This window comes from Anastrepha obliqua, chromosome 2 (genome assembly GCF_027943255.1).
Source record: "Anastrepha obliqua isolate idAnaObli1 chromosome 2, idAnaObli1_1.0, whole genome shotgun sequence".
NCBI lineage: Eukaryota > Metazoa > Arthropoda > Insecta > Diptera > Tephritidae > Anastrepha > Anastrepha obliqua.
This window is the reverse complement of record NC_072893.1, coordinates 20,825,665-20,969,843: the sequence shown is the minus strand read 5'-3', so window position 1 is coordinate 20,969,843 and position 144,179 is coordinate 20,825,665. Positions and strand designations below refer to the sequence as shown.

Genomic DNA, 144,179 nt, shown 5'->3' with positions numbered 1-144,179 from the left:
AACAGCTTACCGAGTGGAGAAGACATTATGAAACTCGCGAAAGCGTTGAAGAAACAGACGCCGTCCCCAGCAATAGACGACGGAATCCCAACAGGGATATCTCGACTGAACCCCCATCTAGCACGGAAATTAAAATCGCATTCCACAAGCCTAAAAACAACAAAGCTGCTGGCTCGGATGGTATACCACCTGACTTATTAAAATTCGGTGCTGATGAAATAACCCCACTACTCCGTCCCCTCTTACTTAAAATCTGGTCAACAAACACCATCCCGATCGACTGGAAAGAGGGCATAATAATATCAATTCCCAAGAAGGGCGATTGAAGTCGCTGTGCAAATTGGCGTGGCATAGCTCTTATAAATGCCGTAATAAAGACCTTGGCATTTGTCATTCTTGAGAGAATCGCCCCAGTTCTCAACAACATGTCTGCGCGTTATTCACCGCATATTTTGACCAAGAGTTATCACCAACGAAAATCTTTTAAATATTTCAATGTGCAATCCCATCGCAGCTGATATCAAAGAAAGGAAATGGCGTTGGTTTGGGCACACCTTACGCAAAGAAGACAATGACATCGCAAAGATGGCCCTAGAATGGAATCCACAAGGCTCCAGAAGAAGAGGACGACCACGAACAACTTGGATGCGATCAACACACGCGGAATACCAATCAAGATGTTCCTGGCAGGAAATTCGAAAAATTGCACAAGATCGCTCACGTTGGTCTAAGTTTGTTTCCGCCCTATGCTTTGGTTAAGAGCGGTATGTCTTCATATTATTATTATTAGAAGGCCATTACGCACTGCGACCAGAGTTGATCTATTGTGAAAGGCGTATTTTGTAACCCTAGAGTTTTAGGCTTTTTAAAAATTTTAGCACAATTTTGGGTTTGTTGTTCCAAAGATTGCATGGAGATACTACGATACCACCAAGGTGATGAAGTCTTTGTCTGCCCAACGCAGGACATTCACAAAGCACATGTTCTGAGCTTTCTATGTCCATTTCGCAAAAGCGGCAGACATTGGTCTCGGATAGACCAATATTATTTAGATGGTACCTCAGGCTGCAGTGACCTGTAAGGTATCCGGTTAAAAGACGCAGATCTACTCTGTTTAGTGAGAGAAGTTTGTCAGATATTCCTTTGTTGGGACTTAGGAATAGTTTGGCTTGACGCTGACCGGCACAGTTTAGCCAGTGTGCAGCAAGTTTTCTTTCTTCCCATTTCCTAAGGAATTCATTAATGTGACCTTTTGTTAGTCCACAGAAAGGCTCAGGACCAGTAAGTTGCATATTTGCTCCTTGTTTTGCAAGGTTATCAGCCATTTCATTTCCCTCATGTCCCGGAATCCAGCCTAGTGTTACTATGTTGAGGTTTCCTAACGTGTTGAGAAGGTTTAGGCAATCATTTACCAATTTGGAGGTGATAGTTGTTGATAGAAGGGCTTTTAGAGCCGCTTGGCTATCTGAAAGTATGTAGATGTGAGTACCTCTCATTTTCCTTCTAAGGCATTCTCTCACACATATTTCAATGGCATGTATTTCTGCCTGGAATATAGTTGGGTAGGATCCCATCGGAATCGATTTTTTGAATTTGGGCCCATTGATTCCTGCCCCTGTTCTACCATTTTCCAATTTGGACCTATCAGTAAACCATAGCTGGGAGCCAGGTTTGAAAGTGATAGAGTTAGTTCTCATATAACTATATAAATAACTTCATGTACAAACTATTTATTGTTAATTTGACAAGAGATATCAAGGAATAAAAAAAAGAGCCTCCAAAATAAGTCAGACTCCTCGGCACTGTATGTCTGCTCTTTTGTCAAACTTAAATCCATGTCAAGGGTTTTCCAATAACAGGTGTTATTTTGAATAGCCCGCTATTTCGGGAGATGCCACTTTTAAAGCTGTCATTTCTTGATATTTAACAAGTAGAAACTACGCCATTAATAAGAATGAAACGATACAGGCTTAAACAACGCATTGAAATTATTAAAATTCACTATAAAAATGCTGAAAACTTGGCAGAGACGGTTCGTAAAACTCGAACATTTTTGGGTCATCGTGAAGCACCTTGTGGGACCGCAATACAGAAATTGGTGGAAAAAATTCGAGCTGTTGAGACAAGTTGGGACAAGTTAGTGATGTGAAGCATAAAAGCCGTGCAAGACGCTCAAGAACAGCCAAAAATATTGCTGTTGTAGGCGAAAGTGTTGAAGAAAACCCAGGTTTGTCTATTTGGCCATTCCTCGTCGTTCTTCGGAATTAGGCACTCCATAAACGACATTACACCGTATTTTGCACAAAGATTTGGGTCTTAAGGCCTATAAAGTCCATTTAACACAAGAACTCAAGCCGGCCGATCATCAACAACGTCGTGTCTTTGCTGATTGGGCCGTTGAAATGCATGAAAATGATCTGGAATTCCATCGAAAAATCATCTTGAGTGATGAGGCCCATTTCCACTTCCACTTCGGTAGCTTCGTCAACAAGCAAAATTGCCTAATCTGGGGCTCAGAATCCAACAAATCCAAGAGTTATTGTTGAAAAGCCTCTCAAAAGCCTCTATCCTCAACTGTTTGGTGCGGTTTATGCTCCGGTGGAGTCATTGGACCTTACTTTTTTGAAAATGAAGCTGGAGTAACAGTTAGGGTGAATGGATTGCACTAGCGAGAGATAATTCACGATTTTTTATGGCCGAAATTGGATGGTGTTGATCTAGACAACGTTTATTTTGAACAAGATGGCGGCGCTACGTGCCATTCTAGCAACGAAACCATTGATCTTTTGCGGAAATAACAGCTCTTATTGGAAAACCCTTATTTCCATGCCTCTTTTTAAAGTTTGCAACTCAACACTGGCTAGCCTTGGAAGCCACCAGGCTTTTTCTTTAGCATTTAACTGGTAATTGGCAAAGTTTTACCCTTTAATCTGAAAAAAAATTGAACCACAAACAATGGAACCTTTTCCATTTTTGAAAACTCATATGATAACTCATATAATGTTAAGAGTTTTCCTTTTACCTGGAGCGGATTCAGATCGTATAGCAAACTTCTTTATGGACTTTTCTTTTTTTTTAATACGAGTTTTTGTTGCTCTATGCGAGTGAAAGTTTTTTAGCCAAGCAGCGTAAATGTTTTCTTTGCTATTACGAGACGCCACCATCCACAAGTTAACGCAAAATTTGTCAGCAAATGAATTCTACGGTATCAACTTCAACTGATCCAATTCAAAAAATGTCATTATCAGAATAAGATCGACGGTACTTCCCCGAACTTTATTCTCAAAAATACTGCGTACAAAGAGAAAAAGTGAAAGACAAAACAAAAAATGTTGCAAGTATTGAGGTAAAAATTTTCTCATGTCGCAAGCATCTACTGAGTACGCAATGAAAACAAAAAAAACAAATGTGTCGTAAGTAACGAGGTGTACAGGTATCGAGTTTCTACTGTATATCCCATTAAGTGTAAATAAGCATAGGAGTCCACCGAAATTTAAAAGTTGGAAATAAGCTCAGATTCAGAGGCTGTACCCGAGACATAAGACATTTGTTTTTTTTTCTGTACCCGAAACATAACACATTTGTTTTTGTTGTTTTTTCTTCTGTATTGATCAAGCGGCTTCGCCTCTTTCTAGCCTATAAAACGAATAGGGTCGTACACAGAATCAAAATAATAAAAAAATGGTAGGTGGGTAGGCAACTAATTTCAGAAAGTCACTCAACAAAATTGCATTAAAAGACATCAGAAAATTAGATGAAATTTTTTTATGCCCGTCAGTCGGCACGATTGCTCATAAACTTCCACACACATAGGTAGGCATGAGTGTAGATATATGTATGTACATATGTAAACATGTATGCATGCATCAGGATATTAACGTACGTATGTATGTATGTATGTATGTGCGTGTGCGTTTGACTGTAATTGAAAAGGTAGCGACTGCGCTGCCAATAACGCCACACAGCCTGCGCTGCTGCTGCTACTGCCGCTGCTGCCTTTAAAGTTTCCAATTTGACTCGCTGCTGTTGATGTTACCTAAGAAACACGACGTTTTGACTTTAAAGCGGACATTTTCTTGTACGCTCAGCTTCAACAAAACGCCGAAGTGCGCATGAAAGGGAGGCGAAAATAATTGAAAAAAGAAAATAAATCTTCAACCAACAAACAAACCCACCGGAAAGCAACCACGGGAACACATACACACACGCACCCACACATACGTGTGTGTATATACAGCATACAATATACAGACATACCAACTTGAGCAAATCGGCATGCGTAAAAGAGATAGGTATACATTACCGCTGGGCTAGCTCACTTGCGCTTGAAATGCATAAGCAAAGGCGCCAAGTTTATGCTGTACGGCATTGACTCCGCCCAAATTGTGGATTCGATAAACACACATTTGCTTGAACTGGTAGCGATGTGAGAGCGAGCTAGCTGATTGCGCATACAATATAGCTGCTACTTTGCTGAGTTGCACTGGAAGTAGTTTGAAATGAAAAGTTTTGTTTGGCAGCATTTTTCCCCTCGCTTGGAATTGGAACGTAACTTCGAATTGGATGGGCGCGCTGGTTGTGTGCGCTAAAGGAGCGGAAGTAGCAGCAACGATGGGCTTGGACATAACTGAAAATTTTCAACGGTTGCTGCTTGCAATATTTACAAACCTACTTAGAGCTACATTTTGTATGTGCACACATACATACATACATAAGTACGTATGTTAGTAGGTGGTGGTAACCTGTTAGATGCCATCATGTTTTGGTTTTGATTCATTTGCTTCGGATTGCCGAAAAATGTTCATGTTTACTTACTTATAAAAGTGTCTAGTACTTGCTAACATGGAATTTTAATTACGAAATCTTTATTGATTTTTGATGGATGATTTTGCAGTCGAACGGCAGCAGCTTGTCACGATGATCTACATATTAAATATATTGCAAGGATATAAATGCGCACATACATACAGGCAAGTGAATAAGGATGCATGTTCGTATGTGTGTGGACCTTCAAATGTTGCAGTTGCATATGAAAGTCACAAATACATGTACACATATTTGTACTCTATACATACATTCATATGTGAAAATTAACATCATAAAAGAAAGCAAACGTTGTAATGTTACATATCGGGTGTTTTTTACCTGCATGAGAACTATCGATATCGTTAACTGTGGTTTGACAGCTGCGAATGGCAAAGTGTGTGGACATTTCTGTTCAGTTGTGTTTCTGCAAGTCATAATGAATCGTTTAATGCCAGAACAACGCTGCGAAATTGTGGAAATTTGCTTGGGAGAGAATAAATTTTGCAAGACTGCTTTTCTAATCTGCTTAACAACGAAAGGAGCGCCGGAAGTAGTGTTTATTTCTTTATTAAGCCAATGCATAATATATCCTTATAGGCTAAGTGGACATATTTGAAGGTTAATAGGCAATAAGAAAGGCAGTACAATTAAACTATTTATAATATTATAAATATTGAAAAATTCCAATAGGCGCTCTTTTGAAGATGAAAAACCCGTCTCAAGAAATTTATTCATTTTATTAAACTGAATTAAGGCTTTAATAAAAGGACCATTTGGAGCATAAAGAGATTTTGAAAGACCAACATAGAAGAATTCCGAACTACGCAGAGCTTTGGCCGGAATGTTAATGAAAATCCCTTTCAAGCAGCACCGGACAGTCAACAGCACCACCGATTGAGGGGATGCAGTCGTGTAGAAATTTCGCAAAATCGATTTTTTTACAATAATTCGAAAGTATAGAATCTTAAGAATATACTGTGAAATTCTCATGCGGAAATTCCCAATCTTATAGCTTCTACAGCCCATTGACTAGGTAGAGAGCGGTCCGCGCGCTGTTGTACCTCAAACTTTACACTCATTTATGGGGGTAGGGGTAGACAGAGGCCCGAAAAAGATGATGATTTTCAATATTTTTTTGGCTAGTCAATTGCTTTATTTTACAAAAATAAAAACATAGCATTAACATTCGACTTGACTTAAGCAAAATTAAAAACAAAAAAATATTTTCTCCAGAAGTCCCTTGCGTTGATCATCACAAGTCCTTGGAGATTCAACTAAAATCAATCGGACAAGAGAAATTAGTTTTATTAATAGATAATCTTGAGTCTGATCGAAGCTTTTCTCTTTCACAATTAACGATATGGCGGCCTCAGAAAATATTTTTCAGGTTTTCGGGAAAAAAAACCTACATTTAATTAAAAAAAAAAATCGAAATTTTTAAGAAAAATCCTTCGATCAGACACTTGTTTTTTATGTTTCTCAAAAGAAGTATACATTTTATTGAAATCTACCAAGCGGTTTTTAAGTTACAGTGATCACCAGTTCAAAAAACATTGTTTTGAGAAAAACGTATTTAAAGTTTTTGTTGTTGTTTGTTTTTGGCTGAGCGCTCTTTGTTGGTTGTTGAATAACTCGAAAAATATTTGTCGAATTCACTTCAAATTTTCACACAATATTTTTAAGTTATATTATTATATTTTAAGAAAATCCAAAAAGAAATCCAATTTTTTGAAAATTCTCACTACCCCCAACCCCTTATCTCGAATCGACTTTTTTCGACCTGGTGTTGTCAAAAAAAAAAAAAAAAAAAACAAAACACTATCCAACTGAATCGTCTGAAATTTTAAGATGTTGTTCACAACAACAATGGCTATCGCCCATACTAGAATCATACAAGGTGAAGTTCAAAATAAACAAGACCAAGCTAAAATAGAAACGACAGCAGCTTTGTTCTGCTCACTTCGAGTTTATTTATTCAAAATAATCCCCTCTGGCCTCGATACACTGTTTTGCGCGATCTAAAATCTTTTCGAAACAGTGTTTCAGGTCATTGACCGGAGTGTCCTTCAGGATGTCGGTACACACCTTTTGGATGGCCTCTACGGACGCAAAACGTTTTCTTTTCATGTCCAAATGCAAATTTTCGAATATGTAGAAGTCACAGGGAGCTATATCAGGCGAATACGGAGAGTGATTGGTGGTTGAAATGCGACTTCTAGCCAAAAAATCAGTCACAAGAGTGGATGGATGAGATGGTGCATTTTCATGCAATAAGCGCCAGCTTCCTCCTTCGCGGTATTCAGGGCGAATTCGACAAATGCGAGGCAACAAACGCTTCAAAACGCCAAGATAGAAAATTGCATTGACGCTTTGTCCCATTGCCATGAACTCCTTGTGGACAATTCCCTTGAAATCGTAAAAACAAATGAACAAAGCCTTAATTTTTGACTTCTCAAAACGCGATTTTTTGAGTGGTGGCTCGTTTGAGGCCTTTCATTTGACACTTTGACGCTTAGTTTTAGGTTCTTGTTGGAAACACCACGTTTTATCACTAGTTCGAATGTTGTAAAGGTAGTGCTCGTCTTTTCTCGCTTCTTTAATGAGTTCTTTCGAATGTTGAATTCTGAGCAATTTTTGGCCCTCAGTCAACTTGCGCGGAATGAAATGTGCACAGACCTTTCGTAAGCCCAAATGAAAAAAACTCAGTTAAAATGCGATAAATCGATGTTTTGGAGATATTAAACTCCGATTCCATGAATTTCAGCGATGATTTCGATTCATTTTTGATAAATTTACGAACAAATTCGAAGGAGTTTTTGGTGATTACTGATTCTGAAACGTGTAAACCACTCATGAACTCTGCCACAAGATAGACACTCATCGCCATAAACTGTTTTCATCAATTCAAATGTTTCGGTAAAGGTTTTACCGATTTTAAAATGAAATTTGATATTAGTTCTTTGTTCGAAACTCATTTTTGTACCGATGCCACAAACATAGTGACACTTTAGACGCAATAACTTCGCTTCCACTGAACCGAATGTCACCAAGCTTTCACTGGAAGTCAGCTAGGGATGTAACTTCCACTAACTCATTAAAAAGATGGCGCCATCAAAACATTTTTATAACGCCATTCTCGTTCATTTTGGTCTTCACCTTGTATATCTCGTCCTGACTCTTCGGTGGACATAGACATTGCGTCACCAAAGGAGGTGGAAGTTGAAACTGCAATACGAAAACTAAATAATGGCAAAGCAAGCAACAGCCGAACCAATTAAATATGGCCTTCCAGCGGTGGTAAAAATACTAATTCAACTTTTAATAAGAATCTGGTGAAATGAAATTATTCCGCAAGACTGGTAATCTAGTCTAATTCTTCCAATCCATAAGAAATGATTACAACGATTTCAGAGGCATCACCCTTTTAAGGCAGCAGAAGCCACTAAAATTTTTGATAAAGCAATCGATTGAGCCGAGACAATACCAACTCGCTCGTTTACATTATTGTTCTGAAAAATATTACGAATACTGCAGTGCAAAAATCACTGGAAGTTAAGAAAAAACACAGCAACACAAAAAAACTGTGACTGGTAAAAATATTTCGTTGCTAATTATGTGGACGCCACTGTATACTACAAATTATTATTACTGTTAAAAGCGTTTTGTTTAAAAATTTTGCATCTTAGCGCAATGTAATCTCGTATTGTTTGCATGGCGACCACAAAGCAATCGAATATTGAATTAAGCAGTAAGAAATTGTTGCGTGCCGTTGCACTCAATTGAAAATTGCTTAAACGAGTAGTTTAATAGAATAGGTGCAGAAACAATACTAATCTGCATTTAGTTCTTTTTTCTGCCAAATCACAGTCTAACAGGGTTTAATAATTTACTGCATTTTACCATATTTTGCTTGAATGTTTTTAAATCGCAAATGAATTCAAAAGACTTCAAAGTGGTGCTGTAAGCTGTGTGATAAAAACAAGAAAAAAAAAGAAAAAATTATAAACGCTTTTATAAAAACTACATTCGCTAAGATTCGTCCTCAATTTTGGGTACCAATTGGGAAAAGTGGATCTCACAATGTGTGTGCTTCCCCAATACAGCGGAACACCATCAGACTAAAATTTGTTGGTTTGAATGATGAGTAAAATCATCGATCTACAAGGAAAAACAGCTAAAGTCGATTTAGAGCAAAGTTGAGTTATTACTGCCATTGTATTCCTTGCATTCCATTTGTGGAACAACATCAACACGCACACCACAAGTAGGAGGAGGAGCTCGGCCAAACACCTAACAGAGGTGTACGCGCCAATTATTTATTTTATATTTTTCTTCCTGGAATTCAAAATTGCTCCATTGTAGGCCAAAAATTGAAAATTATATTTTATACTTATAAAACTAAAGAGCTAAAGCTGATATTCTGTTTTCTCAATTTGCTTCAACATTTTTTCAAAAAAGTTTGTTAAATATATATATAGGTTTTTAACTTCAAATTAAAACTTTTTAATTTCCAATTAAATTTTTTTAAAAGCAAATTAAAGTTTTTTTATTTAAAATTATTTTTTTTTTAATTCATTATTATTATTCAAATTAATTCAAATTATTATTTAATTTTAAACATTTTTAGTTTCAAATAAAAGTTGATTAATGTAATATTGAATATTTGCAATAAAAAATGAATACTAACAAGAATAAGAATCAAAAAAAGTTAAATAAAGCAATTTGGACAAAGCATTTAATGCACTTGGTTGTTCTGCTACAGCCAGCGGTAGTTTCCTAGACATGTCAACGTAATAATTACTGCAATCAGTAGAAGTAACAGTGGTCATTATTGATTCTTCAATAATCCGTACAAAATTTCGATTATTTTGTGGATCGGCCAGCAAATTTGGTGCAGACAATTTTTTTTTTTTGAAAATACCTTTTCTATAGGATTTAATATGGGAATATGGTGATAGAAAAATTAACGTATGTCTCACCCATCTTTTCGCGTACTTCCCGAGTTTGATGGACAAAATCCAACGGACGAGTTACCTGTCAGGATACTCTCCACCAAGCATTTTACGCATCACTGCAACCCTTACAGGCCATTGGAAAGTAGGGGATCGTGCAGCCAAACTCAACCTCCCCTTCAATCCCATCTGCAGAAGCTGTCAAGCGGAAGGGATGAAGAAAAACTTGTCCACTACTTATGTGAAGGTCCAGGGCTAGCTCCTCCGTTCCTTCGGTAAGCCTTTCCTACAGCAAATTAAGGAGATCTCAGACATCGAGATAAAGGACTTGCTGTTATACTTGGATCTCACGAAATGGATCTGACTTAGAACAAAAAAAAAAAAAAACGAAAAAAGGGAAAAAGACATCATCACACGAGGACAGTGGTAGTAAAGTAGTTGTTTTAGAAATTACTTGAGAATGTTTAATACCATTTAAATTCATGGTTAAAATTAATGAAACATTTCTTCCTTTTGTTGTTGGAACTATTACATTGGCTGGAGTATTTATCCTCGATCGAGCTTTATTTCTGCGAAGATGATAGTTGAAACCGGAATCATCAATAAAAATTATTTACTCATGTGTTTGTGGAGCATTTTATGAAAAATGTAGTGCATAATTTTTGCGTTGTTCAATTGATGATTTGGAGTTTAAACGGTCCAGGTTGATTGTGGCGGTTTTGAATGTTATTTTTAGAGCTTTTAATGCATTAAATACCGTTGTTGTGGTCATGTGGACGTTTTTATTTTAAATTTTTTTTATATTTTTTAAGGTAATTGATGGATTTTCTTCAATTAATTTCTCCACACGGTTTAAAATCTCATCACTTGGTTTAACATTTTTTTTTTTAGCCAAAAAGCCAAAAAATGGGGTTGGTCCAATAAATGGCTCTTCCGCCCCTTTTTTGGCATACAAGTCTGCCTTCTCGTTTCCCTCTTGTACCTCTTATCCTGGGACCCAAATCAGGGAAACCTGATAGAGATTCGCCAGTTTGTTGAGTGCATTGCTACCCTCTATAAAGACTTTTGAATTGATCGTAAAGTCATTGAAGGACTTCATAGCCTTAGCTAGACTCTCCAAAAGTATTTTAATTTTTACTTTTCCGCACCCCCTATTGGATATGATTTCCACTGTTTCCATTATGGCGAAAAACTCCTCATGGAAAATTGTGGTATCTGTACTCAGTGTTAGGATTTGTTTGCTCTAGGCCCACTATTCCTGCTCCTGCCCCCTGGAGCATTTTGGATCCATCTGTGTATCATTTTTGTGAACCATGTTGGGTTAGTCTTCCACTCTTCCCTAGACGGGAAGATAACCTGGTATCTCTTTATAAAATTGAGTACGAGTTCCGTGTGGTCATTCGTCTCGGTCATGCATGCTGCATGTTGTAACCCTTTTTAGGATATTGAGGTGTCCAGTAAGATCTCCGGGTTTAAATTTTTCTTTCATATGAAAAGAGAGTGCTTGCATAGTAGCTTCCTCTTGTATTGCTAAGTGCAGCGGTCGCAGATTTAAATGCACTTCCATCCCAGCAGTTGGAGTAGTTCTCATGGTCCCTGTTATGCTTAGTCACGTTAGCTTTTGTCGTCTGCACAGTTTTGATATAGCTGTACTTTGATTGGTTTTTGTCCACCATACCCATGCCCCATTTGGCGTAGATCCAGAAGCTCATTTTAAGGCTTAGACCACACAATTTACCCAAAAGTGCTTTTGTTGTTCAAAAGTTTTTCGTTGCCTTTTTTATTACTGAGTTGAGGTGGGCCTCCCAAGAGATTTTTTTTCATTGAAGATAATTCCTAGATACTTAACCTCTTCTTTTAGAGGTATTTCTATTTCATTTATATCCAGAGTGGTTATATTTAAACCCCTTTTCCGGGTAAAGGAGCCAATAGCGGCTTGGGAAGGTCTTATAGAAATTTTCTCCTCCCTTCACTATTCCCAGGTTGTATTGAAGGCGTCTTGCATCAAGCTTTTTCCTTTTACTTTAAATATAGAAATAACCTCGGACAGGAAAGACTAATCGATGGAAAAAGTTGTTTCTAATGGCAGCAGCTCCTCGGCAGTCAATGATGAACCTACGAGTGTATTTCTGCCAAGAAAAAAGCTCCTCATAAAAAACCATCTGCCATTCGGAGGCGACTTAAAGCTGTAGGTGCCTGCATTTGTGGAAAAAAATCAAGACGCCCACCACAAACATGCGGAGGCGCTCGGCCAAATACACAAAAATGGTGTAAGCGCTAAATATGACGCTCGCTTGCCATTAGATTTACTATTAGGCAGACACTGGTCTGTTTTTCAGCCGCTTCACCGAGATCTAGCTTCTCATTTAAGTGCGCCTTCACAATGACTGGTTGGTTGCTACCAAAATGTTTGATCGAACTCGGAAGTGCGCGACAGCTATGAAAAAGCCGCTCAGAATATCCACTTGCTCTTCGCAAGCGTCATATGAAGGATGATCAGTTTGGAGGTACTTTTTTCAATAGCGTTTTTTTTTACAGATCACGCGTGACTACTGTCAATCTAAATACATAATTTTTCATAATGGAAAGACTTACGCCTCAACAACGTTTATAAAGCGTAAACTTTTATTAGGAAAATCGACGCTGTGTGAAAAGTGTTTCTCGCGTGCTCAGGTTAATTTATAGCCCTACCGAACGCACTCTTCGGCAAACCATCGCTCAAAAATTGCGAATAATTTTCCATTATTGGATCATATTTGACCGATTGTGGGTGTAAATGAGAGTTTTGCCGAAGACCCGGAATAATCGATTCGACGCCGATCCTCCCTTATGGCATTACTTGAGCGATTTTACGGCAAGATCTTAGTTTGAAAGGCTATAAAATGCAGCTAGTCTAAGATCCGACACCGCCGATTTTCCAAAGTGTCATAATTTCAGTTGTGGGACTTTTCAAAAACTCACCGAAGATCTGCATTTTGGGACCCGAATCTTGTTCAGCGATGAGGCTCATTTTTCCTTAATGGCTACGTCAATAAGCAAAATTGGCATATTTGGGCTGATGAGCAACCCGAAGTCATTCAAGAACAGCCATTACATCCATTGAAAACAACCGTTTGGTGCGACCTATAGGCTGGAGGAATCACGAGACCATATTTCTTTAACAAGGAGGCTGACGCAAGTGTAACAGTGGATGGCGAACGCTATCGCGCCATGATAAACGGTTTTTTATTCCGGAAATTGAAGCCCGTGATCTCTACATTTACATTTCGGTTCCAACAACACGGCGCTACTTGTCAAACAGCCCGTGAAACAATGGATTTACTGCGTCGTCGTTTCGGTGATCAATTTATATCTCGTCTCGGTCCAGTGGATTGGCCACAAAGATCGTGTGATATCACACCTTTGGACTTTTATTTGTGGGTATGTAAAGTCTAAATGCTTTTTGGATAAACCACCTTCGATTGAGGCATTGGAAGCCAACAATCAGCCAACTAAAGTTATTCACAAGATGCCAACCGAAGTCCTCCAGTGAATCACTCAAAATAAGTGTTTACGGATAACCGAATTAGGGCGCAGTTGCGGCCAATATTTGAAAGTGATTATCTTTAAAAAATAAATGTCATGAATGGTTGTACTCAACAATAATAAAGAATGCTCAATCAATTTGAATTTTCGTTGTTTTATTTCAATTTAAAATCCGATACCTTTAAATTGGTTATCCTTAAGCTGTAAGGCTCCTTAGATTTAGCAAAAACTATGGACACTTACCATACGGACTATATGACTCCGAAATACAATTGGGTGAAGAGATTTCGAACAACAATAGAAGAAGAGGGGTGGAAAAGAGAAAAATATGCTTAATATATTTACTGACGGCTCGAAAATGATGGACGGAGTAGGTGCAGGGATTTATTGCGCAAACCTGGACATCATAAGCTCGCTGAACATTGCAGTATTTTTCAAGCAGAAGACTTTGCGGCAGGAAAGGCTGCAGAAATGGCGCTAACAAGGACATCGAGCAACTCCAACGTAAATATATAAGTTGACAGTCAAACGGCAATAAAGGTAATAAACTCATATAAAATTTCATCTAAAAACGTTTTTAGGACCAAGGAAGCCAAAGAGAGACTAGCTGCAGACAGACGGTTACACATCTATTGGGTACCCGGACATAAGGGCATTGCAGGAAACGAAATGGTAGATGAGATTGCCAAGAGCACACCTTACATGCCATTTGAACAAGAAAAAGACATACAAAAACCCTTAAAGACGATCTACAATGACATCACTGCGGACATGAAAACACGGATAGACAAGAGGTGGAAGAATCTAGCCACTTGGAAAACCGCGAAAATCATGTGTACGCAGAATGCAGATAAGTACGCCAGATTCGTACTAGCTCTGTCTAGAAAAGAAAACAGAACTATCGTAGGTATGCTGATAGGCCACAATTTGTTAGTGGCACACGCATACAAGATGGGAATTGCAAACAATGATAGCTGCAGATTTGCAATGAACTAGAAGAGAGGGAAACTCTTGAACACCTTCTATGTTCTTGTACTGCGTTAGCTAGAACCCGAATGAAATGCTTAGGAGCTCTACAATATGGGAGGTTAGAATGTCTCTCGGGGATAGAGCTTTAGAGCTTAAGAGCTTACTTAGATTCACGCAGACGCAGGCTTATTACAGGAAGCCTACTGCAAGGAAACGTAAGACCCAAGCTCCAGCTGGTACCACTAAGAACCAATGGGCTTATGTGATGACTTTCAGCTAGCCAGGTCAACCTAACCTAACCTATGGACACCGACCACAAGCTGGAGAAGAAGCTAAACTACACAATTAGTATTTTTCCGTCGTCTTAGCAGCCACGTATTTACACTTGTTTTTTAACACTTAAAGACAAACTTCCACCAAGGAATCAAATTAGCCTTGTTTTGTGTTTGCTGCGTCCTGATTTTGCGACTTAATAGCATCCAATTTTCATTGCTCCTTAATCTCGTTTCACAAGTGGCTTTTCAAGTCAAGAATCTGTCAAATGTCAGATTGACATAAACCATCAAATGGTACTTAGGAAATCCGATATTTTTCCGTAGCAAATGAGGGTGTGAGAGGGGTGTGCACACAAATTCATTAGCGCACATTTTTCATGCTCATTACGAGTGAGGCAAACAAAAAAAAAACGAAACCACTTCGATGCAGCCAATTAATAGAATTGAAGGCTTTTCATGTGACAAGAACAAAAACAACAATAATAATAACAACAACAACAGCTGCAGAAGCAGCAACCGAAAAATCTCACAACATCATTCCCCAAACAAATTAATTCAACTAATTCACACAAAATGTTTTGAAAAAGGACAAGAACGCGCACAGTGAGAAACAGATAAGTGGAATAGCAGATTGGAAATGGAATGGAATGCGTGACGGTAGCTGGGAGATGGACGATAAGCGATAAGCGCATCTACCCCGCATCACGGCAAAGGGTACCCAATGCTGCCGTTTCCATCGACGAATGACACATAAGAAAAATATGAAACCACAAAGCAATGAAATCCTCAAATTCCTTGAATACTGACGGGGCGATTATTAGTTTTAAATATACTTGTACGAGTAGGTTGTAGGAATATAGGAATACTTCGCAGGCGTTTGCCGCTTGCCGCTTGATGGTAGACGATTGGCGTGATTAGCTAGCGATCGGCCGTTTGCCATCGCATCCATCGCATCCATTGCGGCCTTTGTATGCCGCGATCTGCGGCTGGTGCGAGTGCGGGTGCGGTCGTATGTCGGCGACTGCGAGTGCGAGTGGCGCAGAGACACGTGCCAAAACGACGCGGCGTCAAATTGGCAGCTAGTCGCTGTGGCTGGTGAGTTCTCACAGGCCTCTTAAGCGTAGTTCGTTTATAAATAGCAAATTAATGGGATGCGCTGAGGGCCGAAAGGAAAAAAAAATTACTACAACAAGAAAGTGGAAGATAAAAAACAAGGATGATGGCTGAGGGTACACTCTTATATTGGCTGACAGTTGTTTGGGAAAGCAGCAACTACTACAACAGCAACACCACCAACATGCGGCAATCACGAGCAGGACGGCGGCACAAATGGAGCAACACCATTTTGAGGCTTCTTAATCAGTAGCCAAGCAGACGGCCACATTTCAGCACTTTCCGCTACTTGCATACCCACACACACACACACACACACACACACACATGCGCACATACATATTTATTCAGCTACTCGCACTCACTGCCACATAGCCAAATATACGCACTATTCACTTACTTGCGGCCGGAGTGCTGCATCATCGTCGCTGGTGCCTTTGCGTGCATTTGCAAAGTGGCATAAAATATAAATGTACTCATAGCAAATTAAGTAAAAGGAAAAGTAGCAGCAGCAGCACAAACTCATAAAAGACGAGCGCAAATGTGCAAAAAAGCAACTGACAGCAAATGGAAGCCTCATAAATACGAAATTAGTACGTAATTCTATAAGCAACACGCGCCAATTGTAGCTACGCCTCTGCGCCGCTGCTGTTTGCCCCCAGTGAATTGCTTGCTTACTTACGAGTATTTGCTTACTTGCTTTGCTCTATGCATTGTTGCTGTTGTTGTTGTGGCTGTGTGCTTGCTGCTGCTGCTATTTTTATTTCGGTTGATTATTGCCGTTGATTATCCTTTCAGACGAATTGAAAGGTACAGATGCATTCGCGTGGGTAGTTCGGCCACCTCAGCTCTGTGTGTTTAGTGTTAACGGATTGATGTGCGTGATAAAAAAAAAATGTAAAATAATGGTTTCTAAATAGTAAACGTATGCATATTGAGGTATGAATAAATATTGCAGCAATAAATAGGCATCAGCAACGAATAATCCGTGAGATGTTTTTTTTTTCTATTAATGGACATTCAACTAAGAGATGTACAGTACCTCGTTATGTGGACTTTTGAGAGCTGTTGAGAGCAAACTCTGACTTTGCGGGCGCCGAAATGAATACATTTCCAAAATGAATATTTGTTTAGACGCTGGAGTATTTAACACTTTCTGTGAAGATTTCTTACTATTAGATGTGCAACTAAGTTCTCGGTGTTTTTTTGATGAAAATACAACTTTTTTCTGAAAAAAATGGTTACACGTGAATCATTCAAAGTTTTGCCCATCGCTGGCTACTACTTTTTCCCATCTTTCTGGTAGATCTCGTACACCGTCGTGGTAAAACTGTTCATCTTTTGAGGCTATCCACGGATCAAGCCATTTTTTGATGTCTTCCTATGAATGGAACTGCTGGTCAGCTAGACCATGTGCCATCGATAGGAACAGGTGATAATCGGTCGGCGCAATATCTTAAGAATATGGCGTGTGTGGTAGGATTTCCCATTTCAGTGTTTCCAGGTACGTGTTAACTTTAGCAACGTGAGGCCGAACGTTGTCATTCTGTTGAATCACTTTTTCAAGCCTCTCCGCGTATTGCGGCCGTTACTCGCGCAATGCTCGGCTCAATCGCATCAATTGAAGTCGATGCCGATTCCCAGTGATAGTTTCGCTTGGTTTTAACAGTTCACAACAAATAACACCAAAATACAATAACACCAAATACATAGCACAGCCTTCACAGCATGAATATTCCGCCGAGGCGACGATGTAGAAGCATGACCGAGTGACCGGACAGTCCCCGTGACTTTCTTTTCTTTGGATAGCTGTAGTGAATCCATTTTTCATTACCCGTCACGATGCGATGAGGAAAACCTTTCCTTTTTTGCCACTGGAGTAGCTGTTCACAGGCGAAAAAACGTCGTTCAACATCTCTTGGTTTTAACTCATAAGGAACCCAAGTCCCCTGTTTCTGTTTCTGAATCATTCCCAAAACATGCAATCGCTCGGAAATGGATTGGCCGGTAACTCCTTATACTGAAGCAAGCTCTTCTTGCGTTTGACACGGATCCTTATTGAGCAATGCCTCTAGCCTCCAAATCAGCGTCTTCGAAGGTTTTTGGCCTTCCTTCAAGCGGACGGTCGTCAACATTAAAATCACCAACTTTGAAGCGACGGAACCAATCTCGGCACGATGTGTCACTTAAAGCAGCATCTCTATAAACTTTTTGTAGCTCTCGGCGCGCTTCAGCAGCCGTTTTTTTTCGAATGCAAGAGGAAAATCAACACTTCCCGCAAATGACGATTATTCGGTACAAATTCACACATTTTCACAAAACCAAAAGTATCTGATACCAAAACAAAATAACTAATGTGTCGAAACAGTTTGTTTACCATATGTCTAAGCATGGTTTATGTCGTTTAGGTTATGTTAGAATCGACTCGCACACACCGTTGGCGGCATCTATTGACAAACAGCGAGAACTTAGTTGCGCATATATATATAATTAATAGTTTTGCTTGGTATTGTTGGTAGAGGTGCTGTCTGAGTGACACAGCCCAGATCCAATTAGCACAAAAGGTGCCATTTTGGTACACCACTAATAGAACCACTGTCGTTATTTAGGCAAACCATATTGATTTGGCTATAAATCTGCCTATCTATTTTTTTTCTGCATTCTATGTCGTAGAACATCCAGACTTGGGTACGTACTCATACATATAGTGGAAGACTGTCTCCCTCCTTGATTTTCCTGCGAAGGCAAAGAATCGGGATCCCCCTGACTACCTGCGGTCTGCTCCTGGAAAGATGGGCTTCGCGCTAACTCAGCGAGCGTTGGGCAAGAACACAAACTTATAAGGTCGCGAAATCCTTCTGGCCACATGTGGATCGGGAGCGCTCGAGCGAGCTTCTGAGGTTGATTAAATACCAGCTCTCGAATCTGGTGGGTTTTCTCACAGGCTACTATGCGGGAGGAATGCATGCTGTGAGACTTGGAATTATCTCGAGTCCTTTTTGGAGGATGAGGTGGAATCATCTCAGCACCTTCTCCTTAGCTGCCCTACTCTAGCGGGGTTAAGATCCAGGCATCTTAGCTCTTACTTCTTTGCTATGCCTGCTGATACTCGTATTGTAGGGTTTGACATTAAAAATCTGATGAATTTCATCAGCAGCACAAAGCGGTTGACACAAACGCAGCACATTCATCGTTCATAATCCGCACACTCTAAATCCACCCTCCTAACCATCTCACCACCTCTTCTCTCCGCCCTCTCCTTTCATCCCATCAGTTCACCGCTTTCAAATGGTATCACAAAGAACGAATCCGATTATCTTCGTCCAAGTGTGCTCATTCCTTGGTCAACCATTCCAACCCAACCTAATTCCATAAACCAAAAATTTGGACTGGAGTTCGCCCTCTAATTCCCAATGTGGTGAAATCACTTCGCCTCTCAGACAAACTATAAAATACTAGACAGCTTAATCGCATTCTAACGAAAATAAAAGAAAGTGGATTTACAAGAGCGTTTGATATGTATTTATTTATTTATGTTTAATTTATACAACATATCATCTTCATTTTCCATTGGAGCATAGAGCCTCAATAAAGCAATTTTGCCTGGTCCTATTTTTGGCTAGCAATTTTGCACGATTTCCCCATTCATCAACTTCTTTTTGTAGCGATCTTCTCCATGAAGTCTTAGGTCGGTCCCTGTTGCGGCACCCTTGGGAGTTCCAATTAAAACCTTGTCGAAAGGCCTCCGTGATATCTTTTCGCAGTGTGTGGTCTATCCACCTCCACTTTGTATGATATGTACATATATATCTATCTCAATAATGATAAATTACCTGAGCAAAATTATGACAGTAACTTCGGGAGCCGTCATAGAGAATTCTGCCAGCTCATTTCACATGTATTCTCTGACCTCTGTTAGCTATCACCTAGATATTTTTTTTTAATTTTCATAGAATCTCAGACGTTGTTACTTAGTTCTCATAAAATATGAGAGGTTATTACTCAGCATGTCATAACGATGGCGCCAGCGATATTTTCCATCGCCCTTGTTTACAATGCTTTGGTTGTTTTGACAGATCACGCGTGACTACTGTCAATCTAAATACATAATTTTTCTCAGTATTCATTGACATTTCATCATGGAAAGACTTACGCCTCAACAACGTTCACAAATCGTAAAATTGTAGTACGAAAATTGGCGCTTTGTGAAAAGTGTTCATTGCGCGCTCAGACCAACTTATGGTGTACACACCGAACGCACTATTCGGCAAACCTTCGGCCAAGTTGAGACTAATTTTACATTATTGGATGAGACTCGACCGATTAGACCACGCATAACCCGTATAGAAGAGAATATTGCGGTTGTAAAAGAGAGTTTTGCCGAAGACCCGATCCGGCGCCGATCCTCTTTTATGGCACCACTTGGGCATTTTTATGCAAATATCTTGGTTTGGAAGCATATAAAATCCAGCTAGTCCAAGATTTAAAGCCGGCCGATCTTCCAAAGTCTCATAATTTCAGTTGTGGGGCTCTTCAAAAACTCGGCAAAGATCCGCATGTTGGGAGCCGAATTTTGTTCAGCGTTGAGGCCCATTTTTTGCTTTAGGGCTACGTCAATAAGCAAAATTGGTATATTTGGGCTGAAGAGCAACCCAAAGGCACTCAAGAACAGCCATTACATTCATTGAAAACAACCGTTTGGTGGGGCTTACGGGCTGGAGGAATCATTGGCTCATATTTCTTCAAAGACGAGACTGGCGCTAATGGAAGAGTGAATGGCGAACGCCACCGTGCCATGATAAACTACTTTTTGACGGCGGAAATTGAAGTCAGTGATCTCCACAGCTTTTGGTGCTAATGAGACGGCGTTACTTGCCATTCAGCTCGTGAAACAATGGGCTTACTGCGTAGTCGTATCGGTGAGCCATTTATATCTCGTCTCGGACCAGTGGATTGGCCACCAAGATCGTGTGATATTACACCTTTGGACTTTTATTTGTGGGGGTATGTAAAGTCTAAATGCCTTGTGGATAAACCACCTTCGATTGAGGCATTGGAAACCAACATTCAACCAACTAAAGTTATTCACGAGATACTGACCGAAGTTCTCCAAAATTTTTGTTCACGGATGGCCGAATTAAGGCGCAATTGTGGCCAACATTTGAAAGGGATTATCTTTGAAAAATAAATCTCATGAATGGTTCTACACAAAAATAATAAAGATCGCCCAATCAATTTGAATTTTCGTTGTTTTATTTCCATTTAACATCCGATACTTCTAAATTGATCATCCTATAAGTCTTCCGTAGGAAGATAGAAAGGGGTAAAAAATAGAGGCAAACGATTTTGCACGTGGAAGCTTCCATCCCACTTCTTCCACTATCCATTACCTTTTATGGTTTTTATCTCGCATTTTAAATTAATATTTGCCTAAATCCACCTTAAAGATCGACCATGGAGAGTGTATATCAGTGTATCAATTTCTTAATCATCGACGTCGTTAATGTTGAATTTGCTGTCCGTCAGATTAACAAAACTTACCTGTGCGTTAAAGTGGACCAACTAAACTTTAATGTCATTGCAGGGACCATTTTTGAAATGCATTTTCCAAACGTTCATGTTGAAGTGGTTTTGGGCATATCGGGAAGTTAGCATTTACGAGGGCGGTTCATTAAGTACCCGTGTTTGATGGCAGAGGGCGTTTCTAGGGAAGGTTAGTGTTAGCATCGTGTGCTGCCATCTATCAAACGACGGCAAAGCAAATTTCAGATTGATTGATAGGTTAGTTTGGATTTGGTAGCTAGGATGGAAAAATACCAGCTTTGTTCGGTAATTCGCTTTTTGTTTTTAGATGGGAAAAAATGCGAGGAGATAAAAGCAAAGTTGGATGCTGTCTATGGGGACGCTTCGCCATCTATGACCACAGTTAAATATTGGTTCAACCAGGTTAAGCGTGGACGAACATCCGTTTTTGATGAAGAGCGACCAGGAAGCCCGGCAGCCGTGGTTACCGAGAAAATCATTCAAAAAGTCCACGACATGATTCTCGCTGATGGACAAACGAAAGAGCGCGATGTAACAGAGGCCATAGATGTGTCGATCGGAATGGCAATTAATATTTTACATGATAAGTTGGCGATGAAAAAATTGTCGGCCCAATGGGTGCCGCGATTGCTGACGGCGGACAACAAGCGGATGCGGCTGCTAACTTCAAAGCAGTGATTCAATATGAAAGGATTTTTGCATCAAGTCGTCACCGCTGATGAAACCTGGATTCATCATTACACACCAGAAACTAAACAGCAATCAAAACAATGGATTTCTCACGGTAAATCTGCTCCAAAGAGGGCGAAGACGGTCTCATTGGCGGAAAGATCATAGCGACGATGTTTTGGCATGCGAATGGCGTTATCCTCATGGATTTTTTAGAAAAAGGAAGAACGATCACTGGACAACACTACAGTGAGTTATTGGACCGCTTTAACAAAAAATTTAAGGCGACATGGCCGCATTTGGCGAAAAGAAAGTGCTGTTTCATGACGATAACGCATCAGCAAATTCATCCGGAGTTGTCGCCGCAAAACTGCATCAATTGCGTTATGAATTGCTGCCGCACAACACCCCATTTACCCGATCTGGCTCCCTGCAAATTTTTCGCGGGATCAAACGAAGAAGTCATCCGCGAGACAGGCGTATTTTGGAGAGTTCGATAAATCCAATATTTTGGAAGGATTAAAAAAATGTCCAGAGCGTTGGGAGAAGTGTATTTTTCTAAAAGGGGACTTTGTTGAAAAAACATTTTTTTTTTTAACTGGTACTTATTGGAATCCCCTCGTAAAAGGTTTAGTATAGTATAGGGATGAAGTAATGAAGCGACATGATTATTTTCCTGATTGAATGAACAGATCTCTTTTGCCCTGCAAATTCTTGACCAAATTTGCTCCATCTGCGTGACAGCTGTAGTAGACAACGCAAATACCGCCGCGTCTTGACCACATAGAAAGAAAATCGAAAACTGTGGGTATTGGCATAGAAAAGGCAGCACTTTTATAAAACTTTTTTCCAGTGTTAAATATAGTCCGGGGGCACACAAATGAAGGTATCGGCTTAGCTCCAATGGAACATAATTGATTTCTTTGAACTTCTCTATTCACGACACCTTTTTCAGAAATGCTGAGCCAAGAGTCCACGCGCATTTCATTACTTCTTGGTGGATTGCTTACGCTTGTCGGAATGATTGAAGGCGCGCCCAGACTTAGTACCAGATTCAGGTGTCATACTCCTTTCTAGATTTATTATTTATCACTACTGTGTCACAGTTTCATAATAATCAATTTCACCATATTTTTTCGTCATTTCACCACCTTCATCCCACTGTGCAGCCGCGAGTCTACGCCATAGTTTTGGTGATTTTTTACTGCTTTTATAATTTCTCAAACTCTGCGAATCGCCAAAACAAAATGGCATAACAGCCCAACCAAATTCACGACAGCTGCTATTGCTAACAACAACAACAACGATCAGCGCGCAAATGAATGACTGCGAAACCGGTTTCAGAAAAAAAACTAATTTACGCGTTACTTACCCCACTGAAACGCGAAATAACGAACAGCATCAACGACACCACACTTGCGTACATATTTTTACTATTTATTATATAAAATAAGGCAGCTACTGGCGAAACCTTAGCCTCGCTGCAGTAGCCATACAGGGTGGCCTCCGCCGGCAAGTGACAGTTAAGCAAGAGACCGTTGAACCAGCCAATCATCCAGTCACCGAAGCCACCACGGTGCGTCGAGTGCCGAAGGTGTCTGCGCTAAAGCTCTTAGCATCAGCTCAAACGATGTTGCGGCGGCATTTCAGGTGGCTGAGCACCGAAACAACAAACAAACGAACACAATCGCTACCGTCGCGAAAGCTGCTTTGGCAATTTTTGAGGCGCGTTCACGCTCTTAAGCGATGGTATTTCCTTTTGGCGAACTCGGCCAAAATTTGAACAGTCACATAATTCGGACATTAATTACTTTGCTGCGCATTGCCAAAAGTTTATGGCGAAAAAAAATGTGAAAAAGAACGACAGAAAAATGCATGAAGAATGCGAAACACTTTAAGGCGCAGGCGGACCGACAAAGGCGAAACAGCAGCGATGATGCAACAACAACTTGCGTCGTCTTGGTGGCGATAGCAGAGCGAAGAATAGCGAAATGAGAAAACAAAAAAAAGTATGTAAAAGGAAACAAGTGAAGGCCGATATGTAGGAGGAAGGTCGGGAGAAAAGAGACTGACGTAAGCGCGCCCTTTTGTTATTTCGATACAAGAAAGCCGAAAAAACAAAAACACGTAAATTATGCACACACACAAACGAGTATAGAAACAAAGCCTAACAACCTAACTACGGTGAATATTCATCAAAATAACTTAGGCAGAAACAAATGGAGTAACAAATCTACAAAAACCGAAAAGTTAAAATTTAAGCAACGCAAAAAGGCAAAGACAAAGAGGGAACCTTTAGAAGAGCTGGATGCCGAATTTGATCTAGGAAATGCGGAAATAAAAGACTTACATATAAATCAAATTCGATTGAATGTTAAAATAAATGTAAATCCAAAAAAATGTATTCAAAGACTATTAAAACAAAAAATAAAAAATTAAATAATTCGAACTTAAAAAATTAAATTATTTAATGTAAAAAGTTAAAAATGCAAAAAAATAAATAAAAATAGAAAATGTAAAAAACTAAAATATGTATAAAAAGTATATAAATCAAATTCGATTGAATGTTAAAATAAATATAAAGACAAACAAAATATTAAAATAATAATAAAAAATAATAATAAAAAATAAAATAATTTAATGTAAAAAAGTTTAAGTATAAAAAAAAAAAAAAATAAAATTAAAAAAGTTTAAATGCAAAAAAAACCTAAAATAAGAATTAAAAAAAATAAAAAGAAACAAATTTAAATAGAGCGAAATATGAAAAAACTTAATAAAATGATGAAACTAAAATTAAATAAACTTGAATTAAACCGAAATAAAAATTTAATATCTCAAATTACATTATATATAAAAATAAGTGTAAATGCACAAAAAAATTAAAGTGAAATAAAATAAGTAAAAAAATTTAAATGCGAAAAGAAAAAATAATGAAAAAGTAGAATAGGAAAAAAAGGATAAAATATAAATAAAATGGCTACATATATATTATAAAATAATAAAAGCTTCTTATGTTAAAACCAAGATAGTAATTAAGCAAATATTTGCTTGAAAATAAAACAAATTCGGTAAGCAATGCCATAAATCAATTTATATCGAGTGGTCTTCGAGAGCTTGAAGATATATTAATAATTAACGCGTACACCCTTTTTGGGTGTTTGGCCGAGCTCCTCCTGCTATTTATGGTGGGCGTCTTGATGTTGTTCCACAAATGGAGTGGACCTACAGTTTCAAGCCGACTCCGAACGGCAGAGAGTTTTATGAGGAGCTTTTTTATGGCAGAAATACACTCAGAGGTTTGCCATTGCCTGCCGAGGGCGACCGCTATTAGAAAAATGTTTTTTTTTTATTAATTTTGGTTTCACCGAGATTCGAACCTACGTTCTCTCTGTGAATTCCGAATGGTAGTCACGCACCAACCCATTCGGCTACGGTGGCCTTAGTATCTTCTTCTTCTTAATGGGTGCGATAGCCGCTTACGCTTCCTTAGTTCGTTTGCAGGGCTCGTCATCATTATAGGAAGTTCTCACCCGAGGCTTTATACATCTTTTGATTGGGGAGGATTTGTCAGTGGCGGGTCTCAAACCCAGCGCACAACCAGCTATCCTGGGATGTTTCACCTTCTCACGTTGGCTCACTCCACCGCCGCCTGTCTAGGTCATTATTACTGAATCGAATGTCAACACAATTCGCCATTTTCAGCTGTCAACCATGGTTTGATATCTGTAGTTTTCAGGCAACTAAAAATCGCCAGATGTTAGCCACAACTTGACTTACAGCGCTTTGACTTGGAGCTTGAAAAATTATATTAGTTTAGGGAAAAAGGAATCTACAGGGTTGCCAATATTCGACGGACCCATCTGGCAACCCTGTATCTTTTGACAGAGTCGTCAGATCGCTTAATGACATACCGCATTGGAAGCGTCAGTCCAAGCAGATTTTTATCGTGGAACAGTAGACGCCACGCGAGTGCTCCCAAATTGTTGAAATTTACATTCAACAAAAGAAGTCAATTGTGAAAACTCAACGTGCGTATAAAAAATTAAATAATGTGAAAAGTGCGCCTTCTAAGAACACCATTAAACGTTTGTACGAAAGGTTTTCGACTGGTGATGCTCTTTCTAATCCAAAGAGGCCAAATCAAAACCGATTAAGGCGATCGGATGAGAATATTGCTCTTGTACGGGGTGGTGTTGAGATGTTGCCAAGGACATCCTAAAATCGCCGTTCTCAGCAGTTGGGCATTGCTCGGACCACTTTACAACGAATTATCCGCATTGATTTGCATTTATTCCCGTATAAGATTCAATTGACGCAAAGATTGTTGCCTGCAGACAAGCCTCGTCGATTGGAATGGGTCCAAAAAACGCATGGGTCCGTCGAATGTGGGCAACCCTGTATTATTTTTTTGTTTTTGCGCAAATGGCTTAAAAATGTTTTACGGGCGATCTTTAGCACCTGGGCGATGCTAAGAATACTAAAATGCGCGTCAACTTTGATTATTTCTATGATTATACCAACTTCATCGACATTTTCTTTAGTAACAAAAATGCCTGAATCGACGAAACCAAAATTTTCAAATGTCACCTTGACAACGAGCATAAATTTTTGAATTTTTTTTTTTTATCGATACTTTACGAGGTGTCATCAAATACAGAGAAACTCTTTTTCCCCAAACTAATACAAGGTGAAGTCCAAAATAAGCAAGACTAAGCTAAAATAGAAATGACAGGAGCTTTGTTCTGATAACTGCGGGTTTATTTATTCAAAATAGTCCCTCCCCTCTGCTCTTGATACACAGTTTTGCGCGATCTATAGCTTTTCGAAAGAGTGTTTCAGATCATTGACCGGAATGTCCTTCAGGATGTCGGCACAAGCCTTTTGCATGGCCTCTATGCCAAATGCAATTTTCCGAATAGGTAGAAGTCACAGGGAGGCATATCAGGCGAAGACGGCGAGTGATTGATGGTTAAAATGCGATTTCTAGTCCAAAAATCAGTCACAAGAATGGATCGATGAGATGGTGCATTGTCATGCATTAAGCGCCAGCTTCCTCCTTCGCGGTATTCAGGGCGAATTCGATGAATGGGATGCAAGAAGCGCTTCAAAGCGCCGAGGTAGAAAATTGCGTTGACGGTTTGGCCCATTGGCACGAACTCCTTGAGGACAATTCCCTGGGAATCGTAAAAATAAATTAGCGTCGACTAGATTTTTGACGTCTGGGGCCTTCCATTTGGCACGGCAATTTTTGGTCCTCAGTTAACTTGTGCGGAATGAAACGTCCACAGACCCTTCGTAAGCCCAAATCATCAGTTAAAATGCGATAAATCGATGTTTTGTAGATATTCAACTCCGATTCCATGAACTTCAACTATGATTTCGGTTCATTTTTGATAAATTTACAAACAACTTCGTTGAAGTTTTCGGTGATTACTGATTTTGGGCAGCCTGTACGTTCATTGCCTTTTATGTCCTCACAACCATCTCTAAAGCGTGTAAACAATTCATGAACTCTGGCACGAGATAGACACTCATCGCCGTAAACTTTTTTATCAATTCAAATGTTTCGGTAAAGGTTTTAGTGATTTTAAAACCAAATTTGATATTAGCTCTTTTTTCGAAACTCATTTTTGTACCGATGACACCAACACATTGACACTTTAGACGCAATAACTTCGCTTCCACTTAACCGAATGTCACCAGGATTTCACTGGAAGTCAGCTAGGGATGTAACTTCCAAGGCACTAACTCATTAAAGAGATGGCGCCATCAAAATTCATCACATTTTTATGACGCCAGTCTTGTTTATTTTGGACTTCACCTTGTATTTTCTGCGTTACACGAAAAAGCAGTCATAGTCCGGGAACCAGGGGTCCTTTTGACCTTATCATTTCATGCCGACTGATTTTAATACTGAAAGCAGACGCCATCCAATGGATGATGAAACCAACAATCAGCTGGTCCAGTAGCGGTGGGTATGTGCGTGGGATGCTGCGAAACGTGCCGAAAAAAAATTTTTAACAACTCATTTAATACAGGCTGAAATATTTTTTGTGTATTGTTGGCATTTAGTAAAATAAAAAAAAAAAATAGTCAGCTGCGCCGTAGAGAGGGGAAAATTCGTCAGCTGAACAGGCGAACTTGTAAAATAAATTAAAAAGTAAAACTAACTACTTATGCCGATTGCAATTTTTTTTATATAATTTTGGACACATATGAAAATATAATAATGATGGTCAGCTGTGTTTATAGCGGTGGGAAAACCGTCAGCAAGAAGCAAGAATGTATCATTGCGTTCAGCTGACGTATTTTCCCCCCTCTACCGGGCAGTAACTATTTTTTTTTAATCTACTAAATGTCAACAATACATGAAAAAAATTGCAGCCGGTATAGAATGAGTTGGAAGAACTGTTTTTTCCACACGTTTCGTACCCTCCCACAATCACACCCACCACGGGTGCGCCAGCTGAAGTTCACTTTCGTTATTCATGAAAGCTAAATCACAAGTATAGGCAAGAATTGAACGGTATAAAAACGCAGTCCAAAATCGACCCCTGGCTCCCGGACTATCAGCCAATGATCACAAATTGTAATTTGTTGTGACTTCAGCGGCTTCAGCACGAAATTATTTTATTTGACTCAACCACATTTCGTATGTGAATTTCCTGCTTAACAACCGGCGACAGCAATGCGGACACAAATCAAATGATAATAAAGAGCAGAGAACACAAACTTAAGAAGAACTTAAGCGCATTAATACGACGCTCGACGTTGCTAATCACAATGCATAGGTACATAATTACGGAAATAAAAATGATAATTTTATTTTTTATAAGCTTCATATACATACAGTTACGTACATAGTTTTAATACACATCCACATAAACACAAGTATTTGAAGATTTCATTACACAGTACAATTTATTTATTCATTTACTCATTTATTTGCTTCCATTATATTATATTATATTATATTTATTTATATATATATATGTATACATATATATGTATGTATGTATGTGAGTGCATATATACATATATATAATAGCTGAAGTTTTATTGTTAAAGTAATAATTACAAGTGGTTTCAATTATTTTTGTACACAGATTAACCAACTCCTTAGCTGTCTGGCTATGCATTTATGTTTACTTTCAATTTCAATTACAATTACAATTTCAATTTCAATTATTATTACTTACATACGTTGAGTGTTCATTAGTTTTACAATTTAATGCAAGAATTATTTTCCGCGTTGTTTGCTTAGCTTTTTACAAATTAATTTAGTTGGAAGTGTTTTTTGTTTTTTTTTTGTTTTTTTTTTTTTTGTCAATTAATTTATTAACTTAAATGACTTAATAAAATTTACTATCAACTAACTGTTCAACGTTTTGATATAACGGTTGCTTTGTTGTTGTGTTGGACAAACATTCCGAACGCCACTTTTGCGTTTGCGGTGAAAATCAGTGTCCAGCACAAACTCAGCGCCTTAAATGCCTTTGCAACTTTCACTGGGCTAAATTTGTTTTTTTTTGTTTTTTAGTACTATTTATTATTATTAATTACTTTAATAATAATTTACATTTTTGCTTTGTTCATTTGCAATATAACTTTACACACACTTCTAAAGAAATTCTCTTATATCTCTGAATTTTTCTGATATGAACTATTTGTGATAATAGTTGGACTTTTTACAGTATTTGATTAGGACTATTTCTTAAATTATTGCTCTTTCGATGAATGCGGGACGGGCAGGGGAATGGTGCGCAAACTTATGTGAAGTTACAATAAAAATTCTTTGTGTATCACTTATGGACTAAATTACGCTAAATTAAACTAAACTCCAATAAATGTAAAAAATTTGTTTTTCGAACTAAAATTTTCACATATCCATGTATGTATATATGTAATAAGAACTTTTGGGTGAGTAGTGGTGGCCTCGGGAGGCGGCAACACGGAAAGATAACGCCAAAGTGCATTAAATTTTTGCAAAAACTTGCATAGGAAAACTGGAAAACTAAATTAAAAAAAAAATATAAGAAAATTGGAAAACTTTTAGTAGTAAAATGTACAAAAACAAAAAAAAACAAAAAGGGAAAATTAAAGAAGTCAGAGTCAGAATCGCAAAGTCTTGAACATAAAACACAAAAAAAGTTAAATTAAGAATTAAAAATAAAAAAAATTCAAAAATAAAAGAATTAAAGAATTAAATCGCCGATAAATTAAATTAAAATTAAAAAAAATGTCAAATTAAAGAAGTCAAAGTCATATTCGCAAAGTCTTGAACATAAAACACAAAAAAAGTTTAATTAAAAATTAAAAAAAAATAAAAGAAAAAAATGAGAGAATAAAATCGCCGATAAATTAAATCGAAATTAAAGAAAAAAACAAAAAAAAAAATGGCAAATTAAAGAAGTCAGAATATGACTCTATGAAATTTTTAAATTTAATTAACGAATTTAGAAAACGCATTTATTGTAGATAAGCCATTAGAAATATTATGAATTAAAAATTCATTATATGAGGAAAAATGCTAAACTTCTGAAGAGTAACGAGTATTACTAACACTCACACCCCGCCGTCGAAATTTCTTAACTAAAATTTTAAACTAAAAATGTTGCATACAAAAAGGTTTAAATACTAATTTCATATGAGTTTTCAACAGTTAAAAGAAAATCATAACAAAAGTTCGAGTTATCAAGTGTTGACTGTACCATTTGCACTTTATAGATAAAACAACAAAAGATGTGCCAATGTAAAATGAATCAAGTCAAGTTACCAGGCGAAGCCCGTTGGGCTGGCATTATCAATAATTCGAGTTATCAAGTACTCACTGTACTCATATATTATATTACAATTGCGCTTGAAAATATGTATAGAGTTAAAATTAAAATTATGGTTGCCTATAAGTAAAGCCTGCTATAGAAAGGTAATAAATGAAAGCAATGGGAGAAATTAAATATGATAAATCATATTGAGTTAAAAAAAAAAAAACAAAAAAAAACTAAAAAAACAAAAAAAACTAAAAAAAAAACTCAAAATGACAAATGAAAGCAAGTACAAAAACAGCCGTTCAAACAAATTTTTATATTAATGTTTGTAAAAAGAAATACTATTAATTAAAACAAAAAAAAAAAATTAGCTGTGCACAAAATGACAAATGAAAGCAAGTAAAAACATCCATTAAAAAAATTTTTGTTTCGAAAAACTTCATTTTAGTCATTGTACAAGGTGGCGCAAAATTAATCACCCTACCGGAAGATTTATCATTTTGGCAAATGACAAATGAAAGCAAGTAAAAACATCCAATAAAAATTTTTTTTTACGAAAAATTTCATTTTAGTCATTGTACAAGGTGGCGCAAAATTAATCACCCTACCGGAAGATTTATCATTTTGGCAAGTGACAAATGAGAGCAAGTAAAAGCATCCATTCAAAAAAATGTTTTTTTCGAAAAACTTCATTTTAGTCATTGTATGAAGTGGCACAAAATTAATCACCCCACCGGAAGATTTAGAATTTTGGCAAATGACAATTGAAAGCGAGTAAAAACATGCATTCAAAAAAATTTTCTTTCGAAAACCTTCATTTTAGTCATTGTACAAGGTGGCGCAAAATTAATCGTCCTACCGGAATATTTATAATTTTGGCAAATGCCATCGCGCGCCAATCCTATTTCACATTTACGAACCAGACAGCTTCAAAAAAAAAATTATTTGCGTGTGTGCACTTCTGTTAGGTGTTCGGTCGAGCTTCTGCACCGGGAACTACATGCCGACTCCGAACGGTAAATGGGAGCTTTTTCATGCCAGAAATACACTCGAAGGTTTGCCATTGCCCGTCGAGGGGCAAGCGCTATTGCAAGTAACTTTTTTTCTAGCATTTTGCTGTTTCATGCACGGGGATTCGCACCGAATGCACGCCCGAGTGGTAGCTACGCACCAACGCATTCGGCCACGGTGGACGCTTGATGAACTAGACAGCTGCAGTATAAAAATTGACAAGCAGTGGAGCGCGTAAAGGTCACCGATAATCATTTTTTATTTGTATTTATTAAAAAAGTAATTATATAAAAAAAAAAAAATAAAAAAATGGATGATTAATTTTCTGTTTTTCCCCATTTATTAAAAAAGGATTAAAAAAAATGGATAACTAATTTTTTCTTTTTCCCCATTTATTAAAAAAGTAATTGTAAAAAAAGAGGGATGATTAATTTTCTGTTTTTTAAGTAAAGTAATTATAAAAAAACACAAAAAAAATTGTTTGAATAATTTTCGGGTTTTCCCCATTTATTAAAAAAGTAATTACAAAAAAAAAAAAAATTATTGATTAATTTTGCGCCACCTTGTAGTTTAATGCTGATTATCAAATAAAACTATTTTGCCACAGCGCAGCGTGTTTCAATCAAAATCCAAAAAAAAAAAACAAATCAATAAAAATTAAAAAAAAAAAAATTATATCTAAGTGATTTTTAATGCAAATTAATACACTTTCAGGTTGGTAGAAGTGAAAAAAAACAAAATTACACCGACCACTTACTCATACTTTTTTTTTGTTTTTGTTTTTATGCTAAAACTCTGTACAAACACTCAGACATTCACACACACTTTACCTATAACTAAATTGGTTTTTGACTGTGATTTAAATTTTTGTTTCTAAATTATCACTCTTTATTTCGTTGATACTGGCTGCAACTCCTTTTGCCTTCGCTTCTACTACGAGCGCATACTCGTACTTTTTTTACAACTGTCTACACACACACGTACGATCCATTTTTTGGAAACAATGATACCGTTTTGTTATCCCCCCATCTCCGTTATATTGCGTTTCGAACATTTCACTCCTCTCTGCTCTCCTCTGCTAAAACTCTTCACTCCAGATATGTTTTTTCTTTAATGTAGGCGGCTCCCTTCCGACCAGCCCCCAACTCACGCATACTCGTCGTTGCTTTCGAAGTAATGCGACGGTGGCGCTGGTGGTGGCAATAGCGGCGGCAGTGCCGTTGCGGACGCCGACGGCAAATGTAGTATTGGCGTTAGTCCAGCTGCTAATGGTGTTGTTGGCGGCGGTGGTGTTGAGCTGCCGGGTGACAACTTTATGGGGACCTGGTGTTGTTGGTGCTGCTGTTGATATTGATGGTGGTGATATTGGTTGGGTTGTTGTTGCTGCTGATGCATCTGATGCACCTGGTGGTGGTGATGCAGCATATTCCCACGACTACTGCTGTTGCCATTACTGTTGCTGCCTCCTCCAGCGTAATGTGTCATCGTTGTGAGTTCTTCGTTGCCATCAAGAAAGCTATAAGCGCCTCTACCACCAACGCCAATATAGCCATTGCCACTGCCATAGTTTCTGCCGCCATCGACACCGCTACTGCCAGTGCCACCGCTGCTGCTTCCGCCACCGCCACCGCCACAGCTATTGCCATTTGTACCACCCCCCACTAAAATGTTTGCGTTGCCGCCTCCACTGCCACTACCGCTGCCACAACTGGTGTTGCTATTGCTGTTGCAATACTGCATCAGCAGATTCTACACCATGTTCACGTACTTGTCTTGAGGCGACATGTAGTCCAGGCCATTTTGCGAGAAGGCCTGCGCCGAAACAGTGCCGGTGAACGATGACCCAGGCGATAGCCCGAAATTCGATGCGCTATAGCCGGTGTGGCCCATGTTGTAGTTGACTTGATTCTGATTGCTAAAGTACTCCATTTGCGAGTAGTAGGCTGGCGATTGCGTGTAGTTGTTGGGATATTGATTATATTGATTATGCCAGAAATTGTAATCATGGTTGGGCATGTATGCCGAGTGGGCGGCGGAGTGATGCGCCGACTGTGCGGTTTGTGCGGCATGTGCTGCGGCGGCAGCCGATTGTGGTGACATTGGCGTAATGGGCGGAGATGGTGTGGTGATGCTAGAGCTCGAGTCCATGGGCGTTATATTGCCGCCGGGTTGCACTAGACGTGGATTCGTCGCTGCCGCTGTGCCATAGATGCTGTGATGATGCGCTGCACTGCTACTAATATCGCCGCCTCCATCCTTCAGGGAATCGTAGGTGGAGCGCAAGGAGCCGTCATTGCCGACCGGACCGCCTGGGTAACCGGCGCTGATGTGTTCTTTCTTGCAGACAATGCTAACGGGGCTAACGGAGGTGGCAGGTGTGGGCAGTAGTGGTGAAGAGTTTTGATGAGCGGCTACCGAAGCATTTAGCGAATTTACGGTGGCCACCGATGGGCCGGACGCCAGTGAATTAATGCCACCACCAGCGGACATATGATGCGGGTGTGACGAGTGCGCGTGCGACGATATAGCCGAACCGGATGTGGGCGCTATCGCTGAGCCGGAGGAGGACGCATTTAGGAAGGAACTATGATGGGATTTAATAGACTGTGCGACTGCGGCGGCGGCAGCGGCAGCTGCTGCAGATGAGCCGCCTCCACTATTCGAGTTGTTCGCATTGCTGCCAGAGCCCGATGAATTGTTCGATTTATTGCCGCTACCACCGCTGCCGGACGTCGAATGCGATGAGTGTGAATTCGATTTGTTCGAGGAGCTGGAGTTGTTATTGTTACTATTATTGCCACTATTTGATGAGTTGCGCGACGAAGAACAGGAGCTGGAGCCGGAGTTGACATTCTTCGAATTGTTAAGGCTGTTCGATTGCTGTTGCTGCTGAAGTTGCTGGCGACATTTGGCGCGTCGATTTTTGAACCAAACCTTGAGAGATGGAAAAGAAAGAAAGAGAGAGAGAGAGAAAGAAGATTTACAAAAGGTAATTAATAAGTGGACTTGCATGTTGAATGAATTATTTAAGTTTTGAAATGAATTTTAAAATTGAAAAAATAAGTTTTAGGTTATATTGCCAAAAAAAATTTTCATTTTAATACAAAAAAATGTTAATAGTGTTCAATGATTTTGAACAGTTAACAAAACTTATAAAGATTAGATCTAAAAATTATACAATTTTAAAATATAATAGATTTTACAACAGTTTCACAAATTCAGGGATATATATTTTTATTTTTTTTTCTTGGAACTCGGGAATTATGATTATTTTGTTGATAAAACATTTTAAAGTGGCATGAATGGTTTTGAAAATGCTTTTGGTGTACGAAATACACGAAAATGTATATAACATTGTTGTTGTTTTGCTATCGGCAATTTAAAAGGAGCTTGAATTTTTTGAAGTGATTAAATGTGGGGAATATTTCTTGTCACAAGGCTAATAAATTGAAGTACACAATTTTTTTATTTTTAAATAAATGGTACCCCCATTCTACATAGAATGCACAAGTAAAGCCCAGAGGAGCCCAAAAGAGAGCTCTTTATGTTTTATATTGAAAAGAGAAGAAAATTTTGGGCCGAAAGCTCAACTACATATTTGCTGAATTAGGCCTTCTCCCAGTTATACACACTTGAAGTTGACCAAAGGAGACTAGACTAGTCGGTCTGAAGGACTTTGCTAGTGAGTAGTCTGCTCTATAGAAGGAAATTTGATGTCAATTTTACATTGCGTGAGCAATGGAGTAATCCAGAGTGCATTCAAAGAAATTTTATGGATATTTTCTTTCCCGATGGATCCAAAAATGATAGAGTTTCTGGAGCCGGATGATAGTTAAACGATAGCAAAAAGTATCACTTTAAATACAATGGTCTTTTTAGCCTGAGTGTTTTAGGAGCCACCAAATCTCTTGGTGCTGTTTGGCTCGACCTTTTCAAATTTCAATAAGTATCATTACGCAATGGGAGGAATGACAGCTGTTCTCCAAAGGGAAATTTTTGCCATTCTGAAAGTAGCAGAAGAGATAATTGAGAGTAGATGGGGCGGGAAATAGATTGGAGTCTTTAATGACAGTGAGGCTGCACTGAAGGCTCTGGAGAACCCAAAGCAAATCTCAAAAATTGTTCAAGAATGTAAGAAGAAGCTTAATTCTGTTGCCAGATGGAATAGACTTGTACTTATATGGGTGATAGGGCACTGCGGTGCTCAAGGAAATTAAATTGCCCATTACCCCACAGTTACCCCAATAATTGGAATCAGTTCTAAAGGAACCATGAAGTGAATCAGATACTATGCAATTTACATAAAGAGCGATGGTCCGACTTGTACTTATATGGGTTATAGAACACTGGGTTGTTCAAAGAAATGAAATTGCCAATGAATTGACCAACTGCGAATCAGCGGTTCCCCCACAAGGGCCAGAACCGATAATGGGAATCAGTTCCGCAGGAATCGTGCAGTGGATCAGCGATTATGTATGCGATTTACCTAGAGAGCGATGGTCTATTCTAGAAGAACTGCAAAACTGCAAAGTGTTTTGTGACAAGTCTGGACTGAAAACTGTTGAATTTGCTTCTAAAACTTGGTAGAAAAGAAGTTCGGTTGATGGTTGGTATTACACAGCATACCTACCATAGGGACCGTTGAGCACTCGATTTGCCTGCCCCTCTTAGAGAAGGCGGATAGCACTGAATACTTTATCTGTGAGTGGCCTGCCTTTGCTAGAGCAAGGCAACGAATTTTGGGTTCAGATGACATGAGATTGAGTAAAATCGTGCTCTCAAACTGGAGGATATTTTCAGATTTGCCGAATAATCTGGAAAATTCTCACAGAACTCAGTCTCTATTCTATACCGTCCTTTTATCTCTGACACTTGTCGCCTTTCCTCCTTGGCTAAAAATCCTTTTACTTTCCACTGATTCGAATGCAATTGGCTTTTTAGCTGTGTGCTTTAGAAGTTACCATTCTCTCGTTTCTTGGCTCTCCGTTTTCAAATTTCAATCCATTATATCTCGCTGTGGTATGAAAACCACATGAGCTCCTCTACATACTGTTGGAATGTAAGCCAGTGTGAGATTGTTTCGCATGATCCCAACAAGATGTGGTAGAATTACTTGTGGACATTGCTATAGTACAACCAGGTAAATAGGTTTTTACCCAGTTTCCAATTCTTGGTATATCTGTTTCCAATTCCGAAAATAAGCTAAATCGACCCATAAACCCGATTTTTCGAATATGCCAACCAGATCGCCACCTAGCGGGCACAAAGAAACTCGCAAACTTTACAAAAGTGGCCTAAATATGGGTCGATGATTGCTCTAGCTCATAGACCGCACCAAACGGTTGTTTTCAATGGATGTAAAGGCTGTTTTTGAATGGCTTCGGGTTGCTCTTTAGCCCAAATAAGAAAGTTTTGCTTTTTTATGTAGTGATTAAGCCAAAAATGGGCCTTATCGTTGAACAAAATTCGGATCCCAAATTGCGGATCTTCGGCGAGTTTTTCAAGAGCCCAACGGCTGAAATTATGACGCTTTGAAAGATCGGCCGGCTTCAACTCATGGACTAGTTGTATTTTATAGCCTTTCAAACCAAGATCTTTGCGTAAAATCGCCCACGTAGTGCCATAAGATAGGCTAAATTGTTGAGATCGACGCCGAATCAATTCATCACGGTCTTCGGCAAAGCTCTTATTTACAGTCGAATACAGAGAATATCACTTCGGGCTGTACGTGGTCTAATCAGTCGAGTTTCATACAATAATGTAAAATTATTCTCACTTTTGCCGATGGTTGATCGAATAGTGCGTTCGTTAGGACGGCCATAAGTTGGCCTGAGCGTGCGAAGAACACTTTTCACAGAGCGTCGATTTTCGTAATACAATTTCACAATTTGTAAACGTTGTTGAGGCGTAAGTTTTTTCCTGATGAAATGGCAATGAATATTGAGGAAAATTATGTATTTAGTTTGACTGTAGTCATGCGTGCTCTATCGAAAACCCTCTATTGGAAGAAGTACCTTCAATCTGATCACGCTTTATATTCGATGCCAGGCTGCCATTTATTTGTACTTTTCCCACATAAAATCGCAAATCAGCAAAGGCAGTAGTAGTTTACGAAACTCGCATTTTTGAAGTGAAACTTCTTAGGCGTCGGTGGACGAGCGAGAATGGAGAGTAAAATTTCAAGGCAATGCAACGTTTTGCGCATTTTCGTTCCGCGAGAGAGAAAAAAGATATAACGTAGCGGAAAAGAAGAGCTGCTCTACCTTATATATATCTTAGATAAACTTTAGGTTATTTTCCCTGAGTTTTTCCTTGTGATTGCTAATTTCTAGTTAGAAATAACACTGCCTACTTTTTGGCGCTTCTTTGTTGGTGTAAACTTGTAGGAAATATATTTTTAGTGCCTACTTTTTGCCGTTATATTTCCTTGGTGCCTACTGTTTGGGGCGTTTTTTGGTCCACAATTTTTTGGCGTTTTTTTATGCCTACTTTTTGGCGCTTATTTCCGTTTCCTGGCTAGTGCTTGTGCGTACTATAAAGTGCTATCCATTCCGACGTCGGGTTAATTGGTATTATATATATATATAATTGGCGCGTACACCCGTTTTGGGTGTTTGGCCGAGCTTCTCCTCCTATTTGTGGTGTGCGTCTTGATGTTGTCCACAAATGGAGGGACCTACAGTTTCCAGCCGACTCCGAACGGCAGATATTTTTTATGAGGAGATTTTTCATGGCAGAAATACACTCGGAGGTTTGCCATTGCCTGCCGTGGGGCGACCGCTATTAGAAAAATGTTTTTCTTAATTTTGCTGTTTCACCGAGATTCGAACCGATGTTCTCTCTGTGAATTCCGAATGGTAGTCACGCACCAACCCATTCGGCTACGGCGGCCGCCATTTATTGGTATTTCCTTGCGGTAATTTGTGCCGTTGCTGCGGTCCGCGAATCGCTGCGTTTGTGCGGGTGATAAACACTCGGAGTAGTGCGCGTTGTTGCCACGGTCTGTGTCCGGCGTTTACCTACACCGGTCGACCCTTCTCCGTTTTTTGTAAATTTTGTCTATTTGTATTCTCGGCAAATGTTGTGAATTTATTTAGATATATATTCTTTCTCTCTCTTTCATTCTCTCTTGGGTCTCTCCCTCTTTCTTTGTCTGCCCTGTAAGTTTCACTTCTGTTATGTATAATGCAACAAGCACTTTTTTTTATTTTCCCGCTCATTCATAAAAATTTATGCATTTTTGCATTTCACTTAGGTCTTAATTCTGACTTTTACTTTAATTTGCATGCAATAAGAAAAAATAAAAACAAAAAAAAAATTTTTTGTTCAGTTAACCTACTCTCAAGCGGGAAGAATTCACTTTTCTATTCGTTTGTTGTTTGATTGCGCAGATAAAGCAATTAAAATACGCAAAATGACAATTTAACGATTTTAATTTTTTCGAGTTTCGCTGACAAAAGCAGTTTCACCAACCGACGACGAGGAGAAAACTTCAAAGCGTACGAAAATGCCACAAAATTCTAAATTATTGAAAAATTCAATTTCATTCTTCATTAAGTGATTTCAAAAGTGACTATTTCAAGGCTTAAGCAACAGCGGAAGAGGATGAGCAGAGCGAAAAGTGAAAATCTAACATTTCAAATATGCTCACGAACCACTATTGAGGGAACAGAAGGGTGCCCCACAGAGTCAAAGCGCTGAGTCCTTTATTGAAATTTCAAAATCAATGCATTACACTTGACAATGGAACGCAAACTCAAAGAAAACTGAAATTTAATTCGCATTTTACAGTTTTGCCATTGTCAGCGCCGGCAAAAGAGGGCTGGGATGCGCTTTACCGAGCGCTATGAGCAATTTGCCAACCTTTTTATCAAACGCACGAGTTGTTTTTTTTTTGTGTTTTTGTTTTTTGTGCGGCAGCAATGCATGAAAATATGGTTGGGGGTGTTAAGAGGGTAATGAAATTTGATACGCCTTGTTTAATGCGTTTTTCCCCCGTCTCGCACACCGTACACCGCACATTACAGCCAACTTGCGGCGGAGAAGGGCGGCGTGGCACGTAGGCGAGCGGTTGGAGGCGGACAATCAGACAGACACTATGTCAAATAAAACGCCCTCAATCATTTTACTGATTTCAATGAAATGCTCGAGTGCACACGGCCGACCGGCTATGGGCGCAAGTGCTAAAAAGTGTCGAATGGAGTGGAGTGGAGTAGAGTGAAGTGAATTGGAGTGAAGTGCAGGGTGATGTGGTGCGGTGTATTGGTGGCGGCGAGAAATGTGCCTGCGGCTGCTGTTGTCGCTGCTGTCTATGTAGTATCGTGTGGCAAGTGTTGGTGCTGATTTCTGGCAGCGCAAGTGTTAACGTCGCAAGACCGAGTAATAACGGGTGCTTGCCTTTCACTTGCTTCACTTGCATGTTGGGTATGCGGTGAACTCATTTCCTTCTTTTTTTCAGCAGGCGCTTGGAGGTGGGGCATAATAAATTCGGTTGTTTGGAATGCTAACCATTAACAACTAACACCATGAGGCGCATTACATAAGTGTGTGTGTGTATGTGCATGTAAATGTGCATGTATGCATGCAAGTATGTGCGCTAGTGCGTTGCCGCATTCATTATACTAAAATCACTGAAATAATATTCGCAAATGGCATCGAGAATTGAACGCACAGCTGTCCAGACCAAAGAGATTTCTCGCGTGCGCGCTGCTCTTCAGCATTTATTTGACACCAAAAGCTTGCTCAAGAAGCGGTCAGCTGCAGAAGGGGAATGGTGCGGGCGGCAGATATAAAGCGAAGAGAAATTCATATGCCAGCACTTTGCTGATATTTCCTCTTTGCTGTGGCAGCTGCTCCCCTTTAGCATAACAAACAAGGATAAGTGAATGCCGCCGCCTCCTGGCTGTTACAGAAGTTAATGGGATGTTTGTTGGCAAGCAAGCGAAGAGGGTGAAATAAGTGGGTGGGTGAGCGGTGGGCGCACTCAACAATATAATCGAGTCAATTTTCTTAAGCACGCGTGCATACATATACATTTACACACACACCCGTACTTTGGCAAGCACTGCCAACACACGTTTTTATCCTTTAGCCGTGAGCCGATTGAATAACTTCATCAGTGAGCTGCTTTGCAATTTGCTCTCGGGTTTGTTTGTCTGTTTGTTTATTTGTTTGTGTTGTGGCGTGCACACGCGCGTGACTTTTTGCACTTGCTGCTGTTGGCGCTGCAATGAAAACATTTGTGTTTTTTTTTTGTTTTTGATTATTTGGTCCGTAGAGTGCCACTATAATTTATTCATTAATGCCATTTCCGTTGGTTACTTGGAAAGTTTTTACTTTCTGCTGCTTGACACTTGACGTGGTTTTGTTGTAACGGCGTTAACACCAACAACAGTGTGGCACTCGCACTAAATAAATAAACAAACTCAACAGTGTGCGCACTCGACACTTTGACGCTGCGCTGCGCCAGTTAATGTGAATGACAATCAATGGTGGCTTTATTTTACGCTTTAATTGGTGTGAGAAAATGGCAAAATGACGAGTTTTTAATGCTGTATTTTCTGAGTTCTTTCAGCACACACATTTGGGGGTATCAATAGGGTTAGGTTAGGTAGCATTGGTTGGCCAGAGAGTGGGCCCACTTGGGGGTATCAGTAATTTCTGCTAAAAACACTAGTTTTTGCTTGATGCTGTAAATTTTTAATACAGTATTTTCGAAGAATTTTTGCCTTTCAATATTTCACGAAGGTATAGGGTGACCAAAAAAAAGGTTTTTTCTAATAGCGGTCGCCCCTCGGCAGGCAATGGCAAACCTCCAAGTGTATTTCTGGCATGAAAAAAAGCTCTTCATAAAATACCATCTGCCATTCGGGGTCGATTTAAAACTGTAGGTCCCTCCATTTGTGTAACGACATCAGAGGAAGAAGAGAAGCGAACGACAAAGAGGAAGAGGAGCTCGGTAGCTCTTCGGAAGCGCTATAATATCACTAAAATGGGAAGGGTGCAAAGGACTTCCTGAGTTGGTATCACCGGAGCATGTAGAACTTGCCCCAGTGCTGCCCTGAATGTTGTATTGCACTTACTTCCCATCGACTTTTACGTTATTTGCATCGCAGCTCAAAGTCCAATCAGGTTAAAGGCGATTGTCTTCTGGAGGCAATCTCTCAGGGGACATGCCAACATTTTTTGGCAGTTAACACCGCATTTCTCTCAACTTCGGAGAGATTTATCTATCCACAAACTGGAGTTTGAGGGTCGTGCCAGGTCAATCTTTAGAAATAGGCTGGATTGGAACGAAGGGAAATCCTGTACCGATGCTGGTATATCTGTCTTCACTGCCGACTCTATGGTGGAATCAGGAGATTTTCTCTAAATCAACCAATTTATCTACATATATTTTCTTAAAACTGCTGAATACCGCTAATGTTTATCAGGCAGAAGTCTTTGTGATCCTGGAGTCACGCAAAATGCTTACGTAACGTGGGAGCGAGAGAGATATTAACTTTTTTTCCAGTCAAGCCGCTATTAAGACACGGACGAAGTCATGGAGCAGAACCAAACTGGTCAACTCTTGTAAGAAGGAGATCACAATTCTTGAGTGTCCATGTAATATTTATCTAATCTGGGTTCCAGGACATAAGAATATAGAGGGGAAATGAAATTACTGATGAGCTTGCTAGGAAGAGGTCGACTGAATTGGCCTCAGAGGTCTCCTACCCGGTCGTCGGAATCCTCTTGATTGTTGTTAAAGAGGAATTGCACAACTTATTTCTCAGAAAAGCGCAGAGCAGATGGAGCTCCATTTCTTCGTGTGCTATTTCAAAAACTCTTTGGTCGCAGTACAATAGACGCAGCACGCCAAAAGTTTTGGGGACACCAAGTAGACACCGCTAGCGGCATTGGTCCTCGGTGTAGAGCAGTAAAGCCCAACAATTTCTTGCGTATATTTCTTTGTAACGAAACCAACGCAAGGCAATAGTGTTGTCGAGGCCCTATGCTCCCGAGAGGAGTGAACAAGGAAAAAATATATATATGTACATTTCGTTGTAAATGTGGGTCTTCATACAAATTTTCCATTTAAGAGTAAGAGCTTAGGATTCAATAGCCCTTTAAAAGCTACGCGGCTTACTGCCTGCTCGACTTGAACAACATCTGTAGTCCCTTGTAAAAGTTCCTTGGAAAAATTTTTTTATAATTCAATCGAAATTTTTGGTGAGTATACAACTTTACTGTCCTATGCCGTGTATAAAATAATTTCTTATGAATGAGCATAGGCGAGCAATAATTTTGGAGAATGAATTTCTACGAGATTGCAAAAACCAAATGAGCGTGCGAGTATGGACTTTGGCCATCACTGATTTAACCCTAAAAAGGTCATCCCCTTAGAAGTTAAGTTATAAGTACACCTCGCAAATTTTTCTACTACCCTCTTTTAGTTCTGATTTAAAAAAAATTGTCATATCCTTTGAATTGTAAGTATGTAATTTTATTTTCTACATTTCTTCTTCAATTATTTGATTTGAAGAAAGTCTGCCTACGGTATAACGCGCACCAACTTCAAGCAAGTCTTAGATTCGCTACTTCTCTGCTCGCTATGTTTGGTTACTGCTCGCTTGACGAAGAATTCACAGGTGAAAGCAATAACAAAAATATTGATTTAAAAGGCCACTAGCAAGGCTACACCTTACTAAACTGGTCACACATGGGCTGAAAAGTCCCGGGCCGAACAAAGAAAATACTTTTTTTGTTCAACATTAGCCTTTTCTATCTAAAGGGTTTCCCAATAACAGGTGTTACAGGTGAATGGATTGCGCTATCGAGAGATGATTAACAGCTTTTTATGGCGGGAATTGGATGGTATTGATCTGGACAATGTTTATTTTCAACAAGACGGGGCTACGTGCCCCACAAGCAACGAAGCCATTAATATTTTATGGGAAAAGTTTCCGAACCGTGTTATCTCTCGAAGAGGTGATCACAATTGGCCACCGAGACCTTGTGAGTTTTTCCTTTGGGGTCAAAGCGAAGGTCTACGCTAACAGCTCAGGGTGAAGTCAAAACCTCAAAGATGGAATTCGTGAGGCTATCGAGGACATAGGGCAGCCATTTTGCAATTCGGTTATGGAAAATTTCATGAAAAGGATATTGTCCTGTAAGCGTGGCCGTGGTGGCAATTTGCCTGATGTTATTTTCCACTATTAACGGCATATCTCCCTCTTTATAATGAAATAAACATCCGATCATTTATATTAAAAAATAGCATTTTTTTTTGAATATCAAAATAACACCTCTTATTGGAAAACCCTTTACGTAATTTCCATTAAGAATCATTTCAGCGCTGCTCTAACATTTCCAATACCACTTTTGTAGAACGATTTATCTTTTGCTTCAAAAGAGGCTTCAGTTTCAGCGACAACCTCTTTCTTCGAGTGAAATTTCGTACCGGCGAGCATGTTTTTTGTCAGGTCTGCGAATAGCCAATAGTTGTTGGGAGTCAAATCTGGTGAATGCGGTGGATATGGGAGCAATTCGAAATTCAATTCATGCAGCTTTGACATTGGTTTGATTGACTTGTGACTCGGTGCGTTGTCTTGATGGAACAAAGCAGTGACCCACTTTGAACAGAGCTTCCTTATAGTCAAATGTTCATGCAAAATAAAGTCTTTAGTCCTTTTTCTGATGCCTTTACGATTTCAGTTAACTCACGCAACTTGACTTTTCGATCATTCAAAACGATTTTGTGGATTTTTTTTAAGAAAACCGCCTCATTTGGACGTTCACTGCATTTTGCATCATCGCATCATCGGTGTCTCTACGACCACTTTTGAGGTCAGTAAACCATCGTTTTATTGTTGTTTCTGATGCAAAGGAGTCCCCATAACACTTTTAAAACCATTGCTTTGCTTGAATGGTATTTTTTTCCATCAAGAAGTAGTGTCAAATTTAAACACGAAATTATTTTTAATCAATGTTTTGGAAATTACAAAAGTAGCGCCTCTCTTAGCTCAATAAGTCACGAACTAATGATATATATAAATGGCGCGTACACCCTTTTTGGGTGTTTGGCCGAGCTCCTCCTCGTATTTGTGGTGTGCGTCTTGATTTTGTTCCACACATGGAGGGCCTACAGTTTTAAGCCGACTCCGAACGACAGATATTTTTATGAGGAGCTTTTTCATGGCAGAAATACATTCGGAGGCTTGCCATTGCCTGCCAAGGGTCGACCGCTATTAGAAAAAAATGTTTTTTTTTGTTGTTTTGTTTTTTGAGTAATGAGCTAATATCATCAGATTTTAACAGCTGTTTTTTAAGGTTAGCTCCAACTAAAAAAGAGGTGCATGGGACTTTTCAGCCCATGTGTTAATTCTAATACAATTGAAATTTGAAGCATTTTCATTAAAATTCTTTGTTTTTTCTTTAAGAAATATTTCTTTCTTTGTATTATTTAGATTAATTAAACGCTTTTCCCTGTTGAACTGATTTATCTTAGAATACCTCACAGGTAATTCTAATTTTTTGGCAAATTTTTTTCACATCAAAATATATTCGAGTGCTATAGCATGGTCACAAGCCAAAAATTTCATATTTGTAACGTAATTTTGTTGATTTAACTATTCAATTTGTTTTTTTGTTTTTTTTTAATTCGGTAAACTGTTTATGCCGCTCATGAATATTTATGTGGCTTGTCTGCCCGTGCGAATTATTTTTTCAAACCCATTTTCAAAACCGCCATACTGATAATACCAAGTAACCCCTGACTAAATATACAATTTAGCACGAAACAAATCCTGATATGCATTTATGGCTGTGTATAACTGCCACCGCAGTCGCCAAGCCAAGCGCACCAATAAATAATAACACAAATCGTTACTGTAATATTAATTGAATGATATCCATCTCGCTAGTGAAAAAACCTTCCATACAACCACCACACAACTCAGCTATTTACACACAACGAACCTCTCAGTGCATGGAGTATAAAATCCGCAAATCAAAGTGAACTTTTGCATTGAACAACTGCATAACACACACGCACACATATCAGTTCACATGCATACATAGGTACGGTGTTAGCTGACATTATTGATAGGGCGGACATTTGGGAAAATTAGAAAGGTGAAAAAAAAAACGATAACTGACATGGGAGAAATATTTATTGTACGCAATGAAACCTGAATGTACGCGAACATGCACATACCCACACTAATGCAGCAAACTTTGTTGGTTGTCGTCGTCACAAAGGCGCCTGGCAGTGGCTCGGCGGTGGGGAGGACTGTGCTTGTGCGTTCGTGGCTGCCGTCGACCAATACAAATAATGTAATAATTTTCCACAGCTTATCTGCACCAGAACAGCGCAAACATTTACGCCCTGCCACTCGCCCGTGTTCTGCTATGCACACACACACACATATGTACGCTCGTATGTATGAGTGTATGTATGTATGTGCGTATGCTCCCTAATAGTGGCATACATATGAAATGTTAGAGGGTTTGCGCGTGCTAGGGGTGGTGTGTAGCCACGCTAAGCGACAGCCAGTGGTGAAGCATTTGTAATGTTGGCTGCTGGGCGCTGCTGCCTTGTCATAAATCAAAACTAACCGACAGGCGCTGATAAGCGACCGACCGAACGACCAACCAACAAGCAACGGCGTTACAAACGGGATTTCACATGCATACACACATACATACATACATATACACATACATACATACATATACACATACATACATACACACGAGCATTCCACTAACAGCCTGCCATGAGAAAGTGTGCTCTGGTGGTGACACCCTAGCGCCTACCATTTTGATTTTGATTAAATTTATGTTGCTGTTATTGTTGTTTCTACAAATATTGCCGCATTTTATCTGCTGCACGACACCCTACATTCGGCTATTCCACATTGCCATTTTCCATTTACAACTGCATTGTAGCGTTGTATGCATGTGTACGTGTGTGTGTGTGTATACTTAACTCTTTTGTGTTTGTACGCCTGAAACGCTGCTGCGTATTTAGGGCGCGCGTACTCGCTCAGATTGTCACCAGCACGCAATGAACGCCACGCAGTAGTAGACTTTGTATGGTATAACACGTACGCACTCACACACACACGCACAGGCGGACTCATAAATAAATTCAACATTTTCGTTTACACTGCAGCTGTTTCCCGAATTAATTTTCTCACTGAGGATTAAAAATTTTCGCTCACTGAGTGTCATTCGATTGCACGTTGGAAAATTGTGAACGCTTTTAAAATTCGTTATTCTCGCTTCCGGTGTTTTTAATGTTGCCAAAGTATATGTATATGTGTATATGTGTGTATGTATGTATGTAATTGTTGTTGATTTAACAAATCACAATTTTTCACAACTTTACACTCAGTGCAACAGAAATTTGTGTCGTCAGCGTAATTAATTGGCTTAACGTTTATTTATTACTTTTTCTTCGACAGTCTCGCATTTTTTTATTTATTAATTGATTTTGTATTATTGTGCATATACATATGTACATATATATATACAATACATATATATTTGATAGTTGATATATATATATTTTTTTTGTTTTTTTTTTCTACACATAATTGGCGCCTATGTATGCCGTTTGCTGAGCTGCTCCTCACAGTTTTCATAGACTTTCCTCATTTCACTTCTGCCATTGATTTGGTCTATGTCATACGCAATAATTTGCTTTTTCTCCGCATTTTTCTTTCAACCATATCTGTGGGTGTACATATATATATGTCTGTGCATGTATTCCTTAATTAATCTCGCCATATTACGTAAAATTGCAATTCATTGCCTTCAACAAAGTATTTTTGTTTTCTTACTTGGCGTCTGCCAGACAGCATTCGAAAGCTCTTTATTGTCTATGTGCTTTGTGCGTATGTATGTGTGTATGTTCGTAAATAAATACTGTGGAAATTGTATTGAATGCTTGGCAAATTTTCCATTCATTTGCTGCTTTTTCATATTTGGAAAGTTTTATTTTATTCTTCAGCCATAAGACGGCACAAGAAATATGGGTAATTTGGCAATTGTGAAAAGCTTTGTTATAAGAATCTGTTTGTTTTGTCGGGCGCTATTAGTGAGCTCTTGTTTGACTTGTTACATTGTAACATCTTTCAAATTTCGTAATTATTTGTTGTGCGCCATTGAAATTATTGTTGTACGCATTTGTTATAAAAGTTGTGCAACGATCTTCAAGTTGTTCAATTCATTAAGAAAAGTCTAGTTTTGTAAGTAGTGCTAAAAGAGTATTGCGTAAATCAAGAGAGTGAAAACTAGTCGCCCTAACCACTATTATATAAGTAGAATACCCCTTTCCCCCCACCCTTTCGGTTTCCGCTGACACTTGTCCTTAAGACATCAGCTGAAAAGTGCCGGGCCTAACACATAGATGGCACTCGTTTTATAGCATTCAACTCTTTTTTAGTTGGTACTAAACTTAAAAAGACAGCTGTTAAAATTTCATGCGATTCTATTCATTAGTTCGTGAGTTGTTGTGATAAGAGAGGAGCTACTTTTGTTATTTCCAAAACATTGCATCAAAAATAATTTTGGGTTTAAATTTGACACTACTTCTTGATGGGGAAAAATACCATTCAAGCAAAGCAATGGCTTTAAAAGTGTTATGAGGACTCCGTTTCACCAGAAACAACAATAAAACGATGGTTTACTGACTTCTAAAGTGGTCGTAGAGACCCCGATGATGCAATGATGCACAACTCAGTGGACGCCCAAATGAGGCGGTAACACCAGAAAACATAAAAAACCACAAAATCGTTTTGAATGATCGAAAAGTGAAGGTGAAGTTGCGTGAGTTAGCTGACAGCGGAAAGATATCAAAAGAAGGAATTGATACAAGGAGTGGAAGTTCATAAAAATGATAAGGAGACTCTCGGTATATAGCGTTGAAAGCTTGCTTGTAAATGTGTGATTGTTGTAAATGTGTCCGTATTTCGTCAGCCAGTTGATGAAACGCCTTCTGATGAGATGACATGCCGCCGCTGTGGTAAGAGCAGTATTTGGGCATGCCTGGAGCTTCATCCACAGCGTATCACTAGTCCCTGGTTGTCAGATGGGTGTTGCTTAATTTAAAACCAAACCGGCCGATTGCTTTAAATGTTGCCAACATAATTTCTTTGACTTTGTCCGAAATGCTACTAGCTAGCGATTTGACGACCCTGTTGTGGTTTTGTACCTTAGTGGCAATAGCGCTTTTATGCGCTGAGAAGGAGAGAAAAGTACTGATAATTATACCCAGTAACTTTTATGGAACAACATCACGACGCACACCAGAAATAGGAGTTTGGTGAAATACCCAATAAAGGATGTAAGCCAGTCGAGGGTTGTGTAAAGTCGAAATTGGTGTGCCATCGGATTTCTCCTTAGTGCGTGACTCATATTCGGTTGAGATATGATGGATCTAATGCAGAAACACCAAAGCATTTAACAATTAACAAGTTTCCGAGTACATTTATGTTGTGAAAAAGCTTATCATAAAAATCATTGGCTGTCCGCTTTTCGCTTTGATGGCCAATACAGCAGAAAATTCACAGCGTACGTTGGCTTTCAATTAAACTAGATCCCTTGGCTTGTTGGTGTATAACTTGGGCTTCAACTAACTCCACAAATAAAATTGTGGTGATATTAAATCAGTAGATCTGCGTGGCCAATCAATCTTTGTGGGCATAAAATCTTTGTAAGAAAAAAATGTAGTGGAGTCGGTGCTTTTGCAAAATCCAAAGTTGGCAGCGCTTAGAACTTAATTTTGCAGTACCTCGATTTGTTCTGGTATTTCATAATCTTTATATATATATAATTGGCGCGTACACCCGTTTTGCGTGTTTGGCCGAGCTCCTCCTTGTATTTGTGGTGTGCGAATTGATGTTGTTTCACAAATGGAGGGACCTACAGTTTCAAGTCGACTCCGAACAGCAGATATTTGTTTTTATGAGGAGCTTTTTCATGGTCGAAATACACTCAGAGGTTTGCCATTGCCTGCTGAGGGGCGACCGCTATTAGAAGAATGTTTTTCTTCATTTTTTGGTGTTTTCACCGAAATTCGAACCGACGTTCGCTCTGTGAATTCCGAATGGTAGTCGCGCACCAACCCATTCGGCTACGGCCGCCTTTTCATAATCTTTGCGCCCTTAAAATCTAAAAGAAAAATGCGAAGTATAGCTTCTGTAGGCATTTCGGTAGTTCACAAGGTCCTTGGTTTTATGCAGAAGCGCTATTCAGCAGTTAATGTATCTTCATAGAATTCTCATTAACTTTTGTTGGAATGCATTTCGTACGGTTACACCCACAAACCTCGCTGCAATAATAGGATTATTCTTTTCAAATGACCATTAAGACGTGGCATAAGGGTAAGGGAATAATATTTCAGGGTCACAGAGTTCATATCCCGGCACACATATGGTGAAGGGTTATATACAGTGCGGAGCAAAACATTTGCAACGTAAATAGGATCAGGAGATTATTTCCTCGGACGCACGGGCAAGCCTCGGAGTGTACATATTTCTGCCATAAAATAGTTTCTCATAAAAATTCATCTGCTATTTGGAGTCGACTTAGAACTGTAGGTTCCTCTATTTGTGGAAAAATAGCAAGACGCACGCCATAAATAGGAAGAGAAGCTGGGCCAAATGCCAAATGAAGAGTGGAAGGGCGAATTATACACATACATACATATATAGGTTAGGTTAGATTAGCCAGGTTGCTTGTGTAAGGCAAGACACTCCGTGGCCCTTAGGTCCATTGTGAGAACTGATTTGAGTTGCTTAAACCACTTGCACAGATCTAGCAAGAAGGTAACTAGTCCCTCTAGTGGAAAGAAATAATCGGCAAGATATTCGGCAAGGCTTCTTTGAAGTGTAAGACGTTCACAGAGGAACTTGAGTTATACCGACTCAATTTCTTCTTTATCTCCACAAATCCTGCAGAAGTCATAGTGAGTTCATCTGTTGCATCCAAGCAGACATTTTGACCTTTTAAGTTTCAGTTTTGGCCAGAGCGCTTTGGGGACCCTGCGGTTAGTAGGACAACCTTCTATTAGTTTTCGCGATTGTGCTCAAGTTAATCGAGTGTATCACTCGCTGGAGGTCAAGCTCGTTGCACAGTTCGTTTAGAGGAATGCTTATATCCTCTATTACTTGTTGAAGGTCAAGCTCTGAGCCTTTCCTTGCATACTCATCCGCTCTTTCATTTACCTCCACTGAAGAGTGTCCGGGAGCCAAAAAAGTGCAGTATTGTGTTGTTGGATAAGCATGAGGGACCTCCTGAACTCTTTAACACATCTTCAATTAATACGCGCTGCGGCCATTCCCTTATCGCTGCTTGACTATCGACAAAAATGGTAAGGTTTGCTGGAGGTAAGTGCATTAGGCTTATCATTTTTGCTGACTGGTCTATAGCGCAAATCTCAGGTTGTGCAGACGCTACAGCAGTCTGGCAGTCTAAAGAAGCAATTTAAGGATGATTGTTCCGAGTGCACTCCTGAGAGAAGACATGGTGACACGGATTTCTGCCTGACACAGTTCCTGACGAGACAATGGATGCCACAGAGAGTATCTTCAAAGACTCGTGGACCACGTGGTCGCAGCAGACTGCTCGTTCTGCGGCAACGGTAGTGAGAACGCGGAACATATCTTCTTCTCCTCCTCGAGATACGCATCTGAAAGAACGTCGATCGAAGAAATGATAAAAGAAAGAATAACCAAGGTAGCATTGTAAATGACATGCTGCAATCGAAGTTGGTGTGGGCCAAGATGAGAAAATGGTGCGCAAATGCGTTACAGGAAGTGCGGAAAAAAGAATGGGAACGCAGTAAACAAAGAAGACAAATAGGTAATGAAGTGTAGACAGAAACAGAAGCATATATGAAGAGCCTTACTGGCCAGCTTGGCCCTGCGATGCAACGCTTAAACGGCGGTACCGCAGGGCAAACTAAAGATAAAGAGGGCTTTATAAGTTTTATTCATCCCATCCTCGGTGCTCCTTTTCCAAGAAAGCGTTGAATCCACAATTATGCCAAGATGCTGGGCTTCGTTCGATAAGGCTAGTGTTATTCCAGCTTTAAACGGTAACTGAAAACTCGGTGTCTTTTATTGTCTAGTGAACATAACTAGTACCAGTTCGGTCTTGGCTGCGACCGTTTGAGGTCGCCCACTTAGAGAGCTCGCTTAACGCTGATTGCATGAGCTCGCTGATAGTCGAGAGAAACTTCCCTATCATCTGGATGCCCACTCGCGTATCGGCACCCACGTCACTGTTGACAGTTTTGATTTCGAGGTTGTAAAAGAATTCGTGTACTTAGGAACCAGCATTAACACCGACCACAATGTCAGCCTTGAAATCCAACGTAGAATCTCTATTGCCAACAAGTGGTACTTTGGACTAAGTAGGCAATTGAGTAGTAAAGTCCTCTCGAACCACGAAGAAAACTAACACTCTACAAGGCTCTCATCATGTCCGTCCTAACGTATGGCGCAGAAGCGTGGACGAAGACAACATCCGATGACGAGTGCCTTCGAGTGTTTGAGAGAAAGATTCTGCGGAAGATTTTTGGACCTTAGCATGTTGGCGATGGCGAATATGGCAGGCGATGGAACGACGAGCTGTATGAACCTTTCGACGGCAAAGACATAGCACAGCGAATAAAGAGCCATCGGCTAAGTTTGCTGGGTCATGTCGTCCGAATGGATAGAAACACTCCGGCTCTGAAAGTATTCAATGCGGTACCAGCTGGTGGTAGCAGAGGAAGAGGAAGGTCTCTTCTACATTGGAAAGATCAGGTGGAGAAGGACTTGGCTTCACTTGGTGTGTCCAACTGACGCCGGTTAGCACGAGAAAGAAACGACTGACGCGTTTTGTTAAACTCGGCCAAAATCGCGTAAGCGGTTATCGCGCCAATTATGAAGAAGAAGACTTTAGTTTCCACGAAGCATTTCAAAGGGAAAACTGATTTGTAGAGAAAACATGTCTCAGGATGAGTTCCAGCTGCAGCTGTTTTGTTCGATACTGTAGACAGAAGATTATGCATTTCGGAGCATTCACGAATTCGTGAATATTGGTGGAAAAACTAACATTTTTGAGTAGATAATCGCAAAACTAAAATGCGCACTTGAGGTTGAATACTATTTGAGTATTTTTCACGAGAATTTCAAAATTTAATTTCTGTACTTTAGTTCTACTAACTATTGTGCCTTTGCCACTCTACTTGGACTCTGTGCGGTTGACGACTTTTGTGCGCATTCGATTGTCAGTGCATCGAAACCAATGTCGCGCGTTAGCCACGTGCTTCTACTATACTAGTACTACATATATGTACATATGTGTGTGTGCCTGTACAATTGAACTAAGAAGTACAAATGCTGACTTCGTTGCCATCACGTCTGGAGACAGTGCAGGTACAAAGGTGCGCTAAATGTAGACAGTAATTGATATATGGCATTCGACGGCAGGGTAATTTAATATTTTTCCAGCAATGTGAACGCAAAAGCAATGTTTCCCTGCACATGCACGCGCTATGGTCAAACCGAAACAACAAAAAAAAAATAAAATAAAATAACAGAAAACAGAAAAAGTCAATGTGTGTGCAAGGAAATTAGGTAGTGGGAAGAAGTGAGAAATCTTAGCAACGCGCAGGTAATGCATGGCTGAATGGATGAATGGATGGCTGGACGGATACCTTAGAAAAAACCAGCTGAATGTATTGATTTGTAGTGTACGAATTCACTTTTACGTAAAACTACAAGCGACTGCTAGTGGAAAACCAATAATTGGAGACGCACAAACAAGCAAACATGCAAATATGTGTAGGAGTTCATGTGGGTGTGCGTGTGTGTGTGTGCAGTTAGTAAAGAGACAATATGTAAAATAGATGTTAAAAAGCAAAAAAAAAACAAACAACAATGGGTGGCGAATGTCTGCTTCTGCTGTCCTCCTCCACATGCCGTGCGGCGTGTCATTTTTCACTTGTTTCTGCCACGTTCCCGCCACACATTCGCGCACCCCCCCGCCACGTGTACGTGCTCAAGGCAGCATTATGTGGACAAACGCCTTCAAAGGCTTCCTTGGGAGGAACGAGAAGAAGAAGAAGAAGTGGAAGGGGAAGAAGAAGAAAATGAACAACAACAACAAACATGAGCAGTACTATTGGAAGCATGCAATTGCAATTGTCACTTAGCGGACGAGTTGCATTTTTGTTGTTGCTTGCATTTGTTGTTGTTGCTTGCATTTGCAATGCACTACTGGCGGCTAAGTGGCCAGAACCAGCACCAGCACCAGCCCCAGCAATAATGCATTAGCACCAGCTTTTTTTCAATATTCACACACACCCGCATACATATGTAAATACAAAAAATACATGCATACATACATACATTCATACATGCATACACATATTACACATAACTTATGCATGCACGTCGGCTTGTGTGTGTGCCTTGTTTGCGGATTTTGCTCGTATTCAATGTCACGTCCTTAAATTACACAAAATCGATTTTTGCAAATTTGTTGCTGTTATTGCATGGCGCGATTTTCGCTTACATTGCATGCATTGAAAACATTTTTTTAGATTTTTTTTATATTTGATTTATATTTTTTTATTATTATTTATTTTTACGCTTAAATTGCAGGCATTCGAAATTTCCTATTTTTGGTTTTGTAACTTTTTTTGTTATTTTTTCATATTTTTTTTATTTTTTTTTTTATTTTTCTTAATATAAAAATTTTTTTTTTTTAATTTTTTTATACTTTTTTTTATTATATTATATTTTTTTGCTTACATTATATGCATTTAAACCATTTTTTTTCTATTTTCGTTTTTGTAGTTTTTTTTTGTTATTTTATCATATTTTTTTTTAATTTTTTTTTAATTTAAAAATTTTTTTTTTTATTTTTTGTATATATTTTTTTTATATAAATTTTTTTTTTTATTTCGTTTTTACGCTTACATTGCATGCATTCAAAACATTTTTTTTCTATTTTTCTAATTTTTCTTTGTTTTTTTTTTATTGTTTTTTATATTTTATTTTTACGCTTACATTGCATGCATGTAAAAAATTTTTTTTATATTTTTGTTTTTGTAGTTTTTTTGTTATTTTATCATACTTTTTTATTTTTTTTCTAATTTAAACAATTTTGTTTTTTAAATTTTTATATTTTTATTTTTTTTTGTTATATTTTATTTTTACGCTTACAATGCATGCATTTAAAACATATTTTTTTCTATTTTTGTTTTTGTTGTTTTTTTATTTTATCATTTTGTTTTTTTTTTAATTATTTTTTAATTAAAAAAATTTTTTTTTTATATGTTTTTTTATATATGTTTTTTTATTTTATTTTTAGGCTTACATGCATTTAAAATATTTTTTTTTTCTATTTTTGTAATTTTTTTTTTATTGTTTTTTATATTTTATGTTTACGCTTACATTGCATGCATTTAAAACATTTTTTTTCTATTTTTGTTTTTGTAGTTTTTTTGTTATTTTATCATACTTTTTTATTTGTTTAAATTTTTATTTTATATAAAAAATTTTGTTTTTTAATTTTTTTATATTTTAATTTTTTTTTATTGTTTTTTATATTTTATGTTTACGCTTACATTGCATGCATTTAAAACATTTTTTTTCTATTTTTGCTTTTGTAAGTTTTTTTGTTATTTTTTTATTGTTTTAAATTTTCTTTTAATTAAAAAAAATTTTTTATTTTTATTTTTTTTGTATTATATTTGATTTTTACGCTTACATGGCATGCTTTTAAAGCATTTTTTTCTATTTTTGAAATTTTTGTTTGTTATTTTTTAATTTTTTCTTATATTTTATTTTTACGCTTACATTGCATGCATTTAAAACATTTTTTTTTCTATTTTTCTTTTTGTATTTTTTTGTTATTTTTTCTATTTTTTAATTTTTTTTTATATTTTTTTGAAATAAAATTTTTTTTTATTTTTTTTATGTATTTATTTTTTTTTATTATATTTTATTTTTACGCTTACATTGCATGCATTTTAAACATTTTTTTCTAATTTTGTAATTATTATTTGTTATTTTTTCATTTTTTTATTTATTTTTTATTTTATTTTTTTAATTTTTTTTCCATTGTTTTATTTGAAATACCTCTTTTTGCTGTTTTCAGCCCTTTTTGCTCTTGTTGCACTTATTGCCTTGATTCGCAATGTTTTGTTTTCATTTTTTTTTTGTTCTTTGCATTTTGCACTGAAATTTCATGCCATTTTCCGGTCTCTCTTTTGGCTCGCTGCTTTGCTTGACGGCTGTATTGACATAAAGCATTATCGGCTATGCAGCAAATCGCTAACAAAATCAACAAACTGCGTGCATACATACGTACATATCTATTATTCAAACGCTCCTGGTGTCAACTTCTCTCCACTGGCTGAATTACTGCGCTTGCCTGGCTGATCGATTGTTGTTTGCCATCTTCTGCCGTGGCGGCAATATTTTGCCTGTCATGCAATCGGCAACAAACGATCGACAAGCAAGTTTGTATGTATGTATGTGTGTATGTGTACAAGTATTCCAGCTTGAAGCAACTGCACTACAACAACAGCACTTGCAAATCCACAACAGCTCAGTTGACATCTCAATTTTCAGTTAATGATATTTCACGATTAGAAAAATTGTGTGCCAAAAAGTGGCAGTGAAAATGGAAGCCATTTACTGCTTTTACTTTGCACTCAAATCAATTGGCCCGAGGCTGTTTGCGCCACTATGGGTTGCTTGCAACATGAGCTGGGAAGCGTGCATTCGCAAGATTTGGTTTTTTGACAGCCTGCCACTGCGTTGATAATGAATTCGATTTCTTTGGCAAACAATGCGAACATGAAGTTTTTTTTTCGGCGCCCAAAATTTTGCTCATTTCATGTTGCATAAGTTTTTCTTGATTTTTCTTTATTTGCCTTTGTTTTTTGCTTACCAGATCCCCAGGCGAAAATTTCTTACCGCCATTTATGGATATATTACAGGATAATAAATGTGCGTGTATATGTGTGCATGTGTGCGTATATCTGTGACAATCACGTCAATGGCATGACAAATAAATTATGTAGCGGCGCGCAGCATAATTTGTGGACATGGCAAATAAAAGCAAATAGTTGCCCAAATCATAGCAAACAAACCTAAATAAATAGTGGCGCAGCAAAACGGCGGAAGTAACAACATAATTTGGCGGAGTGTTGTGGAGCGAATGACATGCAAACACATGCAAACATACTTACATGACTGAAAAGCCAATATGCTGTGGAATTGTGTTAGCTTAGGCCGAGGGGTGCATTGTTATGCGGGGAGCGAAAGAGTGCAGAGGTCATAACGAAATAGTTGAGTGACAATTTGTTGCAATAGCAATTCATTAAGGGCCCATTACACTGCGCGAAATTGGATAGTAAGAAATTCTCACAAATATTTTGTAGAGCAGAGGCACGCGCGGTGTCAATATTAACATTCTTTCTGACATTCAAGCAGCTCTAAAATCGCTGGATAGCTTCGCATTCCAATCAAGGTTGGTCTGGGAATGTTTTAAAATCCTCAACACCCTTGCATCAAAAGAAACTCTGCTACCTTGATGTGGGTTCCGGAATATGAGGGGCACGAAGGGAATGAAATTGCGGACACTTTAGCGAAAAAGAGCGCAAGCCCTCCCTTCATAGATTCTGAACCTTTTTGGCGGGTACACCATTTTTGGGTGTTTGGCCGAGCTTCTTTGTTCCACAAATGGAGGGACCTTCAGTTTGAAGCCGACTCCGAACGGCAAATGGTTTTTTATGGGGTGCTTTTTCATGACAGAAATACATTCGGAGGTTTACCATTGCCTGCCAAGAAGCGATCGCTATTAGAAACAGCTTTTTCTGTCACTTTTCTGGCACTTCCGAATGTTAGTCATGCAGCAATCCATTCGGCTGCGGCGGCCGCCGGGTGTTGAAAAATACTTACAGAATTTGCGAGCCAACTATTTAGGTCATAGCTTTTGGAAAACTCAACGACTTTCGTGCACTGGTAGGTGAGTAGGTAAGTGGTGCTTTTCCACGTGTGCACCGATCATTTAGTGACTGGTAAACACATCTAAGAGTTTGAAAATTGAATGGCGAACAGTCCAAAGTGCTTTCTGAGTTCTTCGTATATAGTATTGGGGCCAAAGGGTTTTCGAAAGAGCAAATGAAGAAATGGAGCTCCATCTCTTCTGCGCTTTTCTGAGAAATACTACAGGTATTTGTGTAGTTCACCTTTAACAACTGTAAGGGGGATGCCGATCACCGGGTAGGAGGTCTCTGAGGTCAATTGGGGCGCCTTTTTGCAAGCTCATCAGTAGTGGTAGTTAGCGCACGCAATACGAGATAGTCTATGATAATTTGAGTTCGAGCCGCTGCATCGGTCATATTTACATTCTTGAATTGTTCAACCTGTCTTTTTCGACGTTGTGCTTGTATTGTAACGGGTGGGCCATATAGCGTTTGCTTTTTGAACCACCTATGTTTTTGAGAAAGGTAACTCAAATGACATGTCAAATAAGTTTATAATTTACTTAAAGGTTTGACATTTACGAAATGGGACGCTATACGCTTGAACAAAATTGGGAAATATTGAAAACCTATTTCCAAAGTGGTGAGTCTTCTTCTTCTTCCGCGGCTACAGTAAATGGCGAGCGTTACCGTGACATGCTCAACGAGTTTTTGTTTCCAAAAATTGAAGAATTGTCCATGGACGACATTTGGTTTCAACAGGACGGTACAACTTGTCACACTGCCAAAGTTACGCTCGAACTTTTGGCTACCGTTTTTGAAAACCGAATAATCAGCCGAAATTCCGATATAAATTGGCCGCCTCGGATTTAAGCTCGTTGGACTATTTTTTGTAGGGGAGCCGTTAAGGACAAATGCTATGCGAACCATCCAGAGACGATTGATGCTTTAAAACACGAAATAGAAGTTGCCATTCATGAAATTGGAGCCCAAACAATCGAAAATGTGCCTAAACATTGGGTTGGTCGAATGGCCTACTGTAAAGCCAGTCGTGGCAGTAATTTGAACGATATTATTTTTCATTCATAAATGACAATGTTCAGTCTTCAAAATAAAAAAAAAGTTTGAAAAAATATTGATTAGTTTTTTTTATAGCCGATTCAAACAGCAAATTTTACATGGCCCACCCTATAGCAGCGCTAAAAAAATTTCTACAGGCATTTTCATAGTTTCCGCTCAGTGTATCGTTTGCCAGAATCACTGCATCAACAAATTTTCCGCATCGTTCACTGTTTATATTCGTGTCAGTGGAAATTTGTCAACGTGCCTGTGTAAACAACTAAACAAACCAGCCCAAATTTGAAAAGTGAAGCAGCAACTAAATAAACCACCCTGCCGCAGCATCAATGCCGCATGCCACGAATAAAAATGCATGGGCATGGGAGAGGGTTGATTATCACATGAAAGTAGGCAGGAAAAACTGTCAACGCACAAACTCAGCCGAACTACCAACAGAGAGAGAGAAAATCCATCCAAAAAACAAACGCTTTGTCAGCGATCCAAGCACCGATTCTCCGTTGCTGTCAGTCGATTTGTAGCTTTCGGCTACCGAATTTCACAACAGTGACACAAATCGCATTTAGCCGCCAAACAAGCGACGAATGCATGAAACGCTCGTGATGGGCAAGCGATTGCCGCGACAGTATTTGCATAGCAGGATATGCAGCGATGTTTAGCAGCTCCAGCAATAAGCGCTTGAGCGGCTAAAGGGGGGTTGTTGAAGAGTTGAGTTAAATCGCAAAAATCAGTGATATTATTTTTAACGTTTTTCCCTGTGCTGTTCAGCAGCCAGCAGCCACCGGCCACCAGCGTATGCAAACACACGAAACGTCAGCTATGCGTGCTACACACACATACATGCATACATGCATATGTGTGTACATATCACATAACTGCTAGTATACATTTGCAGGAAGATGCGTGAAGAAGAAGCGATGTGCGTTAGTTTGCCTTGTTTACCCAATGGATTTACCCGGATTTTTGACATTAACGTAATTGTCGGAAATTATTTGCTTCGGGCCCGCAGAAGGCAAAATGCGTTACAAATGAATAATTACCGCATATGCGTGAATCCATGCATACATATGCACACACACACACATGCATTCACGCAATACTTCGTGCTTACAAAGTTGTTAGATTATGACATTAAATGCTTGACGGCATCGCTTGCTCTTTGGCGCATACCAGCGCGCAGACACCCGCTAAAAGCAAACATGTAAATGCCGCATATGTTTTTATGCTTCAAATCTTTGACTTTGCATTCACTTGTACAAACAGTAGTAATATTTGCTTACGCACACTCACATACAGACGTACGTACATATTTGATTTTATTGGTATTCATGCATTGCAGTTAAGTACCTGGCGCTTAAGTTAAACTTAGTGCGCACTTAAGCTTATGTGTCCCATTACAGGGCGTTTGTGTATGTGTAGGTGTGCGTTTTTTTTTTATTTGCTTACCTGCACTCTGGATTCTGGTAGATTGATTTTCAATGCGACCTCCTCGCGCATAAAAATGTCCGGGTAGCGGGTCTTGCCAAACAGCGATTCGAGTACATCCAACTGGGCGCGCGTAAATGTGGTGCGCTCACGTCTTTGCTTTCTTGTATTCACACCTGTGGGCGAGTGAAATTAGTAATGCTGTTCTAATATTTGAAAAGTAGTTGCCTAGAGCGATGCGATGAATGTGACAAGGAATGCCATGCAATATTTTATTAATTGATAATTTAGGCTTTCAAAGGTACCAGGCGTACCTTTTATTGAAAATTATTATTTTAATTTATTTGTAATAAAATAGAGAAACATCATTGAAGGGGTTAGGAGTAGTCAGAATTTAAAAAAAATTGGATTGTTTTTTTTTTTTGCATTTTCTTAAAGTATAATAACTTAAAAATATTGTGTGAAATTTTGAAGTGAATCCGACAAATACTTTTCGAGTTATTCAACAATTAATAGGACTATGAATAAGTTCGTGCGGTTTTACAACAGATGGCGTAACTTGATTATTATTCCATCGATCCACATTTCCAAACATTCATTGGAGAGCTACTGTCGTAAGGCACAAACGTCAGTATAAGTTTTTTATTTGAAGCGTAAACAACAATATTTTTACCACACTTGAAAATGTCGAATTTCGTGCCAAATAATGTGTTTTTGCGGGGAATTTTTTAATATGAAGAAAAAAGCAGCCGAAAGTCATCGTATCTTGGTGGAAGTTTATGGTGAGCATGCTCTAGCTGAGCGAACGTGCCAGAAGTGGTTTGCACGCTTTAAAAGTGGTGATTTTGGCTTGGAAGACGAAGAACGCGAGGGTGCGCCGCCAAAGTTCATGGATACCGAATTGGAGGAATTGCTCGATCAAGATCCGGCTCAAACGCAAGAAGAGGTTGCAAAAACTTTGGGAGTTGATCAATCAACCATTTCCAAACGTTTAAAAGCCATGGGAATGATCCGAAAGGTAGGCCATTGGGTGCCGTATGAATTGAAGCCAAGAGGCGTTGAACGCCGTTTTATGGCATGCGAACAACTGCTTCAACGGCACAAAAGAAAGGGTTTTTTGCATCGAATTGTGACTGGCGATGAAAAGTGGGTCCATTACGACAATCCAAAACGTCGGGCAACGTATGGATACCCTGGCCATGCTTCAACATCGACGTCGGCGCAGAATATTCATGGCCTGAAGGTTATGCTGTGTATCTGGTGGGACCAGCTGGGTGTTGTGTATTATGAGCTACTGAAACCGAATGAAACGATTACGGGGGATGTCTACCGACGACAATTGATGCGTTTGAGCCGAGCACTGCGAGAAAAACGGCCGCAATACGCCGATAGACACGACAAAGTTATTTTGCAACATGACAATGCTCGGCCACATGTTGCACAAGTGGTCAAAACATACTTAGAAACGCTCAAATGGGATGTCCTACCCCACCCGCCGTATAGTCCAGACCTTGCGCCATCCGATTACTATCTCTTCCGATCGATGCAACATGGCCTGGCTGACCAGCACTTCCGTAATTACGATGAAGTCAAAAAATGGATCGATTCGTGGATTGCGGCAAAACCGACCGAATTTTTCACAAAGGGAATCCGTGAATTGCCAGAAAGATGGGAAAAAGTAGTAGTAAGCGATGGACAATACTTTGAATATTAAATTTGTAACCATTTTACGTCAATAAAGTTTCAAATTTCGAAAAAAAACCGCACGAACTTATTCATAGTCCTATTAACAGAGGGCGCTCGGGCGCTCCGAAGCATTCGAGAGCAAAACTTTAAATGCGTTTTTCACAAAACTATGTTTTTTGAATTGGTGATCACTTTAACGGTTGAATTTTCCGACTGTGGCACCAAAAATTCCCTCCTTGCTCACCCTGGCGTTGAAGTCGCCAAGCACGATTTTTATGTCGTGGCGGGGGCAGCACTCATAGGAACGTTCCAACCGCTCATAGAAGGAATATTTGGTCGCATCGTCCTTCTCTTCCGTCGGGGCGTGGGCGCAAATTAGTGAGATGTTAAAAAAACGGGCTTTGATGCGGATTATTGCGGTACGCTTGTCCACCGGAGTGAACGACAGTACTTGGCGACGAAGTCTCTTTCGCCCACAACAAATCCGACACCGAATTTGCGCTCTTTTACATGGCAGCTGTAGTAGACGTTGCAAGGCCCTATGTTTTTCTTGTCTTGCCCAGTCCATCGCATTTCTTGAATGGCAGTGATGTCAGCCTTTACTCTCACGAGGACATCAACCAGCCGGACAGAGGCACTTTCCCCATTAAGGGACCGGATATTCCAGGTGCATGACTTAAATCGTTATCCTAATTTAGTTTGCAGGGGTCATCATCAGTCAAGGTAGTTCTCATCCGAGGCTTTATACATCTTTTCATTGGGGAGTATTCTTAAGTGGCGGGTCCCAAACCTAGGGCACAACCAGGATGCTTCGCCTTATCACGTTGGGTCATTCCCGAACGGTTGTTCGGAAGCTACCCAGAGAATACTTGGGCTAATCTCGGAAGTTGTGAGCTGCTTGAACCAAGTGCAGAAAAATCGTCCTGAGCACTCCCAAGTGAATAACGATAAGTAACTTTGCCCACTTGAGAGGGAAGAAGAAGAAGATTTCAGTTTGAAATATACTACAGTAATTAGGGAGTCTTAAAGACTGTTGAAGATCAAATTGCGGACAAAAGACACCCGCCCCTACTCATTGTGGACCCATCGACAAAGAAATTGTATGAATGGTGTGTGGATTCACCTACAACCGCAAACAAATCTCATTATTCATAAACATGAAACAATGGAGGCGGCCGCCGTAGCCGAATGGCTTGGTGCGTGATTACCATTCGGAATTCACAGAGAGGTCGTTGGTTCGAATCTCGGTGAAAGCAAAATTAATAAAAACATTTTTCTAATAGCGATCGCCCCTCGGCAGGCAATGGCAAACCTCCGAGTGTATTTCTGCCATGAAAAAGCTCCTCATAAAAATATCTGCCGTTCGGAGTCGGCTTGAAACTGTAGGTCCCTCCATTTTTGGAACAACATCAAGACGCACACCACAAATAGGAGGAGGAGCTTGGCCAAACACCTAACAGAAGTGTACGCGCCAATTATTTTTTTTTTTTTTTATGAAACAATGAAACAATGGAACGCCTGGATGTCTGGAGACTCACGGCAGTCATAACCGCTTGGTAGGTTTCAATAAAGTTTATGCAGCTTTTGAAAAACATAAAAAACTCGTGCCTGATCGAAGGATTTTTTTTCCAAAATTTTTTTTTTTTTACAATTAATTGTCGGGTTTTTTCTCGAAAATCTGAAAAATATTTAATGAGGCCGCCATATTTTTAATTAAAATCAAAAACACGCTTCGATCAGGCACAAGATTATCTATTAATAAAACTAATTTCTCTTGTCGGATTGATTTTAGTTGGATCTCCAAGGACTTGTGATGATCAACGCAAGGGACTTCTGGAGAATTTGTTTTTTTTTTTTAATTTGCTAAAGTCAAGTCGAAACATGTTGTATCAATGCTGTGTTTTATTTTTGTAAAATAAAGCAATTGACTGCAAAAAAAAATTACAGAAAATCATCTCATCATTTTTCGGGCCTCTGACTACCCCTAACCCCTTATTCTAAAATTCTATCTTATCCACAACAGCGTACTAAATGTTTTTTCATTCTGATTAAGAGGCTTCGAAGTTTCAGCTGCTACACCGAAGTCACCTTGTGTAGATTCGCCATAACTCTACGTAATGATGATACATTTAAGTTCGTTTGGAATTGGCAGTCTTAGCTAACTTTTTGAATGCTGAATTAGACTATGAAAATATGAAAAAAATGGTCCACAACTAAATTTTCAGAATGTGCCTATACCGCACATAGCCATGCACGTGGCTATGCATCAATTTTTTATTATAAATATTTTATATGCACACACACACACCTACATACATACATGTAATAATACTTAATACATACTCTGCACGAACTACTTACATATATACATACATATAGAAATATATACAGGCATTTGAAAGATGCCTTCTTGATTCTCATCCCCCGACAACCTAAAGGCAATAATATTTCCAACCCTTATTAGCATGGCTTGAAGATGAAAAGTGCTCGTATATGTATGTATGTACGAGTATGCACATATCTACTATGTACGCTTGCAATATTCTCTATTGGGTTGCTCGCCAACACGCAAGTCTGCTAAATCGATCGGGTGGCGATGCACACGAACAAAGCCGAGGCGAGCTACATAAATGGTTGCCTGACTGGTTAGTTGGCTGGGCTCGGCAGCTAATAGCTAATGTTTATATTATATGTTACATTATATGGCTGGCATATACATACACAGTTATGTGTATCGAAAAAACACGTAAATAGGAAGTGCATACTCGCATATACTTATGTACAGGCAGCTATGTTTGGCTGTGCTATGTTATGCTACGTACAATCTGCGTTGTGCAGGCACAGCGAATGCCAGTCCTAAGCCGTTCGGCTATTGTTCGCCGAATGGTAAGGATGTGAATACGCACATGCATATGTATCAGTAGCGTGCTTGTGTGCGTGTCCTTTTGTGTCCTTTGCTGTTGCTGCTGTTGTTGCTGTGCTTATTTTAGGGGAAAATACGCATTACATACTGGCTATTGGACATTTTTTGTTGGCTTTTTATTTTTTCACTTTTTTGTTAGCGAGCACACACCCTTTTTCCCTGCTTGCCTTCCAGTTGGTTGTAGTGTATTCTTATTTTTATTTTGTTTTTTTATAATTTTTTTTTTTGTGATTGCGCCATGCAGTGTCTCCTTTGCACAAATTAAAAAAAAAAGCAAAAGTAGAAAATATTGCTGCTCGCGGGAGGGTGCGATCTTTTGAATTGCGTAATGGAGGATCCTATGCTTTAATGCACTTAATGGGAAAGTCATTGCTTTTACATCCAAGTACATGTGACGTCTATCTGATGCCTATGTGTATATGTGTGTGTATGTACTAGTATTCACATATGCCGCAAGATCACCTTTATTAACTCCAATTGTTAAACACTGAATCTATTAATTCAATTGCAGTTTTGACTGCAGCTGCTCGACGAAAAATGGCCGACGCATGCGAATGGCTTGACAAGGAAATCAGGAAGCCCGTATTTTTCGCGAAAAAAGAAACGTATACAATTTTGATTAAAGTGGCACGGCGCATAATATGCGATAAACTGTTTGTTTGACTGCGAGCGGGTTACAGAGTGACTTTTTTCTAATGCATACATCAAAAGCACGATTAGCAAACGGGTAACTACAACCCACAAGCGAGCTGCTTGGCAGGCTCAGAGAGGCTGCAGCTGAATAAAACTGATGTTACCTGTCATGTCCGACCGACTGTCGCAGATCCTCCGCTCATTAAGCAGAGGGGTCTTTAGGCAGCTGATTTGACTGATGACGTGCCACTTTCTATGGACAGAGCACATGACAGTGCACTCTGCTCAGAGGACGATGAGACGACGGACCACTTTCTGTGTGTCTGCCCCGCTTTCGCTCGAATCAGGCTTGAGGCTTTGGCACTGAGGTGTTAAGAAGCGACCACCTTGGCACCTTGGCTCCTTGGCACCATAAGATCTACTCAGATTTCTTCGGGAAGGGAAATATTGCATCTAACCTCTTCAAAAAGCAATTGCAAAACTTCATCACAATTAAACGTTTCAAAAACGATGGTTTTTAATTCTTTGAACAATTTTTTTGAGTATAAAATAGCAGAAAAAACCAAAGCGCGAAAGAGCACCAACAAGTTTACCAAGATGATCGTTAGATTGTCCAAACAGCAACCCAGGAAGAGTGATGCTAACACCTATCGAGACATTTTTCTTCACCTGGCAAAGTCAGCAACGAAAGGAGGAACACTTGCGCTTCTATTGGCAGGAACAGGTCAGCTGGCACGGCAGAAACTACTGGTAACAGCATCGCAACGACAACGCCGAATTGAGTTTGCTCGAGCGCACATATCCTGGACTCAAAAGTCAGTGGCGTTGTATTTAATTCAGTGATGAAACGAAAATAAATAGAGTTAATCCAGATGGTAGAAAGTACGTGCGGCATTCGACCACAAGTTCGTCTTATCAATCATAAAGCACGCGGGAGGCTCAATACTGGATTGGGGCCGCTTTTCGTGGCACGCCGTCGGGCCAATTCATCGTATTGAAGGTAATATGGATGCGGTCAAGTACGTGGAGGTGTTACAAAATGTAATATTATCTTAAAGGGAAGGGAATTCACCGGTGATTTGGAAATTTCTGCAATACAATGAGCCGAAGCACACTTCTCGTGTGGCAAACAAGTTTTTCGAAGACAAGTTGATCAGTGTTCTGGATTGGACATCTTCGAGTGCTGACCTAAATGCAACAAAACCCCTTTGGAACGACGTGAAAAAGGCATTCAGTACGCAGAATATCACCGATTTGGATCAGTTATTCGAAACGGGCAGGGCTGCGTGGAAATACACGTTTCAGAGATGGTTGTGAGGACATAAAAGACAATGATCACACGGGCCGCCCAAAATCAGTAATCACCGGAAACTCCATCGAAATTGTTCGTAAATTTATCAAAAATGAACCAAAATCATCGATGAAATTCAAGGAGTTGGAGTTGAATATCTCCAAAACGTCGATTTATCGCATTTTAACTGATCATTTGGGCTTACGAAAGGTCTGTGCACGTTTTATTCCGCACAAGTTAACTGAGGACCAAAAATTGCTTAGAATTCAGCATTCGAAAGACCTCATTAAAGAGGCGAGAAAAGACGGGAACTTTCTTTACAACATTCGAACTTTTTGCGTCCGTAGAGGCGATCCAAAAGGCTTGTGCCGATATCATGAAAGCCATTCCGGTCAACCGACCTGAAACAGTCTTTCGAAAAGCTTTTAGATCGCGCAAAACAGTGTAACGACGCCAGAGGGGACTTTTTTTGATTAAATGAACTCGAAGTTTTAAGAACAAAGCTCCTGTCGTTTCTATTTGAGCTCAGTCTTGTTTATTTTGGACTTCACTTTTTATATGCAAAACGCAGTTAGTCTACTTATTATTGCCTCACAAGCACTCATTGATTCCGATGCATTTCTAACCAACTTTTTCTTTTTCGTTTCTTTTTTTTTCAATTTCCTTCGCTTTGCTCCGTCAATTTGTTGGGCATTATCTGTTAGCGCTCAAAAAGTTTTTCATTTATCATCAATAGTCTTCAGTTGTGCATTTCTCTGCCCCACTATCATACATACATCCAAACAAATGCATGCACATACATACACACACACATGCACATTCAACTCGCTGCACGTCAGATATCGAATGGAGGCTTGGTTGCCTGTCTCAGATTGCTGCTCATTATTCATTTTGACAATATTATTGATAATGATGCCGATGCCGGTGAATGGCGTGAGTAAAATATTGAAAACATTTTTGTTACGAGCGTATTTTGTTTTTGTTTCTAGTTTGTTTATTTGTAATTGCCACAATGATTTGCAGAATGTGACGACAAAATACACCCAACACATTTACAGTTGTGGGGCACAATTTTCAAAAGAGTTTTGCACCGAAGAAGTTTACCCACTTACTCGCTCGTATTGGCGTCTGCACCCTTTGCCAGATGCTGGTGTGGTTTCCAGTTGAAATCACCTTGTCATTTTGTATTTAAATTGAGTTATCAGTGGCATATCAGTAGCACAAAATTCACTCAGTTTTTGCATTGACGATGACGACACAGCGGCAGAATTAGAGGCTTGAATGCCATATTATCCTGGCGCTGGCCCTGGCTTTGGCACTGACACTCTCCCTGGCCCTGGCTTTGGTTGAGGTTGTGGCTGTGGCTTTGATTATGGCTGTGTCTTTGGTTGTGGCTTTGGCTTTGGTTGTGGCTGTGGCTGTGCCTTTGGTTGTGGCTGTGCCTTTGGTTGTGGCTGCGGCTGCGTTTTTGACTATGGCTCTGGCTCATTTATCATGGCTTGCTCACCACTTGCACACCCGCCAGCAGCAGCAGCAGCAGCAACAATTAGCCAACCAACCAACCAGCCAATCCATCTATGCAAACAAGCGTGCAACTCATTCATCGAAGCACTGAACGAGCGAGCGAGCGTGGACTCGTACGCATCTCAATTTCATTGCGAATCAGTTTCACTACACTTGACTTGTTCGATAAATATGGATGCCAGCCTAACTGACTTGCTGACTGGCCGACTAGCCGACTGAGTGTCTGCATGCGTGGCTCTGTTCTGGCTAGCTTTTTCTGTGGATACACCTACACACACACATACACACATGCATGCATACAATTATTGAACCGCTTCTTCCGTGCGCCGGCATGTGTCATATCTATTCTATACAGCGTTTTCACTTCTCAGCGCTGCGACGCGTCATATTGGGTATTATTATTTTAATTTTTTTATCTTACGATTTCGACCTCTCTCTTCCTCAGAATTGCATTACAATGCAAGCATGATTTTCAAGTTTTTTTTGTTTTTTGTTTTTTCACTTCAATGAAACTCAATAAAATTTGGGTTTGTAAGGTGAGGTTTGTTCTTATTATTATTTTTTCATATTTGTTGTCTTTTGTGGTGTATTTTGGTTTGTGATTGTTTTGGTGTCTGGAATGTGGTGATGTCAAATCTCAGTGCTGTTCCAATATTTGTGTTAATGTGTCTTTCTTTCCACAGAATTTTTTCAAAACGGTTAATTGTAGCGGTGTTTCGGTGTGTGTGTGTGTTGTGAGTTGTGAGTTGAGCCGGAGCCAATTTGTATATAATTTTACGGGTTAGTGCACCTGATCGTTGATTGCTGCTTGACGTGCCGGAGTTGTCGTGAGATATCTAAATTATTTCATCTTGTGCATGATATGCATTTTACTTTGAGTATAGAAGGGAGGGAGTCTGCGGGGTGATCACCACGTTACTCAATTGAGTAGGGCCGCTAATATTTTGAGAAGATTTTTACTTGTACATTTTTTCAAGTATAGCTGCATATTTTTGCATTGAAAGCAACTGAAGTAGGTTTCGAATTACGGATTTCGTTATCGCAAGAAAGTACAAATTACGCAATACTTCTGTTTCGACGCTAGTAAAGGTACTCCTGGCATTTACGAGTCAGACGACTTAGCCATAAAGGAGGCAACTGTTGACTTTAGCACGCACGCCGTAACAAAAACTACGATAAATATCTTCTCGTATAGCCAGGCGGGCATCAAATCAATGGAGGCAGTTATACTAAGATCAAAGGTTGCTCAGGAGCCAGGCGAGCATCAAATCAATGGAGGCAGTTATACTAAGATCAAAGGTTGCTCAGGAGCCAGGCGAGCATCAAATCAATGGAGGCACTTATACTAAGATCAAAGGTTGCTCAGGAGCCAGGCGGGCATCAAATCAATGGAGGCACTTATATTATATGTACTAAAATCAACGATTGCTCAGGAACATCCGGCAGCTTTAAATGATATTAGCACCGTCTCCGGGATATAGCGACATTGAAGGATGGCAAGGCCCATGAGCTAGCTAGAAAAGTTACTAATCTTCCACTGCTTCAAAATAGAAGCAATATTGGAATTTCTATGGCAGCTTGCAAATTAAGTAAAAAATAATTATATTCTCCATCTTCCCCTGGGTTCATGGAGAGTAGGAAATATCTACTTGTGTTACAACTAAGCTAATTTTCAGATAAGAAAAGATCAGGAGAACCTCTCAAGCGAGAAAATCTCGAAGGTCGCAGCTTATAGACTGGTGTCTGGTTGGCTGTTAGGTAGGCGCTCTTCTAGGTTAGGTGATTATTTTCTCATGATTACTGCAGAAATTGTAGAGCCAAGGAAGAGGAATAAACAGTAGAGCACTACCTCTGTAATTGTCAAGCCTCAGCTAGGAGTAGAAGTAGCGCGATGTTGCTGGGAAAAACCTCTTTTAACTATCTTACGGAACGCTCCGGTGTTGGGCAAGAACCTATTCTACATTTCATAAGAGCGTCAAAATGGATTCGTGATGAATAAACACTGAGGTTCCCGTGTTACACAGTGGTATCATAACGGACTTTCAAGTGAGTTAATCTAACCTAAAGGTATTCCTATCTTCGGCACGATAAATCGGTTCCACTATGGAACACAATCAGGTCCATAGCGCCTATTGCAGTGACATATGGGGAACTTATTCAGATCTGCCTAAAACCAAAGTGAATTTTTCAAAAAAAGTTTAGAAAATCACTGATTTCCACAGCGCTGAGAACTTCCAACTCATCGAATAATCGAATAATTATCTACCTAAAGTGGATAGAGCGGACAGAAGATGTAACTTCTTCATCCGGACAGTTTCTGCAGAAATTATGTAACTGCGCGCCTACGAGTTAATGTCTCAGTATAGTAGAAATTATTCAGAGTCGCCACAATTGTTAGGCGATGCCGCAAATGGGTGCCGCAACAAAGAAGTGAAGCGACCAAGGTTAGGACAGGTTAGGTTACGTTGATTACCGCTCTCCCGTAAAATGTAAAGGCGCACACAAACGCATCGAGACGTAATGTAAGACCACTTTTTTGCGAATAAGTCTAACCCTCTAATTGCCGATGTGGTGTAATTAGTTGGTGTCTCTGATAAACGATACAAAATTTCTGTGTGATTGCAGATTCCAAGTCTGATGAGCAAGTTGCTGTTGTTGTTGTTGCTGTTGTTGTTGTTGTAGCAGCATAAACATTCCCTGTACATATACGGAGAATGCTGCTGAAGTGACAGTCCTTGATCGGATATAAATCCGGCTCGTTCCGGTTACGTAGAACCGACTGTCGTCGGAAGTCTGATAAGCATTTTTGACACTGCTGCCTAAAGCCTAAGTTTAGGTCTGCTAAGAAGTAAGACTTAGGCAGTATTTTTTTTAGCAAAAGCTGGACTGTGGCAGAGAAAGTGTTCAACACATTCCACTTGATTCTCATTTCTGCAGCTGCAACAGAAGTCATTAGAGGAAATTCCCATACGCTTCCCAGGTGTTTCCATTACGCAGTGCCAGACACTAAACTGCAAAACCATAAAACTAATGGAAGGCCGTTTTAAGTTGATGAAGAACCTAATTCTGCGTTCACACATTCTAGACTAGGACAATTTCACCGCCTTACTATCCATACCAGTCTATATTTCCATACCATCCTGTCTCGCTATTTCTTCCACTGTAATCTATCCGCGTGTAGTGCAATGGTCTACCTGACTGAGTGCTTGCACTTGTCCAACCCTCCACAAATCTAATCTAATCTAGATCTCCCTCTGCAGTTACTTCAAAGATGGGCTCTATGGTGTAACATCTAGGCTCAAACCTGAGGAAACAATATTTACAGCAGTCGGTAGCCACTTAATTTTTAACTTTGCTAGCATTTTTGTTTTTTTTTCTATTTTTTTTTTTTTGGCAGTTTCTTATTGCAAAAGAGGAGTAGTCAAATAATTGGAATTATATTAGAGCACAAATATTTTAGATCAATATTTAAAAAAAAATCATTATAAATAAAATAAAAAAATATAAGTAAAATAAATACTATAATTAAATATTCAATATATTTTTAGGCATTCCTTTCTGGCAAGCAAAGTGTCTTAACATCACAGGCAGAGTGGAAGGGTTAAGCTTTTTTATTTCAAAATTTCAGAGTTAACTCTCTTGCACTAGGAGAGTGCGCTTTTCTGTATACATTTGTATGTATGGACTAAGTATATTCTGTCAAAAAAGTACCAGATTTAATAGGGATAGAAGAGGTGAAAAAGAAAAAAAAGGGACAATTTTCATTGCCATTAAAATGTACTGAGCACGCAAAGTGTGCCGCTTTCGAAATAATACTGCTATGCCAACTGATAAATAAATCAGCAAAACAATTTTTAAACGAATTTTCCAGAATTGATCTCTCTACTCGACGCAAATTCTCTGTTATGTCGACTACCAGGTAGAAAACGAATGCCTTTAATTGGCACTTGAGCAACAACAACAACAAAAATATATTTTGTTATTATTGTATATAAGTGATTCTTAACTCTTTTGCATCACCGCTCGAAATACGCGAGGCTTCTTGGTGATAAAAGAGAGAAATTTTATTCACGCGGACTATTTCGTTCTTGGTGAGAAGAGAAAGTTTTTGTTCACGCGGACTATTCCGCTCTTGGGGAGAAGAGAGAGTTTTTGTGCGCGGTTTATTTCGTTGAACGATGCAAAAGGTTTAATGTTAAAATTTCTATGAGCATCTGATGAAACAACAAAGCAACAACAAAGAAGCAGGCCATATTGACAACAAATACACAAAATTGCAAAATTAGCTGCTCTGTTGTCATCACCTTGAATGAATTTGCCTTGGTTATTAAGGTGTGGTTGTGAAAAGAAAAGTTGGCGCAAAATTAATCACGCCATCGGAAGATTTATAACTTTTGCAAATGGCGTCGTACGTCAATCATATTTGACATTTGTGAACTACATACATAGACAGCTGCAGCACACAAACAATCACAATGGAGCGCGTAAAGGGTAATATTAAGATTTCCAGCAGTGAAAATTAATTCAACCAAACGCAAAATGTTACGACTAATTTTGCGCCACCCTGTATATTGATCTAGTTTTTGTACAGAAAGGTCATAATTGCCTATCTTAGTTATGTAAGTATGTACACCTCAAGACTTTACGGTGAATTTGCTCGCTCAAATGGCGCAAAAAAGACCGGACGGCAAATAAAGATTATCTGGTATTTTTTATTTGCTCTCCGTCATTTTTTCGCATTTCGACAATCTCTTTAAACAGATGTTTTAAATGTTCAATTCTCGGTACTTTTTTGACAGTATATTCCTATGTATAGCATTTTATTTTAGAAATAATAGTCTCGATACTTTTTTGACAGTATATATGTAGATATGTAGGTATATGCATTTTATTTTAGAAATACTGCACTTTCATATGTATACTTCTTTGCCTGCCTTGCGTTAAGACATTTTGCCGGCCACACATTTCAATTCGCATAAAACGCTTTTGCGTTTATTTTTCATTTTTTTTTATGTATTTCAAGCTACGTTTTTTACCAAAATCAGTTCGATATTTACCCCACATACCTTGGGAAAACCCAACAGCTTCTAAACCGTGAGGTAATCCGAAGGGTCCCAACGAAGGCATTGGCATTCCTGGCGGCAAAGGCCCGTGCGGCACCGAGTGATGTGGATGCGGCCCACCATAGCTGTGCGGATGTGGACCTAAATCGCCGGATTTCAAGAAACCCGCAGCCATTAAGGCCTCAGTTGAGTGTAGAGCCACTGTGATGTCTGTAGCGTAAACGGTTGGAGATCTATTAAAGAAAACAGAAGATGATTTGATTATTATTAAAAAACAAAGTATGACGAAGAGGAATAATAATTAAAAAATAAAAATAAAATACTTATACGCATTATAACCTCAAAAGGTGACACTCTGCGTAGCGGTCACAAAGAATAGTAACATACGAGTGCTAATAATGGCAGAAAAAATTAACACCCGTTGGGACTTGCGTGAGCGGATAATTGCATACTGTTTCTATGCTCTAGGGGTGGTCGCACGGTCGGTCAGATGCTCAACTTGCTCAGAGTTCGCTATTATATGTGTGCATATGTAGGTATGTGTGTATGCATATATTGAATAGATATGAGAACCTTTAAACACTCACCGTTTATGTTGTTGTTGTTGTTATTGCCCTATGGGTATTCCTAAATTTAAATTTCAGACAGATGTGTAATTAATTTACGTGTGCGCGTGAGCATGTAATTTGGGGTCGAGTATACTTAGGTATGTATGTATGCATATATTCGGTTACACGAATACGACTAATGGCTGCTCGCTGCTGCCGATAATAGTTAAATACTAATGAAACTGATGATGAGTACCTTTGATGCTGATTGATTTCGGGTGACGAAAGTTGTTGAGTTGAATTTCGGCTGCTTCGTGAAAAACCAAAGTAAGGCATTTGAATGCAATGAAACGTGAAAACGATCTGACAAAACAAAGAGCAAATTTCAAGGGGAAAAACGAACTGTATACGAAAAGTTCGAATTGAGGTTGACTTGCATAGTGAGTGTGTCTGTGCGTGTGTGTGTGTAGGTAGGGAGTTTCGTGCATTTGAAAGAGGCGGATCCATAGAGAACACAAAATATTTTAACAGCAATACATGCGGTAGACCAAATCAGTACAAAGGATCAACCAACTGATAGACGGATTAGACAAATAGGGAACGAAGAGCCGGTTGGACGAAGGTGCAAATGAAAAGAACTGCATTTTGTGGTAAATACTATAGTGATCGCATATGTGAAACGAAGGTGTGGATGCGAAGAGTGCAAATTTTCGTTTTCTTTTTTTTTTTGCTTTATTTTTGCATACCTGATGTAGTAGAGGTGGTTCTTCATATACAGTAGCGGACATTGAAATAAGGGCATTTGTGTAGTGAAAATTTCAAGTTGAAGTTTGAGGAAATATTTTATGTTATATTACATATAACATTTTTGGTTTTTTTGTGCCTTTTAGTTTATATGCTTTTCTTTAGCTTTTTGTAAGCTTGGAATGATCATAAATCATAAGCGCACCCAGTGAACGAATAATAAGGATTGCTGGAGATTCTAAGTCAAACGAAAGAGTGCATCGGAAAGCAGTTCTAAAGCGTTGGAAGGTAGCTGGATATCTAATACGTCAATTTAAGACACAGCAAATTCTTTTTATTAAGTTTTATTTTTATTTTATTATATCGAAACTGTGATTTTAATGATTTTTATGTTTACTCATGTAATGAAATGTTAATCATATTGCGTAATGAATAACAGGCAAGAAACCTACAATACAAGGCAAAGAAGAAGAAATAGACCTTTTCTTGTCATTATTTGAATGTGCGAATAGTCGTAAAAAAGCGAAAAAATGCTGGACCATAAAAAAATTTGCTAATGTGATGAAAATAAAATTTTAGCTTTAATTTTTATTTAATTTCAACTTTTTTTAATTTTAAAGTAAAATTTAGTAAGTTTATATTCTTTTCTTAAATTAATTTCAGACTCTAAGCATCAATAATATATCTTAGAAAATGCTCTAATTGATGACTATTAAACTTTTTAAATAATAAAAGAAAACTAATAATAAAAAAAGAAAATAAGATAATACAAATTTCGTAAAAAAGGGCAAAAATGAAGGAATTTTATAACAACAGAAAAAAACGAATGACTATTGAAAAATACTGAACTCTTTGAATAATGGAGGAAAAATAATAATAAAATAATAAATAAAAAACAAGAAACTTAAAATAAAATAATGAAAAGAAGAAAGAAAATATAATAATAAAAATTAAAAAAAAGAACGAATTTAATAAAAATAGAAAAAAGTCGAAACAAGATTAAAAAATATTAAATTCTTTAAAACATAGAAGAAAAATAATAAAGAAAGGAATAAAAATGAAAAGAAAATAAAATAATTAAAATTAAATAAAAATCGAAAAAATGCGAATGAATTTAATAAAATTAGAAAAAAAATCCAAACACTATATTGAAAAATATTAAATTATTTAAATAATGAAAGAAAAATGGTTTAAAACAATACAAACAAAAAAGAAAATAAAATAATAAAAATTTAATAAAGAAAGAAAAAGGGCGAATGAATTTAATAAAAATTGAAAAAAAGAAGAGAAAGGATTGAAAAATACAATATTAAATTCTATAAATCATAAAAAGAATAATTACAAAAAACTAATTAAAAAGAAAACAGAAAATGGTAAAATAATAAAATAATAAAAATTCAATAAAAGAAAAGTCGAAAAACAATTGAAAAATATTAAACTCTTTAAATAAAAGAAGAAAAATAATAATAAAAAGAGAAATATGAGGAAAAAAGTAATAAGAAAAAAAATAAAAATAAAAAATAAAATAAAATAATAAAAATTTACTAAAGAAGAAAAAAGGCGAACCAATTTAATAAAATGAGGGAAAAAGGCCGAAACGCCGTTGAAAAAAAATAAACTCCTTAACTAATAAAAGAAAAATAATAATAAAAAAAGAAATAATTGTGAAAAGAAAATAAAATAATAAAAATTCAATAAAATAAAAAAAAAGAAAAAGAGGATTGAAAGATATTAAACTCTTTAAATAATAGAAGTAGAATATTAATAAAATAAGAAATATAAAGAAATAAAAAATAAAATAATAAAAATTTAATAAAATAAGAGAAGAGAAGAGGCGAACGAATTTAATAAAAACAGAAAAAAGGCCGAAACACAGTTGAAAAATATTAAACTCTTTAAATAATAAACGAAAACTAAAAAAAAAAATAAAAAAAGAAAAAATAATAATACAAATTTAATAAAAAAGAAAAAACAAACACAAAAAGACTATAGAAAAATATTAAGCTCGTTAAATAATAAAAGAAAATAATAGTAAAATAAAAGAGATAAAAGAAATAAAAAGGTGAAAGAGAAATAAAAAGGAAAATACGTTTCGAATAAATTTAAAAAATTTAAAATTTTTGTTACATAATTTTAAAATAAATTCAATTAAAATTTATAAATTTTAAAAGCTGAACAAACCAAGCATTCATAAGTATATCTCTATTATTTAAAATAAACGGCATTAAATGTAATATTTTTTTTTTTTTTTTATATTAAAACAGCTAAATTCTTCAAACTAATTTCGCCATAGTTTCAGGTGTGCAAAAATGCTTCCAAAATTCTGTGAATTTTTTATTTCGTTTTCACAGAGTTTTAGAGTGTGCACATTTCAGTGTCCGCTACTGTACTACCACTGAAGAAAATATGCTTATTTGTATGCCAGCGAAAGGCCTGAGCCGGCAATTGAATGAGTCACTGAAAAGTATTTTAAGTTAATGGAAAACTGCAAAGCCAGGATTACATGTGCCAAAAGGGCAGAAAAGGATGCTAAGGCTGCTAAGGCATTTGTATATGCACGCAAACATGTAATGTACAGGGTGCTGCGTGAAGCGTTTTTTTAATACTACATAATTTTGACAGTGACAGCGTTTTTAGGCAAGGCAGTCACATGCATGAAATCATATGTGATAAATAAAAAAAAAAAATTAAAAAAAAAAAATTTTTAAATAAAAAAAAAAAAATTTAAAAAACAAAATTAGAAAAAACAAATTTAAAAAAATAATAAAATTGTTCTCTATTTTATGTAATTTTTAAGAAGCAACCAGTATATGCACCACCCTGTATATGCTTGCATGTAAACATTTCGATATATACCTATATGCACATATTTAAGTAACTGGATGCATTTGCAATATTTTTTTTTTGTTTTTGTTTTTGGTAATGCAATTTTTCAGTATAAATAACCATAAAAACTAATCCAGGTCGCAAGATTATGCAGGACAAACGAGGTGTGCTTATGTGTGTTTGTGCGTATGTGTGTGAGGCGAGTTAATAGATCCAATCTTTCTTAGGCCTTCTCATGAAAACAACAAAGATTTGGTGACGAGTGCAAGCGCAAGATCAAAAGGCCGCCGCAAATAAGGCGACAAAGTGCTGATGGAAACTTGAAGATTTTACTGCACCAAAAAACCAAAAAAAAAAAAAAAAAAATTACTGGAAATTTTTTGTTAAGCTAAAAGGATGTTTCTGCGCACTTAGCGCAACACAAAGTACATGTCACACATGCGTACATAAACAACAAGCAGCGACTTATGGGCAAACATATTTTTTAGTGCATCCTACCGTTTCGCACAATTCGCATTACATAAGTAAAATTAAAACAACAACTTTTGCCATGATTTTATTTCTTATGGGCAACCACAATGATGCTGATCGTCATTAATAGTACAGATGCACTTATATACAGGCATACATACATACATATTTGCATACATACATACAGACACACATCCATATGTCTCCACATTCGCAAAAAAGTCGAAAATATGACAATCAGAGTGGGAGAGCAAATTACTCGTATATGTTCTCAACACACACTGAAATACCTAGAAGTCATGAGTAACTCTCGACTAAATGTAAAGAGCATATTGACTACGTGTTGGAGAAAACGGCGAGCATCCAAGCGGCACTCTCAAGAATGCTACCTAACACAGGTGACCCAAAGTCAGCCAGGCGAAAACTGCTGGCGAACGTAGCTACTTCAGTCCTACTGCATGCAGTCCCAGTCTGGGCAAATGCGGTGAAGCTGAAAGGAAACAGAGTTACTCTCTGTATATCGGCTAAGTGCTCTAAGGGCATGTTGCGGCTACAGAACCATATCTGATGACGCGGCGTTTGTTATATGTAGCTGGCATGTTGTCAGCGGATATACTCGCGAACGAAATGAAGCGAGTACGAGTATACGACAGATGTGCTGATGATGCCGAAATAAATAAAAATGCGGTGAGAGAAGAGGAGAGCCTTGTCTCACTAACAAGGTGGTAAGATCGATGGAATACCTCGAATAAAGGGCGATGGACTTATAAACTGGTTCCTGAGTTAAAACCCAGGGCTAAACCGTAGTTTTGGTGTTACAACTTATCACTTAGGCTTTAGAAAATACCTTTATAAGTTTGGGCACGACGAAAGTCCTAACTGCCCTGTATGCCTCAGCATTGATGAAGTCGCGGAGCATGTCAGTTTCCATTATCCGCGGTTCACGACAGGAAGCAGACTTCCAAAGGCAACCGACAAACATAGCTGGCTACCTGATGGAATCGGCAGAAAGGTGGGAGGAAGTAGCTGCATTCGTTGCCAGAACTCAGAAGGAGCTTAGATATACAATTGAACAGGCTAGAGGACACAATAGATAAAATTGACCAAGCTTTATAGCTAACGAGCTCAGCGAAGTAAAACGTTGAAGCAGTACCGCAGGGAGAGTAGCGGAGGAGTGGACAGAGTTCAGAGTTTAGTAGGTAGGCGGACTGTTTCGCAAGTCCAGCACAGTAAGATAATTACTGATATCCAGAAAGCTTGAAGGAAGGCGACTTAACAAAGCCCAGCTGTTTGGCCGCATAGACAGAAAAAAATCACTCCTCTCAAAAAGACACATCAAACACCGACTTGCCTTTGCAAAAGCTCGCAAAGGCAAATAAATGTATTCAGTTTTGGACCCACGAAACCAAAATAAAAAGGATGGGACCAGATGGGGAAACTATTGTACGTCGTCCAAAAAATTAAGCGCTAAATTCTAGGTTCACAAAAAAAACGATTAAACACGGCGGCGGAAGCATCATGGCTTGGGGAGCTTTTTCCTGGCATGGTGTTGGGCCGCTTATTCGCGAGGTTGGTAAAATGGATAGATTTCAGTATCTGGATATACTCCAGAATAAAATGGAGCAATTTGTGTTTGAGTTTATGCCATTAAATTGGACATTTATGCAGGACAATGATCCAAAGCATACTGCAAAGACAGTGAAGCAATGGGCCGGAAGAGAAAAAGTCAAAGTACTGGATTGGCCGGGCTAGAGCCCTGATCTCAGTCCAATAGAAAATTTGTGGAATGACGTTAAGGGCAAAATCGCTAACTAAAATTTTAAAAATTTTGATGATTTGTGGGCCGCAGTTGAGGCGGCTTGGTAGTCGATTACAAAGCAAAGATGCCACAAGCTTGTAGAAAGCATGGAGCGACGGCTTAAAGAAGTAATCAAAAACGGTGGATATATTATAAAATACTAATCTGGTAAATCAATACTATTACTCAACTATCTGATTTGTTTACTATTTTTGCTTTTATTTGGAATTTTTTAGGATGTGCTATTTATGTGTCCAGGAGGTTTCGTGAGTTATCAATGTCCTTTTAAATTAAATCAGAAGTCAAAATCTTTTTGACCATTTTTTTGTTTTAAAGTGGAAGTAAATAAGTTTTTTATGTTACTTTTTCCCCCAATAAAAAAATTTTTTTTAAAAACACATTCAACTCTTTGCTTTCAAAGCCGAAATCTGCTATTTATATGACCATGGCTATATATATAGGTATACTTGTATGAATGTATACTCGCAACTTAGTACGTGACTTTTCTGGAAATTGGCGTACAACCATTTGAAAACTACATACAACTGACACCTTTTAGACTAATGAACGCGCCGCATGAGTCTAACTAGCCAACTATCCATAGGAGTAATCAAAGCCATAAACTTACATAAAGGGTGATTAATTTAGAGGTATTCGATTTTAAATTGAAATAAAACAAGGAAATTTCAAATTGATTAGGTAATTTTTATTATTTTTGTGTAGAACCAATCATCCGACGGTGTGGAAGTCCGAGCAAATGCACATTACAATACAAATTCATCTCCTTTGTTAAATCAGTTTTGCCTGCGGAAATTGTACAAAAGCTTCAAGTGTTCGTGAACCGCTGCTTCAGACGCATTCTACGTATCTGGTGGCCAGACAATTGGATATTTAACACCGAATTGCATCGACGATGCCATCAAAAATCAAATGCAACTGAAATAAGAGAACGTAAATGAAGATGGATTGGCCATACCCTACAGAAAAGTGGCAATGAAATCAGCAGATAAGCGCTGGACTGGAACCTCCAAGAACAGCGGAGAAGAGGCAGATCCAGAGGCTCTACCCGTGTGGAGTTGCCTGATCTCCCATCGGGCGCGTCCCAGGTGGTGGATACGGAATCCCAGGCATCATAATAGTGGCCTTCCCAGCTTAATTAGTTTCCAAGACTCGTGTGATGACTCAAAGTTGGCATAGAATCAGGGTGCCATCCGCGAACCAAATTGGCTAGGTAGTAGTCCGGAACAAAAACCGAAAAGGTAATGGACAACAATGGATCAATTACTCCAGGTTTAACTTACACAAGTGGCAATCCATACAAAGCCGTGTACGAAACAATGACCTGGCAGTAAGAGAAAAATATATCCGGCAATCGCACAAAATGGAAAAAATTTTACTTTGGTCCTATGCTCCGCAACGCAGACAAAGGAATGATGTTGATGATGACGATTCATGACATTTATTTTTTACAGAGAAACTTTTTCAAATGTTGATCGCAACTGCGCCGTAATTCAACCATCCGTAAACAACAATTTTGAATGACACGCGACTCGCTGGAGGACTTTGGTCGGTATCTCGTTGCTGTTGTTGTTGTTGAAGCAGTACCTTTGCCCTGTCAGTGTAGCGCAATCACCGGTCGTCTTCGTCTAGCTCATCTAACGGTAGGCCCAGGAAACTAGCTGTTTCGACGGGTTGGGTCCAGAGGGAGAGAGGTGTTAGATGAGTGGGTTTTATAGGGCATGTGAAAAGGTGGTTAGTGACGTGCGGGGGGCCTGCACATGCTGGACATAAGTTTAGTGTGTCCGCGTCGATTCTGGATAAGTAGGAGTTTAACCTGCTACAGTATCCAGAACGTAATTGTGCCAAGGTTACGCGGGAATCTCGGGGGTCGGCCCCAGTAAACTAGCCCTGTCTAGTGTACCGTATCCCACCCCCAATCTCTCGTCGGTATCTCGTGAAAAACTTTAGCAATGTTGACTTCCAACGCCTCAAGTCCTCAATCGAAGCTGGTTTATCCACAAGGCAATTGGACCTCACAAATAAAAGTCTTGGTGGTCAATCCACTGGTCCGAGATGAGAGATCAATTATATATCACCGAAAAGACGACGCGGTAAATCCAGTGTTTCACGGGGTATGTGGCAAGTAGCGCCGTTTTGTTGGAAACAAAATGTAAATGTGGAGTTCGCGGACTTCAATTTCCGTTCATCCGGCATCAAAAAGTCGTGTATCATGGGGCGATAGCATTCGCGTTTCACTGTTACATTGGCGAGCCAGTCTTGACTTTGAAAAAATATGAGCCGATGACTCCTCCAGCCCATAGGTTGCACCAAACGGTTGTTTTCAATGGATGTAATTGCCTTCAGGCTCTTCTTGAATGGCTTCTTCTTGCTCTTCAGCTCAAATACGGCAATTTTGCTTATTGATGTGGCCATTAACCCAAAAATAGACCTCATAACCATACACCACACACCCTATTGGAAAAAAGTACCGCGAATCTGATCACCCTTTACAAACATTTGACTAATCAGCGCGCCTAATAGTAAGCGTACGAGTGACATTTGTCTCTTTCCAAACGCAAAAAAAAAACAAAATTAATAAAAAGAGAAATGTCCCTTTTTCAATTTTTTGTTGTTGTTTTTTTTTTGCCACATTTCGAGTTTAAATCGTTTTTCTGCAACTTTATCACGTACGCATGCGCATTACATTATTTTGTAAGCCTAGAAAAAAAAACCACTATAAAAATGAGCATAAAGCGGAATACAAATTTTCACTTTCAGTTTCCGGCTGCGTGAAGCAACAAAAAATAATATAAACTAACAAATCAAAATCATGAAAAGAAAAAATGAAGAATGAAAAATCTCAATTGCACATGACTGCCATTGTTGAATGTCGTAAATGAACCATATCGGGTTAGTTATATGCGCATACATACGTACTTACAGACATACATACATGCATACATATGCACATACATACATACATAAGTACATACATACATACATGCATACATAGATACGTGCATATATACATACATACATATGCTTACATACATTCGTATTTTCCGCAGCAACTCTAACTGTTGTGGGCAAAATATGCACAGCCGGGAGCCGAAGCAATTAGCGACAGCAAACAGCAAAAAAATATAAAAAAAAACATTTTTTTAACAAAATCTAAAAAGCCTTAAAATTATACAGGCGCATGACTTTGGTTGCCACCAAATGATTAAAAGCGTACACAGTTTTTTAAGGCACTCTAAAGCAAGGCATTATTTTTTTTTTTAATCAAGGCATGTACATATGTATGTATACGTGCACATAAATACACACACACATCCACACATTTGTACCACGCCAATGCAATAAATCGCCAAATCATATGAAATCATATGAAAGTCCCACACGCCATTTGGGGGCCAGTAGTAACACAAAAAAAAACAAAATAACTTAGTTTTGTCTGCAGGCTGCGTACACATCACCCACATCGCACATTTTATCATCGCTCCACTCCAAGTTCCATCATTCACTTACCCACCATAAAAGCACACACTTCTGCACGCATATTTGCTTGAACATTTCCAATAATTACGGTCAAAATAATATTATCTATTTACGGTAGCTGTGGCGCGTTATAGGTAAACATCAACAAATGCCTAAGGAAAATACTCACAAATCCACAAAAACATGGCAGTCAATCAGTCACATCTTCCACATACTGGACTATTTATCTGGCTAACTAATGGCCAACTGTGCGCTGAAAGTGTCATGTGGAGCAATGAGCACACACGCACACACACATACACGTATATATGTATGTGTATAGCCAGCAGCAGAGGATGTCAATGATAATGCATTAAGAGGCCACTCGAGTGTTCGTTTAATAAAAATACTAACAAACATGCCTGGGAAATATTTATGGGCCTAGCTATGGGACTAGCAGCAGCAAGCAGAGCGCACAGAAAAAAAGATGTACGCGTTTGTAGACATCATTAAGCGCTGCTCGATATTCGTTTGCGCAGCCGCAACCGCAGTAGCTGTTGTTAAGCAGCATAATTAAAAATTGAAGAGCAGCGTTGAAGAAGCTGATTCCGTGTTTGAGTAGATCATAGCCTTAATGAACTGAGTGCTGATTCAAATACACGTTTTGGAAAAAAAGGAAAATATGAGTGCTGAAAATAAAGTACAACGTGTTCCAAGTATATAATGGTAGTTAGTATGATTCCATAATAGAAGATTGTGTAAAGAGTGGCCACTGATTTCGGATGCTACTTAATTGAGGCAACTTGGAAGTAAGGGAAAAAGAGGCATAAGTAATAAAATGGGATAGTAGAAAGGTTTAACAGATCACGAAAAAGAACAAATATCTTCACCTCGGAAATTTCAAAGTCCCAATCGCCAAATTGCCAAAAAATTTGGTCGAAGTCCGAATGTTGTTGATCTTTACGTGAAACAAGTTGCCTCCTATGGTAAAAATGACAAAGGCGTAACTACGATGGTTTTGACACCGAAATAAACTCGCAAACTTTTTAGGATTGCAACAAGTTCCGCGCTTCCAACAGCAAAAATTGAAGTAATGGCAAATGTTGCAGCCAGCAAATCCACTGTTCGAAGGTCTATTCTAAAAGCGCCGCATCTGAAGCATACAAAATTATAAGAAAAAATCCAACTAAACTTTATGAATGAATGATTTTCACAAAGAACGCCGCCTCGATTTTGCAAGGGACCACATGGGCTGGAGTTATGTTAGAAATAATGATTCCGGTGAATGGAGAAAAGTAGTATCATATTTAGTGGCGAAAAGAAATCCAACCTGGATGAACCGGATAGATACAATTACTATTTGCATAATTTAAGAAAGGAGGAAAGGTATTTGAGCCGACATCACGGCCGTGTAGGTCGTGTTATGGTATGCAGATAGGGAGAGATATTATAGCGCGTTCGAATTGAAAATTGTGGCCTTCAAAATGACGGGAAGCAGCTGTAAGGCTCTGTTGGAATCATCTTTTCTCGAGATGCGTGTAAAAATTGGACCTACTAATACGATTTTTTAACAAGATAATGCGCCTGTACACACTTCAATTGTGGTCAATATTTGGATTGCGTCACAAAACGTTGAAACTTTAGCGTGACGACCATATTCCGCAGATCTAAACATAATTGAAACCATATGAGGATGGCTTGCTCGTAAGGTCTATGAGAGTGGGTAACACTTTAAGGACAAAAATGCTTTCAAAAATTCAAATCATTAAAACGACCTGGTCTAACATTTCATTAGGCCATCTGGAGAATTTTTACAAATCCATTGATCAACTTATTTACGAAGTAATTTATAAACAAGGTGGCAGTACAAACTTTGAGCTTTAAATCATAAATGTAAAAAAAAAACATCTACAATTTGTTATTATTTTTTTCTTATATTATTTGGTTAGTGCCTCTATTCGAATGAATCAAGTAAATCAGCTGCTGAAGTTTAACTGCTACGAAATAATGTTAAATGGAATAATATTTCGATGCATATTTATTTTCCAGCAAAGTGCAGTCTTCACTTGAATTATCAATAACCCTTGTGCTACTAGATCAAATACGGTTGCACTAATAACCATTTTCTTCCATACAAATTATTGTCTCTAATCAAGTGAACCGGACTATATAAGTCCCTGAGAGCCAAGCAAAAAGTCAATTTGTATGCCTCTTTGAAAAGGCAACATTGAATTTCGTCTGTAAGCGCGGCTTTGATCGTTCAAAAGCGTCCATTTAGCTTATAAATTCATTCTATTGGTCCAAACTCATCTCATAGGCCTTTTTTGCAGCAAAAGTTTGAAAATTATAAAACTTGGTATTGAAAACATCGAGCCAAACATGCACCGTATCAATAAACTCTGTCGTTTCGATGTTCTAATACATGTCACTAGAAATTTAAAATATTTCATAAAATCTTCCCCGAAGATTGTTAAGAAAAATTTAGTGCTTCAAACGTTTTCCTTTATTGTACCTACCTTAAAGTACAATTGAAGATACAAATTGCAGGATGAGTAAGTCAAAACAAAGCCGAATGGCTCAACCATTATTTCATGCTAACTTTTTTAGCAAAAGTTTTCATTTCAATGCATTCGAGTACTTATTCTTTTATTAAACAGATCAATCTGGTCCGTGTCGCAAGTCGTCGCAAAAGTCGGTGCCGCCAATCTGGCGGCAAGATGTCATTAAGAGGAAAGGAAAGATTTTCAGAATACAGATTTCCCGTCCGAAAAGCTAAATTTGCTCCGACTAACTGGTTCTCACATCAGCGAGATTTGACGATGGCAAAGGGTTATGAAGCAATAGCTTCATGGGTCGTTAGCACTTGCAACAATTTTCGCATACGATCGACACGTCTTTTCGATTATTTTCGATTGTGAAATTTATTCATGCGGTATTTAATTCAAAATCCTTTTGAACGCCCAATGCAATCTGTACCCTTGAATGAATGCAGTTGAGACTAGTGCCCAAGCATGCCTGAATTCATAACAAAAGGTGACAGCCGCAAACCAGCTGATTTAATGTTTTTCTTTCGCCTCGAATATTAGAATATCAGAGTGGCGAATAGAAGAGTACTAATTATAGGCGCCTCCTATGATTTGGCCATCTGAAACAAAATTGTGAGAGTAACTTCGGCTGCGAAGTCGTCGGGTGCGGTTTTTCATACGGCAACGAAGTAATATGATTATAGACTGTGTTAGTTCTTTTCATATATCACCAACACAATCTCAGTTTTGTCGTGAACAAGCCGTAGTCACATCCCTGGTTACGTCAGCAAATCAATTGAGAGCCGGTTAACGAACTTGACATCTAGTTGTCTATGCCCTGAACAACGACTGATTGGAGGAGCGTAAAAATATGTTCGAAATGAGCGAGTCCAATCGCGCTGTCGAATCTTCTTTGACGTAACAGCAAAAGTTATTCTCACAATTTTCCTGCGAATGGGCAAATCTTGTATTCTATCATCTTGAAATTATCATCTTGAAATCGGCTAGAAATTATTGGCTTCTGACATCAAGGCGCTCCGTTTGAAAACCCCTTTACATATGAAAGACCCTTTATATGTAAGTATGTATTCAGATATTACTTACGAAAAATTCACGTCATGAAAATTTGTTTTCGACAAAATCAGCTTATGAATTTTTTAGCTTAGCTAGAAGCCGCCATTTTTTTGTTTGTTTTTAAAAACGCATGATGGCCAAAATTAGCTGCCAATTTTAGACATATCAAAAATAATTGTGGCGCTATTATCTGACTGTGCCACATCCACAGAACCAGCAGCTAAGCTGTTGAATTCACTTTGACGCTGGTTTTGGAGCAGTGACGCATTCAATGCCAGCGCGCATTTTAATGCATTTTTAATTTGAAAACTTATGACTTATTTAAACGCATTGGTTAGTGAGCGCGCGTACGTATATTCGCACATGCATACATATAGACATACATACACACATATATACATACATACACACATATGTATATACATACATACATACATATGTACATACATATTTCCATGCATATGGGGGCATTTGCTGAGACGTTAGCCGCATAACGTGAAAATTCGCAAACGTCAGCGTCTGTTTAAGGCGAACGCAATTGACAGACAGCAGTTAGGCAGCGGCGTGGAAAAATTGCATTTGCATTTGCATATGTCAAAAAACTAATTAAAAGTAAACAACTTGTCCGCGAGTCGCCACCGCACAACCAGCCGCACAGCCAAGCAACTAAGCGCGCATGTATGCATGTGTGTGTGTGTGTGTGTGCATTTTAATATAAAGTAAGTAAGTAGCTGTACTGCATTGCAGCCCAATTAAACATATTTCTAGGCCAACTCATCTACTTGCATACGAGTGAGTGTGTGTGTGTGTGTGTTCACACATTTCTGTTTTTCCTTGAATTTGCTGCGTGCCTTGTACAGTTAATAGTCTTAAACTTGTCAAAATCGTCAACTAACTAAAAACACACAAACGAGCGACATACACACACACACACACACCTATGCATATCGGCATGTAAAAACGCAAAATAATTCACACAGTTATTTTTCGCATTTTTCGGTTTGACTCTTAATTAAACTTCAAGTTGAGTTTTTAACAGATTCATCACGCAGATTCGGATTCGACATTGGGATTGGATTCCGTTGCGGCTACGCATAGCGAAGTTGGCCAAAGCAAGTTGGCGCAGCGGCTGCCACTCTTTATAACTGGGGAAATTTTTACAGCTAAAAAGCAAAATGTGAAAATTAGAAAAACTGCTTTATAAATAGAAAATCGTATGTGGCGTTGCTGCTGCGGCATGCAATCGTCAGTGTCGGGCGTTGTTCGTCTTATTGAAATTGAAGTGCTCAAATGCTGTGCTACTACAACAAAAAAATACCAACAACAAAGTGGAAAATCAAATGCAAATTCGAATTAAATGTCAGCACGCATTTAAACTGAAAAGGAAAAGGAAAATGCCAAGCTGCAACAGGCGTTCGTAGCAAAAATTCATATGCATATGCAAGTGCACGCACACATACACACACACAAACACATAAGAGCATTTATATTTATATTTATTATTTCCTCCATTGCAAAAGCGCACCGCTGCGAATCAAAAATAAAGCTGGCCAAGACGAAATGATTTTCCCGTCGCCAACGCCAACGTCAACAACAACAACAACTACAACTACCACTCAACAGCGTTTAACAAATGCAGAGAAATGCGCGGTTGCATGCAGCAGGAAAAATGCAAGCAGTAACTGCCACTACAATGCGCATTGAAGAGGCAGCAAAAAAAAAGTTAACAAATTTAATAAAACCACGGCAACTAAAAATTTACCAACATCAGTAGCGTCGGAGCAACGGAACAGCTTCTACTTCAGCTTCTATTCCGGCCTCAACTTCAGCTTCTACTTCGGCCTCAACTTCACCTCCTACTTCAGCTTCTACTTCGGCTTCAACTTCACCTCCTACTTTAGCTTCGACATCGGCCTCAACTGTAGCTTCTACTTCAGCTTCTACTTCGACTTCAAATTCACCTCTTACTTCAGCTTCAACTTCAGCCCCTACTTCAGCTTCAGTATCACCCGTAGTCGCCTCAACGACAACCCGCTGTTTTACTAAGTTTATTAAGTCGCATAATTTTTCCCCCTACTAGCAGTGCGGCAGCTCATTATGCACCGCCAACAACAACAACGTCTACTGTTGCTGCAGCAGATGAGTCCGCCGAAGCCGCTCGCTGGAAAGTGCAGCGAAGCTAGAAATGATAAAAAGAAATGCATATTAAACCAGTAGCTGTGCGCTGGCATTCTCTCTAAAATCTGCATTCATTTATTTATTATAATGCAGCCTGTTTTTTGGTCTGTAGAGATGTGTGCGTGCCGTGGTCAGCAGTCAAGTCGAATTTTCGTTATTTGAGTGAGAGATTTGGACTTGGTTTAACGGTCAAAGACATTAGCCTACATATTTTTGGCGCACTATTTTCTTGTTAGTTAGTAGAAGTAATAATTTTGAAATTTTTTCTTGAGGAAAAAAGGAATTTCGACGCATTTTTGCAAGCTATAAAATAAATATAAATTAAAAAAAAAAAAATATAAATGATAGTGCAGGCGGCATAAGTTGCCAAGCGGCGTGTACTTAGTCCGACGGAAGCTGATTCGAAGGTACTTAAGCACGTTTTACTGTAGTAAGTGAAACATTTTAAGTAGCAGAGTAGCAAAAAGTATTTTTTTAAACAAACTGCGAACGGTTTAAAAAATATATTTAAATTAAAATTTGAATGTTAATTTATTATATAAATATTTGGTTGGGGAATAAGTTCATAGCGTTTTCATATTTTCTTTTACTTTACAACGATTTTTTTGTTGTTCGGCAAAGGTTAAGTATTCAATCGATAGAAGTCTTTCTGTTCTACAAAATTATGTTAATTGTATTTTTGAGTTATTTCATTTTTTATTAGCTTTGAAGCTTTGAAATGGAATACCCAGGAGGCAAAAATCAACATTTGCGACAACTGCCCTTCTTTCCTTACTCTTTTGCTTTTCATCGAGGTCAAAAAGCTGCCGAAGCACCCCGGCCTATTTGCGACGTGTATGGCGAGTCTACAGCACAGAAATGGTTCACAAAGTTCAAAAATGGCGAATGGCGACTTTGACGTCAATTCCACGACCCGCAGCGGAAGGCTTTCTGAATCCGACGAAGAACGTCTCAAATCACTTTTGAAGGAGAAGGGTCGTCAAACCAGTCGTGAATTGGCGGAAAAACTGAACTGCGACCATAAAACTATTCTAAATCACCTTCATTGAATAGGATTTACCGAAAAATTGGGAGCCTGGGTGACTGGGTGCCTCACAAGCTCAACATAAAAACAAACAAAGTCGCTTCTGAGCATCTCGCCTACCATCGAGCAACACGCGGTCATAAACAACGCTTTTTGTACCGAATCGTCATCAATACGAAGCAAAGAAAGGAGTGGATAGCTTCAGGAGCTGAGAGTCAAGCCGGATTTTCATCCAACGAAGATCACGAAATGTGTTGGGTTGGACTGGGGACGTGTTGCACAAGTCGTCAAAGCCGCACTCCAAGACTTCGAATGGAACTTGCTTCAGCATCCGCCGTATTCTCCGGACCTTGCACCGACCGATTAGACCAATAAAAACTCTCTCAATAACTTATTTGACTTTAGACCAGGCGATTTTTGGCGAAACGGCATCAACTAATTTGTTCGAGAGGTGGGAAGAGGTTGTAAGCAGCAAGGGTGAATATATAATTGATTAACTTATTGATATAATTATTGCTTTTTGTTTAATACTAATGTTCCATGTGACATTATCGTTCATAGACTTTAATAATTCTAACGCTACTTGAGAAATATCAAAGATGATATAAAAAAGTACCGTCTCGGAATTATTCACTACTGACAGCTAGGCGTCACTTTTGAGAGGCCCTTCATATCCAATGAAAACTAATATTCTTTTTCTTAATTGGGGCGATAACCGCTTACGCGATTTTGGCCGAGTTTAGCAAAGCGCGCCAGTCGTTTCTTTCTCGTGCTAACCGACGCTAGTTGGACACACCAAGTGAAGTCACGTCCTTCTCCATCTGATCATTCCAACGCAAAGGAGGCTTTCCTCTTTCTCTGCTATCACCAGCTGGTACCGCGTTGAATACTTTCAGAGCCGAAGCGTTTGTATCCATGCGGACGACATGTCCCAACCAACGTAGCCGCTACATCTTTATTCGCTGCGCTATGTCTGTGTCGTCGTAAAGCTCATACATCACATCTTTCCATCGCCTGCAATATTCGCCGTTCCCAACGTGCAAAGGTCCAAAAATCTTCCGCAGAATCTTTCTCTCAAACACACCAAGCGTCGCCCCATCGGATGTTGTCACCGCCCAAGTTTCTGCGCCATACGTTAGGACGGGCATGATGAGAGTCTTATAGAGTGTTAGTTTTGTTCGACGGGAGAGGACTCTACTACTCATTTGCCTACTTAGTCGAAAGTAGCACTTGTTGGCAAGAGAGATTCTACGTTGGATTTCAAGGCTGACATTATTTTCGATGTTAATGCTGGTGCCTAAGTATACGAAGTCCTTTATAACCTCGAAATTAAAACTGTCAACAGTGACGTGGGTGCCGATACGCGACTGCGCCGACTGTTTGTTTGATGACAGGAGGTACTTCGTTTTGTCCTCGTTCACCACCAGACAGGTGATCGCCATTCACTTGGGAGTGGCCAGGATAATTCTTCTGCATATGGTTCAAGCAGCTCACAATGCCCCTCCTCTGGGTAGTTTCCGTACACCCGTTCCGGCGTGAGCTAACGTGAGAAGGCGAAGCATCCCACGATAGCTGGTTGTGCGCTGGGTTTAGGACCCGCCACTTAAAAATCCCCCTAATTAAAACTAATATTACAAAACAAAAAAAAAAACGAAATTAGCTAATTTTTATCTTCAATCAAAGTTACCAAAATATTATTTACTTGTAGATACCCACATAATTTAAGTGCCAATTTCATTATTCAATTTCAATTCATATTCCTTTGCCCATTTGAGAGCAGCGTTTCTGGCGCAATTAAACGAAACGGTGCCAATTTTCCTAAACGCCCACTCGAAGCAAAAGTTCTTATAAAGTTTTAAAATTTTAATTTTTTTTTTCGCACCAAAAGCTGAGGCAATGTTTTCAACGCCAATTCAAAAATTATGCCATTACTTCGCCGTAATCTGCTAGCAGCCAGGCAGACAGCAGACAATAGCAAAATATGAAGAAAAAAATATAAAAAAATATTAAAAAAACATGAAAAAAACATGGAAAAAAACATTAAAAAAATATTTAAAAAAAAACATGAAAAAAATATTAAACAAAACATGAAAAAAATATAAAAGAAACTTCTTACAGCAATACAAATAAGTTCCATTTTTGATTTCCTGTTGATATTTGACGTTATTAATTTCGACCTATTATGCGCCAGCACTCATAAGCGTGATTATGTAAATTTTTTTATTGATTTCTTTTCATTTTTTTTTGTTTTTTGATTATTTATTTTGCTAAAAGCACACCAAAAGAAAACAAACAAAAATTACACTACAGTGTCGCCAATAGTTCTTTGTACACTTTTGTTTTTTTTTATCCGAACACTGCTTGACAATTTACCAAATAAACAGAAGAAAAAAATATAGAAAATAATTAAGGTAAAAATAGAGATATCGCAAACACATCAGCTTTGGAGGCAAAAGTATGGAAAAAAACCTGACGTGCAGCGTCGTTCGTTGCCACTGGTGAACCACATTCAGACGCGCGTTCCTTTTTTGTGCCTCCATCACAAGGCAACTCCACTAGCGGCGGTGTGGATATCAGTGCTTCCATATCTGGCGGCTATGTATGGCATATGGATTTTGTGCTGCGCGCAGCTGAAACGCAAGCAGTCGACAAGAAGTCGACAAGTAAGCGTTGCGTCATTTCAATTCAGTTTTACCATTGCGCACAAACATAAAAGCATACATACAGAGCGATTTTTGTAAAGGGTGGTTAAATTTTAAGGGCCGATGTTCTGAATATGAACCACACCTAAACGTCAAGCTTTTTTCTGCATGTCATTCGACATTTTTCAATTTCAGACTAATTCAATTTGAACCATGGAAAGATACAGAATTGAGCAACGCGTTAAAGGTATTGAGACTTATTATGAAAACAGGTGTTCAAATCAAAATACATATCGCGCACTTCGTGAAGAAAATCATCTTCAGTGATGAGGCACATTTTCACCTCAGTGGATTCGTCAATAAGCAGATTTGCCGCATTCGGGCGAATGATAATCCAATAGTGATTGCCGAAAAACCAATGCACCCACAAAGAGTGACTGTTTGGTGCGGTTTATGGGCCGGCGGCATCATTGGGCCGTATTTTTTCCAAAATGAGACCGGTCAGGTAGTTACTGTGAATATTGTTTCGCTATCGTGAGATGATAACGAACTTTTTATGGCCCGAATTGGAACATATGGATGTGGACGATATGTGGTTTCAACAGGACGGTGCCACTTGTCACACAAAGCATAGAACCTCAATTATGCCTCAGCGTCATCGACAATTTGGATCATCGGATGGAGGTGTGCCGCCGAGGCCGTGGCGGCCATTTGGCCGATGTTTTGTTTTATGCGTAATTGAGTCATACCAGTATTAAGAAATAATAATAATTTCCTAAAAAAATGTATTTTATTCAAAATCAACACCGGCCCTTGAAACTTAATCATCCTATAGATAAGGAACTATTTGCATTTGGTGGTCTTTGGAGGTGTGCCGTCCAGGCCGCGGCGGTCATTTGGCCAATATTTTATTTCATACGTAATTGAGCCGTACCAATATTATCATAATAAAGAGAAATGACAATAATTTCTTAAAAAAATTGTATTTTATTCAAAATCAACACCGGCCTTTAAAACTTAACCACCCTTTAGTTGTTCTGCTACAGCTCCTCGGCTGTTTGTGACTCTACTTGTCTAGGTTTTTTTGTTTTGGTTGCACGATCTTGATAGTTACTCGGTGTACACTTGAATGATCATTTCTATTTAAATGGCTTTGTCAGCCAAAAAGAGCTCAGAAATCAGAAGGAAAACAAAATTTAAAATAAAATAATCAGAAAAAAAACGAAAAGTAATAAGCAAAAAAGCACTAAAAATCTGGAAAACAAAGAGTTGTGCATGAAAAAAAAAAAAATAAAAATAAATAAAAATCTGTCGCCAGTCAAATTTTAGAAAATCTCTGAGCTGTAAAGCTGTAAGAATTGCGCGGCCATTGGTAGCATCGAAAAAAAAAACCGAATCAAAAAAATCAAAATACAGCTTAAAGGTGTGCTGCTCCCATTAACCGCTGCGTTATATTAAATATGAAATAGGAAAAATAAATAATAATTATAATTATCAATTGAACTAAAGTCGCGACGCGTCGCAAGTCTAGCCGGTGCGCTGATAAAGTTAGAAAGCTAGCAAGCCAACTGACGGCAGAGCGCAGAGCTGCGCGCGCACGGCTGAACAATGAAACAAGAAACCGAAAAAAAACAAAAAAACACAAAAAAAAATCCAAAAAAAACCTAAGAAAAAGCCTTTGCCTCACTTCAAGCCTTCAATCACTTGATTGACTTATGATTATAAAATTCACTTATTGTTTGCAGCAGCGCCTTATTGTTGTTATTGGCACTTATGTATGTATGTATGAGCGAGTTCGGAATCATTGATTCAAATTTAATTTCGTTTTCAAGCCCAGCCCAAGATAATTGAATTTTTTTTACTTTTATTATTTTAAGATTTCTGACTGTTTCAGTAACCAGCTTTTTATCAAATTCGTTGCTTTTTTCAGACCATTTTTTTATTTTTTGAGGAAAGAAATAAGAAAATATTATGGAAGCGGATATGGCGCGCATGTACGTACGAGTATGTGCCTGCTGCCTGCCGCTCCAAATGGTGAATGAATAAGTGCGTGTTTTTTACATTTTCCCTCTTTTTAATTTCCATTCAATAAATCTCCAATATTCCTCTATGCGTGGGTGGCTCCTTGACGGCGTTTTGACAGCCAATAACTGGTTGCGCGAAGCAGCATTCTATTTAGCTGGTTATCGGTTTGTTGTTTGTGTGTAAATATGTATGCATGGGCATGCATATGAAGTGTGGATCAATAGCGCTGTAGAATATTTCGCTCGCCCGTGGATGCGAAGGTGGAGTAGCTCATTGCTTGTACTTCTTGTTTAATGCCGGAATTCAGATAGCAGTCGCAAGTCAAAAGTCACCATTGGAGGCTGCTAATCAGCAAAGCGACTACTAACGGCTAATGTAATTTGTCAAGTAACACTTGGTAGGAAATTAAAATTTATGTTTTCATAAAAAGTTAAGTAAAGTAAAGTTTTTTTTTATTTTTTTTGTATTCCATAGCTCCTAGCTAGAACATAGGGCCTCAATAAGCAACTTGTAATTTGATTTATTTAGTGTAGGAATTTAATTTGACTCCAGGAATGGCCTGCTTTTTCCGCTTCAGCTTCAACTTATCGCCGCCATGTGTTGGCTGGTCACAGTTTTACTCACTTAGCTGGAATTTAATTTTTTAACTTAAAAATAATTCTTCTTCTTTTTTAATTCTAATTCTTTTTTACATGAATTGTTTTGCTTTAACCTGATTTTCAGTATTTTTAAAATTTTCCTTGAATCTTATAGAGCAAAAAGTCTTTGAGACTCGGTAGATTTTGCTCTCACCGTTTAATAATTTAGACTTGGGTGTATAATATTTAGTGCCCTGCGTGACAAAATCCAGGTATCCAGGCAGCTGCCAGCATTACTCGCAATCTTTTGTATGGAATAGTCACTGCTTTCTGAAAACTGGTCTACTAACGATAAGCTACGGCAAGTAGAATTAAGGGGTTTCGTTCAAGTGTTTTAATAGTAAGAGCAGAAATATTTCAAGAAATAAATACTCATTAAGAGCGAGTATTTTGAACTTAGCATACTATTTTGTAGCGTTCGAAAAAGTGCTGTGGTTTAGCAGTTTTCAAGTGTAAGCAGTTACTTGGGCTCACAACGCATACAAATTAAGAAAATGCATCACTAAATGGAGGCCACGGTGAAAAGATTTTTAGAGGTGTACTACCTAGCAGACTGTTATTCGGCTCTGAGCGAATTCGACAGATATGCCGACGTCATTTATTTTGTGTTTCACTCACGTGGAATCCAAAGTTCTCCCCAAATTTTTTTTCACCATATCTAACGAGCAACCCTGGTATCTATCATCCTTTAATGGTGGCAGTTTAACATCAACGGTTCGGAAATGCCGTTATCTCGTGCTGTAACGCCGTGAACCATAGATGGCTAGATGCGAAACGTTTTACTCGTGAGAGGAAATGCCACCCTCGGCAGTAATGCCACACCGCAAGAAACATTGAATAGGTATTTTTTTAAACAAAACTTGGGAGTTTTCAGTTTTCACACCACCATTGAGGTTATTATTTAGTGTATTCAGTAGGCTCATATCTTAGGCTGGAAGACATAGTTAAGGAAGAAACTATAAACAGATTTATTAAGTCTCAACGGCTTAGATGGATGGGACATGTGGCTGAAATGGAGAAAAAAAAGGGGACGCCTGAGGAAAAGGTAGCTAGACGATGTGGAAGCTGATCTGAGGAAAATATGCGTGCAATGTTGGAGCGAAGTGGCTGTAAATCGAGATCGATGGCAAGAAGCTGTGAAAGAAGCAATGGTTCGCCAAGGACTGTGACGCTCAGAAGAAGAAGAAGAAGAAGAATAAGAAGAAAAAGTTGGCTTATATCACCTGTATTCACCTACATATAATACTGGTTATTTATGTATTCTATACTGAAAAATACATACATAAGCAAAATATTTAAATGAAATTATTCAAAATTGCAATATAAAAGTAAATAATATGATAATAATAGAGTAATGCACACGAAAAACATAATTCTACAGAAATACATAAAATATTACAATTTTCGAATTAAGCATAAAAAATGGATAGCAAAAAAAAAAACAATTGTTAAACAACGAACAAAATAAATAAAAGCAAATAACTTTTCATTTTTTATAACTTAAAAATTGTTAAGAAAAGTATGCGTGTAAAATATCTTAAATTCAAATTCAATTCCCTTGCCTACGAAAAATTACAGACATAAACCAACACTCAGTTTTCAATCAAATTACATATTTGTGAAATGTATTCATATGTATTTATATGCACAAGAATTCGAAAGGATATAAGAGGCTTTGGAAAAATCTAAAAACATACTTTAATTTAAACTATTACCTTATAATTTATAGTTTTATTTTAATAATTATGAATATTTAAATCGTTACATTTTTCCATTACCACAAAAATGAACTGTTTTACTCAAATGATGGCTTACTTCTGGCAGCCCGCTATTTCAACTATCGGCGGTTCATCAGCACAGGGAGTGGCACGCTCTCACACTCCTAGCTGCGCTCTCACAGAAAATGAAAGAGTTTCGCATCTTATTGTCTATGCCGTGAATAGCACGACGGAGCGAATAATGAGGCGGCACCTATCGTGGTACCGTTACTTTGCTCACAGCGAATTTGCCAACATCAGCTATTTTGTGCAATTGGTGATCAGTGTGACCAGATTACCATTTTCGAAACTTGATTTAACATTTTTGTTTGTTTTCTAGCCTCGGAGTTTTAGTTCTTTCTTCCTGGCATTATTCTTTTCTATTTTCTAGGCTCTTCTAATTAAAGTGCGTTGTTTATAATTAGGTAAAATATGTATATATTTTTTTATTAAGTTTAATAATTCACTCAGTTCAATTTAGCTCTACTTTTTATTTATCATCTGGACATATTGTCGGCATTTGCGATTATTGTTGGCCTTGGTAACTATTCGTGTGTGAATTTTTTTTTGTTTTTTTTCTAGTTTTTTACTCTATAATTGTAAGTACTCGTACAAGTATTCTCCTTCCAGCAGACTGCAGTGTTGCCTGATTTTCCTTATAAAAAAGTACTAAAATGCTTATTTAAAGGAAAGAAAATACCGCATTTTTATTGAATTACTATGGTTTAAGCAATTCAAGTATGCCTAACAAATTATCGTTACTTTGTGCGTATTTAAAAAAAAAAGTGTTATGGCTATTTACAACAGACTGTATTAAAAAAAAACAGAGTTTTAACAATCCATTCTTGTATTTAAAACTTATGTTAAGAGAATTTCTTTAAAAAACGGCCGAAAAACCCTTTTTTGCTGTTCTGGTTTTTTCAGTAGCATCTGCTATTTTTTTAATTTATTTTTACTATGAATGCACCTCTATGCCCTTAATTCGTATTCAGTAAATTCAAAGGCCTTTTAAACTTATATGAAGGTTTTAAATGTTAAGAGGAATTGAGAGAAGGAGATCCAATATTCTTGCATAACCTCAAAAGGAGTATATAAATAGATCTGCACTTTCAAAACATTAAATTTTATAAGAATCAATAAATTTCAATAGCACTGAAATCTTCCCTGCATAAACTTTAAATGCAAGAGTGACCTTTTTCAACCATTTTTTCAATTATACAATTAATTTAGCTAGGTGGATTTTTTTGAAGCTTTTAATCAAAAAAGAAACAAACACCAAACCAAAAATTCTTGTATTTTGGGTATAAAAAGGCACTAAATTTATTGCGAAGAACAAAAGGTTGGCAACATAGGCATAAGTGAGTTCATTTTACAGATCAACCAGCATCACCTAACCTAACCTAAAGGCTTGGCAACACTGCACAACTACACTAATATGACGTCACGCACTCGCTGATGGGCACAATTTTGTTTCTATCATTCCTGTGTAAATAGACCGCCAAGAGCATGCGGCTGGAGTACTATTTTTGGAGCTTTTTGAAAATGAAAAAATTAAAACAAAAATCAACGTGATTTTTGAGCCACTTCAGATTTTTTTTTATTACAACAAAATTCAATAGACTAAAAATTCTGATTATAAGCCTTTCGCAGCGGGCATGAAACGGGAAGTCTACTATTTCTGAGACTACATCAAATGGCACTGTACCACAAGCTTGGTCTGAACGCCTTGTAAGAGTGATGAGCTTATTTATTTCAAATAAGTAAATACAAGTGGGCAGAAAAAAGCGAAATATTTCTAAATTGTATTAACACTACTAACAGACAAAAATGTGAAATAGAGTACTAAACAGTGTGGGCAGAATATATAAAGAACTGGGTCATAGCGTAGGTCAAAGTTATTTTAAGGGGTTACATGGGTTTCGTTGGTTCAAAAAATCGATTTATTTTTCTTTTTTGCTTATTAATTTCTACAACTTCTCAGGAGTATTATCCAAAATTTTCAAGTCGATCCGAATAATAAATTCGGAGATACAGCCCTTGGAATGTGTGCGCTCCCAGCCACTTTTATTGTTACTCAAAACTTTAAACGCGTTTTTCTCGGAACCTTGTTGTCAAAGTCGGTTGTCAAATGTTTTCGAAAACTACTCAACCGATTTTGATGAAATTTTACACAGGTGTTCGAAATACAATTTACTCGTGCTTGAACGAAGGAGTTTTTTTTTTCAATTACAACTATTTAAAAAAAAAAACAAAATGTCATGCAAATTTGACCGAAATTTTAATTTTTTTTGCAAAAATGTCTGCCAAAATTCCAATTTTTAATTTTTTTCCTTCCTTCGTTCAAGCACGAGTTTATGGTCTTAACTAAAGCACTTATTTTCGTTTTTTCTTATTTGATGAGCCTGTCAGGAGTTATGCTGACAACGCGGACGCACCTTTTTTCGAGGGGTCACCGAAAACGACGTCGCAATGGAGGAGTTTTAATTTTTTTTTTTTAATTTCAGAAATTATTCTTTAAATATGTATCTATAAGACAGAAAAAAGTTTGAATTAAATAAATAATTTTTTACATAGAAAAAAAAAATATTGAAAATAGGCCTTTTTTTACCCGACGAAACCCATGTAACCCCTTAAGAATGTCCTAGAAAAATTTTTAAATCATGGAATTAAATTGAGCTAAATGGTCTGCACAATAAAAAAGGTGTACTTTATGTTACTTAAATGACAAAAAAACAAGCCAAAATTTTTTTGGGCTATGCCCAATATTAAAACAATACCGCTGTACTTTTTTTGGAAGTACGGTAATACTGAAATTAGTAATACTGAAATATTTCATGTTCCAAATGCAGTAAATGACTTTTAATGAAAAAATTTATCAATTTTAGTACTACTGATTTAAAGTACAGACAATTTACTATAGATGAATAGTTTTGTAAATAAATATCTACCTTATTTCTCCCGCAGGCGACCTTAAAGTCAATGCCGTAGATGCATTTAAATGAAAAAAAAATAAAAAGTATTGTAAATAGTTTTGTAAGATTTTTGTGAAAAATAAATGAATCTATCTATCTTTCTATATACATAAATATTTATAAATAGCAAAATAAAATTAATCCTACTTTGTTACCGAAATGTCTCGTCTTGCGCCCACTCTTGTCATTGAAATAAACTATTTTGAATTTTGGTGGCGCAAAAAATGACGCGCTCACCACAAATTCGCGCATCTTATCCACTCTACTTTGACACTTTCTGAAACCTCAAATTTCCCAGCGAAAAATATGACTTTCTTTAATTTAAAACGAATGCCATTAAAATTTCGATAAAATTTACGTCCGACTACCATTAGAATCCACTAAAAAAAACAGGTATGTTGCGGTTTTGCCCAACTCACATTTTATTCTTATCGATACAAGTCAATTATCTGGCGAAGAAAGAATGTCTGCGTATAGACAATGAAATTATAGACGCATACCCGCAAATATATACGCAGCCAGTTTTATTGTTATGCTATTTTTCGTTTCAAAAGCAATCGAAAGCAAAAATTATTTGTATTAGGAAACCCTTTCTATGATTTAAATTAACATTTCTCACTGAATTTCCAATACCTGCGCGTAATTTGTGCGACGCCTGCTTTTATACGATTTGTAAGCGCTACACTTATTCATACATACATACGTATGTATGTGCATGTTGTTGTTGGTCTTTGTAGTGTCCAACATGTGTATCATGCATGTAGTGATTATTGTTAGTGTTCTTTTTTTCTCTCTCTTTTTTTTGTTTTTTTTTAATTTATTCAATATGCAAATCGGCGGCCAGCAAAACGGTGGCTGAGCGCAGCATCAAAGTGGAAGTGAGAGCCAATAACTAGCGTTGGAGCGGTGGTTTGGGGGAGGTTGAGGAAGCGCAATAAGCAGTGATGCTTCGTTTTCATGATCAATAATTAATAAAGCTAAGAATATATTGATCGTGTTTGTCGGCCGCTTGGTTACTAGCTTTGGCTGCGCTGTTTGGTTGGTTGGTTGGCTTGCGCGGTTGCCGCTGCTGCTGCTGCTGCGGCTGCTAAACAAAATACTACAAGACATTAATATTGTAACTTTGGCAGAAATATAAGAAATAATTTATAGCAGCTATTAAGAATTCAGCATGTCCAACGCTCCGAAACACCAATACGCACACACACACACACACGCATGCAGATGGCTTGAATAAACACGTTAAGCCAACAAAAAGGGGTCCCATGAAAGCGACGCACGGCGGTCGGACGGTCGAATGGTTGGACGGACAATATCGTTGCTGGTGTCTGTGGCAGCAATGAGAGTGGCCCCAACAGCGTTAGTAACGACGGCTACGGCTACTACTTACAAAAAACGTGTGAATAATGTGTCGGCATTTTAATATGTTAAGCGACGGTTAATATTATTGGATTTTTGTTTAGTGCCCACACCGCAACGGACACGACAGCGGATCACAGCGGAGCGTCACGAAAGTGATCGGAGAAGGCGGAAAAGCAGCCGCACATTGCTTTGCTTTCCTTCAGTGCGTTCTGTTCTGTTCTTTTCCTGATTTCGAGTTTTGTGCTGAAGTTTTCTTCTTTTTCTAGTTTAATAAAATTTGTTTTTCATAACGCATATTTTTTTTGTTTTGCTTTTATTGCTTATTGTTATTTGCTTGAGTAGTTCGCAGACTTTTTTATTTTTATTTTTGCATTGACCATTTCTACGAAGATTTCTTCATTGCTTTTAATTGTTTGGAAGTCTTGGAAATCGTTATGACTAATTGCATACTGCATATTTGCATATTAAGTGCCGAAATTTTGTTTTATGAGTTTACGCGTACGATAATGCGCATAATGCGCGCTTTGCTTTGAGTTACTGGGTTTGTTTTATTCTTAATTTTTTTATTTTTAATTTTTTATTTATTTTTTATTTTTTTAATTTTTTTTTGTTTTGCTATAAATTAATTAGCTTCAACACATTTTTCATTTTTATGTGCTTTAGGACAGCTTCGCGCAAATATTTCTATGCTATAAGCTGCTATTAGCTAAGTTAAAATGATTTGGTCACAGCTAAATTTTAAAATTAACAAAAAAAAAGTTTAAACCAAATCAGCTAAAAATAAACATTTTCTAGTTTACCTATCCCAATTGTGTAGTAACTTTTATCGGTTTTATCGGCGAAAAGAGGGACGATACCCAACATAAACTGAACTCATTATAACCGCAGAGTGTGTGAGTTCACACATTTAAACGCAATTCAAATAATTTATGGGCAATCTATCAATTGAATATTGTTCTGTTTTCAAGTTGCTCATTGGTAGGTGTAGTAGTAAACTGATTTCATAAGTTTTTCATAGAAGAGAACAGGAAATTGTGTGTGAATTTATTTATTTTAACTTAATATTTATAACCTTTAAAAAACCGACAAGAAGAAGAAATCATACAAAAAATTGTATACCAGTTTTTGATACTTCACTTTATTGTAACCATCGAAAACTACGCTAGTTTACCTACAGTTGTACCGGAGTATATTAGAATGAAGGTTAGGTTACCCAGCTTGCTTGTCTAAGACAAGACACTCGGTGGCTTTAATGCCCATTGTAATAGCTGCATCTGATTTACATTTCCTATATTAGAACGAATCTTAGCATAAATTGCTTGAAAATTTGTTTAGTTGCTGCAGCTTACGGCGCTTATGACTCAAATTAGCGTCATAGCATAAAAACTGCTGCTCCAAACTAAGTGGCGAAAATATTAGAAAATTTGATAGAAAAGAAATTTCACACTCTCTCAGATTTTGTAGACTTTGCAATCCTTTGGAATCCTTTTCGCAATTGGCGGAGTCTACTATTACTAGTACTAGGCAAGCAGGTGAATATGGAAATAATGTAATCAATGAATCTGCCTATATTTTACAAATAATTTACATAAATTTCGTACAATCAAATGAATTAGAAAAATATTTTATATGCCAATATTCAGTGTAATTTACATTAATTTGAGACAACCAAACGATTGCAAAAACTATCTAAATGCAAAATATTCACTTAAAAATAATAAAATATGCAGCTCATTTAAATTTAAAAAAGTTTTACTTTCATTCCATGCATTGGCGCACATTTTGCCCGCACTTCTGAGTTAACACTGTACCGAATCTCATCCGCAGTTCGCAATGCACAAATCGCAGGTGTTAGTATACGCGCACCCACTCACCCGCACATAGCTACATACGCAACAGGATCGTCTACATACACACATCCATACAAGCATAGTAGCTGCACTGGCTGCGCTCTTGCTGTCGTGCTAATATACCGCTACACTCAGCGACGCTCTTCTTATCAACATTGATGACATTCTCTTCGCTTATCATTCTCACATCGTGATAACTGCATGGCAGCGGGACCTGAGATGCTCTTAGTGATAGGTGAAGATTATGTTTTCTCAATTGTATTAGATGGGTCACTGACCCAATACATGTAAATATGTATGTATGTATGTATGAAGCGTAATCATAACGTGTGATTTTTAAAGCCAACACATAACGGCGCATATCATAGCAAATATGAATATAAGGGACACTGAACGACTATGTATGACGCAGGCTAATGGGGTACTTGCGCGGTATCCACTAGGAATGCGGTATCAATAAAATTATGAAACCAAAGGTCTTAGCATTATTTTTTCATCGAATTTCACATTTAGTCAATCACATTTAGTCATATTAACCATTTTTATTGACCTTTATAAAAAACCTTAAAAAAAAATTTAAATTTTAATCTCCAGTTAAGTTCAGCAAATAGTAGTTACTATTATAATATTTGAAATTATTTTTACCTTTTTTTGAACAAAAATCTATGGTTGCTAGTAATCATCGCCTACGACTATGTCATGCAATCAATGATTGAAAAAGTGGAAAAATAGAACATGGAACGCTAAGTGGAACACGGAAGTAAATTCAATGAAATCTGAGATGATGGTCCTTAGAAAAGGTGGTCAACTAGTCAAGACTGAAACCCTTTTAAACTAAACGCAATAACCAAAAGATATTTAGTATGCAGCTGCGCTACGTAAAAATGAAGGTCTTCATAAAGACTTAACTTTTATGGAAGTTTTGTGGAAAACCATCGAAAATGCTAAGACAAATAAAGCGCCAGGAGAAGAAGGAATATCTTATGAAATTATCAAAGGTATACAACATAATTTTTGAGGCCGGAAGAATCGGTGAGACTTTTGCAAAAACAATAAAACAAGCATCTTCTCAATTCTCATATAAGGAAATGTAAATGAAGCCAGCAACTAACAGGGAATATATTTTATGAACTCCATTACATTTGTGTTAACCGCTTCAAGCTGCTGATGAATTTCACCAGATTTGTTTGACATTTAAGTCCGCCATATCCGCTGGTGTTGCGAAAATGTGTGACCCCAAATATTTAAACCTTGGCCCGACGACAGTAGGGCAGCTGAGAAGAAGGTGCTGAGATGATTTCACCTCGTCCTCCAGACAGCTTCTGCAGTAAGGGCTTGACGCAATGCCAAGTTTCACCGCATAGACACCTAACGGCCAGTGTAAGAGCGGCCTATGAAATTTTGAGTTTATTTACTACAATAGAAAGGATATTTCATAGGAAATATATCTTTGACAGCACAATGAAAGACACTTTGAAATGTAATTAAATGTCTTCTGAGTTTTAAGTATAGACAGAATACAAAATAAAGTTTATTAAAAAAAAATTGTTAAAATGTAAAATTTACTAAAAAAAATTGTTAATAAGTTAAATTAATTGTAAACCATGACTTTTACAAATAAAACAAAGAATTAGTACTCCTTTTATTAATTTTTTTTTTTTTATTTTTTTTTACTACTAGTCATCTTCGCAGAAAATCACGCTTTCTATGTAGCAAACTATCTTTATTTTTTCTGCAAGGTGTTTAACTAAATGATTTTAATGAAAACCATTTTGATAGCACAACAGAAATTCTTAGAGAGCAGCTCTGTTAGAAAAATGCTTTAAAATATACCTCCAAATAAGTAAATCTCTCCTTAAGCCGACTTAGGCGGTTACTGCTTGTGGCCACAGAAATTTGGTAGTTATGTGGCTAAAATATTCCCGAGTTGCTGCGGTAGCTGACAAACTAACGATTGCTCGCAGGTACATGCGCCGTCGGACATATGCAATGTAGAATCTGTATGCTTAGGTAGGCATGCATAAGGGCACCAAAGCAATAAGGAAATGCATCCGCCAAAGAAATGAGGCGGCTTTTGAGAAATAGTCATTTTCGCGCAAATGTTTCATCTGCAAAAATGCAACTTATTGACGTCGAAATAAGAATTGCTGTTAATTTTTTAGTTTATTTTTTTGCTTTACGACTGATAGCCTCTGATGCTGGTGCTGCATGACAAACCCAGTTTATATAATAGATATTAACATTGTATAAGCTTAATTAAAACAAAAATAAAAAATGTATGCTTTTGTAAAAATGCGAAACCAATAAGCAAATGTGGCCTGGAGAATATTTATTTATTTATTTTATTTTATTTATTTTTTTATTTACTAAAAATTTATTTTTTTATTTACGGGAAACCTACCCGAAAGCAGCAAAGCTCCGATAAAGCAGGTAAATTTTGATTATAAAACAAATTTTGAGTTTTTTTTCATTTGTCATCGGCAGTCAGTTGCGGAATTTGTTGCGTATCAAAGTGCAGATTCATAAGCGACTGAAAAAGTGGAAAAGTCGTTTGAAGTCTTTTTGTGGAGTATTTCTTCAAGCGAGCTCATAAAGTTCCTCTAGAGTAACTCATTCTAGCACCCGCATGAAATGCTAAGGAGCTCCGTATTATAAGAAGCCAGAATGTCTCTCGCGGTTTGAGCTTCAGAGCTGACTTAGATTTGCAAAGGACGCAGGGCTACTACAAGAACTGTTTGACTCACAAGTTAGGTTAGGTTAGGTTGAAGCGGTCGTCCACTGTGGGTCACACTCATGCTCATGGCCCATTGTGATCCTCATGCGGCATCACTTTCCCTTGTCCCTTGTCTTATCCCTTGCCCTTATCCCTCCTAAAACCAATGTGTACTTTTCAAAAATTTTGTAACATCCTTAACATCCGACAGAGCCGAGATCTTTCAATTCATTAAAGGATTGTCTACCCAAAACGGCGAGCTTACGACTGGTTAGAGCAGGACAGTGACACAGAAGGTGCGCGATCGTCTCTTTAACTCACAAGTCGGTACTAATAAATTTGATATCGCTTTCTTTCGATGCGCCTTTTGCTTCAAAAAGCGGAGCAACTAAGAATATCGATGACAAAAAACCTCCACATGTCAAAAGGAAAGGGCGCAGGACGCAGGAATCAATTGTTGTCAATAAACACAAACGCGGCACAGATAGAGGCATAAGAAACCGAACCTATAGCAGAAAACTGACTACAAATACGATGGACCCAGATCCGGGTGCATAGAACTGATCCTACTTCATGGACGCCGTTCTGGGCACTCCCGAAGTAATGCAGAAAGTAGTCCCGGGAAGAGAGTCTCCCTAGAAGAGGAGGAAGGAGTGTTTAGTGAACACACCACTCAACGCAGTAGACGACGGTCGCTGTAAGTGCGAAGGCATTTTGAACACTACCTCACACAACAAAAACAAAAAAGACCTGCTGCTCAGCTGACCTGCTTTTGGGTGATTGATATTCAATCATCATGGCTCGGCTCTCAATATCTAAATACGATGGAGGAGTTAGTTCATCGGTATATGTATAGATATAGGGTGATTCAAGGGCGATGCAGTTCTTTGAGATTTTCTACAGTTCTTTTTTTTTAATTTAAAAAAAAATTTTTTTTTTTTGTTGGTTTTGTATTTTGCAGACAGGTGGTACTACAGGCTTTGGCGCACTTAGTTCTCAAGCTATATTCAGTTGAACCACTCATAAAATTGATCGAAACGTTTAACTCTCCATATAACACCTTTTTTAGCACCTTCGATCTAAGTCGAGTCTTTTTTAGTGCTGTTCGAGGATCATTTTTAAAAAGTTATGTCCATAAATCGGTAGAAAATGTAATTTTAAGAAGCTACCTAGGAGCTCAAATCGGGAGCTGCAATAGAAATTTGTTCAATTCACGTCCAAAGTCGAAAAAGTCTGGCCAGATCCAGGTGCCCAACTGAGGTTAATGCAAATTCAAGAAACAACATAACGGCATATTTTCACCTAAACGATTACTGGAAATCCACATGCCATTCAAGAAGAAACTATGCACCAACAGCCAGCTACTACTTGGTGTGGTTTTTGAGCTCGCGGCTCATAGGACCGTATGAAATGGTGCTTGCAGCATTGCTACGGTGAACGCTGAACGTCACAGCGACTTGAAAACAAACGTGGACTTTAAATGACGAGAACATCGGCAAAATGTGGTTTCCATAGGACGGTGTCACTTGCCACACAGCGCATGACACAATGGCCTTTTTGCCACCGAAATACCCACGACGCATTAGCTTGTAAAACAGCGAAGCCAAATGGGCGCCGAGAACTGGCGATTTCGGACCATTCTTGCTTACATTCATACAGTCAATAGTTCTAGACGCCAATAAGTTCTAGACGCTTCCACAGCTAAAGAACGAATGGATTATAAGGCCTCCGTTAGATACCTTTTTTAAAACCTTTGGTTGGGTACCCGGATCAGGACTTTTTTCGTGCTGTTCGAGTATCCTTTCGAAAAGGTTATATCCATAAATCGATAGAAAATAAAATTTGAGGAAGTTAACTGGCAGCTCAAGTCGTTAGTTATAATAGAAATATGTTAAATTCACGTGCAAAGTTCAAAAGCCAGTCTGGCAAGAAAAGTCTCGAGGAAAAGTCTGCCCAACGGAGGGTAAATGAAGAACAGCTCGAACTGTGCGAAAGAGTCTTAGAACATTTTTGAAATGCGGCTATTGTGAGCTGGACACGTAATGGATATTGTTTTTCATACAAGAATGCCATAGGAAGAAAAAACATGTTGAAAAAGCAAAAAAAAAAAATAGTAATAATTTCGACAAATTTTGGGGTTTTACAGAAAAAATCTTTCAAAAGAGAAAATTCTTTGGTATAGTTTCTAATCTGGTCTCTGAGTTTCATCATCAGCACGCAGCGTTTACAACACCCGTAACTAGACAACTTCTTGGCCCAGAGCCCGTTTTGCCACTCCCTTCTGCAGCCATCAAAGCCACGGTTAGCAAATGGGTTACTCTAACCCAGAAGCGAGCTTGGCAGGCTGATAGAGGCTCCAAATGTCATATCCGACCGACTGTCGCAGTTCCTCCTGTCACTAAGCAGAGGGGACTGTAGGCAGCTAGTTGGACTGATGACGGGCCACTTTCTATGGGCAAAGCACATGGAAAAGCATGTGGAGAGGAGGATGAGACGGCGGACCACTTTTTGTGCGTCTGCCCAGCCTTCGCTCGAATCAGGTTTGAGGTCTTTGGAACTGATGTGTTAAGAAGCGACCACCTTGGCACGTTGGCACCACAAGATCTACTTAGGTTTCTTCGGAGGTCAAGTAGATTTGAAGAAAAATAAAAAGGAACCCGAGTCCAGTACAATGGATTTAATTGTTTCTGAGTGCTGCACTTGCCAGTCTGTCCCGACAACTAGTCTTCCTCCACCTTACTTCTTTCACAATTGTGTCACAAAGGCTGAATTCATTCTCGTTTTCCAACTGTGCCCACACTTTGTTCAACCTAACTTAACTAGTCAACGTTCGAATGTTGGTCCTACCCTATTCCCTCTGTCTTATTTTGCCTTTCCTCTCGCCAATAGTACTGCCATCGGACAAATTTAAGCTACAAGTCCAAGTGAGCTCTCAAGTATAAGAGAGCAACGCAAAAATTTTTCTAATGTTTTCTTCATCTGCCATCGGCAGTCAGTTGCGGAATTTGTTGCGTATCAAAATGGAGATTCATAAGCCACTGAAAGAGTGGAAAAGTCGTTTGAAGTCTTTTGGCGGAATATTTCTTTGGCGGGCTTGCAGAAATCATCATGAGCGACGAGCTGTATTTCCAACTCCCTTTACTTGCCAGCAAAGAAAATATGTTAAGAAGCATCGTCGAATCAGACATGAAGTCTGTTGTTGTTGTTGTTGTCGTTGTTGTTGTATCAGCATAAACATTGCCCATACTTACATACAGGGAATGCTGCTGGAGTGACAGTCCTTGACCGGATATAAATCCGAGTCGTTTCGGTAACGTAGAACCGACTGTTGTGGAAACATGAAGTTTGTCGTTCTCTACGGCTGCGAAACATAGAATACGACACTGTGGGATGTGCGAGAACAAGCTCTGGAAGAATTTATCAATCGTTGCCTCCGAGGGATTGTGCAAGTTTTTTGGCCAAGCACCATTTCTAACACTGGCCTCTAGAGTTTAACGAAAAAGGTCCTGTTTATCTCGATATTCGGCGAAGAAAGTGGGAATTGATTGGACATACACGTCGGAAGCCTCATGGGGATATTGCAAAATAATCATAGTTTTAAACTAATGCCCACAAGCAAGTCACAGGCACGGGAGATCATCCAACACGTGAAGAAGATTAGTTGAAACAGCAGCGCTTCAAGCAGGCCAATAAATCAAATTTCTAGTAATGAATAAACCTCAGTTAAACCGTTTTGCTGAGGTTCTATGTTCCGCCTAGGAACCACGGGAAAATATATATATGTATGTATATATAGACAACCGATAATCCTCGTATGCGCCATGAGGCAACATAATTTCTAAAAAAAGTTATCGTATAGTGCGCTGCTTACTCAAAACCTGTGACTGTGCCACACTTTTTTGAAGACGACAATGAAAAAGTGATGAGCGTCGCCCTCAAATGGGAGCGCACCAGTTCTTAAGGCCGAAAATTTCTGAGTAGACGTTGGGGGATATGCGGTTCTGGCAAGACGGCGCTACCGCTTACACAGCGCGAAACACTAAGACGAGATTCAGGCTCAGTTTTCTAGAATCTTTGATTTTTCGTATAGGTTATTTTGATTGGCCAAAAATATCGCGCCACAATCACGGCGCCGGACTACTTTCTGTGGGACTACTTAAAGGGAATTTTTTTTTCATATTAGTACAAAAGAAGCTCTGAAAGTATTCGATGCGTTACCAGCTGGTGGTAGTAGAGGAAGAGAAAGACCTCTTCTGCGTTGGAAAGGGTTGGAGAAGGGTTTGACTTCACTTGGTGTGTCCAACTGGCGCCGGTTAGCACGAGAAAGAAACGACTGGCGCGCTTTGTTAAACTCGGCCAAAATCGCGTAAGCGGTTATCGCGCCAATTAAGAAGAAGAAAAGAAGTTTCATTTTCAGAAAACAAAATCATTTAGGGAGCATCAAAATCATTTTGGGAATCATCAAAATGATTTTCGGAATCATCAAAGTTATTTTCGGAATCATCAAAATGATTTTTGGCATCATCAAAATGCTTTAGGCATCATCAAAATGATTTTAGGCAGTCTCCTTCATTCAAAACACAAAAAAAATCCCTAAATTTCTACCGACATTTAAAATTTCCAACCTTCAAGTTTCTTAGCGCCCACTACTTTTTATTTGTTTCTGCTTCAGACTTACCAAACTTTTGTTGTACGTTGGAGCAGTTTCCCCTTAGGAGACGGCTCAGCTGCGTTTTGTGTTGGCGACGGCGACGGCTGGTCACTTTTCGGGTATTCCAAATTTACAAATGTCGATGCACAGGCCCACTGACGACTTAATTGTGCACTTTTGCACTTGAAATTAAGTTTCAAAAGGTTTTGCTTTTATTTTTTTTTTTTATTTATTTATTTACTTGTTTGTACACAAGCGAGCACAATGACACTTTAAAGAATTCTTTCTTTAATAATTTTTGTTTTCGCAGCAATTTTCGCTTAGGTCGCTAATCCAATGCTTTGTCTGTTTGTTGATATTTCGCACAAGCAATCACTTAGTTTATTAATTAATTAATATAATTTTGTTTATTTTTTCCCCGTTTTATTTTTTTTTGTATTTGTCTATCCATGCAGCTCGTGCGTATTGCTTTTTCGCGAGCTATGAACACATAATAGAAATCTGCACTGCAATTTCATGCTTTTAAATCCTCTTCTTCACTTGTTTGCCTCTTTTCTAATTCATTCATTTATGTATCTCTCTTGTTTCTGCTACTGTTTAGTTCTGCATGCAGATTTTACCACTTTTATGTTGCCAAAATTTGTTGTACCTGTTTCTTTGCAGGTTTTGCAAAAACCTTTCGGTTATTTCGCACACTTCTTCTTCACCAAGTTCACCAAATGTGATTGAGATTAACGCTTCAAACTCAGCGATTTTTGCACTATTCGAATATTATTTAGATTTTTTTGTTTCGAAAACTACGCGCCGAATTTCAATCTGCGTAAACTGTAGGCATGAACCGCGGCCTTACAATAATAATAATAATAATAATAATATGGACTACGGTTACGGCAACAGGCGAAAGACGGTGGTTAAACGCAGCGGAAAACGATAACAACGCCAACGGTAAACTCTCCACAAACACCGAGTGAACTCTATGAACGTAACTTTTGGACTGACTGCGGTGCTGTGTACAAACAAGCAACACCTTTGTGTGTGGTTGCTGTTGGTCGATGGAAAACCAGATTCGTTTAAGCGTGGATGTGTGTGTGTGTGTGCGTTTTGGTTTTGTTGCTTTAGTGTGGGTAAACGAAGCAGGGTTGTTGACTACTCTATATTTGTAACATATATGAGTACCCAGAGAACGCGTGTAAGAGTAAGAGAGCAGGCGAGAGAGAGTGCACGCAAAAGTATGTCGCCGTTATTGCTTCTACCAATCAGTTCGAAAGAGTAGGCACTAAAGCGCTGAGTGTTGGCGTTGTGCATGAATAGGAATACGACTGCGAATACTGTATGGAGCGCCCAACTGTCTTCCTGTTATATTTTTGTTTGCTCACACAAGCAGGTTGCTAACATCAGTGCACGAATGCTAGAAAGAGCTAGCTAGCTATTGTGTTGGTAGTCTGTAGATGGCTGCTTGGCAAGCATGATATTTTATAGTTGTTGTTGTTTGCGTTATGCACATTGCTGCTGCTACTGCTGCTGCTGCTGCTATTTTTCTTCGCTCAAGCACTTTGAATGCTATTCGTGCTGTTCAACGTGCATACATATATACATACATATGTACATAGGTTATATTTGTAAGCGTGGCGTTGTGCTTTACAGATGTAAATACACATGAATGTATTTATTTGGAAGTCTTGTTGGCGGTTTGATGTTGTCGCCCCAAACACCTACATTCTTGTGCGCTGCCCACTCCATACCGCCCATCACTGTGCACGCTTGCAGATACCTATGAGTAGCGAGTCACAGCCTAACAGCTATCAAACACACACACACGCACACACTTCTGTGCACACACACACACAGCACCTATAACCACACCCCCTACAACGGTTCAACAGCCGCAAATTCGCCTCATCAACAGTGCCAAACAGCGGTTCTTCCGAAAACTTCGTTTACTGCTTTGCAGCAAATGGGTGCCTACATGCGAGTAGGAGTGGGTTGAGATTGGCGAGGACAACAACGACGTCGATCACCACCACTACAATGACTACCAAGGCGAACACATCACTATGAGCAACGACGCATTTAGGTTTTTTTTTCGTTTTGTTTTTGTTTTATTAAGTTGGGGTTGTTGTCGTTCGTTCGTTGTGGAGAGTGTGGGTTGTGTGGGCCAGCAAAGGCTCAAGTGGTGCCACAGTTTGCCATATTGGATAGGAGCCCCCAGCTAGAGCGTTCGTTGTTCGTTGTTGTAGCGACGCATTCGACAAATGTCGGCGACAAAAATTTTTGTGTTTTCAGCACACGCCATCTTGCGACGCTACGCTACGGCTGTATACCAACCACACGCCTCGCACTTGCCACTGCGGCTATTAACACGCAGCTATTTACATACATACAAACATACAGACATACATACATACATGCTGATATACATACATGTATACATCTCTTTGAAGAAACACATGTGCACGATTTGGCTCCAAAGGATCTCCAGCTAAAAGCATGTGCACCCACACACAGCCATTTTGGTTACCTTTGTATGTAACCATTTTTGGTATACGCCTTGATGAGCGAAAAGTGTTGTGCGCAAAAAAATGCAATCAAAAATTTATGCAGGCTCTTCAACGGTGAAAATGCTGAATAGAACCCTGATGAGAACACCGATGCGAGGGCACACATGAATTAACCACTACATGCGGCAAAAGGAGGTGCGGCGGTGTGGCGGTGGCGCTCATAAATTTCACATTTCTTATTGCATTTTTGAATTATCGTTAATGTGTAACCAACTAATAACTGTGATTGATTGAATCAAGAGATTACATTTAGATTTCACATATTGATTCCAGATGTTAGACATCACGAGCTAAGAGATTTCGAAATCAAGTTAAGTAACTGCCGCCTTTGATGTGTCGACAAACTTCTGTGACGGCTTGCAGGCTAATGTAATTTAAATCACTTGATTGAATTTAGCCTAAGCGTATTTAATAGAAAAATTGTAATACTGCTATAGTTTGGTAGAGCGCATTCGAGTAGCAGGGACGCATTAGTTCTTGAAACTCCCAGATAAACCGCGGGCTAAACCAAAACCGCTCCTGTGAGAGGACTGTCCTAGTTGTGTTGGACTTGAAGAAGGCTTTCGGTACTGTCAGCCATTCCACGCTACTACATAGATGATATTTATCAGTTGAAGAGGTGGTCCGCAAACTACCTGAGCGGTCGTCACTCGTCAGTGATTTTCCGAGACCAAATATCAAAGCAGAGGAAGATTAAGCAAGGTGTACCGCAGGGTGGTGTCCTTTCACCCTTGCTGTTCAACTTCTATATCTCGAAGCTCCCCCAACCACCAGAGGGAGTCTCCTTGGTTTCATACGCTGACGACTGCACGATAATGGCGTTGGGCAATGACATTGATGGTCCAAAGTGAGCAGCTACCTCACCGACCTTTCCCGCTTTTTCACTGCGAGGAATCTCCAACTTTCCCCCGCTAAATCCACGGCGACCCTCTTTACCACCTGGACAAAGGAGGTCAAACTGTACCTCAGGTTAAAATCCAATGACACACCCCTTTCGACGGGAAACAATCCCAAAATTTTGGGTGGGACCTTTGTCAGTTTGCTCTCCTTCTCAGCGCATACAACCGCCTTTGCAACTAAGGTCCAAAATCGCAACAAGGTCCTCAAGTCGCTTGCCGGCAGCACTTGGGGCAAAGACAAAAAACTGTTGCTATCGACATTTAAGGCAATTGGTCGGCCTATTCTAAACTATGCTGCGCTCAGAATATGCGAGTCCAATGTCAAGTCAGTTGTACAATACGGATGCGAGACTTGGAACGCATCTCTGCGTGACATGCATGACTTCCAAGTTTTTACGAACCGCAGCTTTTGTAGGATCATGCGCATTTTCTGGCCTTACATTGTCTTCTACAACAATCTCTGGGCTATGACACAACAAACGCCCGTTCATTTTGAAATTCAAAGTCGGAAGTGGAAATGGATTGGCCATACTTTACGAAAACTCAAAGGAGACATCAACAAAACAGCTCTAGGCTGGAACCCGCATGGAAGACGCAGATGTGGCAGATCATTGAACACGTGGGGGCGACTAGTCGAAGCAGAAGCGCTGTAAGCAGGCCGCTCTTGGCGGCAAGCAAAATTCCTAGCAGTTAATAAATCTTGTTTTAAATTGTTTATTGAGGCCCTATGTTAAATCTGGGAACGATGGGAATATATATATATAGGTATATATATATATATATAGGTATATATATATATACATCTTTTTATGTCATCTTTGACATTTTGTACAATTTCAAGCATGGATAAAATTATTGAAACTTATTACGAAAAAGGTCGATCTTTACGAACAAAATATCGCAAAATTCCTACTTTTTTGGTGGAAATATTCGTCCGAATGGATCGGCAAATCAAAAGTTGGTGAACAAATTTTAACAAAGTGGTGCTGTTGAAGATAGAAAAAGGACTGGCAGGCCAGAAACTCGACGTTCTGTTCAGAATATTGCGACTGTAGGGCAAAGTGTTCCTGAACAATCTTCAACATCGATAACTCGACGTTCTCAGCAATGGGCGAATGCCATGAATATAAATCGACTGTTTGGCGGATTTTATTTGTAGACGTGCCCTTGGGGGAACATTTAAGTGATGCCATTTAATTATTATTAATTACTTTGCACAACAGCAAGTCTGATGATTGGGTTATGACACATGATCTTAGCCTAATTTTTTATGACGATTTCAAATCTATAACTGAAATTTCAGTATCAGCTCTTGTTAAAAAAATATGACACAAAAGTCTTTTTATAAAAAAACACTAATATTTAAAGATCATCATTGCTTCTTTAGTTTTTAAGTTGAAACAAAACCTTCTTTTGTTTGATTTTCTTTTCGAAGCTGAAGGCAGAGAGCTGTTCTGAATGCTCCAACATAATGTGAGCGTTACAGTAGCCTTGAGAGCGTTCCTCCTTCGTATGAAGGTCTTGGTGGAATCACTCTCCCTGTTCTTCACTTAGATTCCCAAGAATGGCGGGCAAATAGTCGAGGTGGTTATGAAGAAAGTGTAACTTGATGCTCATGTAAAGGGTGGTTAAGTTTCAAGGGCCGGTGTTAATTTTGAATAAAATACAATTTTTTTACGAAATTATTGTAATTTCTCGTTACTATGATAATATTGGTATTACTCAATTACGTATGGAACAAAATATCGGCCAAATAGCCGCCGCGGCCTCGGCGCACACCTCCATTCGATGGTCCAAATTTTCGATGACGCTGAGGCATAATTGAGGTTCTATGCCGTTAATGTGCCGAATTATCTCATCCTTTAGCTCTTGAATTGTTGTTGGCTTATCGATGTACATCTTTCCCTTCAAATAACCCGAAAGAAAGAAGTTCAACGGTATCGTTGGCGTTTAAGTGTGGTTCACATTCAACATCGGTCCTTGAAATTTAACCACCCTTTACAATACATCCAAGACTTTGAAAGTGACTCATTAGTCAAGATTTTGTTCTCTTGTGCGGAAATAAGGCATTTTAGTTTCCTTCGTTACTAAGTTTCTTTAGCCTCGAAGCCAAAAGTTCAGAAGCAGACTTTGAAATACCCAAATTTCCGATGAGCTCATTTAAATCATCTTGGTTGAATGGGCTTGGCGTTTCTGGGTCACATTTAAAGCCACTATCCCTACCTTGAGGTTCAAGTGATATATATTAGGACTTAAAACACATCTATATGTCGACCGTATGCAAGGATACTTTCATTTGGCTCGATTATTCCGGTTAATGCCAGTAATGTTAACCAAACAAAAATAAAAAATAGTTTAAAAAAACTAAAAAACACGCTTTTATTGCCAATCGAACTAAAAAGTATAAAATAAATTTTAATGACAAAGATACCTATAATGAAGTAATAGCAAATCGAACGATCAGTCATAGTCAACTACCTCAGAACAGAATTATAACAAAAATTAAGATACAAATATAGTAATTCAAATTAGAGTTAAAAGCGTGGGATGCTTGATATAGTAAATATTACAATCATTCTATTGGCAAATACCTATGTACAGAGGGTTATGAAAGTGAAGCAAAATGCATCCCACGCTTTTAACTCGAATTTGAATTATTCTATTTGTATCTTAATTTTTGTTATTACTTCATTATAGGTCTCTTTGCCATTAAAATTTATTTTATACTTTTTAGTTCGATTGGCAATAAAAGAGTGTTTTTTAGTTTTTTTTTGAAGTGAAAACTTCTTTAGAATCGTTGGGAGTGATTTGGGAAAAAGTGAAACGAAAAAAGCGACCAACTTGGCTACGAAGCGTTATATTATATGTTGATATAAACGTAGCGACGAACTAAATAAAAATAACTTTTATTTTTTCTTGTGATTCGAACCAAGGATTTTGGATCGGAAGCTCACATTGCTAGTCGCTCGGCTACCGCGTCATGCTGTAGGTGCTGGCCTAAAAGTTATTTAGTTACGAAGCGTTATATTATACGTTGATATAAACGTAGCGACGAACTAAATAACTTTTAGGCCAGCGCCGACAGCATGGCGCGGTAGCCGAGCGACTAGCAATGTGAGCTTCCGATCCAAAATCCTTGGTTCGAATCACAAGAAAAAAATTTTTTTTAAACAGATATTTTATTTTATTTTATGATATGTTTATGAGGAGCTTTTTTTCATGGCAGAAATACACTCGGTGTTTTGCCATTGCCTGCTGAGGGGTGAGCGCTATTAGAAAAATAGTTTTCCTTAATTTTGGTGTTTTCACCGAGATTCGAACTGACGTTCTCTCTGTGAATTCTGAATAGTAGTCACGCACCAACCCATTCGGCTACGGCGTTTGTTTAATTTTACTGATGCAAAAATGAGGGAAAATATTTGAATAAAGTTTGCTTACTGTTTACACATTTTCCAAAGGTGACTGAGAACCAAAAAAAAAGTCGATTTTCAAACAAATACGAGTGCATATGTGTAATTGTGTTAGAGTTTCGGTCACGCCCCAGCAAAACCTGCGTGCATATGTGTTTGTAACATTCAAAAAAATGTAATTGTGTTAGAGTTTCGGTCACGCAGGTTTTGCTGGGGACGCTCATAATAGCAAGCGCATGTGTATTTTTATATTCGTAAATATTTTCATTTTTAAATATTTACCGCAATTATGCCGAAAAACAATGCAGAAGTGTCGTGAATATCGACAGAAAAAAAAATCAATAAATAGCATCACGGAATTCATTCACGAAAATTTAATAAAGTATACACCAGAAGTATCGCGGATACTTAGAAAAGATTACGATAAAGTTCCAATGATTTTAAGTGGCGATTTTAACGTAAATTTTGCATTGGACACATCGGTTCCTTTAATTGACTTTCTCAATACAACATTCAATTTAAAAATGTGTAACAATCGCACTGAACCGACAACACGATCAAAAACAACAATTGACGCGGTATTTCAAAGATATGTTGACAACATCGAAACCAAAGCATTTGTATCATATTTTAGCTATCATAAGCCACTCGTATCATTTGTTGAAATTGAAAACATTGAGGATGAATAATAATAAAATGAAGAAAATAAAATATGAACTTTATAGCAATATTATAATGAACCTATAATTATCCCGCCCCTAATGCTGCTTTCGTCTCATTCTCTCTCAGTTTGTCTTACGGAAGGTTTCACTTCTATCCCGTCTAACCATTAGACTGGTATTTTTTTTTTAAACTATTTTTTATTATGAATGAAAATTATTGTTATCATTACAGTCAGTGAATTAATGATTCGATATATTCGTGTTATATTTGATTCCTTTCTTATCGACTGTGAGTCTAAAGCTATGCAGTTATCGGCCGTGATAAAGAAATAATCGGGATGAAGAACTTATTTCGTGGAGGGAGCCTGAGAAACGGCTACCCCACTCCATTGGCCAGTTTTTTTCGATTTTCGTGGTGTGGTGCACTATGAATTCCTTCCACCTGGCCAAACTGTTAATAAAGAATATTATTTGAGCGTTATGCGTCGTTTAGGTGAAGCAATTCGTCTAAAAAGACCAGAATTATGGGCCAACAACTCTTGGTTTTTGCATCACGATAATGCACCGTCTCACACTGCACTCGTTCTTCGTCACCATTTCGCCAAAAATTCCACGCATATCGTTCCGCAACCACCGTATTCGCCTGATTTGGCTCCGTGTGACTTCTGGCTATTCTCAAAACTCAAGAGACCACTCCGGGGAACGCGTTTCGAGTCGATTGAGGAGATAAAAGCTGAATCGAAGAAGGTGCTGATGGCTATACCGGAAATCGACTATTTGGCATGTTTTGGGGATTGGAAAAATCGTTGACATAAGTGTATTTCATCGAGAGGCGATTGTTTTGAAGGGGATGAAATTGATTTACAAAAATAAATAAAAATTTTTCATTTTACAACCAAATTCACCTTACTTTTTGCCCACAGGTAAAAAAAGAAAATATTAATCCTGGCAATCCTAATAAGGATAATGGAAAACTTTTATCAAATTATAGCATTGTCATCGGCCCTTGATAGGTGTGCAAAATTCCAAGTCGATCAGATTTTTAGAAGCCAGTGAAAATTAAGCTCAAAGATTCCGTTACATACATACATACATACATACATACAACCCGACCTAATAAAAGTGTGTTAATAACAGTCGTCGTGGTGGCTCACGAGTTCCTTCCAGACCATAGCAGTTTCGTACCTAATTCTATTCCTTTTCTTATTTGTTCACAACCGTAGAAACTCAACACATATTTTGCATAACTTTTGAGGAGTCCAAGACATATTTTCCATTCCCATCGGGTGACCAAAGTAATTTTTGTAAGCCTCAATACGAACGGCACCTCATTTAATCGGTATTCTTTAAGCATATACTCTCCGCAAATGAAACAGAATTGACTCGGATCATTTACACAAACTTGTCTTACCGATACCATGTCAAATTATAATAATAAGATTTTTTTTATAATTTTCCAGCAAACGAGTAATAAAAAACACTGAATTATTATCGAAAGCTATATCTCGTAAACAAGGGCTATCACAAATTAATTGGGGGCATGTTAAGAATCGGCGACGCCAAATTAATAGACATCCAGCGATAAACCTCAATCATCAGACAAAAGTTGTAATTTTGTTGGCCATTATCATATAAATATTAAGAGCCATCTTTTGAATATAAATAGTGAAACCTGAAGGAATCTACATTTTTACATATTTTATTTTAAAACTACCTCTAGGTGCGTCTGTTGAAACACCCTTTATTTAATTAAAAAATTTTTTTTTTTAAGTATAATGCATTCGACAACAAAATTCATTTAACTTAAAGTTCAAAATTATGTGCAAAATTCACAAAAATTTCACAAATTTCCAATCAATACATCAAAATTTCCCCCTATTTATTCAGAATTCTTGGCATGAAGTTTCATAGGCCATTGAATATTACTGCAATAAAATATAAATTTAATTAAATTAGACGCAGAATTCTCGTTAATTTTTGAAAATTTTTTTCGCCAGCTCTTTTCATTAACCCAAGAGACGAAGTGGGCTGAAGGTTGGAATATCGATGAAAATGATATGGAAAAGTGAGAAAGTCGGGAGAAATTGAGGTATGTACATAAAAATGTATTGATGTTATATATGTAATGTGTGTATTACGTACAGTCCTAGTTTTTTGATAATCGTATGTTTTAAAACTATTCGGGTAATGCAATAGGTAATGGTGCTTTTTAAAATTTTTTTTTTTTTTAATATTTTTTGGCAGACCTGGCGAAATTAGGCTTTCTATCCCAAAAATAAGAGTGCAAAACATTCTTTGCCTCATCATTTTCACTTCGTATAATTATGTTCGCACACACATACATATACCTACTCGTATTTATATATACATTTGTAACTTCGCCAAGGTTCACTTTTGGTTGTGGTTAGAGTTCAGATTGATTTCAAAACATTTTCGTAACCCCCTAAGCTAACTTATAACGCCATTTAGTGCTTTTGATGTACAGGGTGGCGCACGAATCGTGCTACAAAAACAAAACGTAATAACTTTTTTTCTAATCAATGTATTTAACTTTTTGTTTTTTTATTGCATAGATAATTCAATTTTATTTTATGTAACTAATTAGTTTTGAAAATAATAGAACGTAAATGACCTCCATGCTCATTCACGCATATGCGACATCTGATGAGAAAATTGTTCATTGCGCACTGAAGGGTTGAAGTCGGGATCGCCTCAATTATTGTTGTGATGGACTGCTTCAATTCAGTCAAATTACTTGGTTTTGTTTTATACACCTCTTGTTTGAGATAACCCCATAAAAAAAAATCTGGTGCAGTGAGGTCAGGTGACCTTGGGGGCCAGCGGTAAGTGGAATTTCTGGATATCAATTTATTTCTAAATTTTCGTTGGAGCTCCTCCATTACCGGTCTGGCTATATGTGCAGTTGCCCCATCTTGCTGGAACCAAATGCTGTTAAAAGGGATACGTCTTCGCCGCAGTTCTGGATAAAAAAACTCCTTCAACATGTTTAAATAACGGTCCCCATTTACAGTCGCTGTTACACCGTTTTCTTCGAAGAAGTATGGCCCGACAATGCACCTTGATGAAACTGCGCACCACACTGTGACTCGTTCTGGGTGCAGTTCCATCTCATGGAGTATTTGCGGATTTGATTGACTCCATAACGGCAATTTTGCTTGTTTACATTGCTGTTTTGTTCAAAATGGGCCTCGTCCGACATAAACAAGCAATTTATGAAGTTGTTGTCTTCTTCGGCCATTTCAATAATTTTTTGGCAATATTCCAGGCGAATAGGCAAATCCAGAGGGTTTAATTTGCTTGTGATTTGAACTTTGTACGGAAACAAGTTTAAGTCATCATGAACTATCCGCTGCAATGACCGTCTGCTAACTCCAATTTGCGCCGACAAGTTACGAGTCGAAACTCTTGGATTTGCCTGAATTGACGATGCTACAGCCGCGATAGTGGCTTCGACCCGAACATGGGGATCTCGATGGTACGGTCTGCGTGCGATGCTTCCAGATTCAGCAAACATGTTCACCAGCCTCATAATGGTCCATCTGCTCGGGGGAGTGCCGCCAAACTCTCGCCTAAGTTCCCTTTGGACGGAAATGATGGACTGCAAAGCATGGTACCGCTGCACTATCCAAATCCTCTTTTCGGTATCCCAAGCCTCCATTTTTTGTAAATCTAAATACTAATCTGCAAAATAAAAAAAAAAAAGCCGATTACTCACACAGAAAAAAAGTTATTACGTTTTGTTTTTGTAGCACGATTCGTGCGCCACCCTGTATTTGGTGACATCAAATGACTTCCAGTGACGAGCTGCATTGTGGGTGATAATTGTGATTATTTAAATTATTTAAATTATTTTTTTATTATTATTTATTCATTATTAATTTTTATTAATTCTATTTCATTATTGTTAATTTCATATTATTATTATACTTCAATAATGCAGTTCAAAATAAGAACTTAAAATCTTGGATGCATGCGTTTACTTTCTCGTATTTGACTAGGCTGAGGGATCTCAAAGAATTATTCTAAGAAGATAATATTTTGTAATTTTTTTCACTCCTATAAAGGTAATTTTTCGTCGCTATGTCATTACAAAAAAAAATTTTTTTTTTTTTTAATTCCATATATACACATACCTAGGGGACACGTTTTTAAATAAAAAATGAAGAATTCATAATACTTTTAAGGGGTTAAAAGTGGTCAGAATTTTCAAAAAATAGGATTTTTGTTTTTTGCATTTTTTTGAAGTATAATATCTTAAAAATTTTGTTTGAAAATTTGAAGTGAATCCGAAAAATACTTTTCGAGTTATTCAACATTTAACAAAGGGCACTCGGGCGCTCCGGAGCATTCGAGAGCAAAACTTTAAATGCGTTTTTCTCAAAACTATGTTTTTCTGAATTGGCCACTCTCACAATCCCTAACCCTTTAATTATTGTACATAATTCTATACAAGTTTAGAAAAACTAATTAGTGCCAAGTAAATTTAAAAACCCGGCATTCTTGATTTTAAATTTAAATTTTTCATTAAAAAACAAAATCTTAATGTTACGGCGACTTAAACTTGGATTCATGTGAGTTTTTCAGATTAATAAAATATTACTGAAAATTGGAAAATGACTGCCATTAACTCTATTTGAATACAAAGATTAACTAAAACTGTCATTCACGTTGGTGCATTCCATAATTTTAAAAATATTTTTTCTAACAATAACTAAGTTTTAAAAGACACTCGGCATTGGTATTTAATCTTCCATTGTGGCAGTTGAATATTACACTTTTTATCACCTGATAGCTTAATTTTGCTATTTAGTAGTGCCATTGTGTGGAGAAGTGGTAAGCTTGCGGCCGGTCATTATGAGCTGCAGAAAAAGACAGGTCAATATTTTTGAAATTAGTTCTGATAACGGAAAACAGATTAAAGACACTTTGTAAGAGTGGTGTGAATTTCATATTTGAAGCATTCACCATGAAACGGATCAGCGGATCTTTCAGCTATGATGAGACGAGCGCTAGAGACTTCATTCTGCGAATACTTACACACATGAAAAAAGGATTGTTTTTGGCGCGTTGCTGCTGTAGAGAAAGTTGTTCGACATGAATTTTGGTACTGAAGCTTGTTATGAAAACGAAATAAAGCTCGAACTCCTCACGAAGGCGACACTGCATCAAAAGCCCCTGAAAAACCTACTTCTAGATAAGTCAGAAAGTCTGTGCTGATTTTTGCGGCCTGCTTTCTCTCTTCTTGATTCGCGCTATAGCCGCTTACGCTATTTAAGCCGAGCTGGGCAGTGGTTGTGCAACTACAAGCAAAGTGTCGGAGCAGCGTTAACCTGGCAATGCCCAGTATGATCCTTGCAAATGTATATTAAGCAACTCACGGCCTCCGACATCACCTCAGGCACTCCCCGAATACGGGAACCATAGCACCCGCTGGACATCGGCTAACATAAGAGGACGCCCTGGCTAGTTGCTTAGTAAGCACAGGTGACATCTTGGAGCAACGGCTTCCGAGCTAATGATGCAGCGCTCCCGTCCTGTTAAAACTTTTGGTAAGCCTTCGGGTACATTCCTCATACACCGCCATTAGGCTGGTGATGCAGGTTCAGTTGAGAACTCCTGACTAGCTCCCGTCCTGGCTCCGAACTCTATTGCTCATAAAGCTTAAAGCCAACCTTTGCGGTTTCCTCGGAAGAGGAGGAGTGACTCGTTCAGTGGCCACATCAATCCACGCCGTATACGACGGCCGCTGTAAGTGAAGGGCATTTTGAACCCTACCTCACCTATTAAAAACCCAAAAAAATTGGGTCGAGCTTAACAAAGCGTGCGCACATCCCTATCTGCCTCGAAAGTTAGGACTCGCCCGCGGTAAAATATGCCTCTCGTCAGAAGCGACTAAAATCTAAACAGGAGCCATCAGTGCCGAGTTGTAAGGAATCTCAACGAGTTGTATATAAACTTAAACGCGGTATCACGAGGCAACAGAAGCCCTTGGAGTTCACTCCGACCCTTTTCTGGGACGATCCTTCAGGGAATTTCGTGTGGTTAGGGCTTAGTACCTGAATGCGTGTACAGCCTTTTGTTTCATGTGTAGCTGCAATGACTAGTTTGTTCATACCATAAATCCTTGGATCCCTGATCAATGTGCTTTTAAGTACCGTTGAGTTAGGACGTCGCCGGCACGTGGGTACCTGACACAACACATCAGACATCAAGTGAATCCAAGTTCTTCTCCACCTGACTCCTTTTTTTGGAGAGGATTTGATTTCCACCCGGGACTGCATGTTTGCATTACATCGAGGTGGAGCCGTGAATGTGTCTATAGACCACAATAGGAACCTGCGTCTAGGCGTCGACTTCTGTCAGGGACGTTTTGTGGTAATAAGTCGAAGATAGTCTTCAATTGGCTTCACTGTAGGTGGAATCAAAAGAAACGTTGAAAATGCGGCAATGTCATGGCCAATACCGTCTTGCCACTTTATGATTTAGTCGTGAGTGATAAATTCTGTCGTCTGTGATTGTCGTCAGTTCGTGTGTATTCGACTTCCACTGGAACTCTGCTTCTAAATGAATATAGGCTCATGCGTCATAGCTATCAGCCTCTACCTGCTGCTGTTGGAAACTTTCCCTTCATCGCCTTTCTTCATCGAGCTCATTCAGCGACCGCGTCACCAGTTTAGCAAACTTGCACTCCGCATCCCAGCTGCTTCTCCACTTGATCTGTCCAACACAGTAAAGGTCTTCTTCGTTCTCTGCTACCACCAGCTGGTATCGTATCGAATACTTTCAGAGCCGGAGCTATTGTATCCATTCGAACGACATGACCTAGCCAGCGGAGTCGGTGGATTTTTATTAGCTGCACTATGTCTATATCGCCGAAGATACAGCCCTACGATACTCGTGCAAAGGTCCAAAAATCTTCCGCAGAATCTTTTATCAGTCATCGTTTAAGTATTAGGGCCCTACCTAAGCGCAAAAGAAGTCAACCATGGTGAACAAATTTTTAGAGGTGTGCTCTTTAGCAGACCGTTATTCGGCTCTGAGCGAATTTGACAGAGCCAACTGCGTCACTTGGGATGTGTTTACAAAAAACTGAGATTGTGTGGGTAGTGAGTGTCCCAAGTGATGGGGCAGTCGAAGTTCCCCTCACAATTTTCTTTTTCACCATAGTGAAAGAGCAAACTTGGTAAATCCACCATCCTTGAGAGTCAACACTTAAGATTTCAAAACTACTACAACTACTTTAAAGAAAATTAGGTGGGTTATTATTCAATTGCTTTGTGGTAGCGAATATTTTTGTTTTCCCGCCTTCAGCAAATTGAAGGAAATTAATTTTTTGGTTACCTGACTTGTGAGCGTACCTCATAAATACACCAGATTAAAAACTCCCACGTCAAACGATTGACCTTGAGCCTAGCTAATGGTTAAATGCGCGTAGAATGCGCGATCAGATGACCCGTGACCGTTTCTTTTAGATTCTCACTTCGTTTAGTCTTCTTTGTTGGTTTCAGAAGCTCGAATTCGCTTATACTTAGGGGTTTGCTAATTGTGTTGAAGTTACGATCGTTCAAGATCCACATTTTGTAGCGGTGGCACTAAATGATTTTTATTTACTTTCACTCAATTTAACTTCATTTACTTTAAGGTATCTTACCGTACCCACAACAATGACGCTCGTAAGAATTCTGAAGCCCTTTTCAAGTAAAACTCTTTTCCGCGGAATTCCGTTTGGTATGCAAATTTTGTCCATACATAAATTTTATAAGGCCATTGTTGCGCAGGTAAAGTTAACGAGCAGAAAACTATCTTCGACTGAGTTGTTAAAGGCGGTGTCATTCAAGGTGGTTGGACTAGAGCAGCTGATTTTGGGACTTTCTGTTTGATTAGCAAAGTGGCCTGCTTGTTGTTTTTGCTCTGTTTGTTCGCTTACATTCTCATGCAAAAACAATATCGGTGTAACTGCTATTCTTGTAAATGGAATTAGCGGAAGGAAATAAATCGGTTTTAGGAAGTAGAATGGAAATTCATTTGGCATTTTCTCGGAAGCAATTTTTTCTTTATCCCGCAATCAAATGCTCTTAAGTTTATACTAACCCTTCTAAGGAATGAAACCTATTGTATTTTCAATACAACTGTGCCGTGTTGCATAAAAGGCAAATAGTTGCAGGTACTACGATTTTTCCACGCAGTAGTAGAAAAATAGTAGTAAAGTAGTAGAGAAATACTCCTAAAGTGGAGGAAAGATAGCACTAAAGTAGTACTCAAAAACTAGAAAAATAGTAATGAGGTAATAGAAAAATAGTACTGAAGCAGTAGAAAAATAGTACTTAAGTAGTAGAAAAGTAATACTATAGTAGTAGAAAAATAGTACTAAATTAGTAGAAAAATAATACTAAAGTAGCGGAAAAATGGTATTAAAGTAGTAGAAAAATAGTACTAAATTAGTAGTAGTAGTAGCACTTAAGTAGTAGAAAAATAGTACTAAAGTAGTAAAAAAATAATACTAAAGTAGGACTAAAGTAATAGCAAAATAGTACTAAAGTAGTATAAAAATGACACTTAAGTATTAGAAAAATAGTTCTAAATTAGTAGAAAAGTAGTACTAAAGTAGTGGAAATATAGTACTAAAGTAAGAGAAAACCGGTACTAAAGTAGTGGAAAAATAGCACTAAAGTAAATTAGCAGAAAAATAATACTAAGCAGTAGAAAAATACAAAAATACTAAAGTAGAAGAAATACAAAAATAGTATAAAGTAGTAAACAAATACTACTAAAGTAATAGAAAAATATTACTAACAACAAAATAGTACTAAAGTAGTAGAAACCGGTACTAAAGCAGTAGAAAAACAGTACTAAAGTAATAGGCAAATAGCACTAAAGTAGTAGAAAAATAGTACTAAAGTATTGGAAATATACTACTAAAGTAATAGAAAACCGGTACTAAAGTAGAAGAAAAATAGCACTAAAGTAGGACTTAAGTAATAGCAAAAGAGCACTAAAGTAGTAGAAAAATAGTAAAAAAGTACTAAAAAAATAGTACAAAATGAGTAGAAAAATAATATTAAAGTAGTGGAAAAATTGTACTAAAGTAGTAAAAAAATAGCACTAAAGTAGTAGACAAATAGTACTAAAATAGTAAAAAATAATACTAAAGTAGGACTAAAGAAATAGAGAAATAGTACTAAAGTAGAAGAAAAATAGTACTAAAGTAGTTAGTAAAATTAAGACCAAGCATAACGGTACCTAGGTAAGAATACAATATCTTTGAGAGTATTTCTGGCTGTGACGTAATATTTCTCTGAATGGAAGTGGCAAACAAGAAAGAGAACAGCACACAGTGGGCGGACGGGGACAAAAAATTGTTTTTCAACATTTCGATTTTTAGTTTTTTGTGCAGGCAATATTCAGTAAAATTTCTATATTTATAAAATCTAAAGGCATTTTCAGTTTTATGGTCGCATTCGTGCTTCTCCAAGCTTGTAAATTCGCCCATTTATAAAAACTTGGTATTCGCCAAAAATTTTAATTATTTTAAAGCAGAGACTCTATCAAACTTAATTATAATTTCTACAGCGTACGAAATGCAGTGCAATTCTAAAAAGGTATATATATATATATATTTGGCGCGTACACCCTTTTTGGGTGTTTGGCCGAGCTCCTCCTTGTATTTGTGGTGTGCGAATTGATGTTGTTTGACAAATGGAGGGACCTACAGTTTCAAGTCGACTCCGAACAGCAGATATTGGTTTTTATGAGGAGCTTTTTCATGGCAGAAATACACTCGGAGGTTTGCCATTGCCTGCCGAGGGGCGACCGCTATTAGAAAAAACGTTTTCTTCATTAATTGGTGTTTCACCGAGATTCGAACCAACGTTCTCTCTGTGAATTCCGAATGGTAGTCATGCACCAACCCATTCGGCTACGGTGGCCGCTAAAAAAAGGTAAACCTCGTAAATTTTCACTTAAGCGACCATATTGGTTTGGACTCCATGCTGAACTTGCAATAACTGTACCAGGAATTCTGAAATTTTCTGAAAGTTTTTTTAATCCATTCATTTAATGAATGAATAATTCATTTATTGGCCAATATCATTTTAACATAGGAGTTTACAAAGTTATGATAAAATTAGATTATTTAGCATTATCCTAACATACATTTGTATTTATTTAGGAGTTTAAAACTTATTTTTCTTTTGATTATACAATAGGTTATCATTATTGTTTGGAATGTCTTTGGCATAATTTCAAAACTTATTTATATTCTCCCAAAAAGGGCTTAAAAAGGCGATAACGTATATTAAACTTCTATAACACTGTGTGACAAAACAAAAAAAAAATTAAATATACTTTTATGGAGACCTAGCATAACTTGTGGCTATAGAAAAACTAAACAAAATGGTATAGGAGAAATTTCCAATACACCCCCAAAATCTCATTTTATGGCCATAAAACCCTTTTTCAGTAGGTTGATGTGAAGAATCACTCCTAACTTCGCCAATTTCCATCCGATTTCGAATTTGTTTTTTTAGTTCGAAAGAATAAAAACAAGCCTTTTTGACAGTTTGTTTACAATTTTTCTGAAATGACAACTGACGAGACTGTAGAGGGAAGTATTTCGAATTTTTTTTATTTTTTCTCTATTTTTTCAACTTTGACATAATTTTTACGATATTATCCGATATTGAGGATTTTTTTTAATACACTACTGTTATAATATAGTAAATTTAATTTTGCGTCGAATGAGCTATATTTGACTGTAATTGAATTAAAGTTAATAGAGTTGTGTGAGTTTTAAGATTTTATTTTTTTTTTTTACTAATTTGGTATGTAGGCATCGAAGCATGGAAATGATAACAAGTGTCATTATAAACACATAATATTTATTGGAGTATTGTGCAGTGCAGCATTGTACGGTATGGTACGGTGCGGTACGGTGCAGTACACAACGGAACTGGTTCCAAACTTAAAAATGCATTGGAAACGGCCCTTTGGAGTTTAGTATGGTACGGTACATTTGTCATTCTCTTCATCAGTTTTGAGTACTTCTCTGTAAGAAATTCGATCATCATCATTCATCTGAAGTCGTCATCAACTAAATTCCATTGTTTAAATCGAGAAGCGAGCGTTTCACATTGTCTTCCCGATAGAAGTAAATCACGAGAAAGATCCTGAAAATCTGAATTTGATACAACGTTTCGTTCTGAAGACTTAGAACCAGACGGAAAGTACTCTTCATTATTAGGTTTATTGTTATCAGTTTGATCATCATCAGCAATGAGTTGAACTTCCTTCAGTTCATGACCTGCAGTTGAGTCAATTATATCGTCCAAGACTACGGGGTTCTTAACAGTTGCAACATCAGCATACTTTATGTGCTTTCGAGCTTTATGATGATGACCGTTTACGTCCGTTTTATAAAAATAACAATCATCTGGTTTATGATAAGGCTGATGATGCCACATCATCGGAGAATATTGAGAAATTCGACTTTTCTGGCAACGTTTTGATTTATATCTCTTAAATTTTAATGAAACAAACAATAAAACTTTGACGTTTTAATAAGGTTAAATTATAATAACAAACTTCTTTTGTTAATCAATGTACAATGTGAACTTTGGCACACTTGGGAGCTTTTTCATATTTCTATTGAAAAAAAATGTGCTATAATATGTCAGATATTTTCGTAAGTTTTAACCAGTTCTGTTGTATGCAGTACAGTACATATATACTCCAATAAATATTACGTATCTATAACGCATCAAAACACGTCCTTATTCCCATTTAGCGTAAGTTATACCTACATACCAAATTAGTAAAAAAAAAAAAAAATCTTAAAACTCACACAACTCTATTAATTTTAATTCAATTACAGTCAAATATAGCTCATTCGACGCAAAATTAAATTTACTATAACAGTAGTGTACTAAAAAAAATCCTCAATATCGGACAATACCGTAAAAATTACGTCAAAGTTAAAAAAATAGAGAAAAAATAAAAAAAATTCCAAATACTTCCGCTTACAGTCTCGTCAGTTGTCATTTCAGAAAAATTTTCAACAAACTGCCAAAAAGGCTTGTTTTTATTCTTTCGAACTAAAAAACAAATTCAAAATCGGATGGAAATTGGCGAAGTTAGGAGTGATTCTTCACATCAACCTACTGAAAAAGGGTTTTATGGCCATAAAATGAGATTTTGGGGGTGTATTGGAAATTTCTCCTATACCATTTTGTTTAGTTTTTCTATAGCCACAAGTTATGCTAGGTCTCCATAAAAGTATAAAATCACCGTCGCACAGTGTAATTTATTTGGCTATAAATTGATCAATGTTATAAGCTAAATTTTCATCGTTGAAGTTGTAAGTATTGTATCGCCTATGATAATACGAGTATATTGCTTTACTATTTTTATGTATAATAACATATTATTATTTCTTAGTATTTTTAAAAATATTGGTGATAAATGTTTTTCCGTTAGAGGTAATGCTATTTCCCTTGCCTTTGACAGATATTTGTTTATCAGTTCATTTTCTATGAATGTCAGTTTATCAACAAATCTTATTGACGATTTCATTAAGAAAAAGTCTATGCGTGATATTTTACATTTTTCATAATATATAAACTTTTATTAAAAATTCTTTTCCGAAAAGTACCACTTCTGTAAGGTTGGCGGTTAAGACCGCTACAAATTCTTAAAATATATCGTTCAAATCGTCTTAGTCTCTCCATTTGGTTCGACGAAATGTTGAACCATATCGGATGAGCATAAGATATGATTGGTCTAATTATTTGTTTGTAAATATTTATTTTAATGCAGTTCGATAGTCCACCTTGCCTTCTTACTAAATTACAATAGCTAAAGAACATTTTTTTTGCTTTTGTCTAAATGAAATCTACATGTCTTACAAAGGTGAATTTGCTATCAAAAATTATGCTCAAGTATTTAATTTGTTCTTTGTATTTTATGTTGAGTCCATTTATTTTAATTTGAGGCTCATATTTACGAACATTTGGAAATAAGTTTTTACGTATTCCTTAAACAATAGTTGTTTCGCTTTTATTGAAGTTTATTTTTAGCTTCCATTTGTGGAAGTATGTAATATATTTAATTCATTCAGGTATGAGGATTCAATTGGAAAGCCAGACTACGTAATTTTACAAGTAAAATTTGGCAAAATGCCTAGCGTTATTATAGAGCAAAATTGATGGCAGAACGGTTAAGAATCCACACACCATCCATACAATTTCTAGTTCTGATGGGTCCAAAATGGCGAAAGGAGTAGTATCGGCTGTCTTTTGTCTGCAATTTGATCTCCAAAAGTCTTTCAGACTCCCTAATTACTGCAGTTCATTTCAACCTTAAATCTAAGCCACAACAAATCAGCTGAATTGGCTCTGAAATTAACTCCTCTTAAATACTCGAACCAATATTTTCATTGACAACCAAGTGTCTACTAAAGCAATTATGGCGCCTTGCACTACCTCGGAATGTGTTCAACAATGCAGTTCCAAATTGTTCAAATTTTTTTTCATTCTTGAAGGATATTCCATGCCCCGTTTTTTAAGTTTGCAACCCAACCGTTGCTAGTGTGGAAGTTTCCAGGCTTTTCCTATATTTTGGCAATGCCTTGCTAATTGCATCATAGTTCTAAGATCCTTGTATTGCACCTGCCTTGATTTGAGTGCAGACTTTTGCGCTCAATATCCTTGAAGCGTTTTTAGTTTTGTTGTTGTTTTTGTATTATATATTTTTATACCGCGAACTTTCAAGTACCTTCTTAAAATTATATTTTTTCATACCCTTCACTATCACTAGAACTTAAATAGAAAAACAAAGCAGGTGCATGTCAGGTTTTGCTTAATTCAAGTAATTTTTAAAATTATTTTGTGAATTGAAAATGCATTACGCTCTGTTTGCATTTGTATGCCATCATCCCATTCAAATATAAAGATTGAAATATCACGTAATTGTTTTTCAATTGATTCGTTTTTCAACTGGAACGACCGTCTATTGTAAACCACGGATGTTTGACGCTCAGCTCTTTGTTAAACCCATAAAATAGTTAGTACTTCTGGATTGGTTAACCATCTGAACTTCGCATGGTTAATTTTTCTTCAAACCTTTGGTCGATATTCTTGGAAGGCATCACCGTCTCGGTGATAAGGTCTGCGGCATTCGCCTAGGCTCGGATGTTCTCAATTGATCTACTTGTTCAGTCGCGTCACCTTGTGCGGAAGAATGCGTGCCCGCATTCGGTAATTACAGGTAACCCTCCTATAACGCGGTACTTCTATAGCGCGATTTCGCTACAACGCGGTTTGCGAATTGCGGAATGTTTCTTATAACGCGACTCCTACAACGCGATTTTTAAGCATTTTTTAAATACAATACATATTCTATAAACTGTATTCTATTAACACACAATTATCAAAAATTACTTGTGTATATGTGTATATCTATTATTCGTAGTCTCATAAAGAAATAATAATATGTTTGTATTATACATATGTACATACTAAAAGTGTTTGAATGTTTGTATGCACTATAGACTTTTGCAAACCGCAATTTTTTCAAACATTTACACACACGTTTTTATATAAAACAAGGGGTTTCCCCGAAAATTAACTCTTGAGCACTGTTGCCAACTCCCTCTGAGTAACGAGAGCTAAAACACCTCAAAAAAAGAGCTAGATCTAGCTCTGAAAGAGCTAAATTGGCAACAGTGCTCTTGAGAATGTTTTTGGAAATTTGATTTGGTTTAGTCATTCACAGTAAGTCGTGAAGAGGAGTTGAAACAAATTTTAAAACGTTTGTGAAACCATTTTTCGTATAATAATAATTTTGTAAAAATCAAGATAAATAGATTTTATAATCGGTGAGTTTCTGTTAAACTTTTTTTATAACTTAAATTAATTAATTTGTAATTTAGGCCATAAAAATGCCAAAAGCAAAGGAAAACGCATCATTAAAACGAAAGTTTATCACGATTGAAACCAAAATTCAAATTTTGAATCGGATTCAAAATCAAGAGAGAATAGCTGATGTTGCTAGACATTTTAAATTAAACGAGTCCACGATAAGAACCATAAAAAAAAAAACGAAGATAAAATTAGAAATTCGGTATCATCCGGATCATCGGTCCTCGCAAAAATCACTTCTCGGCCAAGGACGAAGATAATAGAAAAAATGGAACAATCGCTAACGGTATGGATAGAAGATATGACGCAAAGGCGGTTGCCTTTGGATGGCAATATAATTAAACAGAAAGCATTAAAAATATTCAATTATTTAAAGGAAACAGGACAATCAACAACCGACGAAGATAACCAGCTGGCTAGCAAAGGTTGGTTTGAAAAGTTCAAAAAACGGCATGCTCTACACAGTTTGAAAATTCAGGGTGAAACAGCATCCGCAGATGCTGATGCGGCGAATAAATATCCTGAACAGTTCATAAAAATTATTGAAGAACATGGTTATTTGCCAGATCAAATATTTAACGCTGATGAGACAGGTTTGTGGTGGAAAAAAATGCCATCAAGAACTTTTATTTCGAGGAACGAAAGAGGAGCTCCTGGCTTTAAGGTTTCTAAGGACCGAATAACATTGTTACTTTGCAGTAATGCATCTAGTGATTTTATAACAAAACCAATGTTTATTAACAAGTCATTAAATCCACGTTGCATGAAAGGAAACAATAAAAACAATCTTCCAGTGTATTGGAGAGCGAACAAAAAAGCATGGATGACTGCCAAACTATTTAATGATTGGTTCTACCATTGCTTTGTTCCCGACGTAGAAAACTATCTAAAAAAAAAGAACTTGGCATTCAAAGTTTTGCTACTTTTAGATAATGCACCAGCTCATGCAACTGATTTAAGTCATCCAAATATTCAAGTTGAGTTTTTACCGCCCAATACTACATCAATATTACAACCTTTAGATCAAGGAATAATATCAAACTTTAAAGCATACTACATACGCAAATCATTTGAATTAATATTAGAGAAGATAGAATCATTGAATATAACGGTCAAAGAAGTCTGGAAACAGTTCTCAATTTTAGATTGCTGTGAAATCGTCGGCAAATCACTCAAAGACATTCGTCAATCAACACTGAGAGCTTGCTGGAAAGCACTTTTGCCAGAGGTTGTAGTACAGGAAACTGTTGTTAATCTCGTTGAGGATGAATATGAAAACGTAGTGAGACTGGCAAACGTAATAAAAGGCGATGGATTTGACGAAATAAATGTGGCTGATATTCGAGAATTAGTTGTGGACGACGAATTAAATGAAGTAGATTTAGCAGCAATGACAAGTGAAGCATTATCGATTGAAGAAAGCTCTGACGACCTCTCTGACACCGAAATCAAAAACTTTTCGCTAAAAAGTGTGGAGAAACTTTTAAATCTGGCGAAGGAGTTGGAAGAGTATGTTTTGGAAAACGATCCTCAGGAAATCTATAAAGATTTACGAAGTAGGACAAAGCAGACATCAATAAAAGATTTTTTAAGACCAGCAATAATAGCTGAACCGGATCAATGTGATAGTGGGTCAAGCTCGGATTTTGAAATAGGACGACCAAGAGCAAAACGTTTGAAGCAAATTATAATAAGTGAGGACGAGGGAGCGGATTTGTAGAAGGTTGAGATTTAAAATCCTCTGAAATATGTAGATTTGAAAATCCGTGTCTATTTTTCCCAGATTTTATTTTCCTTAGTTTTATGTTATTTAAATAAATGAATTGCTTTTTGCTGGTTAATTAAATGAATTAATTTATGTTATTATATTGAAATAGACAAATAGAAAAATATCTTTGAAAAAATAAATTTTTTTTATTCGATGAAAGGTCTAATATAATTAATTCGGCTGAGAAAACTTTAAAATGTTACTTGCGTGATATTGTTTAAGAAAAGGAAAAATGGAGGAAAAAAAAGTTTCCTACAACGCGATTTTCCTACAACGCGGAGTTTTTCAGGAACCAATTAATCGCGTTGTAGGAGGGTTACCTGTACTGCGTCATTTGTCGTCCGTTTACGTCTTCCGCTAAAAAGAATTCAAACAAAGGGATTTTTTTTTAGAGTAAAGGAAAAAAAAACAATAACAGCCATAGCAATAACAATGAACTAAGGTCAGAGCAAACTGGGGCCACTCATTTCTTAAAATTAGCTCAAAATATATGTTTTGCAACAGAGTCGTGCCAAGGATGGTATTCGCCAACTATGTATTTGATTAACAGGTACATACATACATACATACATACATACATGCATACATACACACATATATACATAGTTAGTAGAGCTGCAAGTACGTCAGGTAGCAGGTGCTAAAAAGTTGCTGCAAATCGTATGTGATTATTTTAAACCTAGATTTTTTCCACAATTGGTTCGAGTGCCACAAAAATCTCATCATGTAAATTTACTTAAAAAGAGATTTAGATGATGCTGTGGAGAATTTCACCTACCAAATACAGCTAGGGGAAAATTCACCATATTCTGACGAAGTTTCTAGTGACGAAGTGCAACATTAAAGGCGTTTGAGAAGGATTGGGCAAAACAGAACAAATCCGAGTGATAAAACAGCTGTTAAGGGACTTAAATACAAATGATCTTAGTTGAAAGAAGAAGCCTTTGGGGACTATCTTAAAAATGTCGATCCAAATAGAAATGATGAGTATAAAGTTAGGTCTCTAGGTACTTAAAACCACCTCCTATACGACAGGTTCCCCCGACAGCGAAGCCCTCGCTTTTGCCAACCATTTAAAAGAAACTTTTGATCCATTCAACATCGGAACCAACAAAGTATCGAATCATATCTTGCCTGTCCGTACCCTATGGACAAACCGATGCCCTGGGTATAACTATCCGAGATCCAGACGGAAATTACACAGATTAAAAACTCAAAATACCAGGGTCCTAAAAATCGGTTCAAATTTGTTTCGCCGAGGATCGGTTGACAATTTTCATCGCAATAAATTTGTAATGCGGAAAGAAAATAGTTTTCAAGTATGGTGGGGTGGGGACACGAAAGATGTTTTAGGTCGAAGTGTCGGCTATTGGGCACACTAAATATACCAAAAGTATTATATGAAATGGTTTATTATAAATGCTGCCATTTTTCCGCATTTTCGAAATCTCAAAAGAAATTACAAAAATCGTCAATTTCAAGGATGGTAGATTCTAAAGTTTGGCCATCCGTACCAAAATTGTCGGCGTAACTTCCGGCACACAAAGAAAATATGCTTTGCATATTCAACTAAGATGCCACTTAAAGAGCACTACGGTTCGTCTTCATGCTTAAATCTATGCAGACAAAATTTAAAGCATCCATGTCCATTAAGTGCTTGGGCCAGGTAGAAGTCAATCAGTACATGTTTTCGATTTATGCATTTAAAGATATTCGGAATCAATCGATACGTCCATCGACCGTTCGTAGAATTCTTTTTAATCCTCCTGCCACGTACGGATGCTTCGCTACCATTCAGTCTTCCGGTTGGTCAGCTGTGCTGAATTCGCTCGCTGTATTTTTATATCAGCGAATTCGAATGCAGTCAGCTTAAGCGGTAGCGTACCCGCTATGACTAGTACACCATCCTCCGATACGGTGCGTGATGTGCAGCATACCCTGAGGGCATATAACCGGCGCACCGATTTCATGCCTTTCATGTAGGAGTCGCAGTTTATTGCCTCGACCAAGGCCGGTACAGCATCCAGCAAGATAGATGATACCACGCTAAGTAGCTTCTCGAAAATTCTGCTCAGGACCGCTCGTTTTCATCATAATCCGGGTTAATGCAGTTAAAGCCTCCGCTTTACCGGTGACGTATGTGAGGTGCTTCTTAAAGCTCAACCTGTGGTCAATCGTTAGTCCAAGATATTTGATGTAGGGCGGTGTGGCATCAGACTTCCCGCTCTTTTCACTCGTGTTTTTACTCTCGCCCAAGCAGTTGTTGTTCAGCCAGCAACGATGATCTGAAGCTAGAGCTGCGTTTTTTTCTTATATCCCCAACCCAATCTAAGTTTTGTCGTAAGCAAACCACATCCCTTGTTACCCCAGCAAATCGGCTGATTGCTTCAAAATCGCTGCGAGCCAGTCATTGGTCTAACACTCACGATAGAGAGATATAATAAGGTGGCACCGATCATGGTGCCGCTATTTTACTGTCAGTGAAATTTACGGAATCATTGTGTGTAATTCGTGCAATTTATTCGTGTGTTGTTTGTGTACTTTCTTCTTCTTGCTTTCTTGTTCGCATTTGCATACCTCTCTTATGCACTCGCACCGGTGTGACGTCACGCACTCTCTGATGGGAGCAATCTTATTTCCATCGTTCTTGGGCTACAGCCTCTGAATGCTTTTCTCTATGCGTCACCTTCACCTCTTACACACAATCGATTGCAAACCTCCAGGATAAGATCACTATCTTCGACACACCCCATCTGGGCTGCGTTGAGGAGAAGAGGTATCCCTGAAAAACTTCTTGCATTTATAAAGGAGAGTTACTGTGATGCAAGTTGCTACGTCCTTCGTAAACGAAAATTGTCGGACCCTTTTCACGTGCTAAATGGTGTATGACAAGGCTGCATCCTGTCACCAATTCTCTTCTTGCCTTTAGCAACGAAAACCAACAGAGGAGTATCCAATAACACATTCCCCAACTAACTGGCATTCGCTGATGATATCGGCTTGCTCGCATACAAGCTTTGTGCCCTCAAATTGCTGGCACAAGCCATGCAGGAGAAGTTGAAACCAAAAGGCCTCAAAGTCAACTTACGGAAAAGGAAAGCGCTGCATCTCAGTGACCCCATACCGGAACAACTGATAGTGGGTGCACAACAGTTCGAAACCGGGGACAAATTATGTTACCTTGGCTGCATGGTCACGGCGGTTCTGAGGTGGTTATCGAATATAGAACTAGGAAAGCTCCGTTGCTCGCCCCATTGTGGCAAAGCAACAGTATCAGCCTTCACATCAAGCGGCGCATCTTCAACTCGAACCTCAACTCCAGTCTATTATATGGTTGCACTACCTGGAAAGTAACTGCGAAGATCACGAAGCGCTTCACAAATCGCAAATTTTTTGGCCCCGGACAATAACCACGCCGAGTTGTTGGCGCAAGCTAACCAGGTTGACGTTAAATCAGAAATCAAAAAAAGGAAATGGCAATGGATTGGCCACGCGCTAAGGAAAAATAACGACAATGTCGCTAAACAAGCGCCACGCTGGAATCCATTTCAATAAACTGGTAGAGGAAATGGCAGACGACGTGCCACCTGGCGGCACTCAACAGAGGCTGAAATGAAGTCTCTTGTATTATAGTGAAACGCACGAAGATGCTTAACACAAAACCGTGTTCGAAGGAGAAGAAGAGTGGTTGATGTCCTATGCTCCAAACAGCAGTTGAAGAATAACATAGACATATACATACACACATATACATATAAACGTATATTCAATCTGTTACAAACCACGCCACACACACTTCAATCTATTAAATTTCAACAAATTCTTATGGTTTGTTGCGAGTGAGTGGCCCCCTTTAGAAAAACCAAGCTGTTAGAGCTACATATATTTATATGTATATGGACATGCGTATGTGTGTATGGGTAAGTTTTATTCGAGGAACTACTTCAAATATAATCTATAAGAGCTAATAGCAGCGTATTGGACACACAGGAAAAGTGAATGTTTTCACGCATAGGTATGTATGTATGTATGTATGAATGTATGCATGTACGTATGTACATATGCATGTCCAAGCATGACTTCTAAGGCCATTCGGAAAATGGAAGCATCATCATGCAAAAATGAAGCTTAAATCGGCAATCGTCAACGAGAATTTGCACTTGCTTTCATATCGGCTGAAAAGTTATTGATTTGATGTGATTTAACGCTTTAAATAGTGACAGCTTCAAATTTTCATTTCACAAGGGTTGGAAATACAAATTTTATAAACTTATTTTTGTTGGAATTCCATAAAAACTATAACAGAGCAACTATGACGTAACAAATATCAGCATAAACTTCTTTTTCCCCGAATGAAAGATAGGGTCTAGGGTGTAAACGGGGTTTTAGAAATCTGAGGAAGCAGCTATCAGCATTCTATAACCTCAATTCGTTATTTCACCTTCAAGTGGTACACCCTGGCTTGGACTTGTCCAACCCCCCACAAATCTAATCTAATCTATCACTGGTACACCCTGGTAACCCGAGAAATCATAGCTGAAGACGAGGTATAAAATCCGCGATGGAGACAAGACCAATGCCAACTAGTGCAGAAGCTTTGGATAGTCTATCATCATATATGTATGTAATTTAGAGGTCTCCCGAAATTCGTAGCGTCTGTCTCGGAACGAGCGGCTGCAAAAGGCGTTTGTTCTTCTGGTTAGAAGTGGCCTCATGTTATGGGGTATCTGGTCATTTTACAAGTGAAGCTCATCAGATCTTCTTTAGGCTTGCAATCATGGATGTGCTCCTCATTTGCCAAGCTATAGATATAAAAACATAGATTTAAACCCACGAGAAATACAGCCTGTAAGTGATATCCACAGAAATCTGAAATCTGTGTGTTTATATGGAAATATTGTAGTTCTACAATTGGACAAATATAGTTTACGATTTTTATATTCATAGAAGTACAAGGTGGCGCAAAATTAATCATCCATTTGTGTGTTTGCATAAATTTTTGTACTAAATACAAAAAAAAAACATAATTTTGAATGATAGAAAATTTTATTATGACCTTTAGTCATCCAATTTTGCTTTCACTAAATAAAAAAATGATTTTGAGTAATAGAAATCTTTATTTTGAACTTTACGCGTCACTTTTGAAAAACCACTTACAAGGTGGCACAAAATTAGTCATCCAATTTAGCTTTTACTAAATAAAAATATGATTTTTAGTGATGGAAATCTTTATTTTGACCTTCGATCGCAGTTCTTTTTCATCAGGATGATGCGCTGCTTCATAGGAGCACTGAGCCAATGGCTAAAATCAATGAATCCAAGTTCGAGTTGTTGGACCATTCACCGTATTCACCAGATTTTGCCCCAAGCAACTTCCATCTGCTCCCAGGCCTAAAAAAATGCATGCATGGAAAGCGTTTTTTATCAAATGATGAGGTCATCATCATCGTCATCATCATTCCTTCGTCTCCGTTGCGGAGCATAGGGCCAAAGTAAAATTTTTCCATTTTGTGCGATTTCCGGATATATTTTGCACTTGCTGCCAGGTCATTGTTTTGTCCACGGCTTTGTATTCCTCTTCGATGCAGTGTCGCCAAGAGGCGCTAGGTCTGCCTCTTCTGCGCTGTGCTGATTTCGGTGTCACCTTTCAGGAGGGTATGGCCAAGCGATCCCCATTTACGTTCTGTTATTTCAGTTGGTTCAATTGCTTTTTGATGGTATCATCGATGCAATTCGGTGTTAGATATCCAGTTGTCTGGCCACCAGATACGTAGAATCCGTAAGGTCATAACAGCTGTGGAAACGTATTTTACAGTCATTTCAGATTCTCACTTCAAGAATGGAATTCACAAATTGGAATTTCATTGAAACAAGTCTATTGATGTTAAGGGAGACTATATTGAAAAATAAAGTGTATTTAAAACCATAAAATTGTGTTTTTCTTAACGCACTGCAAAACTGGTTGAGTAACCTAGTATTTTGAAAAACAGTAAATCCATTTCCAACCATCAATGTTCATTTTTCTATAGTTAGACTGGAAATTCCATTGCTAAAAAAAAAATCGACAAAGAATAGTAACGCAAAATCGCTAAAGAAAGAGTTGATGAAGGCATGGAACCGAATAACACGGGAAAGGTTTACACAACTAATTGGATCGATGCTACGACGTCTTCAAGCGGTGATTGATAATGGTGGTGGACCTACTAAATACTAAAAGTTAACAAAAAAGCTGGTATTAAAAAAAGAAAATTGGGTTTTTAAGTAAATTGAACTGTATGCAGACTTTTGTCTTGCTGCTTTTTTGTTGTTTTGTTAATTTTGTTCTCGTTATAAAGCAATTGAAATATATAATTTTTCTAAATTTATGAATAAATATGAATTCCGAGAAAACTTTATATATCAATTGTTTTTTTTTCAATTATTGCATAGCTTCTAGGAAATATGAAAATATGTTGCTGTATGCAGACTTAAGTCCTTCACTGTATGAGTTTGCATGTATGACAGTTACCTTTCAAATGTCTCTTACTGTGAAAGGTTTTGTCTATTTTATTTATTTTTTATATATATTTTTTTTTTTATATATTTTTTATTTCTTTTTTTGTAGCCACTGTGTAACAAATACCAGGACTTGTTAAGCACAAACACAGAAACATACAGACACACGTATGCGCATCTGTACATAAATAGAAGCTGCAACAGTAAAAATAAAAATATCAAAAAAAAAAAAACAATAATACAACAATGCAACAAAACGAATAAATAATGTTGCGACAACAATCCAATAAAAGTAGCGACAACAACAAAAGCAAACAAAAGATTGAACAACTTTTGCGTTGGAAGTTTGCATTTTCGCTTTGTTTATGCTTTCGCTCGCTCATTGTAACATTCGTACGATTTGTTGTTATTGTTGTTTCTTTGGCATTATTTATGCTGATGTTGGCGACAATTTTTGATTGCCAACAACTGTGGGAGTGCTATTCACGCATATTGCCAAATCAGCAACAACAAAAAGCATCAAACGTGGTAATAACTTACAGCATGTACAACAACAACAACAATAACACGATCTATTATAAAAGCAACATTTCAAAGGACTTCGGACTTGGACTTCTTGATTGTATTCGTATTTGTTGTTTGTTATTATGGCGGCTGAAAATGTTCGCTTCTTACATCGTTGTTTGGCTGTGTCTGTTGGTCGCTCGATTGCTCTCGTATACTCGAGTGTTTGTATGCACGTGTATGTATGTTTGTGTGTTCGTGTGTTCGTTTGTTCGCAGGTTCGTGTGTTTGCATGTTCGTTTGTTTGCTATTTCATTCGCGGCTTTTCCGTTCGCTTCTTTTCATAGTTCGTTTATTGCATTGTCCTGCTCCTTTACATGCATACATACATATGTACACATTTGCTTGATTTTATTTCTGCTGGTTTTGCTGTTTTACAAAAATTTGCAACAAAAAAAAAACAAATACGCAATAAAAATGTAAGCAAAATGTCTTTCCTATGTCGTCGTGTTGGTGCTGCACTCTCGTCTTGCTGCAGTTGTTGTTTCATTTTTTTTTTTTTTATTGGTGGAACTTGAAGATGGTGGTCTGAGCTTCTGGCAAATATTTACAATCATTCACTTTTTATTGCCGTTTGTGTCGCCCTTGGTCATTCCGTCCCAATATCGGTTTCGGTATCGGTGTCGCTGGCTGGTGAACGTCGTTTTTTGCAATTTTTGCTTTAGCTTTATATTGCCAATTCTACATTTTATGAATTCTTTATGCTTATGAAACTTTAATTCACATTAAGTTAGTGCTGGCTGGTAATTGAAATGGAAGCGCGATGCATTTTAATTGTAATTAATTCACTCGTGGCGAAAGTTGTTTTAGCTAAGGGAGCGATGGTCGATGGAGTAAAATAGTGGTTTCATGTTTTCAAATGTAATGCCATCTCTTTTATATATTATTTTATTATTATTATTTGTAGGGGATATATATAGAATATAAACCTAACTTAATTAGCGCACTGAGTACTAGGCCTCCGGTGCTTTGTATATAATGACAGGTGTTCAGGTCAAGTTTTTTCTCTTTGTCTCAATTCTCGTGTGTCTTAATGTTGTTCCACAAAATGCGACTTGATGTCGACTCAGAATTCCAAATGGTTTTTTATAATCCAAATATGCCCCTAAACGAAAATAAAAACATGTTTCGATAAACATGAGAGCGCATGTTGGCTGTATTTTGTTGTCCAAACCAGTATTCATATATGTCAAAACACCATAACTTTTTTGTGTGAAATTAGTTTTTATTGATTTCAAAGACAAAATTGTACAAAAATGATTACAATTTTAACATACATATATTCACCTTAGCTCGATATGACCACCTTTTGCCTTAACTATAGCCTTCAAACCGTTAAAAAAATGAGTTGCAGGCTGCACGAATGTGATCCTAAGGTGTTTTGGTCCATTCTCGTATAATCGCTTTTTCCAGCGCATCCATACTGGCATATTTTTTAGTCCTCACCTTGCTCTCCTAAATGGACCAGATGGAATATGTAGTCCATCGGATTTGCGTCTGGCGAATTCGAAAGCCGAAAGTGTGGAACATGATTTTTTAACCATTCTTGGTTCACACGAGCTTAACGAGACGGTGCCGAGTCCTGTTGGAACGTCCATGGTCTAGGACCGAAATGTTTGCGTGTCCACGGCTCTAAAGCAGCTTCTAAAACATTTTTCCGATAATAAGTCGCATTCACTTTGACACCCGGCTCGATAAAAACGATTGGAGAGCGTCCATCAGCGGTCACTGCGGCCCAAACCATTACTTGCGAAGGGAAATTGCTTCGAGTGGCCATGCGTAGGCTCAAATTCTCGTATGAGCGTTCGGTCAAGTAAACACGATCGTGTTGAGTGTTTATGAACTGCTCAATTGGGAAATTTTTTTCATCAGAAAACACAATGTTAGGAAATTCGCCACGTTCGTGCAAGCGCAACAACTCCTTTGCTCTTTCGCACCGAACTTTTTTTTGCTGGGGTGAAAGATCGTGTGTTTTTTGGAACTTGTAAGCCTTGACCTTGAGCTCATTTTTCAATATGCGTCGAATGTTGTCTTGCGGTATTTTCAGTTCATTGGCCATTATTCTTCCACTTTGACGTGGATTTCGTTCAAGTCGAGCCTTTACTTTCCGAACCATTTCTGGCGTTGTTGCGGTTTTTTTTGGTCCACCGCCATAGCGTTTTGCAATGCTACCAGTATCATTGTATCGTTTTATAGAGCGATACACAAACATTTTATTCACTTTGAGGTGACTGAGCTCACGAACAATGGGTGGTTCTGATTTTCCAGCCAAATATAACGCAATCACACTATTACGTTTGAATTCCATCACTGTAAAAAAGTTCAACAAAACGCAAATGCTTTTGATGGCTTATAAACAATATATTGAACTGTCATTAAA

At 38.0% G+C, this 144,179-nt stretch overlaps 3 protein-coding genes across 3 annotated transcripts; 1 reads left to right on the top strand and 2 right to left on the bottom strand.

Annotated features, from left to right (window-relative positions):
- Nucleotides 1-32,778: 32,778 nt before the first annotated feature.
- On the bottom strand, nt 32,779-33,372 carry LOC129237175 (loricrin-like). Its single transcript, XM_054871681.1, has one exon. The coding sequence runs from the start codon at nt 33,370-33,372 to the stop codon at nt 32,779-32,781; it is 594 nt and encodes a 197-aa protein (XP_054727656.1).
- A 9-nt stretch (nt 33,373-33,381) lies between these two features.
- Nucleotides 33,382-111,477, bottom strand: LOC129239477 (homeotic protein ocelliless). The gene is made up of 4 exons (XM_054874984.1): nt 110,538-111,477; nt 73,230-73,468; nt 60,137-60,291; nt 33,382-34,566 (listed from the first exon to the last, which is right to left on the bottom strand). Exons 2-4 carry the CDS (start codon nt 73,408-73,410, stop codon nt 33,382-33,384), a joined length of 1,521 nt encoding a protein of 506 aa, XP_054730959.1. The 5' UTR covers nt 73,411-73,468; nt 110,538-111,477.
- A 21,763-nt stretch (nt 111,478-133,240) lies between these two features.
- Nucleotides 133,241-134,692, top strand: LOC129237174 (tigger transposable element-derived protein 1-like). The gene is made up of 2 exons (XM_054871680.1): nt 133,241-133,565; nt 133,902-134,692. The coding sequence occupies exons 1-2, from the start codon at nt 133,241-133,243 to the stop codon at nt 134,690-134,692; spliced, it is 1,116 nt and encodes a 371-aa protein (XP_054727655.1).
- Nucleotides 134,693-144,179: the final 9,487 nt, after the last annotated feature.

Excerpts from the sequence above, each read along its gene's own strand:
- LOC129237175 (XM_054871681.1), bottom strand. The coding sequence starts at position 33,372 with ATGCAGTATTGCAACAGCAATAGCAACACCAGTTGTGGCAGCGGTAGT.
- LOC129239477 (XM_054874984.1), bottom strand. The coding sequence starts at position 73,410 with ATGGCTGCGGGTTTCTTGAAATCCGGCGATTTAGGTCCACATCCGCAC. Across the intron at positions 60,292-73,229 it reads GTTTTCCCAAGGTATGTGGG|GTGTGAATACAAGAAAGCAA; the intron begins GTAAATATCGAA and ends ACTCGCCCACAG. Across the intron at positions 34,567-60,136 it reads TACCAGAATCCAGAGTGCAG|GTTTGGTTCAAAAATCGACG; the intron begins GTAAGCAAATAA and ends CCATCTCTCAAG.
- LOC129237174 (XM_054871680.1), top strand. The coding sequence starts at position 133,241 with ATGGAACAATCGCTAACGGTATGGATAGAAGATATGACGCAAAGGCGG. Across the intron at positions 133,566-133,901 it reads ATTTAACGCTGATGAGACAG|ATAATGCACCAGCTCATGCA; the intron begins GTTTGTGGTGGA and ends TGCTACTTTTAG.